The 144,179-nt window shown below is 39.3% G+C and overlaps 1 protein-coding gene across 1 annotated transcript; it reads right to left on the reverse strand.

The window, feature by feature from the left end:
• Nucleotides 1-27,778: 27,778 nt before the first annotated feature.
• Nucleotides 27,779-112,591, reverse strand: LOC145991573 (popeye domain-containing protein 1-like). The gene is made up of 5 exons (XM_083127622.1): nt 112,077-112,591; nt 40,792-40,900; nt 38,542-38,653; nt 36,157-36,360; nt 27,779-28,489 (listed from the first exon to the last, which is right to left on the reverse strand). Exons 1-5 carry the CDS (start codon nt 112,589-112,591, stop codon nt 28,089-28,091), a joined length of 1,341 nt encoding a protein of 446 aa, XP_082983748.1. The 3' UTR covers nt 27,779-28,088.
• Between the last annotated feature and the right edge of the window lie 31,588 nt (nt 112,592-144,179).

Here is a 144,179-nt window from a genome sequence, read left to right on the forward strand (position 1 = left end):
TTCACCCGAAAATTGAGTACATGGCCAAAAAAAGAGTTTCGACAACTGCGCACATCCACATAACCATGGATAGTCGTTATACCACGAAACATTGAAATGTCGGTCATATCCAGCAGACGAGTTGGTTTTTAAATCGTTCAAAATAGGCTTTGGCCTCCCTTTCACCACAATTTCGATTTTTTCTGCAAAAGAACGAACCGGAAGATTGCTTCAAAATATCTTCTATCGCACGATTACACACACTGTTCAGATAGGATGAACCCGCCACCTCGGAACTCGAAGCAAGCTCCATTAATTAATTGACAATGCCCGAAAACAACATAAAGACGAAAGACACCACTCACAAAACTCGCACTGCACAGTCCCTCCCACAAACCGTTGTTTACTTTTGTAACACGTGAAGCACCCTTCTTGCCCCTTCCCCTTTTAGCATCGGCGCTTCCCCAATATTTCCTTCGGAACCTGCAAGAAGTGCAGTTCTACTACTGGTGCCATCTTAGTTCATTTGAAACCAGATTTGCCCAAATCGCGAAACTTTTCGTTTCAAATAAGACGTATGTAGAGTGATGTAGTCTTCATCTGTTTCCTAACTACTCCCACTACCATGTTTCGCTAAATCCACTGAAATCTCATTTCTGACACCACTACTATTTCGTATATTTTACGTCCTTTGCTACCTTTAAGGCTTTCGCTTTATAGGATAATCGTGACGATGAGGATGCATGGTGAATTATTGAAATAAAATTATTATTTATTTGTGTATGTAATTATTAATTTTTATAATTATGTAAGTAAAATAATAACAACGAACATTGAATAACCATTTCTTGCTTAGGATTCGAACCTGGGACACCTGACACTTCAGAGCGTGCTAAGATAACAATCGGGAAATTATGCTTGTAAGTAATGTTTTCACCAAAAAACAGTTCTACCATCTCAAGAACATTGCTTCAATCCGAAATTATTTAATTCCTGCGACAACGTATGTCAATCTCAATTGGACCTTTCAACAATTATCAGAAATTTCTGTAACCGAAATAATATTATATGTGTGAAATATAGAATTTTAGGTTGACATTTTTAGAAGGACAGCGGACCCCTTGATCATACCCATCCCTCTCCTCTCCTTCTCGCCCATGATGTCGAAGAAGGACAAAGAGGACTTTCGTAATTGCTGATATTTAGAGTAAATACAAAATATCACTTGGTAGTTTGCTTTTCCCCCAGTGTGATTTGATTTTTTAAAATTTTGATTTGGAAATTTAAGTCCACTTCATGCACAGTAATGCTAATCGGGACAGTTTAAAATTTGGATCCGAACCACTTGTGCCTCCACCGGGTATCGAACCCGGAATCCCTTGATTATAAGGCTGCAACGCTACCACTGCGCCATCGTTCCCCAGTGTGACTGGACACCTTCAGAGTAAGATAGACCCGATTAGGCGACTTAGCTCTTTTCTGTCAATTGAATATGGCAACACTGATCTGTATCCGGTAAGGATCACCGGCAACTGCGGCGGCTAAACAGTCATGGCAATAACCCGCCTCCTCCTCCCGCCGTAACAGTCTTTGCCGCGACGGAAAGTCTTCCTTGCGTGGGCTCAGAGCCCTTTCCTCATGTTGCCTGAGGAGGGTACCGGATCAGTCCTCCTCTTCGCTTTTGCCGGTGTCAGAAAAAATGTCAGTCTGCAATGTTTACTTTACGACAATATTAGCAGTTTATGTACGTAATAATATTTTAAGACAGGTTCTTCAATTCTTTATATTTTGGTGTTACCTGCGGTAACAGCGGCTACATGCACGCCACGCCTCTGCCCCCCGTCTTGTTTTGAAACATCAAATTTCTAGTTATGAGTGACACATCTCAACCTGGGATCATTATTTTGAACCCACTTGTAAACTATATCGTACTTATGGTTTTCCATTTGGATTCATTTAAGTTTACCACACCATAGCTACATACAAAAAAATCTCGTTATGTAATTTATGGTGACTGTGTACAGTGACACCAATTTATACGGGTCTGTGGGACCCGAGTCCACCCAATAATTTATGTGATTTGTGAATTCAAATTTTTGAGCCCACCCAGTGTTTTTTTTTTTAAAATTGGCACCCCTGACTGTCTCTTTTAAATGCCATGTATTCGGTATTTTTTCAGACTTCTGGTGATTCACAAGTATTCTTGTATCGAACACTAAAACTGGGCGGTGTATCTGACGTATGTTGAGTTGCTTGGTCATTTAATCTTCTTCGAGAGCTTGTTGAGATCTGTAGTATTTTGTTGTGTTTTATAAAAATAAGTCGAGGTGGTCCCCGATCTAGGAAAACCATACGTTTGAAAGCATTGTTTTCAATCTTCGTTGCACAGTATGAATGGCCGCTTTGAAGACAGGTTTATTTTTTAATATAGTCCTATTAAATGCACACACATGGCATTTAGATGATTAAGAACGTGTGTTTTATGGAAACATGTCATGTCAGCCAAAACACATTTTCACCTCACTCAAGTATTATGTGAATTCAATTGAAATTGTACCAATATCTACAACTGAATGTGAATGCGGGTTCCGTGCCATGAATCTAACCTTTACTGAACAGAGGGAGATTAAATATTTGGTTAAATGATAGAATACATTGCCGTAAATCAATTTCAGTGTTGGTGTTTTATTTTCATTTGGTATGAGCTCAAAATTTTAAACCTTCGTTTTAAAAGTAATTCAAACACAAAAATTGTTATTGGGGGCCATTTTGAGTTTTTTCGACTTTATTACTACCTTCATTTGAATATTTTATTTTCTAAAAATTTCGGGGGGGGCTGTAGATCCTTCAGCACCCCCTCTGCGTATGCATGCCAGTGCCCTCTGGATCTCCCTCCCCTAAATAGTCCTCGCCTCAAAAGTGACAGAAAAGCCAAGGTGAATTCCTTTTTCTAATCTCTAATTCTCCGAAACTATTCTTTTTCGAATGAGAAAATAGAGATTAAAGTTGATTTGAAAAAAAGAAAGTATTGAAGGACAATAACAGGGAAGTTTTCCCTTTGTAAAGTCGGCTGGGCGTCTCACTGGCCTGCAGGAGACTAAGATTAGATTCCTGGGCGTGTTTTGTAAGGTCGGATTTTTGCGGCCTTCTCTCTGCATAAAACGGCTCTGGGGTTCATTCATTCTCAAATAAATAGGTACCAGTGGAGGACGACACTTCTAGGGGCGGGGGAAGGCTAAAGCAGGCTGGAGCGTGATGCTTAAAAACCAAAGGATAGAGAATGAAAGTGAAAATAAAGATTGATTGATTGATTTGTGGTTTCATGTCAACTTTATGCACAGAAAGGCTAATCGGGAGTGGACTTACAGTTTAAAGTGGGATCCGAACCACTGTGCCATGTGCCTCCAGTGGAAATAAAGAGTCAAAACAGACTGAAAGAGAAGAAAAGGAAGTGGAAAACCAACCAAAACATACTATAATAACAGAGGGAGGGGTGGATTGAGAGAAATGAAGATAAACATTTCTCACGATGGAGTGAGAATAGGAACAAAGAAAAGAAACAGTACAGAACAATAAAGAGATAAAGGAAGGAAGAGAAACAAAAAGAGAGGCATACAGAGAAATCTATAGAAAGAGAGAATGAGAAACAGAAACAAAAGGTAGAAAACGAAATAGAGAACGAGCAAGTGGAGGGAGAGAGAGAAAGAGAAGGGCAAGAAATGAAGGATGCTCTATATCTGAAGAGCAAGGGAGAGAGAGCAAAGAACGCAGGAGGGGAAAATGGAACAAGACCTAATCGTGAAAAAGATACTATGGTTTTACACACAGAGAGAGATAAAAGAGTTATAAATAAAATTGAGTTTTCTGTATTACAAGTTCTAGACTCTCCCAAGTCTCATTCCAGCTCAAATGAGGCGAAAAAAAAAGTCGCCCTAGTTTCGAGTGTAAACGAAATTTTAAAATTTTACTCGCTAAACTGCTGGAAAAGGAATACAATTCAATTGTATTCAAATATTATGCACCATTACCAAGGAGGGCCTACTTGTAATCAGAGGGCACCGGGTTCAATAGCCGTTGAAGGAACGCCGCTCCCGAAGGAGTGGTTTGGATCCCACTTGAAACTAAATATTAAGATTTCACCAGATTTCTGACTGTGATGCACCGCAAAGTCATAAGTCCAATAGGCTCGAATGTCAGTTAATGAATGAATGCTTCCTTAGTTAATGTTACCAATGTCAAGTCACTGTTCAAATTGAAGGGGATTCCAGGAAAGTGTCTCCTGTCTCATTTTCCCCAGCCTCTACATCTTCAAACCAGTAACTTTAATTTTCCCCTTCGTAAATTTTCTGTTATTTTTGTATAATTTGTATTTTAATTTTTAGGTTCATTTAACGCCGACACGTCAGTCAAAATTTACATAATATTACATTAATTTTTGTATTAAGTCCTATGTTATGCACAGATAGGCTAATTGGGATTGGACCTACAGTTTAAAGTGGGACCCTAACCTGGGAACTCTTGATTACAAGGTGATGACGTTACCACTATGCGATCGGGGAGCATTAATTTCAGATGAAATTCATGGTTTGGAAATAAATTTATTAAAATGTTGTTACTTCACACCAAACTCAGACAGAGCATTGTCGTCCTATTAAATTTTGCGCTTTATACGTTTCATAATAATAATAATAATACGCATGATGATCATAATAATAATAATATGATGAATGTTAATTTAAATTTTTATTCTATTATTTACTTTGAGCTTCAATAAATTAAAATAAATCAGTTCTTGGGTCTCACCGCGCCGCAAAAGATTTAGTATAAGTAATATAATTGTATTAGGTAAAAAAAAGTCAAAATGCGAAAATGGGAATCTCTGAACCACTCTCTTCCATCCTACATTTTCTTCAATTCCCATTATGATGCATAACCTAGATATGTAAAAAAAATCGGAGAGCATCACAGAGTAAGTCAACGAAGTAACTGGCTTTCTTGTTTTGGATCAGACTAGTAAACCGACGTAATTTGTGTAAACTAAGTGATGGCGATTCACTTCCTCGACTTGCAAGACTGTCTGTCTTGTATTTTGAACGTAGCCACCCACTGAAGGAATGGATGCACTTCCCTGAGTTTCCAAGGTCTTTGCGCGGACAAAACATAAACCAGATGTCAAAGCAAGATAAGTTTGCAAATTGCGGTGTTTAACCCTCCCCCCCCCTCCTCCGCTCCGAGCGGCACATGACCGGTGCCGCAGATGGGAGAATACACATTCAGAGGGTTGCTTGCCCATAAGCGACAGCAGCGCCATAAGCGGAAAATCCTCGAACTTCTAGAAGGCGTGGGAACTAAATACTTGTATTTTTTGTAATAAAATTATGTAATTTCTGTTGAAGATATTGTGCAAACGCTTGGAATTATCTATCTAAATTCACGACACTAAGATGCACAATGTTGAACCTAAACCGTAAGATGGTTTAAAATTCTTCAAACGCCCCATTTAAAGCTGCTTTCACATCCAATTAATGCTGCATTTCCAATTTTTTGTACGCTAAACTAGAATCCCAATTCGATTTTTTATTCAATACATCCCTTCGTGTATCCTTCTAGAAAAGCCTTGCAGAGTATCACCGAAATTGGAGGCATATGTTAGGAGATTTTGTCAACAGAACGAGAAGCAGTTTTCAGCTGTTGAGAGAAACATCCAGCCGAGGCTTAACCGTGTCAAACGCCTTTTTCGAAATCCACGTAGCAGCAATATAGTTTCCCCCTTTGACCCCTAGTTTTTCTTGTATAAATGTCTGCAATAAAAGTACATTGTCTATTTTTTGAAAACGTTTCCGAAATGCAGCTTGCAGAAGGGAAATTTCAAAAATTTCGTACCATGTTTGTAAGCGTCTATATAATATCTGGCAGTACACTTTGCTCAGTACCGACAGTAATGAGACCCCCTGTAATTGTTAGGATTGCTTCTTCCTCCTTTACCCTTGTAGTTGGGGCAAATGATGGTATCCGACCATTTTTCCGGAAACAGCCCCTTCCGGTAGAGACCATTCATAATTTCCCTGATCATTTTCGCCATCTGTGAGTTTTTATTTGTGCCCTTTATAATCTCAGCTGTTAAGCCATCCCTGCCTGCCGCCTTCCCATTTTTTAGCGAGTTGATTGCTAGAGAGTATTCATTGTCTGTTATTTCTTCATCTCCAATTGGTACGAAGGTGCCAAAGTAATTTTCATCGTTCCCAGGTGTATTTATTTTTCCCTCTCTTGCTCCCATTATTCCCTTAAAGTGTCGTTCCCACGTTTCGGGAGTAATCTCCGCCTCCGAGTATTCCTTCCCTCTTAAGTTCTGGATTATTCTCCATAGCTGTGCTGTGTCTCGCTGTTGCACGGCCTCCTCTATCGCCTTCACCCTTCCCTCCTCCCATTTCCCCCTTTCCCCCTTCAGTATCCGTAGCGTATAGTTTCCGCTGTGTCACATACGTTACTCTATTTTCCTTGTTGCTGAGTATTTTGAATTTTTTCAGAGACTGTGTCATTTCTTTTTTCTGAAGTTTGCACGCATCATTATACCATCTTCCCTTTTGCGTTTTCCCTTCCCCTCCCCCATCCTGTACCATGTGCCTGGCTGCCCTAACCATGCAATGGTAGTATAATTTTAATTCTTGAAGTACACCCCCTCGGTTAGTAAATTCAACATTTGGTTCGTCATTAGCTCTGAATTTTTGTTGATTGATGTATCTGAAACTTCCAGAGAACCCTACTCCTTCCATCGATACCTCCGAACTGCTTCGGGGCAGCGCCGCCTGCTGCCCCTTCCCTGCTCCTCTCGTTCATATTTTCTCCCCCTCTCCGTACTTCAGAGTTCAGAAGATGTTTGCTCTCTGTTCTTGCATCCACCATAAATTCTGTTATGTTTTGTGTTAAGTCCCTCGACATAATAAAATAATCTATGACTCTACCATTATCCGTGACGTATATGAAATTTCCCCCAATATCCCCTCAGCATCTTCCGTTGAGTATGACAAAGTTAAAAACTTGCCCGAAATCCAATAATTTCCTCCCGTCTGCATTCACGTGCGAGTCTTTGCTTTGTCTTGTATGAAATATCCAGTCGTCATTTGATTCGCCCCTTTCCCCCCATTCCCTGGGACCATCCCCCCGATTATATAATCTATCCCAATTCTTGCGTTAAAGTCACCCGCGACTAGCATGCTTGCATCGGGGAATTTGTCCTCAACCTGATGCAGAAACATGTTTAAGTTCTGAAAATAGTTTCATCCCGGTATTTGGACCCAGTTGGTTGGTTATAAACCGTTACGAGACAGAATTTCAGTCCCTCCAGCGGAAAGAGAGTCCCCAGAATCCCATCGTGCTTGGCATCCAGTAACGTTACTTTTCCCTCCCACTCCGATTTGAAAAGTACCATCAGCCCCCCGTTTTACCTTCCATCCTACACATTTACTAAAACCCCTAAATTTCAGATTTTCAGGAATGTCTTCGGCGGGTTCCCACTTTTCCTGAAGAACGACAATATCGAAGGACCGAACGTAATCTCTAAACCCCTCTCTGGTGCAACTTTCTCTTCGGCCCCTCTACGTTCCAGCTCAGTATCTTTATATCGTGCCCCCCCCCCCGCGTTGGTACTGGGAACTAACCTGCACATACCTGATTTTCGGCTACAGCTCCGAAGCCCTCTTCTTGTCCAACACCCTTGGATGTCTGCGGTCCAAAACATCACACATATCTGCACAATTTAAAACCGAATTCCTAGGACGCACTTGTTCTCGTCGAGCCCTTTCCCCCTCCACTACAGGGTCCGGAGGTCATTCTGTGCCTCTCCTTATCCTGAGGCGTAGATCCCTGTTGTTCTGTTGTTTTCTGTTGTGTCCTGGCTGGACGATTACGGCCTCTCGTTCCAAGCTCCTCCGTCGTGCTCGCCGCGGCCACCCGTGACATATTTCTTCTGGGAAGCAACCCTTTCCTGGCCGTTGACCTCTCCTGGAATGCCTATCCTGCTTCCGCCGGGTTCGCCTTTCTCCACCTCCCGTCCCTGGTTGCCAAATGTCCGTCCTCCGTGTACTCGCTGTTGTCCAACGCAGATAATGTCGGAGCAGTCGTTGTTCGTAACGAAAACTTGGCCATCAACTATTAGTTTATTATAACTAATGAAGGCCCGTCTTCCCTCTCTCCTGGCATCCCTCATGTGTTCCGTAAGAAGTTGCCTCTGCCTCAGGATCTGCGGCGAGAGGAATATGGAGGTGCCCTGTAGCTTCTTCCGGCTTGCCAATCTCTTCCTTCTTCCTTCTTCTTGTAGTGGTGGAACTTAACGATGATCGGCCTGCAACCCGAAACTTTGTAGTTGAGTACGTGCGCTCTCTCCGCCGCCAGATCGTCGAGGTCCACGTTCAGCTTCTCTTTCGCCAGATCCCTGACCTTCTCCTCCGACTGCTGCCAGGTCTCTTGTCCGTTCTCTTCCACACCATCGAAAATTAAATTATTTCGTTTCGAATGGCCCACAGCTTTGTCCACCTCCGTCTCCGCCGAATACAATCGTTCTCTTCTCGGAGCGTTGCGTTCTCTTTATCCAGCTCTTCCAATCTCCTTCCAATCGGGGCCATCCCCACCTCGATGTTGGCAGTCTTTTCGTACACATCTTGCAAAGTTCCTAATTTTTTCATTTATGTTCCGGATCGCCGCTGGGACACTGTTCAGCGCCTTCAGTCTATCTAGAATGCAGTCCAGGTCATTCTTCGGGATTGGTCCCGGGTTTAGCTCCCAATTACCAGCAACATCATAATAAGCATTGCACTTATCACTGCCTCCGTCTGCACGTTTTTCCGGCACACATTCACACACACACTTGGACCTCTGTAGGTGTTCCAGAGTTCCACCCGCGCTCTCCAAACCCCTAACTCCACTCCCGTCCTTAAGATCGCTAGTTGGCAACGCCTCAAACAGAGCTCGCGAAAACACATCTGCACTTGAAGACGACCTGTCAAAAAACGTAATTACGGCTACCGCGCATACAGCCAAAGGGAGTTCTTGCCGTACACGAAGACCTCCTGTGTGGCTTCACTTGTCCGCGGCGAGTCAGCTATCTAGCAGACCGAACCAACACAGAGTATATAGGCACTCAAAGTTGAAAATGTATGTAGATTAGCAATAGTTCTGTGTTAAAATGCAGCAAACTTGTTCAACCCTACATACAGAAATCTACTAGATAAGAAACAAAAACAAACTAACCCCGATGGCGCAATGGTACTTCGTCGCCTTATAATCAAGGGACCAGTGTACACTATGTTTCTGAGAGACATCCTCCCCGAGTTATTGGAGCATGTCCCACTTCCATCACTTCCATCATCCCTGCAAGTCCGTAACACGGTCACAGAAACACCCTGTACAACCTGCCAAGGATGGACGATTAATACAAGAACATCTAGAACTGCTACATCTTATCCTGCCACGAGGTGAAAAACAAGGAAATCCAAACCGCGACAGTTGCGGGCAGGACTAAAATAACGTAAAGAAAATCCTGCAATGTCGTTCAGTGCAATGAAAATAATGAGTCAGAGCCCAACGAGGGTTGACACTCGAATACAAACACAACCAGCCAAGATACTGACTTGACTTGACTTGACAAATCTACATAGGCTAGTCTCTACTCTAATAATTTATAAACATATATGTACATATCTTATATTAAGTCAGTGTCCTGCCACTTTCGACTAATAGCTTCAATGACGACTAATGATGATATGAAAGATAAAAACGAAAGAAGTCAGTGTTCGAAATCCTGGCAGGGGATTTCCCCCCATCACCAATCTTGACCTCAAAACAATCACTTCAGGTGAAAATTTTTATACACATACTCGCGTACTTTCGACGTGGCCTTTGGCCACGTCTTGTACGCTCGCATGCGTGACCTTCGGCCACGTTGTGATCGCAATCACGTTTTAGATGGGGTTCCTCAATGTCCTTAATGACTTTGAAAATGTCTGCATGTTTTATTGGATGATGGGGAACATGTGTACAAGTTCGCTAATTTGTAAAGTTTAGAAAGTAACTTTATGTGTGTATGGGCTCTAATAAGGTACAAATATTCAAAATATTATTGTATATTTTCTTAATAATGAACTGAGTAAGTAATAACCGTTTCAAGATAAGTAGTTGGATGTTTTGCATAAACGAATTGAATAGCGACTAAATTGAAAATTCAATATTTACATATTTTATTATTTTCACATTTTTGAACGTAATATGATAATAACTGTTTTCCGTCATTCCCCTCAAATCCCTATCTTGCCTCTGTAATAAATTCTGATGCTCGTATTTTGAAATTCAAAAAGTCTAGCATAATTCCCTTACAGTAGCTTCCGGGGTGAAAATAAACTTTCTTTAAGTTCCCTAGCAACGTCCGTTTCCATGGTGAACAACAAGCACGTCAAACTCTCTAAACTCTCTAAATAATTGTTTATTATTATACCTCTAAACATTTAGTTAAAACAACCACGATGTAGATAATATTTTCGCATTGAGTTTACCAATATATACGTAATTTTATCTGGGCTGAAACTCCTTATTATGTAGATGTCACCCTTGTTTGAGCCACCTTTTCAAAGCCAGGAGTTGATTCATCTGTGAGAAGTATAATGTATCTCGAATTAAGAATTGAATGAAACAATGTGTGCAAAAGAAATGCCCGTGGCAACAGTTGCTAAGGACGTGAAAAAAGGGCATTTTCACCCTTAAGGAAGGGCCGATTGAGCGATTTTTGAATTTTCTCGGCCTTTTGGGACGATTTCATGGGGGGTCGTAATCGGGCGTTTTTCGCCTCCGGGGCTTCCTTCATGGAGAACATTTATGTCAGTGAGTGAGTGAGTGGTGGGATTGGGGCTTTATATATATCAAGATAAGTAGTTGGATGTTTTGCATAAACGAATTGAATAGCGACTAAATTGAAAATTCAATATTTACATATTTTATTATTTTCACATTTTTGAACGTAATTTGATAATAACTGTTTTCCGTCATTCCCCTCAAATCCCTATCTTGCCTCTGTAATAACTTCTGATGCTCGTATTTTGAAATTCAAAAAGTCTAGCATAATTCCCTTACAGTAGCTTCCGGGGTGAAAATAAACTTTCTTTAAGTTCCCTAGCAACGTCCGTTTCCATGGTGAACAACAAGCACGTCAAACTCTCTAAATAATTGTTTGTTATTATACCTCTAAACATTTAGTTAAAACAACCACGATGTAGATAATATTTTCGCATTGAGTTTACCAATATATACGTAATTTTATCTGGGCTGAAACTCCTTATTATGTAGATGTCACCCTTGTTTGAGCCACCTTTTCAAAGCCAGGAGTTGATTCATCTGTGAGAAGTATAATGTATCTCGAATTAAGAATTGAATGAAACAATGTGTGCAAAAGAAATGCCCGTGGCAACAGTTGCTAAGGACGTGAAAAAAGGGCATTTTCACCCTTAAGGAAGGGCCGATTGAGCGATTTTTGAATTTTCTCGCCCTTTTGGGATGATTTCATGGGAGGTCGTAATCGGGCGTTTTTCGCCTCCGGGGCTTCCTTCATGGAGAACATTTATGTCAGTGAGTGAGTGAGTGGTGGGATTGGGGCTTTATATATATTGGATGTAATATATGTGTATAATTTGTGTGTGTGTGTGTCTATAAACTACAATCTTCTTCCCCCCCACCAATCTTCAATGATTTTGCACCCTGAAACAAGTGGCAGAAATTTTTAGAAAACTCCCAAGACAGCATGCTCCTGGAATTGATCATAAGGCTTAAAACAAGGAACGAGAAAACTAGTAGTGTACATAACTAAAATTGTCAATGCAATGGTATTGAAACAATACTTTCCAAATCAATAGAAAACGGCACTTGTATGTCCGATATTGAAACCGGAAAAAGGTACTATTTTCCCCGTCGACTTAAGGCCAATCAACTACCAACTTCCCATGGGTTCTCCTACATTTTTACTGCCGTTGACATTGGCACAAAATTCGTTTCGGCCTATCCTCTGAGGAGAGCTACATCTCAGAAGATCGTGAACTTATTGGAGAAGACGTATTTTGCTCACTACCCTCGAGTAAAAGTCATCCTCTCAGACCGAGGTACCCAGTTCACTTCGACAACCTGGAGCGAGTATATTAAAAGGAAGGGCATTACACATGTCTGCACTACAGCCTATCATCCCAGCAGTAATGTGGTAGAGAGTATTAACCAAGAAGTCGTCCGTCTTTTGCGGCTGTTTTGCTACAGAGAACATACTCGTTGGGCCACCTTCATCAATGAAGTGGTTTGGTTACTGAACAATTCGGTCTCCTCTGTCACGGGATATGCTCCTTCTGAACTTTTCTTCAATAGAGCCATCATGGAGGAACCACATGAAAGGTTTTATTGGCCTGTACCACAGGATGAGAAGACGACTTGGGCCTTTAAATTATATCAAGCTCAAGGGAGAGAAAAGGCCCAACAGAAGAGGAGAAAAGTGAAGAATCAAGGTCAAGCCTTGATCCTGAAGGAAGGAGATCTGGTCCTAGTGAAGAACCGTAAGCTGAGCTCCAGTCGTCTCCAAACCATCTCCAAACTCTTCGAGGTGTACGTCGGTCCATACATCGCTACCCAGATGAGGGACAACTCCGCACTTCTCCTGCAGCCGTCTACAAAGGAGCCTGTAGATCGGGTTAACTACCAGAATCTAAAGAAGTTCACCTGCTCCCAGGAACGACGGAGAGAAATACTCGGAGAAAGCCAGATTTCTTGTGACTAGCGTGGAACCTCAAGAGTTGCCAGTGAATTGTTATGAACATTAAGTGAAGTTTTGAAAATTTTCACAATTTTTCTGTTAATGAGAAAATTGTTCAAATTTTCTCGTAGGAAGCGGGGCAATTGTAACGTGTAGCAGTTCCACGTTACAAATGTGTATATAAACTTAATATTTTTCTTTGTTTGGTACTTAAAATGTTTGTGTGTTAATGGTTAATTACCAAGAAAAGTGAAACACACCTCGTATATAGACTATACATCCTGACGTTAAATATAAGTTCAAAGAGTTTGTTTCTTTCTGCCAGCAAGCTGAGCTGGAATTTCATTATCGGTGACAACAATGCGAGAAAGCAATCGCTATTGTGTAGAAGCCAGGCAGACTCAACTTTATGTAAACGTTGAAACCGGGGAAAAGACGAAAGATTAGGCTGTCTTCCCCACGCTATATCAGTCGTGTCCCTTGGCGGACAATAATTTAACTAATATCATATTAATCCCTGATTCTTTTACTGCAAGACGGTGTAATCAGAATTTAGTTACGTTAAGGTAAACGAAAGTTATGCCCGCGCAAGACAAAACCTGTATTTAAAAAAAAAAATTGCTTAACATTTTAACGTTGTAAACTTTCTTTCTTTTCTTTGTTGTCTTTTCGCGTGGCCGTTGCAGGGAGAGAGGGAGTTGGAAGAAGCCATACTCCCCTAGTCAAATTAAACGCTGAGTGTAACAATTAAAATTATATTGCATATTTAATATTCACAAAAGGTTAAAAATACTAATTTCTGCATGTAGCTAATTATGTTCCTCATTGATATTTTATTAATATGTATTTTATTGTAATGTAAAATTGATGTTAAGATAAAAGTTGGTAAATCCTTCACGGCACCGAGAAATGCTATATGAGCAGCGAAGCTCGGTGGCCCGTGGCCTTTTGTATTCGAACTCCAGATAAATACGGAACTCGTATTATCGCCTTTTCTTTTCACACCCGTACGTCTGCGCTTACTTCCACGTCGCTACTAGGAATTAGTTTATTCTGGATTATCTTTAGGACAATTACTTAGCTCTTCTGGTCAGAAGGCTTATGTTCTCTCGGTTCTATGCTCCTGGTCAGGAGATATAATTGAAAGGATTGTGATTGTCGTAGGATATACCAGAATTCGGGATCGGACGATAGACTGTTAGTAGTCAACGTTTGTGTCCCTGGTCAGGGAACACCTTTTCTTATTCTGTGGTCACGGATTAATTTTCAGTTCTCTGGTCAGAGGCTGAAAAGAGAAAAGGAAGTTGGGTACTTAACTGAATATCGACAGAACCTAGTGGGAAAAAGGATTGTCGATTGCTTATAGAATCTTGGTCAAGATCTATAAGTACATTGAGAACCTTTGACCTAGAATTACGAGGGACCTTACATCGAGGATTGAAGCAGCCGGATTAACCCGAACCTTGAGCCGAGGAGACTCAAGCCCCGAAGCGATACTGAGTGTGAAGCCGAGGCTCAATGGACCCATCGAACCAAGTACGATCCAGGGCGGATCCTTACAATTAATGTATAATTCATTTAGATAGTACATCAAATACATGTGGAGTTACAGACAGTTGATATTAGGGCGTTTCATTTCGAACACCCCTTTGTCTTATCAGTTCAGAAGGTCAAGAAATTTTCGGGACTGGAAATGTTCGAAATTTCACAAATCTCTGAAAATCTCCTCGAACTTGATGATTTCAGAATTCCTCTATCCATTCCTCCACCATTTTGGATTTCCGATAAGTTGCGGACCCTTACAATGCAGAAAAAGTCGAGAATTAACGACTTTTTAAAATGACCGTTCGGTATTTCCAGACTGCTCTGGATTCCGAAAAGTCAGGAAGTCATTTCCCGAAGTTACATCGCGCTACGACGCCAGGGGTCCCGGGTCTGAGTCCCGGCCTGGACATGGATGTTTGTGAGTGTCCATTCATCAATTTCATCATATCATCACTCATCCCCATCTTCGCAAATTCGTAGCGTAGGTATGGTACGAATTAGCCAAAAGTGGCACAAAAAAAGCGAAGTAAAATAAAGGAAATCAATCAATCAATCCAGGACATTTGTGCATCTCGAAGAAACTATTCGGGACATCAGGACAAATTATGTCATTCCGGGATTGTCCCGGAAAATACGGAACGTGTAGCAGGCCTAGGTATGATCAGGTTATCAAAATCCCATCATCAACCACGAACCACGCCATCCAACATTTTCATACACTGTTTCAATGAATGAGGTATAGCCATTTCACATTTTCGGAATGAGTTTTTGCAATCTTGCAATGTGTTGACTGTGTTGGCTACTTAGTATTGATACTTTTCTGTCCATCTCATGTCAAACAACTTGAGAATGTTACGGTGTTTCCCTGGTTTTCATGCACTGCGTTTTTAAAAACCAAATTCTTTAAGAAGACTCGAGGGGGAAAAAATATTACTGAAGCAGTTTCTTATCACAGAAATTCCGAAACTATCAGGAAATTGCAGACATTTGGTCTGCAGTCGCATCTGGTGTGTGGAATTACGTAATTTCCTTCCTATCCGTATCCCGTTCTATACGTCTCTAATTTTGGAGAATAAAATAAGTCCGAAGAAATGTTTATGAACAAGCGGATAGAATAATCTAGTAATTTTACTGAACCAAACGAGAGGGGGTTTGGACCCGTTGAACCCCCCTTAAGTACGATCATGGCCACTGAACAGATTTCTATGCACAATAAACAGAAAGACACACATTAAATGAAAAGGCATAGTTACAAAACACGCAAACAACCACAAACTCTCAAACATCAAGTATCAAAATATGTTTTAAACAAGTCTGAAAATAACATGTTTAAAACGCTTTGTTTTAAACGTTTTAAACATTTGTGAAAAAATAAAGCTATGTGATTTAAAAGTTTAAAACACTTTTGTTTTATACATGCCAACCCTGGCGACAACTAACTGGATATCCAGTTCCGTGTGATTGGACCTTTCTCGCATGTTTGCTGTTCGAGAAGCTGGAACTAATCAGGCCACGCGGTAGCTACTCTGTTGTTTTTTAAATATATTTTATCGTGAATGCAACTAAATATTGACATTATCAACTATGTGCAGTATGCTAAATAAGGAACAAAATTGTTTCATCCACATAGTATTCAATTTTAAAAATGTTTCATATCACTTGTAAAAAAAACATGACCAGGTGTTTTAAACGTGGCCCACTGGTATTCATCACGATATGTTTCTTTGTTAATTGATGTATATTTTAGTGACTGAACAGATTTTTACGCACACGGATTGAATGAAAAGGCAAACTACAAACTATCAAACATGAAGTATCAAAATGTGTCTCAAACAAGTCTGAAAAAAGTTTAAAACACTTTGCTTTAAAAAAATTGTGAAAAGAACAAACCGGTGTGTTTTAAACGTTTAAAACAAGTTTTTGAGTTTGTTTTAAATATGCCAACTCTGGCCCCAACCTACCAAAGACCACTACAAAGTATCCAGAACAAGGCATTAAGAATAATCTCTGGCGCAGATCGATACGTTCAACGTCGATACGTTTAACATTCAAATAAGGGTAGCATTAGATCAAGAGACGCTATTTGAATACATGCAACGCGAAACGTTGAAATTCTGGACACAGCTACCTCACCACCATAATCCGACCATAAATACCATGCGAACGAGATCCAAGAAGACGCATTCACAAAATGCCTAGTAGCAATTAAAAACAAATTCCATATGGCAGTTTATTAATGTCCGACAATGAAAAGGGAAATCAATCAGTGTTGTTTCCGGAAAGAAATTGGAAGGGTGACCGTCTGTTCTACCGAATCAAAACATTTAAATTACTGTTAATCAAAAGTTTACAAACATAAAACTCATGTTCGGAGTATATTAAATCAGGCCTATTGTTCCTATTACCTGTATGTAAGGCAATACTTGTCAATAGAAATATGACTATACAATGATTGAAGATTCACATACCCAAGCAACATGACAGCCATTCGAAAAGGAGTAGAAGATACAAAAATAAGAATTGCAACCAAAACATGAAGGCCACAACACGAACTAGAAGGCAAGGCAGCAAGTTGCCGAAACTTATAAAATAACTTAACCCGCCATGATAGGTCTTGATATTAATTTTGATTTTTCGGGCTTCTATATCCGGTTACCGTAAGGCTGGAATCACAGGTTAACCCTGTAGGGAGAACTACCCTTACCTTCGGGCCGATTCGACTGTGGGCTAATTTCTCAAAAACCTATGTTTCGAGATACGGTTCGTGCGATACCATAAAATCGTTGATTAATCTTGGAAGGTTTGCCTATTACAGATTTGCAAGCAGATCTGCATCAGTCAACTCGAATCAAGATTGCCAGTGATTAAGTTTATTGTAATTGTGCAAAAGGACAATAAATACGATGTGATTGGAAGAAATGCCCATAACCTTTCATTTCCAACTACATCAGTGACCAGTCAAGACCCTGTTAGCCTAACTGAGAATTCCGATTTGGGGTAAACCAGTTGTGACCAGTCACAGGCCCTGGAGGAACAGTGGAGGTGCGTGTCACAATAACTGTGAATTACTTGATTTTCACCTTTAGGAGTAGCCTCCCCAATGGCGCAAGGCTAGCGTCGTCGCCTTGTAATCAAGGGGTCCCGGGCTCGATACCCGGTGGTGGCAATAAGTGGTTTGGATCCCACTTTAAACTGTAGGTCCAGTCCCGATTAGCCTTGCTGTGCATAAAGTGGACTTAAAACACAAACTCAATCAATCAAATTTTTTAGGAGTGGCCAGTCCATTTGTCTGTCCTACTAAACAATTGAACTCAATGTAATCATAATCCAGGGGTCTTGAGTTCGATGCCTGGTGGAGGTACATAGTGCCTCAAGAATATAAACTGTAGATCCACTCCCAATTAGATTTTCTGTGCATAACGTCAACTTAAAAAAAACTTAGCTAGGGTTAGGATATATAGTGGTTAGGTCAATTATGTTTCAATTTACAATATATAATTTTTATGCATCATAATCAAACTGTTTTTTATTTCTTCTCATTTTTTACACATTCCACATATGTTCCACCTATACAGGTGCTGACCAATGTACATTTGTAAATTCTAACAAATTCTCGCTCTCTTTCACTCGGTATAAACATAAGATGTGTCTGTGTTATGTACATATACAAAAATCCCACATATTAAATTGCTGAATTTTTTCCTCCATTTCAGTGAAAGTCGAAAACAAAAATATATTTTAAAATCCTTTCCCCTTAAATTGTAAATTGGAAACTTTTCTTACATATATAAAATTGGTAACAAATTGTATTACAAATTTACTCTAACAGTAAAATGGAATCTTGCATTTGCATTGTGAATGATATCATCACTACATATATGTACCTCCTATAGTTGTGGAATGAATGTGCAATTATACAAACATATCTTTTTTTTTAGATCATGGAAGAATATACCGTCTACGGTAACCATGTTTTGTTGTTTCATCCTGTAATGTCTATCAGAGCACCATATAACTACTTACATGATTTTTGAAAGTTTATCTTTTCATATACATATCAACAATGTCTAAATTACTCTCATTTCAACAAGTTTTCAATGTAGTGAATCACAAAAATACTGTCCAATAGTTTTTGTTACTACCAGGGACCACCATTTTCTTACACTCACTACAAAATACCTGCTATCGGATCCGAATTTTCCTTTGCTTTTGATAGGTTCTTTTCACACATTGGAACAGAAACGAACATGATACATCATGAGAAGGTAACACAAAATACAACAGTGAAGGCCATCTTCTACACAATACAGTGCAACACTCAGAAACACCATGTGCATGTACACAATCAACATATGTAAACCATACACTTACTTATCTTAACATAACAATGCACTTATGCCAGTGCTGCTAAAATTAGATTACATTGCTGTTGAGTTGTAAGTACATAACAGGCTTTCTCATCCATAAGATAGTGGACTTAAAGTTGCAAAACAAGGAAGTAGAGTACATACAAGTATTAGTTGCCCCACATGCTTCATTTATTTATGTTTTGGAGAAAAGTGGTTGTTTCATTGTGTTAGTACTTCATTGCAGATCTGAAGAGAAACGTGACCTCAGGTTTGTTTTTCTTAAAGCATTTTGTTAAGTTATAAATTGTAAATTTCAATTGGAAATTTCTATAGAAAATTATAAGGTTTTTCTGGATATTTATATAATCTTTGAAATAAGTCTTGAAGCTTTCCTGGCGGCGAATGATGAAACGATTCTCTTGGGCTATCGACCAGGGGAGTTGTGGAAAAGATTCTTTCTTTCTTTCTTTCTTCGACTCACCTGGTCGATAGCCTGAGAGAATCTATTCAACCTTTGAAATGTTTGCAAATTGCCTTTCTTCACATTTATTTATAGCAAATTTTCTGGAAAGCAAGATAAAGTCTGAAAATAGGAAATTGGGGCTAAGCAAGACAACACAATTAGGTTAAGCAAGGAAACCAAGCTGGGAAGACTTAAATAAATAGAAATGGAAAGAGATAGAACAAATTCCAGGTATTTCAACAATTCTTATGTTCCAGTATATTGTGGTAATTTCTTATAGTTGCCGACAAGTGCTCCTACTCATTATGCTGCAGGTAGGTATGTCTTGTTCCTACGCAGGGCTCCTAATAAATTAACTCAAATGTAAGTTTGGTGAAAAATGAATATGGAGTTGGATGAATTGGAAAATACATTTTTCTGTGATAATGAAATAATTGAGATCCTTAATTAATTGTAAATATGCAAAGTTACCTAAAGTGTGCCCTGAGAATTATTTTGCATCTACAGCTTCCATTGTAGATTTACAACATGGCATATGTCTACTATTGATCAATAAAACCATGCATGTGTCTTTCATACATACAGACCCACAAAAAAGCATACATACTAGATGGCAACCAATAAATATCATGCATTTCGTCTAATATGTAGAAGTCTGTGTGGATCAATTGAATTTAAAGCACCTTATCTAAACAATTATAAGTAATAAAGGGTTTTGGATATGATTCTTAATAAGTGTGGATTTTAATGTTTACTCATATCCAAACTAGATTTGCAGTCCTTGTTTGGAATCCATCTACATTATGCCTTAGTAAGTCTCAGGGACAATTGTTTCAGAAGTTTCATATACTGCATTTTTCTTTACTATGAAGTCATCTGTGAAAAGTTTCCATCAGCTAGAGGTAATTTTTACTACAACACTTCATCAAAAAAAATAACGTTTGATGGTTCTAGGACAAAGTTAAAGAATTCTTAAAAATAATACATTAGCAAAGTATAATGAGAAGAAAGGTAATCAATTTATTAAAAAAAAACTTTCCGTGTTGTTAACTCCCATATCTGAGTGATGTACAGCCACACACAGGGAAACGGAAAAATTACTTGTTCAATATTTCCAAAATTGTGTAATAACAAAGTATAGTAACTTTGCCTGGCAGTGATGTGAGTTTAAATATATATTTTAGGGAACAAAAAATTCCTCTTGCAGGACTGTCAGAAGTTGGGGAAAGAAACTGATAGTGTTTCAGACTCTTTCATCACGGAAGCGCCAACTAGAATGATGAATAATACACACAGGGCTGAACTTTGGCAGACATCAGCAAAGACATTTTTGAAATTTCCTCTCCATTTGAAAACCTGCTTGATATTCCAAATTTTGAAAAATTTATAGCTGCTTAGAATTCATTCTAGAGCATTGGTGTGAATTGTGTGATTGTCTTGTGCTGTTGTCTAGATGTTTGCAACAGTTTTGTGGCTACGGAAGACTATTAAACTATTGTGAATACCTAGACAACAGCGAAAGCAAACCAGATGAAGATTCATGTAAATGCTCTAAGAAGAATTCTAAGTAGTTGCAATTTTTCAGAGTTTTGAATATCATGGCAGTTTTTCTAAAGAAGAGGAAATTTTGAAAATGGCTTTGCTGGAATCCGCCAAAGGTCCATTCGAACATTGAGGATGAGAGGTACAGTGAAGCACAAATAATCCAACGAGAATATCTACATGCCCTAATGTAGGATGGAAGTAACATTTTACATGGGTGTTTATGGAAGTATTTCTTTTAAGTACTCTAGATACATGTTACTTTATATAACTGCACAAAGCACAAAATGAAAGAATAAAGGCTAAAGGAGGATTGTCTGTTCAAAAAATGATAAAATGTTGCTCAGATTCGTGAAAACCTTAAGGTCAAAAACAATTGTTTTCATCCTCCATAAGAAAGACATGGGGAATTGAAACAAAATTTATTAATATTTTAGTAAGCTTTAGCTACCTTAATAATTTACTTTAAAATATGCTTATAACTGCACCATGAGGAGAAATCAATAACCTAAAACTCTTTGTTCCCCTTTTTTCTAATACTTCTACGTATTTTGACAGAATTATAAATGCTTGTACTTCATCACCTTACTCTAGAGTCACATGCGTGGCATTCGGAACAAAAGACAGGTCATGAAATTCATGTTCAGTAGTTTCAAAAGTCAATGAAAAACCTTTTATTTGCTTCATAGAACTAAATTTGCAAAACTGTCAAAGGTTTGACTTTTTTGTATCACACTTTCTACAAAGATAACTGGCACTAATCAAATGTTATGTATTTGCTAGTCAGCTATAAAAACTTGAAAATAATTAAGGGGTTAAAATTTTTGATCTGTGACTAGTGATAAATTATCTTTTTTCATATCAAATCTAAACTAAGGTTTAAAAATATGCACAAAATATAAGAGAAATGTACACCAAAGTTTTCAACAAATGTAATGCTACATGCTGTTTGTTTATCTTCAGTATAGTAATTTCTAGTACTTCCAACAACAAACCTCCTTTGCATGAGTGATGATGCCATATTCTAAACGTGCACACATTTGCCCTTACAATTTAGGAATATTGCCTAATTGTTATTATCTGGAAAATACTGTAGGTTGATTAAATTCAAGGAAGCTGATAGAGTCCATGTATGTGTGCATTATAAGTAGTAATGAATGACTTGAGTTTCCAGACTCATGTCCCAAGAAAAAATTGGGAGGGGCTATTATTACTGTTACTTTCAGCACTTAAGCACTTTAAATAGTGGGCAACATTTGAAATTTCCAACAATTCAGAACCTTGAAAATCTGAAAATTTGTAATTGGGACTGAGATATTTTCTTCTTTATCTTGGTACCAAAATTTCATTATCCCGCATAACATCTAGTGATTTACAAAAACAATGATAACATTTTCCCTGTTACTTAGCATCCACTTTCTTTGCATCAGAGATTGTGTATTTTCCGAGTAGTCTAATTAGTGGGTTTAAATTTTAAGAGAATTCTTTATTATGACTGCAGTCAGTTGGTGAATAACAATTCTACCCCATCTGTGGGTAATAAAATGAATTTTTGCGATGTATAAATATTGCGAATAGAAAAAGAAGTTGACAAAGTTAATTTTACATGCTCCATTCTTAGTACTACTGTATCATAGATATTTTGGGGAGGTTTGAAACTTCTGACTCTCCCTCCCCCTGCTGCACACCATTGTATATTTCACATGGTGAATCTTATAAATAAAGTAGTTATTGAGTCATAAAAATACCCAAAATCACCTGTAGTTTCTGGTTTTCATTGGCCACTAATATTCTAATTAACAAGCTTAGACTGTTCACTACTTTTCTTCAATAAATGCAGTTGGAATTAATATTTAGGCCTGTCTCAACAACTATTTTTTCGAAAATATCTGCCATTTAGAAAAACCATACTATTCAAAAATTATATTTAGAATTATTTTTCCTACAACATTTAATAAAATCATCATTTACATCACATTTCCTATTGTGTAGATATTTGTGATAGACAATGAACTTAAAACAGTGCAAAACTGTTATAAACATTCACACAGCAGTGAATAGAAAATGTAATATTTATGACGATTTTCCCTAATCTTCAAGAAAATGCGGGGCTCCCCTATGGCATAGTGGTAACGTTGTTGCCTTGTAATCATGGGGTCCAGGGTTTGATATCTTTTGGAGGCACATTGAACAGTGGTTTGGATCCCACGTTAAACTGACGAATTAGAATATATGTGCATGAAATGGAGTTAAAACAAAAATTGAATCCAGAAAATGTTTTTGTTTCAAAATTTAAAATACAAGTATTTTTCTGTGAAACGAGACTAGTTTTTGAAAATGTTATTACTTAGGAAGGTCCGAGGTCTGGCATTATCTTAACTATGGTACACTGAAGCGTAAAACAAGTTGTTAAAGCACACCCTACATGCTGAGATCAACATGAAATTTGCATATTTCCAAAATCAATAAATATTTTCTTGCCAAAAGAGATATTAGTGGCCAATAAAATGACAATTTTTTCTTGGTGTATGTATTGGATATTTCAAATTAAGACCAGTCTTAACAATAGTCATTACAGAGCTTAAAAAGTCTTATGAACTATTGACCTCTGAAGTAGTTCTTAGAGAATTTTTCTATCCACCAAAACACTTCCATTCTATCTTACACTCTTACTGCTTTACGAATTGAATTCTGTACAAATTTCAAATAGTTTTCAACTAAAAAATATTTCTTTAAATACACATCCAAGATTTGTAGAGTAAAAATATGCATAACTTTAGATTAATTTTATCTGAACAATTATATTCAACTATTACTCCAGTTACTGACATGTGTTCCTATGTGTATAAGATTCAATATTACCTAAGTAAAAATAAGTTTCCTTTTCTCCTAGCAATGTACAGTTTATTTGATTCTTCAATTAGCCATGCAGCTACCTTGTTAATCAGCAGTAAGTTTCTTTTACTTTGTTTTATGCTGTTTCTACACTTCTTTGTCTGTATATTGAGGCAGGTTATTATCCTTCACCTGTCACAACAACAATGCAGTTAACGAAATAATGTAATAAGTATGTAGCAAAGATAGACAAGGATATATTTGGCTTAATATGCTAATTAAGTCTATCCCCAAGACTTTGTTGAAGACAATTTCTAAACTCTAACATGGAACCAATGAAATGAACTAAACCCTATAAATGTTTAAGATCAGTGTGTTTATATTGACCTGTACATCAGTTTGATTTGACTGAATGAAGGCAAACATGATCATTGGGTTTTGAAACATACGGCTTCGTTGTATTGAGCAAAATTGGAGGGCTTGTTGTTAATCACAAAGTTTTTTTTTGCTGTTACATAGGTGTCCATCTCTGTCATGCATGGATTCATAGCATGTCAATATAATCAGGTATTAGATACCATTTGAGCATCTAGCTAGGGTATAAACCTGATTTTGTTTTAAAGACACAGCATTTAAGAATAAACACAGTGTTTGGTATGATCAAAGAAGACCTCTAAATAAGTGTAAAAATAAATTGGAGCAACACTCGTTAAATTAAATTTAAGTGTATCTTCTTTGTAGCTTTAAAGTACCTTCTGTCTCCTAGAAAGTAACTTTTAATTGAGGAATTAAGCTTTTACACGTTAACGTATGCAGTAAAAAGTAGATATTTGTGGTAAGAGACAAAGTCAAACTAAAAAGGACTGCTTATTGAATTTTGAAATAGTACAAAAAATAAATACTATAAACATGAAATTTATTAATGTATTCATACATTAATGTTTTAATAGGATGCTTTGAAATCATCATCCGTAAAGCTTTAGTAAGAAAAGTACCATGGCTAGTTTGAAGAATGCCAAAACCCAGTTCCATCGAGAATTTCAAGTCATGTTTGGCAAAACCTTTTAGAAATACTAAAAGCAAGCTGCAAAACACATATTTTAGGCACACTGAAATAATTTTGTACTTATCGTTTCTAAGAGATTTTCTTCATTGTACCTGTACTGAAACAAGAGCTCAAAATAGGTCATGAAGAATGTCTGCCACTTTCATCTGATAACTTCCTAGAGATGTGTGTGTGTGTCCATTAATCAATTTGTATGATTTTTTCATCGAGTGTACAATATAAGTCATATGAATCATATATGTTTATTTTACCATTCACAAAAATATTTTTCATATCAATAGCACTTCTAAGAATTATCTTTAAACTTTCCAGTTGAAGTGCAAAATTGTTAAAATGCATGTGCATTTTGAACCCACATTACTGGTGATGTAGGTGTCCCTGGTTACAAGACTTCCCAATCATAAGCACTTCTTGCGAGTAGATATCGAGTAATGACTGATTTTATTTCATTTTTTTTTTTTTGTGTGTCGATACCTATAATTTCACTAAAAAAGCATTTGTTTTGTATCTATTTCTTTTAAAAGTTAATGATATACATACATTTTGCATGCAGTCTTCAATATATAAGGCAGTTGTGTACAATATTTATATAATAAAGCTCGAATGTAACTATTTGTAAGAAAAATGCAATTATTTAGTGCCTATAGAATATCAACAACTTTGATTTTTCTGTTCTTTTTTTCTTTGTTTTTTACAATAACTGTAAATTGTGACGCTTGCGAAAACCCTTGTGTGAAAGTAACAATAATGTGCAAATATTTAAAAACTACATTTGGTACTGGCGTTTTTTTCCCATTTTTGTTATAAAAGATCCACCTCCTGTATCAAAACCTATTTTTGTTCTTTTGCTTCTACCTACACCCTCCTTATTCTTTTATTGAATAAGCCTTGAGTAGGAGCGCTAATTTCTAATCATTTTTCATTATATATATACAAAATAGAAAATAATTTACACGCAGAAAATGCATAACATTTCTATGAAAGAGGACAACAATTCTCGAATCTAGCGTGTAAATCATCTTATTCTCCAACAGCAAAAAGAGAAATTGGCAAAGAACTTTACTTTTGACACCTTTGAAATTGTTGGTAGCCATCAGGCTTAAATGTTTCGGTTGGTGCAAAAAATGTTTTTTTTTTATCATCTCGCATATCTTCTTTCTTCAGAGATCATACATTTATGTATCACACCGTAAATTCCCCTATATGATACACAGTTGTACTCCATGCATATTGGTGTAAGCTAAATCTGTTATCTGTAGTACGTAATACAATGCTCATGTAGTGCTTATAATGGTTTTTTTGAGGCACCTTTGGGTTCTGCTGTTGTTGCTGAAGTACTTTTCACTGTTTTGCACACAGACATCTAGTACCAGAGTGGTAATTGCTTACCTTTATCCTGTGTTTGGATAAAACAGTTATCGTCTTTACTTAAAATAATGGTAACTGTAGCTCTGTTACTTTTTGAAATGAATAACTGTGAGTGTTAATTTTGTTGAATAACAATTAATGAAATAAAATTTCCTTTCAGAGTTACTTTTCTTTGTAATTTTGTATGGAAAAATATTTTGATATCCTTTGAATTTTGGTAACTGTATTTCATACTAAACATAATAGGTTATTTGTGATTTAATTGTAAATACTTTTAATTTAAGATGATTATCAGTGAAAAAGGGGAAGAGCAAGCTTGCAGTTTATATATTGAACATCTTGTAATAAATTATAATAAATTAACATACTTTTTTAGCAACAGAGTTATTTTGGAGTGTCTTATTTTTAAAATGAATAAATTTAACTACAATTGAGTTAGTATCTGAGAGAAGGAACTCTGAAACTCAAGAACTTTTAACAAGTAACTGCTACTATTAGCATTGGTAAATTGAAGCCACAAATTGACAGGTTGATGAAAAAAAGCAGCACATAATAATAAGTTTCCATCCAGGAGAGTCACGAGAGAATTGTGCTTTTGAAGCGACATAAAGGTGGATAAAATATTGTGCTCTGAATTGGTTATCATGAACGTTAAGTACGAGGGTCGTTCGGAAAAGTAGTACCTGTTGCTCATCGAATGTGAATAAACCACGTCAATGCAAGGTTAGTTAGTCAGAAAATCTGGCTGCATGCAAACTGATTTCTCAACGCAAAAAAGACGCGACCGTGTGAGATTCATCGCAAGATCAAATAAGTTTATGGTGATGAAGGAATGGATGCAGGCAGAAAGAAATGTCCTTAATGGTGAACGACCCGGGTATCCATCTGTTATTATGGATTGTTTGCTCTGTGCTGTCGACGCATTCATTAAACAGGATCGGCGTTGCATATTTGGCAAAGTCGATGGGCAATGATGCATATTGTACAGGAAAGAAGCGATTGCTTCAGGTTATCTAGGCTCGCAAGGGAGACCTATTGTCTGGCATTGGGGTCCTTTCTCCACCTCAGTGCCAACGTCAGGGCTTCGATATAACAACTCTTCCAATTGAAAAGTTTGGAATCATCCACCTTATAACCCAGATCTGGCTACCAGTGACCTTCACCTGCTCACGGATGGGCTTTTGGACAGGAAACCACTTTGCCAGCAAGAACGACTTGAATAATTCAGTTCCTGTTTCTGAATGTTTTTTAAATATTTTTTTTTTTAAAAAAAAAACTTCTTTCACGGTAGGACAACTATCTAAATGCCCAGGGTGACTGTACTCTACAATAACCTAAGGTGTGCATATAAAGCAGTCCCGTGCCTAAGGAGTGGGTGGGGTCAAACCCCCTTTGGCCAAAGGCGGGAAAATATGGCAAAATGAGTTCCTCAAACCGATACTACGTCCCGAATGACCCTTGTTATGTCACTTTTGGTACAGTAATTTGTGATAACAATCAATGCTTATGATGCAGAATATTTAACACTCTTTGTGTATGCACTCTGGAAGTTTTTCAAGAACTTTCAATCTAGAGGGTGTCAATTCGTATTTAGGGAGTGTAGGGGTAAATTTAGAGTTAAAGTGACCATAAAATGGGCAAATTTTGGGGGATGTGTAAGGTGTGTGGTGGTGGTACGTGGATCAATATGCACAACTTAAGCCTGAGCCTTCCATTCTGCTACTGGAAGTCTATGTGCTTAGAATAGGCTCTCAGTAAATTTGAGTGACACCTCTAATCATGTAACTAGCGCCACGCCCGTAAAACCTTTTTTTTCGGTTACGTTAAATAAATAAAACTGTTGATGTTAAAATCTGATGAGAGTTCATTTACAGTAGAATAGAAATTGGTAAAAAATAATTTTAATCGACTGTTTGTTTTTCTGTATAACAAGCAATATCGAATTGGCGGGAAAGTTAACCTTAACAATATGCTTGGAGTTAATTGTGTATCATAGTTCTAGCAACAATGTAGGTTAATTCATTAACCTGAGCAAACGATATCAGTCACGAACAGGGGGAAAATAGTGGAAAGGGGGAAAAAAATCACATCACAAAATGGAATATGTAACGTGGAGCGGAAATCGGCCATTCGCAAAATTAGGCCTCTTCGAGCTCCGTTCTGTCATCATCAAACGGAAGTCTCAAACGTCACTTCCCGTGGAGACTTCGATCCTTTCCCGTCATCTCGGGTGCGCCTCAAGGACGTGTGGCGAGAAAGTAACTTGCCTTCCGTGTCGACCACTTCGTCGCCCAGAATGAACTTGCACACTTTCTTCCCTCCACCACCAACGCTGGCTTCGCTCCCGCCAGAGGCGCCACTGCTCCGGGGACCCAGAGGTTGATGGTTGCTCGGTGCTGCCGCCATCAGCTGGTACATGTATCCGTCGCGTGTGGCGTCCATGCGGTACTGGACAAACGGAGATGTTGCTGGGAAATGATTGGCAACCACCTTCGCAGGGCTTTGGTTGTTGCGAAACCAGGAACCTCCGTCTGGGATGTACGAGAATCGGCAACGTGAGGGGGACGATCCTGTTGGGAAAGAGAAGACGCTTAGATTGATTTCACAACAAACGTAGTCATCTTCATATCAACATTGACACTTCACAAGAGAAATTCCATATAACCGAACTGTACACTCATGGACGTATCCAGGTAAAAAAAAAGTGTTAGGGCTCAGGGGGCATACAAATAACATTATTGTAATAACATTTCAACATATTTCAATATGTAAAATAATAAATTAGGATTATGTTGTGAAACTTATCCAGTTTCACAAAAGAATTTAACTTTTTCTTTATCTGTGAGCCAATGTGTTCAGGACGTCGCCACGTCACTGCCATATTTATTTGCACCATGTTCACTAATCTATGCCATATTCAGGATTCTAGAAGTGGATGAGTGACTATTTTTTTAGGGCGGCCAATTATGTCTGGTATATACACTGATGTGCATCAAGGGATCATATTAGTGGTGACGTCACAGCAGACAACAAACCAGGATTTGAGTTTAAACAACGAGCCAACGTGTTTCTCTGATATCCAAATGAATGGGATTTTCCATCGCAAGGGGTAGCTTTTCCTACTCCATTTATTCTTTACATTATCATCTGTAAGGAATGTGTTACATATAAACGTATTCTCCGAAATTTCATTTTTACATTGATGTACGATGTACATCACAATTTTGTTTCATAACTGCTCTCACAATAATTAGAGCTACTCCTTCCGATGGAAAATCCCATTGATTTGGTTAGGAGAAATACAAATGGTAGCTTTGTTTGGGCTCATGACGTCACACTAATATGGTCCATTTGTATATTTCAAATGGCTGCCCCTAGTAACGGTCCTGTTACTAAGTTGTAAACCCAACGGCAAAAGAAACAGTAGGCGAATTGTCCATCACCATTTTCATTCGGTCTATATTACACAATGTGATGATAATTAATCGAAATAATGACGTTCAGTGAGCAATGCCTGCTTCGAACCAACATAATTTCATTCCTTAAAACAACACAGGATGTAGAGAAAAAAAGTAATGAAAATTGCGGTGGACAATTTCACTACCATAGCCTTTGCCGTTGACTGTACAACGTTAGGTAGCAGAGCAGCCTATAGGCTGAACCTCACCCGCTTAATAAAGAAATAAACTAATGCACATTTGCGTTGTGAGGGCGGGGGGGGGGGCTGTTCGAACTTGTAGGTCCAATCAATCAATCAACAAAGTAATTATACTTTTCGATACATTGACGGTCATGAAATGAAATAATAATAATAAAAAAAACATGGGTGCTAGATATTCACTCATCTGGTGCACATTGAGTAGAAATCTCCTTCGAGGATAATTCAATAAGTTTACTGTTAGGTTAAAGTGATAATTGATACGCTATTGTTATTAATCGCTCGAATCCCTTGGTAATTGGTACATTTGAAATTAAATAACGAATACATTAAAAAAAATTAACACTTTGCTCACTGAGGCTTCAATTTGACATGTCGAGCCCTCGATAATAAACGGCATAGTTTATTCTGCATTTATGCAACCACACGGCACAGAATTATGGTTGCCATTGGCGTGTTCTTTCTTATGTCGAATAACATACTAAGAGTGATAATACGTTTCCATAGTGAATATGTTATGGAAACTGTATTCTTGCCATCATGGTGAAACCGGGCAGAGTATAACCTATGGTCTTATGCATATGCTGCTTATTGTATCTGATGCTTTTGCACTTCAAAATATCTTTTTCTTGTTCAAAGGTTCAAGGTACGGCCTTGATTGTCTTTCCTGTCCATTGCGTACGAAATATTTTTTTCCTTAAATGCTTCTAGCGTCCAAATCAGACTTCAGCGAGCAAAACGTTAATATTTTTTTGGCCTGGTGTTTTGTGAAAGTTTATCAACAGTGTACGGATACACCTGTGAGTGAGTATATGCAGTGTGGTATTTAAGACATTTCCAGTGCGGTGGAAATTCTACTGACTGTCTAGGGACAGCATGAGATAATGACTTCATCCCATATAACATTCCCCCCATGGATAAAATTTATCAACCATAGGGAAAGACAGAAGTACCCAGAAGGTTGAAATCCCCCCCCCCCATCCTTCCTACAAATACCACACTGAGTATATGTTTTTACACGAAATCCCCAATTTTTCGCAGATGGGAACGAGCCAAGGAGCATTTCTATATGTAACATGGTATGAGTCGTACCCACTCTAAGAATGCAGAAGTTTGTGGCTATATGTCATACAATATCTAAATTTCATCAGTAGACAGTGAATGCATGTTATCATGTAATGTGATTTCAGCACCTTTTGTACAAGAGTGGAACACACGCCCACACACTCTTTGGCCAAGTTACCATTTGCCAGAAATCCAATCTCTGGTAGACTAGTTTAACCTACTCATAACTTACAAAATAAGAACTAGGGAGTTGCAATATGAAGTTTTCACCTATAGACGTTCTATGTGCTGTGAAAAGAGTAATTGACCAGTATACATTAACGCAGAAAACTTGCATTTGACCGGCTCCTAGTGCATCTCAAGATATTAAACATACCAAACACATTATAGTGAGAACGACAGTATAATTTACACAATATTTTGTGTTTATAGCTTAGATTAATTTAATCTCAACGCACGGACAACACATGCGAGTGGAAGTTGCAAAAGATAGTCGATGCAGTGTGATTAACGTGCCATAGATTTGTAAGAACCATGCGTTTCATTCTCTATTCTTGATGCAATGCAGCCCACGTGCAATATTATGAATAAACTGCAGTGTGCAGTGTCAAATAGTAGTGCCTCAGTCACACACATATACAAATGTATAGTTTCAAAACGAGTTTGTTCATTCTATCAGTCCATATTTACAATATAGCAACTAGGGCAAGATGAATCTTCTGGATTTGCACAAATTGCAATAATATACGAAAAAAATTGCATCTTTTGCAGGAAGAAGAAATGCTTTTTATGATAGATTTGAATCAACAAATATGTAAGGGATTTGTTTTTATGAAAGATAATGATTTTACTATTTTTCTTTATTTGCTTTTTACAAAGTAAAATGTCTTATTAAGTTATTACTGATTTAGAGAAATTAAATACCCGTAAGTATTTTAATGTAGTAACTATTTAGGATGTATATAAGATTTATTGTTTATTAGAAAATATTAGGTTTAACGAAAATTCAATTCTTAGTATTATGGTGTATCAAATTCCAGACTTAACTGATAATATGCACATCTAATAGAACAAAATGCACCAAAAAGTGAAAATATAAAATCATTTGTGTAGATACAACTACATTTATAATAACACAAAAAATGTGTGTGTGGAGTTACTGTAACTACAATGCCAAATACATATACTACAAAAATAAATGGAATTTATTAGGAATTTATTTTACTGGTTATTAACGTATAAAGAGTTTTCCGTGCAATATATTTTTAAAAGTCGTGTTTATAATATTAATATTAATGTAGTTATTTTCAAATAAAATTGCGTGCTACATATGAGGAGTGTTGGAAAATTTAAGTGTGCTGTCCAGTAACTAAAATAAGATTATGTGCAAAGATGAACTAGCTAGTACATAGGAAATCTACTCCTGAGATAGAAATTGAAAAGGTACAAGCACATACTTTATTAGCATTGATTGTTCAATAGATCAAGGTCATAAACAAATCAAGTAAGTTGTTGCTGCCTGTGCGTTTGAGAGTAGTTACAATTGACTCATTTTTAAATTGTTAAATGCCACGATTTTAGGTGCTGAATTTTGTAACTTTTGGAATGATTCTGGTTTTAAATCGAGATGTAGAGAATATACAGTAATAACAACAAATTTCTTCTTAACTTCTTAATTTTATAACAAATTGCCGATGCCATTAACAGTAGAATTGTCAAACAGCTTCAAGAGTGAAGCACACTCATGCGTGCAATTTAAGTTCAAGGCTGTACACGGCATGGTCCGTGCTGGAAGTAATTAAGTCATAAAAGTCTCTAACAAGTTTATTACAAGTATTTACAATGTCTACGTATCTCGATAGACTGCGCGAAAATATATGTTGTCTACTTCTCGATAAGGTGTAATAATTAGATGACAAAACGACACGTTTGGAACAAATTGGAATATTATTACCTTAACATGAGTAATCAATACGCCGACCATCTTGTAGATTGCGTACAACGTTACAAGTTTGGGGATGCTTTATACAAATCCTACTATGTGGTGCGATGGCACCACACTTCCACTTCCTCGAATACTGAACAAATCAACCTCTAAGCACTTATTCAATGCACGCCACTGGTACATAATCGCCAATTTAAATATGTGCTCTCATTTATAGAATACTCTTGCAGGTACTAACAGTATTTTTTTAATACAGATATGATGTGAGACCATTTGGTTAATCCCTACTGGACGTTTGCCCACTCTAGCAAAGGAGTTATTCACCAAAAAGCTGCATGCGTGATTTCTACCTGCGTACTCACATGTAAGTGTGAATTATTATTCTTTAAGATTTAATAAAGAAACATATATTTTTAAGACACAATTTCCACAGTTGTCTTATACTTAACGATATTTCGCAACGTCAAATCGATTTTTCTTAACTTTTTTGTCTGATGAACCTAGCTTCCTTTTCCTAAAGGTTGTTAAAGTTACTAGAAGTACCCTGAGATGCAAATTATAGGAAACAAGAAAATATAAGAAACATTTTGATTTAAAACTCACTATGTCAGAGGTGGTGATACGTATCTCTTAATGATAAGTCACCTTCTGAATTTATGTATGCATTTCGGACCGGACCGATAGAAGATACGATTCGAGAGTTGTTCCAGGATATTTATGACGAAAAATAATTCGGTTGAAGCGCGATCCAGGATAGCGTTTGCGACTTTGAGTGTATTTCTTGTAATAGTATTTCCCCATTTGCATACCTTTTTTCCACTATTTTGCACCAGGCTATTTCCATAGTACAACGATTCTCTACAACTCTAGAGAACAATCTTTGAACAAAAGAATATTTGCATAATTGTAATATTGAATCACTGTTGCAAACTAATAAAAATTGTAGTCATAATTTTTCTTACAGGGTTTGAATATTGCAAAATGCGGTCATAAATGTAATATAAAATTAGGCATATTCATCAATTTTAGAGTTACTATTGTTAGATTGCTACGCAGTGTACTTCTATCCATTTACGTGAATATGGTAATTGGAAACAAAATTACTTTATAATAGAACACACCCTATGTGTCGCATATTGACAATGGATTTCCTTACATCATAAGTGTATTTATATGTAAAAAGCAGGATTTACATGCCTCTATGTACAGAATTGCAAGAACCTACCCTATGCCAAATTTGCCACTGTGATATGTAGAAGCGAACTAGATTAAGTATACGTGAGAAAATGTAATGAAACCAAGCATTTTGTACATCTGGTTACTTCTGACGAACGAAGTTATCAGCTAAGAAACGAGTAGCTACTCTCACTAATCTATGTGGCACACATCACACGTGTAAAGAAATGATGCTCACCTCAAACTGCGTGTGAAGATAAAAAAGCAAAATTTATATATTGTTTCTTTGGCTTTTCGGTGTTCCCAAAAGACTTGTGTACTTACGGACGAAAACTATCTGCTATATTGGGAGCTAGTCCGGCTCCATTTGCTATCAGTACTGGTTCCTTGCGTTTAACTGTCATTATCGCTGCAAGAGAAGTGGGTACAGGATACAGAAGAAAAAGGAAACACAGTGTGCGCTTATTCCCCATATACATTCGATTATAATACTGAAGTATCAAAAATATTTAGTATATATTTGTTATGGTTAATGTAACCTGAAAGAGAAACAGTAACATATATGTGGTGGTCTCTATCTACTAATTTTACATCATTGCCTCCTGTTAATCTAAGATAATTTGAAGGGATGTGTACAGTGCGATTGAAATATCTGCTCAATGTTGAACAGCTCAATTTGCAATAGCAAATTCTGACGAAAGCAACTGAGATATCAGCAACAAACAAAAATATTTCCTTGCCTGTTTTAGTATTTCACTAAATATTAACTTTCTTTGCCTGCTCACTAACGGACACCAAAAATTTCAAAAAGGGAATGTTGAACGAATCGTAAAATTGAATGATTAATGCATAGTTTTTCAATAGGAATGCATTGTAAGTATTACAATTTTAATTGTTTATCCCATCTGAATTAAGCGTGTGGCATACATTTTCTTATGATTTTTATACATTTGGTTCTGAAGGTAGACACTGCTATATGAATGATAACGCTGGAACCATTCAACTTGAAAGTTTGCAAATTAGTATATTTTAATGATGATAGTGACAACACAAGCAATGTAATTTGCCAACATAACATTTTAAAGTAGGTTACAGGAAGTAATTGCTTTAAAGTGGGCTTCACAAAACTAGAGATAAAATTCAAACGTGGACGTGTAACACGTTAATTACCACGTTACTACATTTTAACTTATGCAAATATCGTATTCGTATCAAGGTTTATTCTTCAACAGGTTTTGAAAATATTTGAAGCTCATATCTTGATGTTCAAGAGGAATTCACTGAGACCTAGTGAAAAAATTTCTTAATTTAAAAGAAGCAAATTAGAATTGTTATTTAACGTAAGCTTATTTGCTGTAATGGATTGTCAGATCTTCTGGAAAGCATAACTCGTTGGTACCAGAGGAAGTAGTGAAGTACCAACTCTTGCCTTGAAATGGAAACTTCCGGTTACCATAGCTGAACATGATTCACATGCAAGCCTTTCTTACTGTATTAATAGCGTGCTGTCAATTCCTGTCAACTCTCCTGTCTTCAATAAGCTACATGGGATAACAAGAAATGTTCAAATTATAAGCGACTGAAAGTATCCTGGTAAAATTCAATCATCATTTTTGTTGGCGTGTCGTAGTATAGTAACTCCTTTAGAATCAAGGACCGAGGACCTTACCGCTGAATTTTACATTGTAGTCAATAGTTGCATGGAAGTTATGAATTTTATCTCTTTAGTTTGAAGGTGTTGCGATCACAATAAGATCCAAACTTGACAGATTATTTCCAATATACCCCGGACATATACTTCCCTCACATTTACTCTGTATTGCATAATCTAACATCGAATATCACCTGTAAGCAGTGATGTTAGGGGGGCGTGATGGTAGTTTCCCCCCCAGTTTTCTCTACCTATGACCACGCAGTATCCTACACCAAGGAGGAGTAAAAGTAAACTGTCCTTTCACCCTCACTTTTGGAACCTAATCGCTGCTACTGCCAGTAAGTAATTAAATGTTTTGAAGTTAATTGAAGAAATTGACCTTCGTCTTGCCTTGCAACAGATGTAACGGATGTAACAGAAATTTCAATTTACTGGCATTTATAACTGCTTATGAAAAAAACAGTTAAGTCTTCCTTCTTATTCAACACATAAGAATTCAAAGAACCGAATATTGCAACAGTAAACATACGAAAAGGTTAAGCTCTAGTATTCCTCTCCGAGTTTTCTTCGATAGTTCTATTACATCATATCTCAGCTTGTCGCTTCGTGTAAATCTCCCATAGAGTATTTATTTTCTTCTGCGCTACTGAGTTGCAAGAAAAGAATGTCAACGGTAAGGTCCTCATTTCGTGTGTGCTGTGAGAAGTAAACCATCCACAGAAGCAGAAAAGACACTTACGGTCTGAATAATCCGAGGTGCGGCGCTGTTGCGTTCTCCATGCGAGCGACCTCACGTGACCTCGAGTGCCCGTATGGACTGCGTCAACGCTGAGGCTACGGTTGAGGTTTCGTCGCCAAGGGTCGGAGGGAATCGACGTTGGTGTCGTTTCGGGAGGTGCTAGGTGCTCGTTGAGGGAATACAACTTTTGTGTAATATCCTTTCCTGTGAGTGAGAAACAAAGAATTAGTATTTTCCTGAAAGGAACCTACACAATAGTTAGTATTAAACGTCTTCAACATACATGATGTAAACTTACTGTGTCTTATAGGTTTTGTATTGATTACCGTACATTGAATTGTAGCTCTGAAAATCAACCTTTGGTTGCATCAAATAAATGTTTTCTTACGGTACACTGTGCGTAGAATGTTGAAATTGTCCTTATTGTTTCATTCAAGCTAATCTTAGAAAATGAATAAAGACTATTGTTTTATATGATCTATTTCTAGAGATACCAAACCCACCATGCACCTATTTTACTACAATTCAACCCGTTCTTTGAAATGTCTTAATATTGTGCACTAATCATTTCTTGTTTTTTGCTGATTATAGTCAGTTTTTTTTATTATCAAAATAATCCGAACTTCTCTTGGTTGCTGACAGTACAAGTAGGTGTCTACAAGTTCTCATTCGCCTTCCTCCGTGGCGGAGTGGTTCCGGGTTGGAATCCCGACTTAGGCATGGGTGATCTTTGTGAGTGTGAGAGGTCCCTTTATCAATTTCATTATATCATCACTCATTCTCATGTTCACGATTAGTCAAAAGTGGTAGAAGCGCTAAGTTAAATAAGCTAAATCAATCAATGAAACAAGTTCTTACCCTCCTAATTTGTCCTAACTGAAAGTGTGGCAAGACTCGTCACAACGTACTTCTTGAGATCTTCTAAATACGTTGCGCATCTCTGCTGTACAATTCCTAATAAAAATGAAACTCCTTGTTCGGTTAGGGGCCCATTGGCAGCAAGTTTTTACAACCTCGTTTGTGTTTTTAAAAACTCTTGTTGGCCACCTTCGATTATACCAATGTGTATCGGAGTGAGACGACGCTTACAAATCGAGGAGACCAACATTACGTTCTAAATGCATAGTAAAGCACTGAAGAATGTCCCGCCAACGTCCAGAATGAGCGAGAAGCGTTCAAATATAAATATTTATTTCTATCAATTCTGCAGTTTGTGTTCAATCCCTCAAACGCGTTGCTCAAAATGAAATCCCACGAGTTATTGTTCGTCGTATTCAGAATAGTATCCTCTACCAGATAATGTCAGAAGATGGTGTCACGAGTAGTACAGCCGAGGTGGCTGAAGAGGTGTGTTGCAAATGACCCCGACACACACTTCAACATTTCAAGATGTCCAGACGAAAAAAATCAGCGAACAACGGTGGGACAAGATCAGAACCTACCACAGGCGAAACCGAATATCGAGAACTTCCTTTTACTACTGGACAACTCCTATCCGAGAAGGCCTCCTAGAAACTGTTACCCACTAGATCGGTACGGCCATGGAAATACATGTTTACTTTTTTGTTGGAAGAGGGGACACTTAGATGAATTTGATCCACGTACAAGTACGTGGGTAATGGTTGGCCTTCCGGGAAATTCGACGAAGCCATAGAAAACATATTATGTTGTTATCTTTTACAAAATGTAGTTGGTTTTATGTTTCGGGTGTAAGTTCACTTCTCCATCAGAAGTGTGACTCTGTTTCTTGTTCTTCGAATGATGATAACCTGTAAATCAGAGTCCTTTTCCAGAGCCTAGAGTTCACACTCTGTATGACTGCTGAATTAATACAGTGAAGACTCGATTTTACGTTACCGGATTTTACATTTTCCCGCATTATATGATTGATTTGCTTTATTTTACTTCGCTTTGTGCCGCTTTTGGATAATTTACAAAGATGGAGATGAGTGATGATATGATGAAATTGATGAATGGACACTCACAAACATCAATGCACAGGCCGGAATTCGAACCCGGGATCCCTGGCGTCGTAGCGCGATGTGTTAACCACTCCGCCACGGGAGCCGGGTTTCCCGACTTATACGTACATTCAATCTTGATGGCCCCGATATAGCAAAATGCTATTTATTTTTTTTAATTTTTTTTCAATTTTACATTTTCCCGCATTTTAAGCTTTCTCAGCTTGGTCCCCTGAAAAACGTAAGATCGAGATTCCATATCGATGTTGTAATGAGTTTAAACTATATAATTTAAAATATCACTTTAGATGAAGGAAGTACTGAAGTGTATCAGCTTCCAAATGGTCATAGGTTCAATTCACGGTGAACACTTTCATTTCGGAGCTTTAGATCCTCAAGACAACTAGCATTACCTCGTACTTACCTATTATATTGTGCAGAATTACTTCCAACGTTGGCCTCGCCCGTAACACATTATAAAGTCTCTTTCGCGGCCAACACAGGTACAGTGATTTCTCTTCAGCAGTTATCGTCACCTGCAGGAGAGAGAGAGATGTATTAGTTATGAAACCATATTTGTCAAATGCTGTAATACTTCAAAGTGATTGGTGAAAGGTGTTGAGAGGCAGTAGCGCCTTTCAGTTCTTACAAAAGTCAAGTGCAGACGAAACATACAGTTAGCAGTCAAATGTTTGTCATGATTGCAAAATAAATTACGTTCAAAATAAAAACTAATTAGAATTCTGTTCTTGTCTAAACTCTAGAACCCGCAACACGGAAGTTTTGAACCGAAACCACTCGACTTCTCCTCTGTGGGTTAGTAAGATGAGCTACATGACGAATCATGATTGTGTAATTTTATGGTTCTACCAGAAAAAGAAATATATATATCTTAAAGAGAAGACTTTGCCTTTGAATAGTTTAGTGCTCAGCCTTTTCCAAGATGACAATCACAGCACAGAATGCACAAGTGTTGATGTTTAGTACTTACCACTAGAACTATTCACAGGAACAGTTTCTCTTTTAAGATAATATTTCCAGGTACGGTATTTTCCCCTTAAAGTGATTGAACTCTGATGCCATTCTTTGTTCATTGATTACATTGCTTGAATTGAATAGCACTCTTAAGACTTTAGGAATAAATTTTGTACCAAGCACGCAGAAGTCGGGCACTGCTTTTATGGCCAGAAAACTTTCCCTGTTTTTTTTTTTAATTCGTACAAGAAGTTACGAGTAGGAGTTGTGAGAATGCAAAGAATGATGAAAGGTACAATAGCAACCTAGAAGGATAGCGAACATATTTAACATTTCTCCCTCTTCTTGTTGCACATATCTTTCTTTGAACTCCAAGGTGATGTACGGTATATTTTACGTGGGCCGTAAATTTAAAAGTGGCAACACTGTCAAGAATTGGTAATTACACCACTATCAGGCAGTGAAGATTGTCAGTTGGGGCATATGTCGATGTGTGGATTACCAAATGTGGTCGTTGCAGTGAGTGTTATGTATGTAAGATGTTGAAATGAACGCCATTTTGTGTACTGCCCTAAAACATGTTTACAAAGGTAAAACAGCGATTATGAATCAAACTCCATGTGGCCCGTGGTAAAAATGCATGAGAATGTCATCAAGACTTGCAGGAAGCCTGTAGTAACAATACCTAGCCGTATCTGATGGTTGCACAATGGGTAGGTGCATTTTTTGAGGAGTTTGGGATGTGTCTTGGATGTGTCAGTGCGAACAACCTGAACATGAGAAAAATGCATCATACTGGGTTCCCCATATTGTCACCATTTCGCAATAATCAGATATCGCTAGCTATTGTTGCTACATGCTTCACGCACGTCTTGATGACATTCTCGTGCATTTTTACATATTACGGGCCACCTGATTTTGATTCACAATCACTGTTTTACCTTTGTAAACACGTTTTAGGGCATTACGCAAAATTGTGTTCATTTCAACTTCATGCATACAGAACAGCACTTGTTGCACCAACCACTCTTTTTACTCCACACATCGATATGCTCACTGCCCGGTGTTGTCACCTCTTCCTGAGAGTGTTACCACTATTAAATTTACAGACCACGCAGATAATGTGTGGCGAACTTCGTACCGTCACATAAGTTGAATAGAAGTTATCCTTCCTCACTCTCGGATATGCTGCAGCCTTGATACCCATAGGCAATTGCTGCAAAGTTCCCTCTCTTGTGGTCATCCAGTTTTATCCTTTTATCAGTGTGATATATTTTTCTTGAACGTGTTGCATCCTCAGAATAGATTTCAATCGTCCCAACTCCCTGTCATCCATATTTATACAACTTCATGGCCTTTACCAGGTGTTGCTAATTACCCTGTCGAGCAGAGTATATGAAAAGAACCCTTGTTTCGAGGAGGATCAACTGTCTGCCCAGAGCCAAAACACCCTAACGGCAAAATATTGAGCTATTGATGGTTAACACATTATAGTTTTAATGATTGTGTTTTTTTAGAAGGACACTGAAATAAATTGAATATGAAGTTGTATTTTAATTCTAGGCATGGAACAGCATAATTTACCGAGTGCATATACACTCACGCATGAGTTAGGTTGATACTACGGCATGCTGGCTTACAAAATGCAGGTTACCTTGTCCACAAGGGCAGTTCTCATAGATTGGTTTGGGAATATTACCTGGAATAGGTCGTCGTTGTCCGCTTGGTACGCCTCCCACTCCGGAGAATCGATGAATTGATGAGGCAGAATATAGTGAAGATGAATATTATCACAGGTGACTCGTAACCTGAAATTAACAGACGATAGCATTAAAAAATGTAAAATAACGAACAATTTTCCACATAACAGTTCAACAAGAGCCTTTTTAATTATACATTCGTAAGTTCAGAATCAATCAACCAATGCTGATTTAAGAAAAATGAAAAAAACATTCTAGTACAAAAAGCGGCCAGGAAATTATTCGGCGCAGCAGGATTACAATGTTGCCACATACGGGAGAAGCAAAGCGAGTGAGGGCGAAGAATGTCCGGTTCCCGCACACTGTGGCAACGTCAAGCCTGCTGTGTTCCTCAATCCAAAGGTCAACCTTCCCCTCGGAGCCCTGGGGCGCGTCAAGTATCTGAGCGCTCAGCGAACAACGTGATGGCACGGCTACTTGACGGCCAAATAGGCGTTGCTCCGCTAGCGCTGCTCACTTGATCGCTGAGCGAACTTGAACCTTGCTCGCCACAGGTTTGAGCCACAGAATATAGCGTTTCTGTGTTTCGATCTCCTGAGGCAAAAGGAAGAAGAGGAAAACTATACGAGGATGGCGGGTGGCGAGCCGCAAATGGCGTGTCGACCAATGAGGAAATATTTATGATGAACGGCTTGCGATATAGCGTAATTAGAAAGGAAGTTCAAGTAACAGAAGGTGATGTAATATTCCAATTTTATAATTGAATTAAAATGATAGTATTGTTTATTTAAACATTAAATGTAAATATACACCGTAGTTTTGTGAAAATGAAAATTTCGACAGTTTTGTTCACATCTACTATTCTATTTCCATTTCATAAATTAACAGCATTTCAAACACCGAAATCGTGTCCACTCGACGCAGCCACATTGACCACAGATTATTCAAAGGGAAGGCACAGATATTTTGATCAATGAGCAAACTGCGTCAAGTAAATGACCTGTCTGCTCAACGAGCGAAAATCTTCCTCAGCGAGCGTCGCTCAGATACTTGACGGGCCCCTGTTTGATGCCATGCATATTTTTCACTTATCTTGTACACGGTGAAGGTGAACCTTAAGGCTCATGCCTATAACCGTATAACTGAACTTTATCTACACCATAATACAATTCGCACAAAAAATACATATACCGTTCACAATAGACAAATCACATTTAAAAAATACCGATTTATACACATACACTCACACACACACACAAACAACATTTTTATACATATATCAGGCTATAAATATTTTTCATCGAGCTTTAATTTTTCGTCAGTAAACTCAAACCAAAAATAAAAGTATGTAGCCTCCTACCAAAAACCACGTATTTAATCTTCTCCTTAAAATACTCATTGGATTTGATGTAGTAGGGAAAGAATGGTTGTGTGGGTGAGCAGGTAGTTCCCGTCTCCCAGAATTTTTCCCCCAGTTCATTTACACTAAATAATTTCTCTAAACGAAAATATTTCATGAAACAATTACAAATATTTGTCACTTCATCAGTTTCTCATTGTTGAGTTCTTAAAGAAATAATAAGAAGGAGATATTATTTTAAAAGTGTATGTGCTCTGCCTATATGATGGAAACTTTTTGGCAGGAGGTCGCTTTGAACTTGAAGTGAGTTGGATAATAGCAAATTTACTAGGAAAGTAAAACGTGACCTTTTCGTGGTATACGTATAATCGTGGTTGACAACACTTTCAGTGCTGCTGAATTTTGTCCGCAGACTCAGGCAACATGGGCTCAGGTACTGACTGTACAATCGAATGAGAAATAATGCATCATAATTTTGTCCCGATATGTAACTTCTTAAAGGATTCTAGTTGAACCTGACTACCCTGATTTGGTTTTATCCCTCGATCCGTTACATCTGGTAAGACTGCTTGCCTTACTCAGTCTCGTGATCCAACAATGTGCCCTGGTTCAGTGAAATTTACAGTTGAAAGTAAAACCGTGGTGTAAATATCTCATTCTTTCGTGTTGTAGAAGGTCAAATAGTTTCGCTACTTTTGAAATACCCTGTATGGCACAAAAAACGTTCTATATGCAAAATAAAAAGTTTTTCGTGTATTCATTTCTTTTTACCCTTTTCTATCGTTCGGTACTAAACTATCGATTGGCTTTGCTAAAGGCTTCTGGAAACGCCACCTCCTTACTAAAATGCAGAACATTACATTCGTGTACCTGGGACCGAAGACATTTTAACTTTCCCCTTTCCGCAATCGTAAGATACGGGGGAAATCTTGATCTTCACTACAATCACGTAATATTGCTGTAAAAGAAAAAAGAGAAATAGGGGGAGAGAATTGTAATTGTAAGATTTTTCTCCATTTGGTTTGTCCGTATAATTGCAGCAGGGAGAGAAATAATTGCAGTAATGGAAAATTTTCTCAACACGCATCTACTAAACTTTACTGCTTTCGGCATTTCGTTCCAAATAAAAAAAAAGAGCTATGTAATTCTTTCTTTAAAAATTCGGCATATTGTCTACTGCACGAAGCACTTTCTTTTCATTGCGGATGCATTAATATGCTTCACAACAGCACAAGCAAAGTCGTAACTCATCCTCTCTCTCAAGGCAATATAGCCTGTCCGTCAATGGGAAGTTTTATGGGCGATCTTGAGGAAAAGTAGAGCGTGCATATATTTTCATCTTCCTCCGAGTCTGATCGAAATACACGCGTGTTCTGGCAAGGGGCTCTGGGATGAGAGAAGAGGCCCATGGATTTACTCGATGGCCGGGAGCCAGAGTTCGCATACTACGGATTGATCCTGGAACACGCTGTGGAAATTTGGAGTTTTCCTTTTTTTTTTTTGGACTGGAATTGGAGATGCAGGCAATATGACCGTCCGAGTTTTGCGTGATCCATCTATTTCGAAAGGACCACGCTTCTATTCTAAATTCTGGATTGATCAGAGCTAATTCCATAAAGAGGAAATTAAGAGCAGGCTTATTTCAGGAAATGCGTGTTTTCTCTTCATAAACTTTTATCTTCTTCTGTAATATCTAAGAAACTGAAAGTTAAAATATACAAAAACGTAATTTTGTCTGTAGTATTATATGGATGTGAAATTGGTCCCTTACATAAAAAAGAGGACCATAAATTAAAAGTATTTGAAAAACAAATCCTTAGAAAATTACTTGTACCTAAAAGGGATGAAGTGACAGGTGAGTAGAGAAGGTTACATAATTGAGAACTGCAAAATTTCCATTTCTGTCCAGATATTATCAGAATGATTAAATCAAGAAGACTTAGGTGGGCAGGTCATGTGACACGAATTGGAGAGGAAAGAAGAGCTTACAGGATTCTTGTTGGGAAACGTGATGGTAAGAGGCCTGTACGAAGGCCAAGACGAAGATAGACAGATAACGTTGAGATGGATCTAATGGAAATCTGTAAGAATGGAAAAAAATGGATTGATCTTGCCTAGGATAGGGATAGATGGAAGGCTTGTGTTGCTGCAGCCATACATTTTCGGGTTGAAGAAGGCTAGAGAGTTAGTTAGTCAGAGGTAATTCTGGAGAATTTTCACGTCAGTTGTTGCTTTCGCTACATCATATCCGGATTTAGTATGTGTGGGTCTGTGTGTGTTTAGCCTAGGGCTTCTGTCTACAAAGGGTGCCTCAAATTGGTACGGGATGACTTTCTAAAAAGTCACATTATGAAATATAATATATACAGGATGAGTCAGAAATATGTCTACACGTTTGAAGTAAATGAAGTGTGTTACTGTACAATGTAGAGGGAAATAGTCAATGGTATATTAAACTTCAAACTTCATTATTTCATTTCAGATAAGTGTAACACGTCCGAGCCAAGATGCGCTGAACATGCAGCACCAAGTTACAGTTGTTTACTAGAATGAACGTGAGAGCCGTGTGCACAGCAATGGACTTCGTAAGCAGATTTTTCCTCCACTTTCCTACAGTCGACGGGAATCATTTTAAGTAAAATGACGTCACACCAGTCTCACGATCATTCCGGTATAAAATTGCTACCCACACTGCAACTGTAACCTGCTGCTGCATGTTCTGCGCTATTTTGGGTAATGACGTAAGCTCGAGGGCGTCACACTGTACTTGAAATGTGACCTATTAGAAATAACTAACCATCTGCTATAGTGTGATCCAACTCATAAAACTGTTAACTTTTGTACAGTCACGGACACTTCTGGGTTGTAACAAACCCGTTAACTTTCAATGAGATGAAGGAATCAGTGAGAGATAGTCCTGAGCCAAAATTTTGAGTTTTTGGAGTTAAGCATACCATCATGCACTATAAACAACCCTCCGTTCAGGCATTGCGAGACATTGTAATATTTTCCATCGAATGGCAGTATATTACACGACTGAAGTTCTTGACCTTACCACCAGGTGTTAATCTGTGTAATGATATAGTCCTAAGCCACACGGAGATGGACGCACATGCCACGTCGACCGAACGTTCCTTGTTGGAAAACATGGATCTTGCTGACTATAGTGACGGAAATAATGCGTCAGATCTTTCTTACAGTGATAGTGAAGATTCCTTGCACCCGTCAACTAGCAGTTCAGGGTCAAATGAACCTTCGGTGTATATAATAATAACAATTATGGTTATGTTCGCTGTGTCTTGTGACTATTTCCGTCGACAGTTAAAATGGTGTATAAAACATTGATTGTTAGATTTCCCTGATCATATTAATTTAATATGAGGTATCTGTCGTATAAAGCAAGTACATAACTATGCCAAACGTGATTCATTAACTGAGAAATAACCTTAAGCGGGGTACAGTATTATATTATTATTTCTTGTGGCTTGTGACTCTCTCTCACTTCAGCTGTTCGTGTTGAGTTTTTCTCATCATTGCATCCAAAATTTGGCCGACCAGCTGAAATATCGCCACAAGCTACAAGGAAAAGGCAGATGAATTGCCCACAGTAGAACCGAGAGAAGACAAAATGGCTACGCAATGAAGGACGCCATTATGTATCCGATAAAACAAAGACCACTTAAGGACCTTGCTGCACTTGTCGAAGGTAAAATTGCTCGTAGAGGAAGGAAATATCTTTCATTCAATATTATGGATCCGGGAGATTTTAATGCACAGAATACAAAACTTATGGCTGGCATGAAAATGATGCCAAAGAAGAGACGTGTCGCAAAAGAATTAATAACCGTCAACAAGATCAGAAACCTTTTCGTATTAGTCACAGGTTTAAGGAGTTGAAACTTCAATCTGCAAAGAAGCTCTTTAAACTGTCCATAGGTTGCAGAACGTGCACGAAAAGTGAGAAATGTTCAACAGCAAATAAAGGATTGTTTAACAATACCAAGACAGGAATGGAGAGGTAAACATGATAATCATCAACATAAATATCAGATAACAATGTGTAGTAATATTCTCTCTTTCGAGATAACTCATGGTGCTTTTAACGTACCTCCCTATCACGTTCTTAACACATCACAAAACTTTTCGGTCGGATATAGTCACAAGCCACAATCGTGTTTTCCTCCAAATTATAAAGCTGAAAACTACAGGAGTACATTGGTATTTAGGTTTATTGATTCAATACATGATTAACTACATATTACAGTGTATATTCATCTCAATTCGCGTCCATAAATTACTATTAATGGGGGAACGCCAAACATTCAATCGGCTGTAACTCCAAATTGTCTACGTGCGGCTTCGGACTATCTCTCACTGGCCCCTTCAGATCATTACAACCCAGAAGTGTCCGTGATTATACATTATATTTTATGTTAAAAGTAAGCTAACATTTGCACTTTTTATATCTGACAAATGGCAATTGTTGTTTATATACGAGCCTGCAAGGAGTTTGATTACACCACGTAACCAAAATATTAGTGAACGTCGTAGGTCCTCGACGTGTTAGAGGCACGCGCAAGGAGTGGAGAGTAGTCGTCTTACTCAATGGAGTGAGCAATTATCAGACAATTACCATATTATGCATATAATGAGATATCTCTGGGACAAGTGTTCGAAATGCTTGTTTCTGGAAAAGAAAGCAGTTTCAGTGTACTTCGGCTGGTCACTTACCGGGCATAAATTTGACTTAATATTAAGGCCGAGGCATACCACCATTTGTCGATACCGATATCCTAACCGATTACAACCAATACCGATGCCGATACCGATACTTGCATAATTCCAGTTTAAAATAACAAATGCTAGTTACTTAGTCACAACAACTCATCACGTTCTGTTAATGACATTAAATAACTCCCAAATAAAGCATTATAGCACTTTTAAAATGTCTTGTGACATTTTATGTGAACTTCTTTCTACACCCAGAGGTCAAAAAGAGAAGAAGAAGTATTTGACAACATTCTTGTTGTTTGGGGTTAACCTGAGGAGAGAGGAAAACGACGTACAAATACAGATATGTAATAATGCTCAATTGGCCGTATTTGTTTATGCCCCGCTGTCCATTATTCTCTGTCGTTCGCAACGAAAACAAGCCACTGCAGTGTCGGTATAGGCCAGCATTCACACAAAAGACTTACACAGAAGGGTAGGAATCCACAACCCTCCCCCCCCCCCACAGCGACATTCTTCCCTTTTCCAAGAACTCTGGAATCAGCCCAGCATGATAACAATGCTGGTTTTGGAAACGTCGCGTTCTTACCCTCACGAGTTTGGGAGCAAGAATTGGCAATGAATGGTTTATTTTATTTCCACATAGCATTAACCACCAAGCAGTTACATTCGTTCAATGTCACGTTTGGGTGCAGCCGTATCGTACCCAAGGTATTGCGTAAGAAGTATAAAGTCTTAGCATAGCAGGAATCAGAGAAAGGAATGCGGAATAAGCAATTAGGCAAACGTTAGGTGATTGACTTGGGAGACGAGTAGGCTGTGAGTGTTGGAATTGACAGGGAGCGAGATCAGTTGGCGAGAAGATTAAGGACTGCAGATTGTAAGAGAGAAGCGAAGTAGAGAACGATTAGGACAATGGTGTGTGATGAGATTGATGTCTGACAGGGAGGTCAGACGAGTGACATTTGAGAGGACAAGTGTGGGAATAATCTCCATCTAGTCGTAAGGCAAGTAATATCCTTTTCTAATAATGACATTATGTCCTGCCTTTGATCATCTCATCTGCTTCCCACGAGAGTACAGAATTTCTCGGTAATCTACATGGAACTTCCTGTGTTGGACTCCCAAGTCACCAGGAAGGGTGAATGAAAAGAACAAATCTTAATAAATAAGTTATTTCTCTTGGCCGTTCTCCTAGCCACTGAACATCATTGGTATCGGAGAAGAAAATCCAATAGATACTTACCTATACCGATATCACTAGTATCGGTATCTGCTCAGCTTTACTTAATAGATTAACAGTTGCGTTACCTACACAAGATACACGAACGCAAAGAATAAAGATTGAAGAAGAACTGAATGTTACGTAAATGCCCAAATCTTGATCTGATTAGTGAAAACTAAGTTGAAGAGCAAGCGTTCTCATTCTACATGAAAAATACAAGGAAGACGAAACACATATTAACGGTATTGTAAATAAGCTGCTTAATATTCGACTTATATATCCGCTTACAAACTCTAAGGTGACGAGGATTTCATAACATGGAAATCACTTGAAGAGGGTTTTCTCGGAATTTCAACCACACACAGAACCCGAAACGTGTCAATTGACACATATATTTTGGCTCCAATAACACATTAACATGCATAAAAATGCAAATGATGCACTTTTTGGTGTGTCAAAATACACACAGAAAGGCATAAAGCATCAATTGACACAGCTAAATGTGTAACTTTGTTATCTTTGAAATGATCGTGTCTGATCTTCCCAGTTGATGCATTTTAGTGCATCACGCGGAACAGAATCTGATAAAAGTATTCTTTTATGCATTTCTGTGTGTGTTTTGACACACCAAAAAGTGCATCATTTGCATTTTTATGCATGTTAATGTGTTATTGGAGCCAAAATATATGTGTCAATTGACACGTTCCAGGTTCTGTGTGCATGTGTTTTTCGAATAGGCTTCCGAGCTTTCGAGAGCTAACGTCACTGATGCCCTGAAGATGAGAGTGCCTGAAGCTGCCCTAACGGCCTGAAGATGAGAGTGGCTTTAGCTCTCGAAAGTTTGGAAGCCTATTCAGAAATCACCTGGTTGATATCCCGAGAAAACATCTTCATCAGTGGCGACCAGGAAAGCTTCAAGAAATATAGAAGTCACTGTTCTCCTTTATCTCATACTCGCTCGAACTTTGACACTTGAAATAAATGCGCACCTCACCCCCCTTAAGTGGAGATATACCCACGCAATTCAAATATAAGTCAACTACAGGGTATACACCAGAGGCGTGGCGTGCATGTAACCGGTGTTACCGCAGGTAACAGAAAAATTTAAAGAAATAAAGAAGTTTTTTTCTCGATAAAATAACAACATTGTTAAATAAGTTAACCGACAGCGTTGCAGTTGAGTGTATATTGCAGAGAACATTTTTTCTGCAGCCGACAAAAGCGAAGAGACAGGCCGTTCCGCTACCCTCAACAGGCAACAAGAGGAAAGGGCGTCCGCCAATGCAAGGGAACAGCGGGGGAAACTTAGAGGCAAGTGTGCTGGGGGTTCTTCATATGCCTGTTTAGGGGCTCTGTTGCCGCTGCGACATACCGGATCAGCAGCAAGTGTTGTCACATTCGATTTCCAGAAAAGAGCTAAATCCCGCCTAAACGGGGATACTATTTCTCTGAAGCAACAAGAGCTAGACTGCAAAGCCAAAGCTGGATTTCACTACAACTGAAACCGTTTACGTAATAGACGAAAGGATAAGTACTTGATGCGATTCGTGATTTGGACAAACCTTGCTCCAAACAACTAAGTTGGCAACAGTAGAACGTACATCTGGACTTCCCTTCCACCGCCGGAGGAGGGGAATTCTGTCGTCTGTTCAACGCAGAAACGTCAAACTGACCCGAATGTGTGGTTCTTCTTCCGCTTTCCACCTCTTTGCAAAGAAACAGAGATGGTTGACAAGGCTCGACTACTATTCACTGGATTTTCGCGGTAACTCTCTCATGAGTGGTAGTTCTTTCTAGAAGTGATTGTGGCTAAATAAATCACTGAGCGGATTAAAAAAAATAAGAACGAAATGAACAAAAATCCAGATCAGAGGCACGTGTTCTTTTTTTGGGGGGGGGGGCGGTAGGGTGGAGATGATAACTTCTGATGACTCGTAATACTTTTGAAAAAGTCACGCCACGCCACTGACGGGCAACTAGATATGGAATTTCAACATGTAGTATAACAAAATACCAGTGGCGTGCGGTGACATTTAAACTAGGGTACGCCCGACCCTGTGGCCGAGGGGTTAGCACATCGCGCTGCGACGCCAAGGGTCCCGGGTTCGAATCCCGGTCGGGCTTGGTTGTTTGTGAATGTCCATTCATCAATTTCATCATTTCATCACTCATCCCCATCTTCGCAAATTAGCCAAGAGGCACAAAACGCGAAGTAAAATAAACTAAATCAATCAATCAATCAATCAATAAACTAGGGTACGCAACATGGGCCAACCGAAATTAATTATGAGGGCCAGAACCCTCACCCCCTGGCGGTCATGTTATTCAGAAAATAACTTTTTTCTACAGTTTTATAATGGGAAATTTCTCATCCTTGTATCAATATCCAAATGTAACGAGGTAAAATATATGTATGATATTTTATATTCGCAAATATATTCTGATAGTAGCTACGTAGAGTCCAAAAATTCAACTTTGATTATTTCCTTCATGCAGTGCGATGAACATTGAATGGAAAGGAAATGGAACAATCATTTTCCGTCCTTTCAAATTTCATGTAATAAATTTGATAAATCTCAGTATCCTCTACTTTTTCACACCTCTCGCAGAGGAAACCAACGAATAAGGCCAACAATAAAGTTTCACTGTTTTTCTACTCAGTCAATCACTCTGTAGAGATATTTTTTCTTCTTCTCAAAAATCAAAATGCCTAATAAACTGCTTACCATCCTTCACAACTCCTGCCTGAAACAATTTTTCCAAATCAGGAACAGACCTTCCATTTCTGATTGTTTACACTTTTTTCGTAAATTCCGAAAAATCCCTTCTCCAGAATGTCATCAATAACTCCCGGTCCCCCTATTTTATCACTTCACCGCACCGGCAAACAATAGAGATCCTGTAATGTAAATAATATGAACGAAACACTCGCTGCAAATTTCACACGACAGAAGAAAGCAAAAGTCAACCTCCCACGGTACGTTGTGTCCGGTCCCGCTATGCCCGAAAACCACGCGTTCTTCTGGACGAATGAATCGGAGTTGCCAGTCGACAAAGTATTTTGTAGAAGGGAGATAATTAAGGACAAGTAGAAAATACGTCAGCATACATCCCAGAACACTTCAAAAGCTAAACTACCGTACATCACTTTGCAATGTCGGGCGGGAGGGAGCGGGGCTCATTCGAATCCCATTGTAAGCATTGTGTTTTATTATGTTTTTCTTTTATCATTCATTCATATCGTCGGGTCAACAATCAACACCCATGCTATGGAACTCAAAGGAAATGTGATCCCGAAAGGAGATAAACAGATACTTTCATACTCTGAGAATTGTGCGAAACTTGCAAATTGTTCACATATTTTCCCCTCGACACAGTGACAGTCCATTCTGGTCCTCATCCTCCCTATACGAAAAAAGAAAACTTGCTAGTGTAACTTTAACCTCACATAAATATTTTATATGTGATAGTTTACGCGTATATTAAATATAATCTTCCACCACTACATATTCTTGCCCTCCTCTCTGATTCCTGTATCACTTTTTATAATGTATTTTTATTGCAACCCAACAGTGATCTATCTACGCGTGGCTGCTAAATGCTAGTAAGCTAAGCATTCCAGAAAAAAATATGTTGACTACTGTCAACACTGCATACGCTGTCAAAATCTTGGGTACCCTCGATGCTTAGAACAGGGAAAGAAGTGCGAGAGAGGGTAAGCGCGGGCAGACCCAAACACGTGGTCGGGGCTGATTGAGCCAATGGGATTACCTTCCGAATTTGTAGGGTACCAAGCAGAAGAAACAGCGTCTTTCTGCGGAAATCGGCAGGAACGCGGATCGGGTGGGTGCCGAAGTCACAATCGGGATCATTCGGGACTGCCTTCAGGAAGGCAGCAGCGTGTTCGTGCGGAAATCGGAATTTCTTGCAGTGGAACTGCTTTCGGAGCGATAATTGTTGAATTTTCATGTTCGGGGAAGACGAATTTTCATGTTCGGGGAAGACGAAAAAAAGTTTATTTTTTCTTACTGTGTTGTGGGTACGCAGTGCGTACCTTGCGTATTCTGAATGCACACCGCTGCAAAATACGCAAGAGGGCAGCACCTCGTATGACTTACCAAAAGGGGCCCTTGTGGACACCCCCTCTGCCGGCCAGTTCAAGAACCACCCCAGGAGGGAGAAGGGAGATTTTTTAAAATGATTTTTCTCTCTTCGAGGAGAGAGGCTACAAAAGGACAAAAAAAGGAAGGAGTATGGCGGAGTAGAAGGACATAGTAAACAGCCTGTAGAGAGTGTGCGAGTGAATAAGGCCCCCAACGGAAGGCGCCGAGACTTAGTTAGTGTGAATCGAATATGTAAAACAACTAATAAAAGAGATCTGTAATAACGTCAATAAGACTGAACTGTAAATATACAACAAGATGCAAAAGGCATATAACCAATAATGTTCGTAATCATTTAATCTTCTTGTTTTTAACAACACAGAAATAATAAATTCAATATTTGTATACATAGTATTGTATCGGTTTCTTTTAATGAACAAATTATAGTGATCACACCATCGAGGTTGGGAAAGGGTTAACACCTACGTAAACTTTCTATAAGAGTCTCATGTCATCCCTTTCTCCTCTCCCCGTTGCGCATCACAAGATATGTCTCTTTCTTAAGTGAAATTAAATTTTCAGTCACTCTTATCACCTCTGTGCACAATAAACAAAATTACACGGATTGAATGATAGATAAAGTTACAATATGCACAAATAACTAGGGTATCAAATATTAAGTATGAAAATGTTTTTTAAGCAAGTGTAAAATAAAAGCTTACAAACAATATGTTTTAAACGTTTTAAACATTTGTAAAAGAAGAATGTTGTGTTTTAAGGGTTTAAAATATGTTATGAAAATGTGTTTTAAGCAAGTCTAAGGTAACTTTGCAACACTGTGTTTTAAAGGCTTTTAAATATTATAAAAAGCAATATCGTGTTTTATAAGTTATGCATCTGTTATTGTGTTAGATTAAGATCATCCCCCCCCCCATACCAGTCTTCAACGATTTCGCACCCTGGATCCGAGGCAGTGATGCCACAATAAGGGTAATTTCTCTCGGTGCAGGTAGGAAAGAAATGTCATGAAGAATATCAAAATTGCAGGTAAATTTGAAAATATCCCAGCTCAAATATGAAAGTCAAACTGGTTGAAGACTCGGGAACAAAAAATGATTGACTGATTTGGTTTATTTTACTTCGCTTTTCTGCCGCTTTCGGCTAATTGCGAGATGATGATGACTGGCGATATGATGACATTGACGAAGAGACACTCACAAAGAACATCAATGCCCAGCCCGGGATTCGAACCCGGAAACCCTCATGTCGTAGCACTTCGTCCTAAACGCTCCGCCACGGGACCGGCGGGAACAATATCTGTTGAGTTCCGGGTTCTTTCAGTTCTTCGATTATCCAAGAAATGGAGTTAAGAATAAGACATAATTTGTAACACAAACAAAAGTGTATAATTCAGGAACACAGTAACAGAACAAGCACAACTTACATATCGGTATAAATGAAAGAAGTCTCGTCACGAAGAACGGCTATGATATTGAGACTTACATGAGAGAAGCAATACACAGACTGATAACGAACAACATTTAATAACCAGGTCTGGCGTTCAAGTTCAATCGGCATACGACACTCTCCCCCCTTTTGGTTGAAGAGACTCCCGTTTCATGGAGTTTGCCCATAGCGGTCAGGCGGTCTTCTTGGTCTCTGTGATCTCCTAACCGGTTGATTGTCGCAGGTCGCATTTGGATGTTCCACTAGATCATCAGTAGTAGGTACTGGGAAATAGTCCTCCTCTCTAACAAGCATTGGGTTGTTTCTGCGCGGTCGACTTTGATTTCGGACAAAGGTGTCTTTTTCAACCTTGTCGGGATACCTCTTGATCCTCGTGAGATGAACAACAGTCAGGTCATTATCTACAATCACCTTTGCCATCTTCCGGCCCATCAATTTAACCATTTCGCCGATTTTGTACTTGGACCCATGGCTCAATTGCATCTTGTGACGTTCCACAAGTACATTTTCCCCCGGCATAAACGGAACGGTACTAATAGGCTGATTCTTGGAACCATTTGACGTGTCAAAAGCGGAAATGTCTGTTCTTGGCCGAAACTTAAGCAAACGTTCTGCTGGACTATACCCGTGCACTGGAGTATTCCTTAATCTGCCTAAAAGCTCAAGAACGAACTTGTCCATCTCTCGCAACGTGATGCATGAACGATTTGAAAAGTTCTTTTCTAGTAAGTTCTTCACCACCCCAACATTCCTTTCAGCTAGACCATTTGATTGGGGGGTGTACGGAGCTGAGTGAAGCAGCTTGATATTCTTCTATGAGCAATAAGAGTCGAACTCTGAAGATGCAAATGGTTGGCCATTGTCTGTAACATAGGTTTTCCGATATCCAAACCATGAAGAAAATTCATCTAAATAACCAATCATGGTGTCAAATTGCACATTCTTCACTCTCCATACAGATATCCAATGAGAATAAGCGTCAACCAGCAACAGGAAATTCATGTCTGAGAAATGGAAGAAATCAAGATGAACACGCTCAAAAGGCTGCGATGCAATAGGCCACGTTTCGAATGCGGTACCCGGTACGTTGGGCCTGTTATTGTATCGCTAACATGTGTCACACAAAGACGTAACTCTCTCAATATCTTCGTTCATCGTGTTCCAGAAGAACGATGAACGAGCTATTTCCTTCATTTTGCATGTTCCCTGGTGGAATTTGTGCAACAGAGTTAGGACACTTTGGATACAAGATTCAGGTGCGACCAGTCTTTCGCCCACGAAAATACATCCCTTCTGTATGTGGACATCTAATCGCCTGTCGAATAGTTTGCTGAGAGGATGACCTTTTGTTCTCCCGATGAATTGTGGCCATCTCCCTTGAACATATTCGAAGACTTTAGAAAGCTCAGGATCACGTTGTGATTCCAGCGAAATGCTCGTCAACACCGAAGATTCAATAAGATTAAGGACAACCGGCTCAGCTGTCAACTGACATGCGAAATCATCATAATAATCATGAACTGGATCGTCTGCAACACAAATTCTAGACAGTGCGTCAGCCAACTCAACATGAGGCGTGTAAACAGTTTTGAAGTCATATTCTTCCAATACTAACTTCCTGATATATAAAATACATTATTGTATGTGGTGAACTAGCAGTTATGGCCAATGTACATAGTCTGTGCATAGCAACGATTATGCATCTTGTTTATGTGTCTTATGGATGTTTAAGTTTTAATCATGTAATCCACCTTGTCATAAGTTTGAATATATTTAATTATGAAGTTCCAATCTTGAGGCAGACGCTTTGTCAAGATTACCACTACCTGAAGAATTACAATCAGATTTGGTTTTGACAGCGTATGCAGATCTAGAACAAAAGTTACAACCGTTACGCATATCTGAGATCAAGGAGCATACAAAAAGCGATAGTTTGTTGTCTAAAATAACAATTTACGTTAAGAATGGTTGGCCAAGAGGAATTGATCCACAAATCAATGAGCAAGCAGTAGCTTTATGGAAGAAACGTCTGGAACTGTCAACAGAAGATGGACTGTTGATGTGGGGAAATACAGAGTGGCCAAGATAAAAGAGGCCCCTTGTTATACGTGATATAAAAAGAACATTAAGCAAGTAAGAGCTGCATTTTTGTTACAAGATTTTTTTTCGCACGTTGTGTAATGACGTGTTGTTATTTCTTACCGCTAGGGCGGCGCTCGATGGGGTCACGTGATGTCGAACAGCGATTGAGTGATCAGTGCTGCGTTTTCAGTAGTCGGTTTGAAGCGTGTTGTGAAGTGCTGCAGAATGCCTTTATCAATCGAACAAATAGAGTTCATTGTTGAAACGTTCTTCGGATGTAAATCGCTTAAAACTGTAAATGAAAGGTGCACGATAAAATATCAAGAGACAGCAGCTCCTGCAAAAAGTGTTGTGCAGAAATTGATCACGAAATTTAGAGCAACAGATTCCGTCGCTAACGCCAAAGGTAACCGTGTAGAGACAGTTTGTTCGCCGGACAATACTGAACGTGTTCACGAGGCTATGGAAATCAACTAGACGTCTCTCCTCCCAACTAAACATCAAACGAACGTCATGCCAGAACATGTTGCAGCAGTTACATATGCGACCATACAATGTAAGAGTGATGCAAGCATTAATACCTACGAATTACGGACAACGACAACACTATTGCGAATGGTTACTCACGAATGTTCCTGATGGTTATCTGGATCCTCATCTTTACTTCCACTCAGACGAATCATGGTTTCACCTTACCGGGTACGTGAACTCTCAAAACACACGCTATTGGTCAACAGACAATACCAGGGAACACTTTAAGGTGCCTCTGTATGATTTGAAAGTAAGCGTTTGGTGTGCTGTATCAGGCCAAAGGATTGTAGGCCCCATTTTCTTTCACAACACTGAACTGGCAAGTGTATCTAACGGAATTGTTGCAACCATTCATAGCGCAGCTAACGGCTGAAGAACGAGAGTATGTGTTTTTCCAGCAAGATGGCGCTACGGCGCATACTTCACGGTTTTCAATGTCATACGTCCATGAAGCTTTCTAAGAAGAACGTACAGTTTCCGCAGGTTTATGGCCTCCAAGATCGCCCGATCTGTCGACCTGTGATTTTCATTTGTGGGGTAATTTAAAGTGTAAGGTCTACAGTAACAACCCGCTTACAATTGAAGCGTTGAAAACAAACATTCGCAATGCGATTGCGGAAATCACACCAAATGAATTTGGCAAAAGTTTCCAGAAACATGTTGAGACGTGCTGAGTTGTGTATCGAGGTTCCTGGTGAACATTGTCAGCACCTCCTGTAAACTATTGACCTAATGAATGTTCAGTACGTTGTGTTTCATAATAATACTTTTCAAGTCTGTATTCTGTATATACAATAAATGAGTGAATTGTCTGTATGTTGTTTATAAGACATGGGGCCTCTTTTAGTTTGGCCACCCTGTAGAATTGTATTGCCAGAGACACTGCGATGCAAGTTTCTCACTCAAATTCATGGTCTGCACAGTGGCGTAGTGAGATTAAAACAGATTTGCAGAGATTTAGTTTGGTGGCCTAAAATGACTTCTGACATTCAAAGTGTTGTTGCAAAATGTGATGCTTGTCAGACGAATGCAAGAGCTCCAGCAAAACGACAATTTACATCATGGACACCGACATCACAACCCATGGAACGTGTACATGTCGATCATTTCTATTTCAATGTTATTTATTCCTGTTGTGTGTTGATGCTCACACGAAATTTTTGAATGTTTGGCAATGTTCTAATTTAACGGCTCTGGAAGCAATTAGACATTTAAAAAGCCAATTTTACATACTTGGTTCTCCAAAAGAGTTAGTCTCAGATAATGGACAACCCTTTGCAAGTGAACAATTTAAGATGTTCTGCCAACGGTTGGGCATTGAACTAAAGCATTCCTGCCCATATAAACCTTCGGGAAACGGGTTGGCTGAGAGAACAGTCAATACCGTGAAAAGATATCTAACCCTCATAAGAGATTTTCCAAAAGGGGATGTTAGAAAATTAAATACTGAAGTAGAATCACTACTGCGTACAGTAATACACTGGCATAACAATACTCCATTGCCATCAACTGGAACATCTCCAAGTTCATTAATGTTTTCTTACAACACTGCAAGTAATATAATCATTAAAGATGACACTAAAAATGTTCATTATGAATGTGAGAAATTTTCAATTGGAAGTAAAGTATATTATTACTGCCCTGAAAGAAAGATATATCGGAAAGGAGAGATTATTGAAAGATGCAGTTTTGCTGTGTATAAAGTAAGAGATGTAGAAAGTGGCAGATACAGAAATATACACTATTCATTTTTAAAGATTTTTCATGAAACAGGAGGAGATTCAAATCAGTCAGAAATACCCAAGGAATATGACGATGTGCATATCATGCATATTTATATCCGCCGATTAAAAATGAAATGCGTCGGCAGGAACTAAGCGACAGTGAAGAACACAATGCTCACAGTTCGTCTCCGAAGCAAGAAAGTAGATCATATTCGAAGGAAGCGAGCAGACTTGGTCCAGGAACAAGTTTGTCTTGGAAGGGAGGAAGTGATTTTGTAAGAAGGAAATCTGAAAGAGTAAAAAGGCCAAGAGTGTTTTACCCCTCATCAGTTTGTTTTCTCTAGAAGGGGAGAAGATTGATGTATATTATAAAATTCATTATTGTATGTGGTGAACTAGCAGTTATGGCCAATGTACATAGTCTGTGCATAGCAACGATTATGCATCTTGTTTATGTGTTTTATGGATGTTTAAGTTTTAATCATGTAATCCACCTTGTTATAAGTTTGAATATATTTAATTATGAAGTTCCAATCTTGAGATGTTTATTTCTGTTTCTGTCATTAATATTAGGACATAACACTTCCATGTGTTGATTCTGCTGATAGCTAAAGCAGGCAGGTTACTTCTAGGATCCAGCAGGTGAGATAAAGGTTTCGAGTCGGTGAACGCAACAAAATGTCGTCCAATGAGATGCTTGTGAAAGTATTTGACTCCACGGACTAATGCAAGTGATTCCCTTTCTAATTGAGTGCAGTTCCTTTCCGCAGCGGATAAAGTACCGGCCATACACATGATATGCTTTAGGATTCCGTTTATCTTGTGCATTATGGCTGCTCCCGTAGCGGTAGGAGATGCATCCGACATCAGGTATAAGTCTTTGTAAGGATCATACACAGTACGTACTAAGTCCTTAGATAGCAGATCCTTGACATCCTGGAATTCCTTCTGATGAACATCTGTCCATGACCAGCGCACCCATTCTTCAACAAATCATATAAACTGGCAACACAGTCAGCTAGTTTTGGCAGGTACGAAGCGTAATACGTGACCATACCGAGAAATGACTTCAATTCGCCAACATTAGTGGGTGGCTTACACTGAATTATTTTATCAATGTTTTCTTTCAGAGGACGAATTCCCTCCTGTGAAAGAGAATGGCCCAGATACTTCACATTTTGCACAAAGAACACAGACTTTTGTTCATTTATGCGGACGCCATAATCGGAGAAAAGATTCAGCACCTTTCGTGCGTTATTATTGCACTCCTCAAGAGTAACTCCTCCTACTAAAATGTCGTCTTGGAAAATGGAAACCTTCTGAGCCTGTAGAGATAGGCGTAACTGAAGGTAAGCCCTTCGAAGGTCAAATGAAACGAACCAACTGCAACCAACCATCTTGTTGAAAAGGTCCTCTATTTTAGGTAACGGATGTCCCATCTTCCTAAGTTGCGGATTTACAGTGTTCTTGTAGGACACACATAGCCTTATTTCACCGTTTTTCTTAAGAACAACAATAAGAGGAGAAACCCACGATGATGATTTGATAGGTTCAATGACTCCGTCACTAACCAACTTCTGTAATTCATCCTTGACTGGTTCCTTAAGCGAGTAGGGGACGTCGTAATATCTCTTGAACACTGGTGTAGCATCGTCTTTCAATGGCAAGTCTATCTCGAAGCGCTTGATCGACTTGGACATGTCACCATCAAAAGGTATAGGGAAATCTTTCCTTAGATTCGCAACCAGTTCCTTTATTGCTGATGATTCAACAGTAGTTGCAACCATCTGAGGAACATGTGAAACAAAAATGTTTCGCCATTCAGGCATGAAAATATCAATCCAAGACAAACCCATAATCGCACGATTCAATTTTGTCTTTACAACAATCATATCTAAGTTATGTTTCATTCCTTGAAATACAACTTCAACGTTAACTTTTCCTAAAACACCAAGATTATTACCATTTTCTGCTTTCAAGATGATAGGAAAATTGTGTATAGTGCAACCTCGCAATGAAGACTCAAATTGTCTACTGTCAATTAAAGTATAAACAGAACCTGTATCCACTAGGAATGGAATCTTAGAATTGTTGACTTGTAAGTCGATAAACAACGATCTCTGTGTATGCCAAACAGATTCACTTTCTTTAGTAACGAAAGTAGTGAAAATTTCTGGACACTGAGCGTAACATTGGATACCAGCGGCGCTGTAATCAACAAATTCGTTCTTAGATTTTTCTTCTTGAATATCTGCAAATTTGTGATCTATGGGAATGCACGGCACATTAAAATCTGAATAATCAATGGATGATTCTCCGATTATACAGTGAGTCACATAATTATTCGGACACACAGCAAATTTCTAACATTTAAGAGCGGTAAGGGATTGAAATCTGTGTACAGCGTTGAAGTTTATTTACGTTTAAAAAATGTCATGTTTAGCACAAAATTGGACGATAAAAATTTAAAAAACGAACATCAGCAACAATATAACGAAGGATGAATCCTTACCGTTGCAAAAATAGTGCCACAAAATTATTCGGACACATAGTAAATGTTAACATAAGTTTGCGATACAGTGACAATTTCGATTTACGAATTGATTGATACTCTGTTCATATATATTAACTCTGGTTTCCTGTAGGTTTCTGTAGCAATTACGATCTCGTTTTGTTTAACAAAGTTGTGATATAAGAACATTTTCTATGTAGAAATGGAGCGAAGAGGAAAGGAAAGTTCATTTGAACAACGTCAGTTAGTGATATGGCACCACGCTAAGGGTAAAACTTACCTTGCAATAGCCTCAATGTTGAAAATGAAAAAAAGTACAGTTGCAGATATTATTAAGCGATTTAAAGATGCAGACAGGATCGAGTCCCACGGTCATACAGGGAGACCAAGAATTTTTTCCCCCAGAGAAGAGACAGTAATCGTGAGGATTTTTTTTTTTAAAAAAAAGATGAGTGCTCCAATGGTGTGTGCTGAGGTAGCTGAGGAGTGTGGAAAGTATAGTCATCCTGAAACTATACGAAGAGTGCTCAGAAGGGCAAACTATCATGGCCGTGTAGCCAGGAGAAAGCCATTTGTAAGTAAGCCAAACAGGACAAAGAGACTGGTGTTCGCAAAGGAACACTTAGGAAAGGATCAGACATGGTGGAATCGGGTAATTTTCACTGACGAGAGTAAATTCAATATTTGTGAGTCAGATGGGAGGGTAACAGTGTGGCGTAAACCAAAGGAGGAGCTCCGAGGGAAAAATTTGCAAGCAACAGTAAAGCACGGGGGTGGTCACGTAGTGGTTTGGGGCTGCATGTAGGCCCAAGGCCTTGGTAAATTGGCTTTCATCGAACAGACAATGGACAGGTACCGTTACCTTGACATTCTGAAGTCAAATCTAAAGACTAGTGCTGAAATGATGGGCATTCTCTGTAACTTTATGTTTTATCAAGATAATGACCCGAAGAACACTTCCCGCGTAGTACAAGAATGGTTATTGTACAACTGCCCAAAAGTGCTCCATCCTCCACCGCAGTCTCCAGACTTAAACGTCATTGAGCACCTCTGGTGTAAGTTGGAAAAAGAAGTGAGGAAAACACCTATAACCTCGAAGGCAGACCTCAAGAAGAGACTTCTACATGAATGGGCCAACGTATCGCCAGTGTACACCAGAAAATTGGTAGAAAGTATGCCAAATCGTTTATCCGAGGTGTTAAAAATGAAAGGGATGCCTACCAGATACTGACATTTCTGTTCGTTGCTTTTCAAGCGTGTTTTCCTGTTTTTCCTTCCATGTGTCCGAATAATTTTGTTTAACCCACAAAAAATGTTTGTTTTGTTTAATGAAAATATTTTACTAATATATTATATTAAACATAATTGAAGATAATTAACAGTGTGCTCATATTGAGTTTCATTTGTTAAATAAATATTAAACATTTATCATCGTATTATATCACGACTACGTCAGTAAATATTCAGAAATCTTATCTGTCCGAATAATTATGTGACTCACCGTATGTTTGAAATTGCTGTGATTGTTAGGTACAATCGTAGGTTTTGAATTAGCTGGAACATTGATAGATCTTTCATTGATACGTGTGTTAAGCACAATGTTTGTGCTAGAATTGTTATATTCTCTCTTCTTGCAGGCTGTTAAGAAATGATTTTTCTTTTTACAATATCTGCAAGTAGCTCCGAAAGCTGGGCATTTCCCGTTAGGATGAAAAGAATTACAATTGCCACACGGTTTACCAGAATCATTGTTTGATTTGTTACCAATGTTCCTTGTATCAGTTCTATTTTGTCTGATGTTAATTCGAAGATTGCCCTTGTACCTGTTTTGGATTGGCGAAGTGAATTCAGTCGGAGTTTCAGAATGTTCCACAGCATTCTTTGAGTGACTTTGGTTAACAATTTCCTCATTTAATTCTAGCTCGTTGAGATACATGGCCGTATCTATTGCCTTTTTCAAGGTCAAATCAGGATCTGATAACAGTCTATTTCTAACGCGCACACTTCTCATACCAAGAATAAATACGTCGCGACACATTGAATCAATGAGATCACCAAAATCACATTTTGAGGCTTGCTCTTTGATTTGCACAATGAAATCAGGAATGCTTTGATTAACTTTCTGTTTAATAAGAAAAAAATTATGCCTTTCAAGTACGAGATTCTTCTTGGGCTCATAATGGCGGATTAATGTTTGTTGAATTTGAGCAAGACTGAGCTCTGATATTGATTTAGGTTGTATGAGGTTGTATAAATCAGCATACGTTCTGTGTCCTATTGCTGCTAATAGAACATGCTTAGCCTTATCATCAGGAATGTCTGAAGCTTTGCAGAAATGCTCGAATCTATCGAAGTATTGTTTAATACTTTCCTGCTCCCTGCAGAATTCAGAAAATTGAGCAACTTTTGCATTGTGTACAGATATTTTTACCTCTAACAGACAGCTTGAAGAACAATCATAAGAAATATGTGAAATTACGAGAAGTAAGTATCAAATGAAGTTTCCAAGATCCTCGTCGCCATTGTTGAGTTTCGGGTTCTTTCAGTTCTTCGATTATCCAAGAAATGGAGTTAAGAATAAGACATAATTTGTAACACAAACAAAAGTGTATAATTCAGGAACACAGTAACAGAACAAGTACAACAACTTACATATCGGTATAAATGAAGGAAGTCTCGTCACGAAGAACGGCTATGATGTTGAGACTTACATGAGAGAAGCAATACACAGACTGATAACGAACAACATTTAATAACCAGGTCTGGCGTTCAAGTTCAATCGGCATACGACAATATCTTACCATTATTTTCGAAGTAATTCTAATAAACCCTTAAACATAAACTTAATATTTGTGAAAATTGTCTTATTTCAAATAGGATTTTCGTCAAGTGCAAAAATGGCTGCCAATAATCTTCATTATTCCCTTGACCCTTCATAATTTCTCTTGTCTATTCAGAAATTCCTAACACCTCTGCGAAACAATGATTTTGTAAGGCAGTTGAAATGGTGGCAATAATCTACTACTACTCGTTATAATAAGAATAACAACATATTTGGTGATTTCAGTTTTTTCTCTAAAGTAAAGGGACCATTTGCGTGAAAAGGGAATTTTGCACTTCCTTTAAAAAGTTATATTTTCTGGTTGTGGCAACACTGATTAAACGACGTACTGTAAGTACGGTGAATGTGTGTATCCTCCCCAAAAAGCAATAACGAGAAATAAGATTTCTCGAAATTGCTTGAGAGAACTACATATACAGGGTGGCGCAGAGAAACAGCAAAATTTCAATTGACTTAAAATGCACGAATAATCACAGGAAAAATGCATATAATGATTGATATGCATGTACAGTACATAGTATGCCATAAACTATGACATTTAAATGTCATTTTAAGTGTCACTTTACTTCTTAAAGATTACATCAGAAAGATGTGTTCCATCTTGGCGTACACATTCTGAAAGCCTGCTGTGGAAACTCTGGATTGCCCTCTGTATCATGTCTCGAGGAATATCAATGATTTCTGCTGCAATCTCCTGTTTCAGTTCAGCAATGGTTTGCGAATCGCCTCCCTCGACTGTCGAGCAGTATGTGAAGTGGCTCCGTCCTGCTGAAACAATATGTTGTCGGTGTTAAAATGTGCGTCGTGCAACTTCGGTGCAATGAATGTTTCAAGCATAGCAACATATCGATCTGATGTCACTGTTGTTGCACTTTCTCAAAAATAAGGCCTGAAAACACCATGACTTGACACTGCACACCATACTTAACCTTGGTGCTATGTAATGGACGCTCGTGAAGCTGACAAGGATTTTCCTGTGACCAGTAACGGAAATTCTGTTAACACAGCCGCTAGGGTGGGAATGGGCTTCGTCAGACATCCACAAATTGTTAAGGAAATTGGCGTCCTCGTTAACCTTAGCCAACACCAATTCGCAAAACTTGTTACGCAACACAGGGTCTTCAGGATGTAATTGCTGCACAATCTGTGACTTATAGGGGTGGAACTTCATTTCATGCAGTTTTCTTTGTACGCTTCTTCGACTACACTCTATGGCTGATGCATGTTGTCGAACGGAGCAGCGAGGGCTCTTCTGAATGGCAACTCGAACTGCGTCAATATTCTCTGGTATACGTACTGTTCGAACTCTACCTGGGGGCTTCTTCTTCAACGCTCAACAGGTTTCTTCGAAATTACGCACCCATGTTGTAATCGCACGAGCATGACGTCTTAGATGGCAATGCTGCCGAAATAGCCTTTGCGCTGCAGTCACACTATCACCGTTATAAAAAACTTTCACAGCGAAAGCACGCTCCGAACCATTCCAATGCTGCATAATTATTAAATGGCAAAGCCTCCTCAATGATGTCTCATTGGTCCCGAACAAATTCCGGCGCTACAGTGTTGCCAATTCCACATTCAAATTTTGCCATTTCTCTACGCCACTCTGTATTTTACAGGAAAATGTGAATCCTTTAAAGTATAATAGCAACAAATAAACAAATATATTTTGAACAATCCATTTGGACTAAACGATTACATTTTGTACATTAAAGCGTGTACTACGATTTTTTTTAGCAATTATACTATATCAACAAATTGACATATCGCTAGAGGTGCAATCTGGTCGACTATCATAGTTAAGAAGCAAGTTAGAGTTGAATTTAATTCGTTAATAAAAGGCTATATATTTCCATGAATCCATATCACTTTCTCATTTTTCAGCAAGAACGCTAATTTACATATAAATTAGTAATAGTTTATTAGAAAACTAAATATAATATTATTAAATTGAAAAAGGTAAAACAAAGATTACATACACAGATGCAAAACAAAGTTGTTATATTTAATAACTTATCGTTTCTCATTTTAATTATAAATAAATAAATATTATTATTCATAGCAAGAAGTTAATAATAAAAAATGGTAATAATATTATTCTCATTTACAAAATGAATAAATAGTAAATAAATGAATCTGTAACAAAACCACAGGTCATTTTTTTTCTTGAACGTGTTCTTTAATAGGTTCTGACTCATGATGGTTCTAACCTGCGTTAATTTATCATTCTTTTTAAGTAAGAACTTTTAAATACATTTCAAGAAAACTGCACAAAAGATAAACACGTCTCTCCGGAAACTAGCAGCTCCAAAAGAAGGTTTTTCAATTTCATGAAGTTGGTATCAAGTTTTAACAGCAACTTAATTTCAAACTTGTAATTTGACCAGTACCCTTTTGTCATTCCCTGAAATGAACACTCTTTTGATTGCAGATATGGTGTGCATGCCAGTATTATACTTGAAGATATTTGTTTTACATTCGGGTAATGGGGAATTGTAATAAAACGTGGCTGTTCTGATATTAGCATTCAAAGGAGGCAAGTTTCCATGAAAATCCTTTCACCTTAGCATACAGAGAATACAAATTGGAAACAGAGTTGCCAAATGCAGCCCTTCCCCCACGTTAAAAAATTTAAAGGTAATAATTTAAGTGTAGTAATTTAACTGTTGATAACGTTACTTCTACTGCAAATAGTAACTTTGTTACAGGTACAGCTAATTACTTATAGTTGTAATTCCTAAAAGAGGTAACTGTTACTTCCAAACACTGGTGAATGGTAAAGATTATGTCGCCCTTTGTATAATCCGTCAGGCGTAATATGGTGGCCTCAGTGATGGCCTTTGTACTTCATTGTGCTAATGAATATAGATAGTTATTTAAGCATTCTTATCTCATTTTAATAATGTGATGAAAGAAATGTGGAAATTTGCAATTTAAAATGTCAAAATATTAATACCTCAAAAGAAGAACTACAAGATGTCCACATCATATAAACTGAACCGCCTCTTTCGAAAGATCGTACGGAGACATAGACGCCGCTCTTGTACGAATCGAGACGAGAACGAGACAGACCTCTGTAAAATCGAGACGAGATCAAGTCTTAATATCAGATCCTCGGTCTCAATGTCATTTTTTTCAGAATACCTTATGCCAAGATATTTTAATTTAGCCACTGTGCTTTTGCCGGGAATCAACCCGGCACCCCATGAGTACGGTCACGGACACTGCCGGCTTGTAACGATTCCATCGAAAGTCAATGTATTCATTACAAGCCGGCAGTGTCCGTGACTGTACAAGATTATGTCAAAAATGACTTACGCAAAATTAACTTCATTATGCAACTTCTTTAAACGTATTAAGCAGGTTTCTACCTGACTATTTATAGGTAAGCCGAACTATATATACGCCAAACAGAAATAATATTGTTAAAGAAATTCGTGTGGGTATATGTGTGTGTATTTCGGATTTAGGGTTTGGAACTGGAAGTATCTTTTGGTAAACTAAAAATATTTTAATTCTATTAAAGCCAATATCACTGATTGATAAGACTTGAAAGTTCACTTCTTTTTTCTTTCCCGACATAAATTGTGCGAAACAATGGAAAGGATGTCAATTTTCGTGCACAAGGAAGGAGCAATGCCTTGGATATTCCTGATTGTTGATGTTTTAAAAATAGGCAAAGTGTTTCCATGGAATTAGTGCAGCGAAAAACAAGATTAGCACTAAACGCATATTTTGCGGCAAGAAAAAAAAAGATTAAGAAATATCAAGTAGTGAGCGATATCCTCACTAGCAAAAGATAAAAAAGACATTGAAGACATGGGTAACACGGCAAGTGAAGAACAATCGCTGTCAAGCCAAGAAGAGACCGAGCCAGATATCGAGTCCGAGATAGTTACCGAGACTGAGATAGTTACTAATATAACTGATGAGGCTGATGAGGAGATAGTTAGTAGTATAACTGATGAGGATGATGAGGCTGGCCCTTCAGTCGAGAGCAGTCCTTCTCAAAGTCCACTGAGGAAAACCAGGTCGAGATTGATTCCTCTGAAGATTCGCCCACAAAGAATTCGACAACCCCACGATGAAGCTGAGGAGGAGACGGAAGACATTCCCCCAAGAGTGGTTCAGTTCTCAGATGTTGTCGAGGAGTGCACCATAAGCAACTATTCGCGGTCAATAATCTCCGAACTTCGAATCCGGAACGAGACCCAAAGAATCAAGCGGATGAAACCCGACGATCATCCCGCCGAAGCCAAGACTTACCTAAAAAGGATGGAGGTGCTGTTCTACTACCTCAGCCCGTGCATCGGGATCGGTGGCGTCTGGAGATTCCCATACATGTGTTACGTTCATAAGGGAGGAGCTTTCCTCGTACCGTACCTAATCTTCATCCTCATTTGTGGGTTACCTATGTTCCACCTAGAACATGTGGTGGCACAGTTTACCAGTAGCGGATACATCAAAATGTTTGGTGCGTCCCCAATCACGCGAGGAGCTGGATATGCAACGCTAATAGTGAATATGTTCTTATGCGCGTTCGCATCAGTCATTGGCACGTACTCACTCTTTTTCATGGCATATCCCCTGAGCGAAAGTATGGATTGGAGCAACTGCAAGAACGTCTGGATTGACGGAAACTGTACCGAGCTGGGAAACAGTACCTTGACAAGCTTAGCAACTAAAGCACAGAGCCCGTCAGAGAAGTATCTTACGAAATTCGCCCTCAAGACATCTTCAAGTATCGAGGATCCTGCTGGAGGACTTGTGCTACAGATGGAGGCGTTGCATCTCATATTATGCGCTCTGATAGTTACTTGCTGTAAAGTAGGCAGGAAGAACTTTCGCATAAGCTTCTCCTTTCTCGTGCCGCTCGGTTACATTGCCATGACAATCATGACGATCCGTGGAGTCAGCCTTCCAGGCGCAGCGAATGGGCTCAGAGCATTCTTTGTGCCTGAAATTAAGGAACTTCTTCGCGTCGGAACATGGGTGGACGCAGCAGTCCAAGCGCTGTTCACCGTCGGCGTCGGACACGGCACCGTGGTTCATAGAGCTCGCTTCAACTACGTGAATCACAATTGCTGGTGGGAAGTGTTCTGCGTCCCTGCTCTGAGTACGGCCGTGAGTGTAATCTTTGGACTCGTGTTATTTTGCGGCTTGGGCTTCTTGCAAGCGCAAACAGGTATCCCACTCTTCTCCCTGGCAAAGGACGGGCCAGCAGCGATGTTCTCCGTTTATCCTGCGATGATAGCCACCATGCCTTGTTCCCTGCTATGGAACGTGCTGGTATTTGCCTCTCTCGGCTATACCGCACTCTCTTGGATAGTGATACAGCTTGACGCTTTCCAGTGGAGTCTGTACGATAGTTATCCCGTTCTGAAGAAGGATAGAGTGCCTCGCATCGTTGTGACTGTATTCTTTATCTTCCTAGTCTCTGCATTCTGCCTTCGAGAAAATGGCATATACTGGTTCAAACTGCTGGATACCCACGCTACGCCAACACTAGTAATCATATGTATAATGGAATTGATTGCATTTGTGTTCATGTACGGAAGGAAAAACTACGAAAGACTTTTGAAGTTCGTTCACGGTGGAAGGACGGTTAATGCATTATGGTGGCTGTGTTGGATGCTAATAACTCCGGTAACGTTACTCTGCGTCTTTGGTTCCTTCGTTGTCTTCAGCAAACAAATTTCATACGGGGCAGAGCCATTCCCCGTTTGGACTCTAGCAGCAGGGTGGGTGGTATCGTTCCTTACAATTGCTTTCGTTCCAGCTTACGTTATAACGATGGTAGCAAACATGGACGGAACTCTGGTAGAACGGTTGCGAAATCTCATCCGTTCCTCGCCGCATTTCGCACCAGAGTACGCAATGGATGTAAATTATTGGAATGAATTTTGCAGAACGTATTCTCCCGGCTCAAGGTTTTCAAATTGGATTGTATCGTTATTTCATCGGAGATCTCAGGATGTGGATATTGAACTGGGAGAAGCGACGTTTTAGTACCTTTTCATGTAGAGTATATTATGTAACACGTTAGAATCTATCAAAATCTTGTAAATACAGATACGAAATGAACTTGTGCGAGTAAAAAGTAATTTTCCATGCAAATTTAACATCAAGATTTGTTTATTCAAATTCTTCTACGATCAGCTTCACATTGTAATCCACATTAGGTTTTACCTCTTAATGAATATCTGTAGACGCACTAACTATAGAAATGGCAATTCAATATGAGCTGTGTATGCATCTTTTTCTGTACATAGTCTCGTCTGTTCCAGAAAAACTATTTTTAAACCTGTTTTAAAGAATACTATATCTTTCAAATAACCATAAAATTTTGAAGAAATGGAAACAGCAAATCGGTGTGTGCTATTCTAAAATTAGAACTTTTCCTCTCTTCCTCATTACATATCAGATTATTTGAATTTTAATTTGAAATTACTACTACATACAAACAGTGCCGGTTCTACAAATGTTGAGCCCTCCTGCAAAATATTACTAATGGCCCGTAGCCTGCATTTTATATCGAGGAGGGCAGAAGCCGCCATCTAAAGCTAAAATTTTGTGTGTGTGAGGAGGAGCGGTACAATCCCCTAGGATGAATTTCTCAGTACATTACAAGTTATTATACAAGATGTTTAATGGAAGTAAAATTAATTTCCACTATACAGTGTTTAAATTATATATTTGTAGAATTTAGGGTGGAGCTTCAGTCCCCGAGCCCTCCCCGGGCTTAGTGCCTGAACGACCCGCTCTTTTTGATCGCGCTTGGGAAAGAAAATGCCAAAGGTTCGCTCTCATTCAGTTTCTCCATTTTATGTAGCGAAATTTCATTGTAGTTATTTAGCTTCTATTTTCTGTCACTTTTGGCTAATCGTAACGACGAGGATGAGTCATGATAGAATTAAGTTGATGAAGGAACACTCACAACGAACATTCAATCCCTGGCCAGGATTCGAATCCGGTATCCCTGGCTTAGTAGCGCGCTGTGCTAACCACTATACCACGAAGGTCGACATACACTTCTGGAAAGCTAGATAGAATTGAATTGAAGTTTTGCCAAATCAAATACAGATGAAACTTTCGAGAAGTTACTTTTGAAAGCGACAACAATTGAACTGGGAATGATGAGTTGATATGTGTTTCAGACAGAGGCGTGGCGTTCATGTAGGCGCTGTTACCGCAGGTAACACCAAAATATAAAGAATTGAAGAACCTGTCTTAAAATATTATTACGTACATAAACTGGTAATATTGTCGTAAAGTAAACATTGCAGACTGACATTTTTTCTGACACCGGCAAAAGCGAAGAGGAGAACTGATCCGGTACCCTCCTCAGGCAACATGAGGAAAGGGCCCTGAGCCCACCCAAGGAAGACTTCGCGTTGCGGCAAAGACTGTTACGGCGGGAGGAGGAGGCCGGTTAATGGCATGACTGTTTAGCCGCCGCAGTTGCCGGTGATCCTTACCGGATACAGATCAGTGTTGACATATTCAATTGACAGAAAAGAGCTAAGTCGCCTAATCGGGTCTATCTTACCCTGAAGGTGTCGACTCACACTGGGGAACGATGGCGCAGTGGTAGCGTCGCCGCCTTGTAATCAAGGGATCCCGGGTTCGATACCTGGTGGAGGCACAAGTAGTTCGGATCCCACTTTAAACTGTCCCAATTAACATTACTGTGCATGAGTGGACTTAAATCGCCAAATCAATTTAAAAAAAATCAAATCACACTGGGGAAAAGCAAACTACCAAGTGATATTTTGTATTTACTCTAAATATCAGCGATTACGAAAGTCCTCTTTGTCCTTCTTCGACATCATGGGCGAGAACGAGAGGAGAGGGATGGGTATGCTCAAGGGGTCCGCTGTCTTTCTAAAAATGTCAACTTAAAATTCTATATTTCACACATATAATGTTATTTCGGTTACAGGAATTTGTGATAATTGTTGAAAGGGCCGATCGAGATTGACATACGTTGTCGCAGGAATACGATAATTTCGGATTGAAGCAATGTTTTTGAGGTGGTAGAACTGTTTTTGGGTGAAAACAATACTTACAAGCATAATTTCCCGATTGTTATCTTAGCACGCTCTGAAGTGTCAGGTCTCGCAGGTTGGAATCCTCAGCAAGAAATGGTTATTTCAATGTTTGTTGTTATTATTTTACTTACATAATTATAAAAATTAATAATTACATACACAAAGAAATAATAATTTTATTTCAATAATTCACCATGCATCCTCATCGTCACGATTATCGTATAAAGCGAAATCCTTAAAGGTAGCAAAGGAAGTAAAATATACGAAATAGTAGTGGTGTCAGAAATGAGATTTCAGTGGATTTAGCGAAACATGGGAGTGTGAAGCCTAGCTACATCTACTCTACATACGTCTTATTTGAAACGAAAAGTTTCGCCATTTGGGCAAATCTGGTTTCAAAAGAACTAGTACTAAGATGGCAACAGTAGTAGAACTGGACTTCTTGCAGGTTCCGAAGGAAATATTCGGGAAACGCCGATGCTGAGAGGGGGGGGGGGGGTGCCAAAGTGGGTGCTTCACGTGTTACTAAAAGTAAACAACGGTTTGCGAGAGGCACTGTGCAGTGCGAGTTTTGGGAGTCGTGTATTTCGTTAATTAACAAGCGGAATGGAGCTTGCTCCGAGTTCCGAGGTGGCGGGTTCATCCTATCTGAACAGTGTGTGTAATTGTGCGATAGAAGATATTTTGAAGGAATCTTTTGGTTCGTTCTTTTGCAGAAAAAAGCGAAATTGTGGCGAAAGGGAGGCCAAAGCCTATTTTGAATGATTTAAAAACCAAGTAGTCTGCTGGATATGACCGACATTTCAATGTTTCGTTACAGCGCCTTGAATAACGTAGTGCGGAAAACGACCCAATGAAACTGGTTCCCCGAGACGTTGACAAGTAGATGGCAGTGCGATCGACCCAGGTGCTAATTTTGTTATGAAAGTAATGCGGCTTAGTTAGTTTTTGGAATATATTGTGTAGATTTGTTTCTCTAGAAAGGCGGTAAGTGAATTGATGGAAACAGTTATATTTGTGGAGTGATTTGCAGTCACGAAATGGCATTATTTTGGAAAGAAAAGTAAAATAAAATTAATAAATAAATAGCATGCGTAACACAAGAAGAAACATCGCAATGTGATTCCGGACGTCAAGTCTTGGACTGTGTATTAGAGTTTATTTTTCTAGGTTATTAGAATATAAATAGTATTCTGAGAGATATTTCATACCGAGGCGACAAACCACAAATGCCGCTTGAAAGCGAGCAGTCGGAAATCAATGCAGCCTTTCGAACGGTAGGGACAAAAGCTCTGACTGCACCGTTTCCTCAAGGAGATTTTACACCAAAGCGACACGCGACAAACTATACGAGGATTTCACACCAAAGCGACACGGGTCATTCGGTCCAAGGCAACTTTCATACCGAAGTGACACATGTTGCTTGGAAAGTAGCCAATCAAGAGCAACATTTCACATCGTAGCGGCATGACGGGAAGCACAGACCAGCGTTCGGTTGGTGAAATCCTCAAGCGATAAGTGTCGCGTGCCGCTTGTCGCTTTGGTGCGCAATCTCACTAAAGCAAGACACTCATTGCATCGCGTATGCGCGAACAACAAACCACGGCAACATGTTGCAAGCTATTGAGGGAATGGCCCAGTTTGAGCGACGCAGAAGGGACAAAGCGACACGTGTGGCTTATCGTGTCGCCTAGATCTGTTGTTGTAATGTGCGGTTTATCGTGTCGCCTATCTGTTGTTTGCAAGCAACGCTTGCTAATAGACTGAAGGCACCATGTCGCTTGTCACTTAGTTGGGAACTCCCCCTGTAACGCGTCGCATCGGTCTCAGCATCCTTCCTTTAAGGAGCTTTCCGACCGAAGTAACAAGTAGCACGCGAATACGCCATATGAACGTGTCGTTTGCTGTTTGGACCCTCATGTGCAATGAATGCTATTTTACAATCTGGAAGTGTGTGTCACTAGTGTGACAGTGTGAACATCCCCTGTCACTTGTCCCATTGGTTTGAAAGTTGCCTTAGACTCATGTCGATGGCACTAAGAAAGTTTTGTGGGGTTCCCCTTGTCGTTTCATGCAAACATCATTATCATCATCGCCGCCATTCCCAAGCCAGGATTCGAACCCGGGACCACAGCATCATATAACTATTTTCAAAGAAGAGTCGTCGGATTGATCTGCTCTATAAGTAGCCTTCGATATTTCTGTAAGTATCAAATTACGTATTATTGTGTTAACAACCAATGTTTGCGATTTCACTTCAGTCCTTATGTCAACATTTTTTTTCCTGATTAATAACTTTACCAAAATCTAGTATTGAATTGCAGACGTACCAGATATTAATATTATATGAACTACTTGGAAGACATTGGGGGGGGGGGCATGAGGTGGGGAGGCACCCAAGTCCTACTGATAACCGGTAACACTTCCAAAAATCCCACGCCACGCCACTGGTATACACAATGAACCTCCGGGGTTTCAACGCAATGTTATAAATTAGAAAATAAAGTTATGACAATCCAGTGTTTTGTATTTGGTGCCATACGCTCAAGTTTGTGTGGCTTTCTTTTTAGTTCGCGCGCGTCATGCTTGGCAGCGCTGTCGTCACTATTGTGAATATGGCGTCTTCTCATGAGAAAGCACATGCTGTGGTATAGTTTGCGAAGTCAAAATCAATTATTATGCTGCTGCGTACGTTTCGGCGTATCTTAAACAAAGCGCCGCCAACGGACAAGAGCATCAGGGCATACTGGGTTAAAAAGCAGGGCTATCGCACCATATAGTGTCCGAATGTACAAAAATTTGCTGATGGGCTTCTTTTTTTTTTTAGCTCATTTGGGGTGGGATGTTTGAAGTGATGTGACATTGTGATTAAAAATATATACCTCATAAATAAAATATGGAAATGTACACTATGTCAGTAAGGAAAGAAATTCAAGAATTTCATTCTTATTTGCACAAATAAGAGACCCATATTGTGAAATATTTACGTAGGCCTATATACGAAAAAAATAAAAAAACTTCTACCTACCTATTTTCAGGATTTGAAGTTCAGAGCCTCCTTGTTGGCGCAGTGGTAACGTCGTTGCCTTGAAACTAAAATATCCAGGATTCGATATACGGTGGTTAGGATACCACTTTAACTGCAGGTCCGATTCCCATTAGCTTATGTGTGCATAAAGTGGACATAAAAGAAAAATCCACAACAATTTGGAGCTTATCGTCATACGTAAGCCGAATAGACATCTTGTCAATTATTCCCTTATTTCAGTTCACTACACAAGACAGCATATATCATTCACAAAAATACAATCCACTCACTACTGTATTCACACGCTGCCTCTATATAAATTCCACGCACCAAGGAACCCTTAAAGACAATTCGACGCGATCTAGACTAGAACTGGTACTTGTCATTTCGGTAATTTTTTAATTCACTCATAAACCATTCCCGGTCAGCCAAAAATTTTCTCCTCCCCATTGTAACTCTAGTTGTTTGAAGGCCAACTACTTCTTTTTCAACTCGTCTGAAAGCGTTCAATGATGTTCTTGTCCATGCCATATGCCACACTTTCCCCTTGCCTGCGATAATTTGGCTTCAAAGTTCCCCGTTCCTGAGCAAATTACGTACATGCTGGGAAAAATTGTTTTGCAACATTGATCCAGACTGTTGAGGAAGTTCAGAGGGAATTTTCCCGACATATGCAACCCTGTTTCCTCTCCTTTAATAGTTTGGCTCCACAATTTTCTGTTCCTGAAGAAATTGTACTGGAAAAAAATGGTTTTGCAACACTGATCGGCTAATCGTTAAGATAGCTCTGTCACGTTTGCTCGTCACCCTGTGGAGTTGCGCGCTAGCCACCTCGTGAATTCAAAGAAAGCGGGCAATGTTTCCAACTTCTAAGAAATCCAGGTGCCAACTCCTAAGAAATCAGGTTCATCTTATTGAAATGAACAATTTTATGCACATTTCTGAGAGATCTTTTTTTCTGTACTTTGGTGACTGAAGCTGGACTTCGCAGAAGGCCTAGATAACCCTGAATATACGCCACTGGTTCAGAGGTTTTCTTAAAACAGGGAGTGTGTTCAATAAGTCAGGGGGAGGAATGGCACGCGTCTCCGACGAGACAGTTGAGCAAGTTCGTAATTTTCTCGTCCGCAGTCCTCTGGACGTCTTCCTCTGGGGGTATGTTAAGGATGCAATTTACTCAACTAAGGTGCCAAACGTGAATGTCTTGCGCGACCGAATTTTTACTTCCATTGATACGTGGCGCGAAGTGGATACCGGCTGGACATTCTCCTTGTCACTAAAGGTGCTCACATAGAAGTGTGGTAATGTTTTGTAAGAAACTTTTTGAGTTGCTCTTTGCAATAAAATTACCCAAAAATGTGCAGGTGTGTTCGTTTTAACTTCCCATCACTTCAAAATCCCGTTGGTTCATCGTGTACACCCTGTACTTCACCCTAGATGCAGATTCCCAAGCCCTCGTATTTCAGAGCAAACTTTTCCTACCCGTCATCCCTGCAGTGGAATTTCCGCTTGCCGGCTCCAGTGCTTGTAGATGCTCCAGGATTCTTGGTGTGGCCGATAACTTCGCCGGATCTCTTCCTGGCAGGGTAATGGGTCCCAGAGGCCCTGACCTGTTCGTACGGTCACACCTGTTTAGATGCCCTGAAACGGGCTTCGGAACTATAGGAGACCGAACTCGGGGTCGTCTGAAGAGTTATTTACATGCAGTCCATCTTACTCCTGCTTCCTTGACAGAAATTCTTCGCAATGTATAACACGTAGAAGCGCTAGGGGCATTTTGTGCTGCGGAAGACGTGCTCCTTCGCGTTTGTCCATTGCAAGTAAGAAAGGCCAGAGGACTTTCAATGACGTATATCCGATTATCAAAATTACCCTGGATCAGTTTTAAAGCAGTAGATAATCATGGTATTCAGATTTTTGATACTTCTGGTTGCTACTCATTTAAAAAAAATAAAGTTCAGTTAGTGTTACTCTTTTGAAAATAAGTAGTTACCGTTGCTCTTTTCAAAAAGTAACTACCGTTACTCATTTCAAAAGGTAACTACACTCTGTCTCGATTATCGCTGGCGCAAGGCCGTACATAGCGGCAGAAAAGGGATAGGGGGAAATTGATTGGGCAGAGCGAAGAAGTACACACTGCTGCGAAGGCTGGTAACTGCAGTCGCTTTTCCACTCCACGCAATCCCATTCCCTCTCACGTGTTCATTGGTGGAGCCGTCTCGCTTTACTACTCCAGTAGAAACTTGTTATCGTTAGCTTGCTCCAGAGATAACCGGGACAGAGTATAGTTACAACTATCGTTACTTATTTCTAAAGTAACTATGTTACTCATTTAAGAAAGCAACAATTTACATTTACCGTTGCTCATTTCGAAAATTACATTTTTACAGTAAACATTGCTTATTTCGGAAGGTAACTTTTCATAGTTATCGTTACTTATTTCAAAAGGTAACTAGTTAAAGTTACTCATTTCGAAAGTAACTAGTTACCGTTAATTGAAAAAGTAGCTGACACTGACGTTGGTGTAGTCGACGATACCGAAGGTATAGTTCCACTTGCAGGTTCGAGCTCTATAAACTTAGAAAAATGACCTATAAATTCTGAAAGATTTGTAAAACAAATTTATAAACTACCAAGAGAAATTTAAATTATAAATTAACGTTACAGTATCTATCACATGTTCATTGCGTATGGTAGTACAAGTAAGAAAGTTCACGTTTTGTCATCTTTTACACTTTAACTGATTGATTGATTGATTTGTTGTTTTAAGTCCATTTTATGCACAGTAAGGCTAATAGGGACTGCACCTACAGTTTAAAGTGGGATCCGAACCACTTGTGCCTCCACCGGGTATCGAACCCATTACCCCTTGATAATAAGGCGACGACGCTACCGCTGCGCCATCGGGGACGGAATTTTTACACTTTAAGTACTGAGTTGCAGTACACAACGGAAATCATATGCAGATTTTCAAAAGTGAATGATTGTCGGTTGGCGGACAGGAATTCCTTCCTTGTACATGGAAAAATTCCTCTCGACGTCCACCGACACAAGAGGAGCGTACTTGCAATGAACAATATCACTTGCTGTTAAGTCACCTTTAATTCCATGGAGTGCAACTAAAGAGGAATTTCGAACAATAATCCGTTCGGCGACAATGTATTTACTGATAGAGGGGAAAATCAAATTGTTCGAGCTGAATTGTAACACAACAGCTTGTATCAACAATACTGCATAGAATTTCTTTGTTTCTTCAAACATAGTTGTTCAGAACTGCGCCGTAGGGCAATGAGACGAGAGTCGGGAACCTCTCTCCTTCAAAGGGTTACATTTGCATGTAAAATGCCCATCCCCTCTTTCCCCAAAATGTAGAAAAATGCATAAGATGACTTTTAAAAAAAGGATAAAAAATGCAAAAAAATGCCCTAACGAAGGCAACCCAATTTATTCAATTACATGTAAAACACGTTCCTATCTATTTATGCAACGTTTCTGCCTTACCAAAATGCATTTGCATCAAATTCCTAGCCATGGTAATGACCTTTGCCCTCATCAATTCCATATAGTTATCACGGGTGTAAGGGGTGACCTTCCACGTAGTACACCCAAATGTCAACCTCACTCCCACATAGTACACCCTGACTGCATTTTGCAGACGAGCGAGACTCTGGCGATTGGCCTCATGGTCAGTATAATTTTTTGTGTTGTCCTGTGTTTTGTCCTTTTGTGTGCTGAGTGCCTCTTTACAGCCTCAGCTTTTAACCGAAGTCAGAATATTTTAATCTCTTAGTTACAACACGACGTTACAGTTATGTTATTTTAGTTCTGATAAGGGGCTGGACCCCGTATAAAGTGACGGATGCAAAATAGCCTAAGTGCTGACGCACCCACAATTTTGAATTCAAATCAAATCAAAACCATGTAGTCATCATTCATCCTCGCGTCAGGCCTCGACGACGGCGCAGTGGTAGCGTCGTCGCCTTGTAATCAAGGGGTCTCTGGATCGATACACTGTGGAGGCACATAGTGATAGTGGTTCGGATCCCACTTTAAACTGTAGCTCCAGTTCCGATTAGCCTTAGAGTGCATAAAGCGGACTTAAAAAAACTAAATCAATCAATCAATTCATCGCCGCCGTCGCGATTAGCTTAAATATCAAAGGAAGTGACGTAAAATGAAAATTCAAAATTGTATGGGCGGATCAGCTAGACCCATCGATATCTGATTATTTTGGAAATAACATTGATTGACGTGAGTACATGGGACTTCTAAAGGTTGACATTTTCGGAAAGCAATGAGGTGCTAAACTATCTTGCACATACTACACCTTACATTCTTGAGGGCAAACAAGGCTCTGGCGCCTGGTCTTGTGTTGATGTTCTGCCCTGCGTGTGTGTTTACGATTATTCGTACATCCATTTAATCTAATAACTATCCATCCTCATCGTTTCGATTTCGCCACAGTGGTTCCCAGGTTCGAGTCTTTGTATTCTTTGTGAGTGGCCAGTCATCAATATCATGGAATCAACAGCCATCGTCACGATTAGCCAAAAGTGGAAGAAATGCGACGCTGAATAACAAAAATACAGATACAGTTAATTGCTGTTGAAAAGCTACGTAGAAATACAGATACGACCAGACAGCACTTATACAGATAATGTACTCGCCTTTCTCATTAACACTCTGAAATACTTGTATACCGCGAATGAAGTGGATAGCTCGAGTGGACGAGTCCAAATCGAAAACGGGAAGTGGATACAATCATGCACGAAACTACGCTGTGGTTTTCAGATCAGGGGCAGTCCATTATCAAGGGTGGGACATGCGGACTATTTTTATTTTATATTAAAGTAACTACTCTACGGATAGTTAAGAAACATTTATCTTAAAGTTTCTGTACAATGAAATATGAAACTTAACACTGTTGATTATACAAAACTACCCTTAAAATACTTTCTCAAGTTTGTAGCTATAAGTGAACAATTTTGTGTCACGGGTGGGACAGACGAAACACTGCCTGTTTTTAATTTCTGTGAATTGTCAAATTATGAAAAGTAAAGTATTTAAGACAAAGGGAGACGTAATTGACCTTTGAATATTCTATTGGAGTTGAGGGGAAAATATAACAGTTAAAGGAGACAATTTTTGGTGTCACGGGTGGGACACAATAGAAGACGAAAGTAAATCAAAAAGTTAAAATAAACGAACAATATGTAACATACGTTCTACCTTCTAACTTCATTAAGTATAGGTAATAATTTAATTTTTATGCAAATGACAATTTAAGATTGATTAATCACAAGATAGGATAACATTACAGCATTGCATTTAATTTACAAAACTGATGGCATAGTGGTAGCGTCGTCGCCTTGTAATCAAGGGGTCTCGGGTTCGATATTGGTTCGGATCCCACTTTAAAATGTAGGTCAAGTCCCGATTAGCCTTACTGTGCATAAAGTAGACTCAAAACACCAATTCAACAACAATTTACAAAATTGAGGTTCAAGGCACTTTCACATGCCCTTAAATATTTTCTTTATTTGTTTTGTTCTTATCGCTCGCTATTTTTGTGTTTGTGATTGAACGTTACAACTCGCGGCAAAACCTTTCGAAGTGGAACAAACATAATTCTCACCGAAGTTTCTTCCCGTCTGCATTCTACTTGCAGCCGTCATCCCTTTTTTGCCATTTGACTCGTCCAATTGGCGCATGCGCACTGCACTGTAGTAAATTATTCGAATTCATGACAACGCGAGCGGAAGAATCGCGTACTTTTTGACGAAATCTCTTGATTCTTGTAGACAGACAGCCAATCACAGCCACGGTTTTTCCTGTTTACCAAGTCGGGACTGGCGGGTTATCTTAAAAGAGGAATACACATATAATCTATTTGTCGGAGGATTAGAACCCGAGCGATCTGTCACGCACGGCCATCTGTCGTCACGAAAGTACACTATTGTTTACCTTTCCTAGACGTTAACAAGCGACATTCGCAACGGAGATATTGATTCGTTGCCCAATCATGTCCCGCCGTGCCAGTTGCTTTTTATTTCGTAACCTGCTCGTCAGGTTCAAGAGTGTACCGGATACATGGCATCGTGTACGTGTGTGAGTATGTGTGTGCGTTTAATCGAACTGGAATCATCCAGGCTGGCATTAATCAAACTATATGGAACGGGAGAAAATTAAATGTGTCATTTCTGCAATTGACGTCTGCTTTTATTAACTTTTAACTACCTCTTGCGTATAGTTGTAGCTTTTAATACTGGATGTAAATTGAGTTATTATTCAGTGATCCATAACTAATCTTTTAATTTCTTGTACGTCATAGGAACTTTTTACACACTCGAAGTGGAGTATTCTGCCTTCAAAATAATTGAATCGGCATGTTTAAAAAGGGAATGAAGACCAAAAAATGGCAAAATGACGTTTTGTGCTCGACATCATCGGAAAGCGTCGCTCTACACGTGAGTGTGAAGAAATATATAAAAAGCAGTCCCTAGAGGAAGATAAAGAACCCAGAAATCAACGTAAGGTGTGAGAAGGAAATGAATCCCCGACCTGTGACAATCCTCACGGATGCAGCTTACAATGCGACATTACCAATCAACGAAAAAAAGTGAATGATGTTAGGAAAATCATCCCCTACATTCCAGACGACAAAAAAGCTTTCGACGACGTCATGGCAACATGGCCTACAACGTCTCACCACGATAAACATCAGTCGGTGGATGAATGACTGTTTGTTGTTTGACTTGCCTTCAAATATCCAAAATTTGGACATTATTTTGTATTATTCATTCCATTGTGCACTTTCGTGTTGTAAACTACACGAGAATATATTTTATTTTCCATTGTACACTTTATTTCCGTTTTTTCCCCAGCAAAAACTTCATACGTTTTAAGAAGGAAATAAATCCATCACTGTTCTTACATTCTATACAAGTTCTGGTTACATGTACATTGCTTTCCACGTACTCCTCTATACCTACACAGAGTTCTCACGTTCCAGTACAAATTTTGTTGTTCTTGGACGCACACTCTCCTACTTATACAGTTCTTTTTGATTTCCCACAAATTAACTTTTTGGACTTACTCACTTCTTAAACCTGCCGATTCAATTTCAAACCCAGAACTAAAGCTGCTAGATAAAATTGGCTGCACATATAACTAGAAGTGCACCAGCTAACGTAATGTTTTTCTTGTCCATCAATGGACACCGTGAAATGTGTAATTTCGGTTTCTTTCAAGTTATCCATCTGATCTTAATAATTTAGGCATTTTTAGCGTAAGAAAGGTTTTACTGATTGATTGAAGTACACTTTTTGGTTGCTTCGGCACTTTAGGCCATTTTGCACCCTTTAATATATTCGGGAAAATGTCCCCTTATCTCAAATTCTCACTTAAAATATTAAAAGAAAGGGTGTAAAAAACCCCTTGAGAAAACTTAAAAGTGCAAGGTTGTAAAAGGACCTGCACTAGACAAACACAACACATTAAAAATTCAGAATACACTAAAGTCTTCCTCACAGACGGTGGAAGAGAACAGATCTTCTCAAAAAGCTAAAAACAATTGGTAAAACACTGTTGTAATTGCTCAACAGGGATAATTAATGCAAAAGCGGCACATTCAAGAAGAATGTGTCAAACACTTAACTCGTAACTGGCGTGGTGCCAGATTGTAACGCAAATGGCGTGGCGTGGTCCCCTGGACCAACAACTTGAATTCACTATTTCCATAAGTTAAAGAAACAGTATAGAACTTTTTGACAATTATCATCTATTTTTGGACCTTCTTTATGGAATTATGATAAATTTTTGTCCACTATTTCCGTTATTGCGGATTTTATTACTCAATTTATCTAACACTACACAAATCTGTTCGTTTTTTGTAAACGGCTCTGTAAATACAGTTTCATGGGACTGTAAGATACAAAAGACCATTTAGTTGTTCAATTATCACAGATCATACACCCAATGCAAACAAAATCCCGTAAGAAGTTCACACAAAAAAAATTCTGAACAATGTCAAAATGAGGGGGAAAGGCTAATTGATCGTAATGATAGTCAGTGGAGATAAGTACTTCATTATTACTTTTATGATCAGACTCCAGACCTGATAAATCACTCCCGCTTGCAATTTTTTAAGTTTATTTGTTATTTCAAGAATATTTTCACTCGAAAACGGATAGTCAACTGTGATTCTCGAACAAGGTTCTTTGCCGAAAGTCTTACGCAAACGGCGTCGCATGGTCCATGTGACCCACAGGTGTATATTGCTCTGAAACTAAAACGCAGCTAGCGATATTCCAAAATATGAAGCTACCAAGAAGGAGAGGGAAGTACATGTTATTGCTTCGGAGGGCGAGAACGTTGTTTTAGGCCGCGGATGGCAGTTACCGATTAAGACAACGTCGTAAGTATGGCACAATGGAGGGACCAGTTCTTGCAGCAAATGACAATGCGTTAGATGGCTGTGTCCAATACGCAGTCGAGTAACAAGTGAAATTTTCTGACAAAATGGTTTCCCGTTTTGTGTAATTTTTTGGGTAGTAATATTTTTAAGTAGCTATTGCTTCAGCACACTTCATCCAAGTATCATGGTTCATACGTCTTTCTCTTCAGAATAGAGCAGGCTTTCAAATGGTATCACGCACATGTGTACATTAAGTATAAGGAAAGGGAAACTTTCTTACTGTAGAAACAAGTTGTGTTTCAAATATCTTGCTTATTCCCTTTTATTTTACTCTCGTTTTCATGTAAATTTCAAGTCTTTATAATACGAGAATGCGTATGTATTATGGAGTGTATGAACAACTGCAGATTATGTGTACTAGTATATACGATAGGGAAGCGAGCAAACATCCTTAAATATAGCATCGTGTTACCAAGGACGTATTTAGGGGGTGGGAGTCATCAAGTACTATAATTAAATAATGAAAAATATATTCGTCTAGCCTTTCTTGTATAATTTCCTCTGAACATATTGGAACACAAGGATTATATTGAGATAATACGGCTTTGAAAGACAGGAAGAACATATTTAGGGGATCCAGGGATCCGGACCCCCCGAATAACTCACCAAGTACTAAAATTAAGTAATGACAAATATTAGCATTTGTTGCATAATCGATGGATATTAACTTCCTCTGAACTTTTTATAAGGGAGCATACGGTTTTGAATGACATTACAAAGAAGATTTATGTACACTACTACTCAAAATAATATGCATAAAATATTAATCAGAAACTTACTTTTCTCCAACTACATGGAACATAATTTTAGTTATTCGATAAATATTCAATTATTCATCAATTTGACATTAATTTCATTGCCAGGGCACTTGTTTTTATGTAAATTATTCCGATCTTAACTACAGGTAAGCTACGAAATGAATATGCGTGCAACGACGTATTGCGCCACAAACTTGCTACCACGTTGGTCGCCAAAAACTTGCTACGTCCCGCGTAGCGGTGCACTTCACAAGTACACTTACCTTATAAGCTCAGCAGAGCATGCTGGATAATCCCAGGGATCGAGTTGAGATACTGCGTTCCTTCCCCTTGGATCCACAGGTGAAGTCCAATGACAACCCACGAGGTTGTCCTCCTGATGCAGGTATCCACAAGTACGAAATACACTTTCGAAATAAAGGAAAACCGCAATATGTTCAACTTTACGTTTATTATAGACACGCACGTATATCATGTAAGACTAAAAATTACAATTCAAATACTTTTGAACGGTACAGCACGAGATGCGTAAGCCTATCTTTTCCGTAACGCGAAGCACCTCTGGCTACTTCAAATCTCTCCGCGCGACTACTAACCGTTTTCCTGGAAGGCGAAAACACCTCCTCAGTTACACAGTGTTACCAGACACAATAACCTTTTAATACTAGGAAGTTTGATAAAAGCCAACAGTAATATATTAGAAATGTACAGTAATCTGGCACAGTGAATTTAGGTATGTGGTGGCAACAATGCAATGAAAAGCACATGATCTTCTCACACCACAAGAGTTTAAATAAATCAACAGTGGCTTTCAAAATATAAGAGAAACGAACGGCGTTTGCCAGAAACATGAAACAACAAATAGATATAAGGAATTTAACTCAGAAATTATTAACTTCGGCTTCAATTCACTGATCAAAATGAAACTTATAACACTCCTTAGAACATTTAAAAGCAAATGAAACGATTAATGTTGAAACTATGTAAATTGCTTAAATTTGCCGCTATTCATACTTGTAGATATGTGTATTGATTATAAAGGCCGCCATATTTATGAATATATATATATATATATATATATGAATTATTAACTGTATAATACTAATAATAATAATAATATAAAATATAATAATAATAATATAAAACCACGAAGTAATGGCAAACTCGGGGTCATTACATGCGCTGTTATATTTCTATTCTTATTCAGTATTTTTACCTATTCATGTAATAATAATATAATATTAATTTATGTATTGTAGTTAGTATTAATTTGATTTAATATAATTCTTTCAATTTAAACATTATTATTATTAATATTATTATCCCTGAGACACTTTGTTCGGACCGCCTACACCGAAATATATTTCTAGATACGTGTCTAACATGTTTACAAGTGTGAAATCATAGATGCATTACAGGAACAAAAGAGGCGCATACTGCGGTAGGACACTATTTTCCACAGTTTCCACCCGCATCCTGAGGCATTTTCTGGCATTTCTTTCCCCAAGAACGGCTATTTTGTTACACGAACGGTGTTCACGCTGTAGCAGTACGGTTGACTCAACACTAAATTACCACTGCCATCTATGCAAGAACCGTTATTGCCATCTGCTACGGGTGTCATGTTCTCCGATGCATACGATGATATTGTAGCACCACCGTTTAACTTTGAGAAAAATATAGTTGCCATGACTTTAAGCCCTCGTAATATTTCACCGTATTTTCTCTGAGCGGGACTGATGCAAAGTTCTCAAGCTTCTGCAAGTTTAGACATGATGTAACATGGTGTGAAGGCAGTATCGCACCTCGCCAATGTATTCATTAGGGGAAAACTTTCCATACTTTATACTTCAGAGAGAAGAATGAATAATACCATACCAACACTACGCAGGGATAGCTGACAGCAACATCTTTAGCAGTTTATAGCTCACGATTATACATTAAGTTAGAATGAGTTTGTTTTCATAATATTTTCATGCACAGGTCTCCTAAGCGTTGAGATCTGGATTTTTGTTTGCAACTTCGGAAGGTGAAGTTCCGATAAATTGAGCACGAGTCGAAAAATTATTAAACTCGAAGTTGGGTTTGTTTGCGGGGGGAGAAACTTAGGAAATTGAAAGGGGAAGGGGTTAATTTGATTATTTGTGTTGCTGCCGTGGCGATGGGGATGCACTCGCTTAGCCTAAAGTATGATATATGCGAGAGGTTACATTCAAAGGAATGGCAAAACAATTCACATGTGCAATAATTGTGTTTCTGTACTCTCCATGACTGAACCAATATGGATATTGGTAAGAAGAGGATAATACTTGCCTCACAAATAGGTGCAAGTTATATCCACACTTGTCCTCTCAATTGTTACATGTCTGACCTTCCTGTCAGGTTCAATCTGTTCACACGCCATTGTCCAATAATCGCTTCCCACTTCCCTTCTCCTTCTCTCACAATCCGCAGTCCTTACTCTATCTCGTATTCTCGCCAAATGCTCTCGCTTCCTCACGACTCCAACGCTCATTCCATAGCCGTCTCTCAAGTCACTAACCTAACGTTTACCTAATTGCTTATTCCGCATTCCTTTCTCTGCTTCCTGCTATGTTAAGAATAACACAAGACTTGTAACTTCTTATCCAATTCCTTGGGTACGATACGAAATGCAGGGAACACGTTGATAAGATTGGCTTGGGGTTGTCCTCTTGTATCTTGTTATTTTGGAAATTTTTTTCTTCTTTTTGGCCTTTTGCCTGTCCGGATTAAGGGAAGTGCTGCTTATCGGGGTCCGGATTAATGAGGTTTTACTGTATTATAAAATCATGAAATTGTAAAATTATGAAATGTAAAAACAAATGTAACTGGTGCATAGCTGAAAAGCTAAAACAAATAAATAAATAATAGAAAGTGTATGGTTTCTGTAGTGTAATTGAAGAGAGGTTTTCGAGATGAATATTTTTTTTCAATTCCATGTTTTCTTTGTAAGTGTAAGTTACATAGAGCTAACATAAGTGGAAGCTGTATTCAGGGTTGACTGACAGATAGCGTGGATGCTTGCGATATTTCATCCAATGTCTTGAGCTTTATTCCAGTCTGAGGTGGCTTCAGAGTAGACTGTTAAAGTCTTTTTGTTCTTTGCGAAAGGAGTGAATGTAAATTATTACAGTGATAAAAACCTGACAACGTAACAAAATGTCAAAGGTTAAAATATGCAAATAATCTTAAGAATAAGGTTCACAACACAGTTAATATTCTTGAAGATTTGAACCAGTGTTAACCAAAACACAAATATTGATGCAATAAGAAAAGACCAAAATGTCGAGATGTGAAACGTGGTTACTTACACTAAAAGAGGATCATCAGTTAAATATTTTATGAAAATAAAATGTAAAAAATATTTCGGGCTAAAAGAAATGAAACACCAGTTCAGTGTAGAAGGTTTCATAATAATGAACTACAGAATCTCCCCGATATTAGAATAATTACACCAAGAAGAGTTAGGTGGGCACTCACTAGAGATGATAGAAGAGTTTACATGCTTCATCTTCTTTTCTTTGCTCACACCGCCTTTACTCGATTTCTAGCCAAACGTGCCGAATACTGATTTTCTTACCCTTGTTTTTGTTTCAAACACAGTAATCTGTAAGTTTGTTAACTTCCTTCAGAAAATCATAATCTTCATTGTCACTTCTTCAATTTTGCAGACCCTTCTGTTCCTAAGGTATAGTAAGGTTTTGTGTTTTGTTTTCAGTTTACTTCTTGTTGAGAAATCTGTTGGCAAGAGACTTCTTGGAAGGCCAAGATGAAGATGGAAGGACAATTTTAATATGGACGTGAAGGAAATTGGTAAGGATGGTCAAGAATGTGCTGATTTTGCCCAGGATAGGCACAAATAAAGGACTTGTGTTTTCCGGCGATAAACCTTCGGGTTTAGATATGCCAGAGAGTTATTTTAGTTAAAGTTTTTTCCTGGAGATGTGTTTTTGTATATGAATACCAAAACAGATTCCGAGAAACACAACAAGGAAGGACGCAATAGTGAGGTCACTTGGCTTCAAAACAACGCAGCTCTTCCCAGTACCTTTTCAGAAAGAATGTCACGAACTGTCTACGGAGGTTCAACTATGAGTCTAGATTTACACAAGGCCTCCCGCTAGGCATTGACTCAAATGGAGGCCTTCACAGGTCGCTACTCGGTAGAACCACCCGTCCACGTGAATAGATTCTTATTTTTGATTGATTGAATGATTGATTGATTTGGTATATTTTACTTCGCATTTCTGCTACTTTTGACTAATCGCGAAGATGAGGATGAATGATGAAATTGATGAAGGAACACTCACAAAGAACACCCATGCCCAGGCCGGGATTCGAATCCGGGACCCCTCAAGTCATAGCACTCTGTGTTAACAACTCCTCCACTGAGGCCGGCGTAAAGGGATTCTTGTAGATCTACGACAAGCTCATGAGGGGGAATCATTTAATGGCAGTAAACCATCGTTGGCTAACGAAATGGTTGAAGTAGTAACGCACCGGTGTTGACGAAGTTTTCTTCGTATAAATTTCGTTTGAACCGGAAGTAGATAAGATAAGAGAGATAAGGAAGTAGATAAGAGATAAGGGGGTGGGTGGTTTGTTAATTGGTCTGGGCGGAAATGATAAGATAAATGGATGGAGAGGAGAATAATTGTGTGTGAATTGTGATGAGTGTTGCCAAATGTGAATAAAAAGAGTAGTGTTTCCAACTGGTATGTATTTGCTCTAAATTTGAACATGCTCGAACATGCTTATGAATGGAGGACAGAAATGAACATGTTTGGGGCGTTGCCTTTTGGGTTTGTGTAGGAATGTGTTATAAGTTTCTGTTGTTAATGCTGAGGTGACGGTTTTCTGTGAATGTTGATATGGGTTGGGGTTTCCTGTTGTTAATGAGGAAGTGACTACGGTTGGTTTTCTGGGAATGATGATATGGGTTTCCGTTTCGGTTGGGGGGCGTAAATGACTGTTGAAGTTGATAAGAGTGAACTGTTGAGAAGATAAAGGAGTTGGAAAGGAAATGTGTTGGGATGTTGAATCGATATGGAGAGATTGTGGAACACGTGTTGGGACATGTCGGGTGTTTCTTGGAATGGGCGTGTAGAAGTTTGTGGGAACGTTGATAAGGTATGACTGTGTGCAGGATACGTTAGTAGGCGGCGGAATGGAGAGCGGCCAAAAAGGAAAAGAGCGGATGTGTCTAATTGGTTTTAGGGGCGTTGGTTATCAGTTTAGTTGAGATAAATGCTATTTGTGTAGGAACATGTGCTGATTGCGGTTGGGACTGTAAATGCAAAGATAGAGAAAATGTGATACTGTTTTTTGCTGGATGGAGAACGGAAGGAAAGAAAAGAAAAAAGTACGTTTCTCCGAAGAGGTGGATGTGTATGCGATACCGGGGGAGGAGGATCGACGAGGTACGTGGGCACTCGACGCTCTGCGCGAGAGGATGCGCAAGGAACTTCAGGGAGAAGTTATCAGCGAGGAAGAGGAGGGGTAGGTAGGTATATAAAAAGTTCCGTTGTGTTTGAATTTCACTATTCACCAGACATCTTCAGCTGTGTACATGATTGGAGATAGTTGTTACCGGAGGAAGCGATAGAACCGTTATTCGAAGGTGAGTATGATGGGTTTGGTGTCCTGGGTGTTGACGTTTTTCGGTGGGGTGATTGGAAAATTATCCCCAGCTGAACCAGTTTCGGATTGTAGTAGTGACGTACCTGCTCCTGAAAGTTTACCGGAATCATCGATACGTCCAGGTGGGAGTACGGAAGAGAAATGGTATGAGGGTAGTTGTATTAGCGAAGCAGAATTTCGACGTAGTTGGGAGGAAAAAAAAATGCCACCCATCATGTATACGAGAAACTAAAACGCTGTAGAGGTGGTAACGTCTTACATGTCTTTTTCGGAGAGTATCGAACCTGTAAATAGATAGAAATATTTTGTGAGAAAATGCATATAAATATATAGAACGAATTAGTAATGATTAAAATGTTTAAATTTAGAAGAACGTTTGTAAGTATAGGAAAGTATGTTTCTATGTGTGAATCGGGAATTATCAGATACTTTAATCGAAAAATTGTAAATATGCGTGTATAAGAAATTATAATTTGAGAATTCCAGAAAAAATGTATTCCAATATAATAGACGTGTCAAAATATTGTATTATAAAATATGGTATTTACCCTTTTTGGTGGGTACGGCACTCGTCCAGAATCTCGTTCTGCATATCATGAGTACCGAATCTCCGGTCCAGCTCCTCTTCCATCTGGTCCAACTGTCCCCTCATGACGTCTATTTGTTGCTTGAAGAATTTTCTGTTTTGCTGATTTATCCTGTGATATTTCGCCAATATATTCCTTATTTTTCTGAGAAACGTCTCTTCCGTACCCGTCATCACACCGAATATCTGCATTAATATGAACTGTGTCTGCATCATGTTGCCTATGGTGAAAAACTTTTGCTGAAAACAAAAAAACATATGTCTTACTTTTTGTTTTTTATTTCCAGATGGCATCCCTACCGTTCGAATTTGACCTCCTACACGCGAATGTTAAAAATGAAGCTGAAAGTGGAGGTGAGAGAAGGAATCTATGGAGCAAGACCCATGCGAAGCAGGCTGAGAAGCAGATTGCTTGCTTTGTAGATTTTTGCGAGGAGAATGGTTTAGCTGGAGAGTTGTTGGAAAATCTGGAAGAGGTGTGCAAGGATATGGAGGTTAGGCTCGACAACCTCGTCAAGCTGTTCACGTACATATTCGAGAAGAAACAAACAAGTCCGGTGTTCGAGGGGTTTATTGAAAATATAAAAAAAGCTACCTATGTACCATCCCACTTCAGCATGAAAGTGTGTTTTGAACTGATGGAAGTTTTCAAAGGTGTGCGGAAGCAGAGAGGTATAGATAAAATGGGGGGTACAGAAGGTGAAATGGAGAAGAGGATGCTAGAGATTTTGAAAAAACGAAAATTGGATAACTAAAAACTAACAATGCTAACACACTAATCATCTTATTCAATTTTCGTTATTTCTATATATGTAATGTATATAACTTGACATGTGTGCAGAGTAACACTGTTTTTCTGATCCATATATGTATTTTGAATAAATGTAAATAATAAACATATATTGAATATATATAAAAAATGATTATGTTAATTATTTACTTGGAATACTTACAAAGTTCTCTCTCTCCATATTCTTGATGGCTTCTATAAGATGTCAGAACAAACACTGTCAGTGTATTCGACAAGATTCATTTTCCATTCGCAATATCAAAAGGAAATGGGTGGATGTTGATATCTCTGTAAGGAAATGGGTGGATGTTGATATCTCTGTACGGAAGTGGGTGGATAGCGGTATCATATTCTGCTAACGAGAATGACAAACCATTCGCAGTATGTCACAGAACCCGGTAACACACATAACTCATGGTTAGTGTAAAACCGTATACCTTTGTAACCGTAAGTTAATGACCACTAATAACAGTATATATATATATATATATATCACACACACACACACATATGTCAGAGTATATATATATATATTACATATACATATGTCAGAGTATATATATATATTACATATACATATACACCTTGACCTTGACCTTGACCTTGAGATGACCTTGACCTTGACCTTGACCTTGACCTTGAGATGACCTTGACCTTGACCTTGACCTTGACCTTGAGATGACCTTGACCTTGACCTTGAGATGACCTTGACCGTGACCGTGACCTTGACCTTGACCTTGACCTTGACCTTGACCTTGACCTTGAGATGACCTTGACCTTGACCTTGACCTTGACCTTGAGATGACCTTGACCTTGACCTTGACCTTGACCTTGAGATGACCTTGACCTTGACCTTGACCTTGAGATGACCTTGACCTTGACCTTGACCTTGACCTTGAGATGACCTTGACCTTGACCTTGACCTTGAGATGACCTTGACCTTGACCTTGACCTTGACCTTGAAATGACCTTGACCTTGAGATGACCTTGACCTTGACCTTGAGATGACCTTGACCTTGACCTTGACCTTGACCTTGACCTTGATGACCTTGACCTTGACCTTGAGATGACCTTGAAACTTCAAACCCGGATATCTCGGTAACCGGAAGTGCTAGACCGGAAATAACACCATATTCGGATTCTACGCCTCGAGATCTATCGATTGGAAACTTGACCTTGAAATGACCTTCAAACTTCAAATCCGGATATCTCGGTAACCGAAAATGCTAGACCGCAAATGACACCATATTCGTATTCTACGCCTCAAGCACAATAAATAGATAGACTCAATTATTTCGAGGTAGTTCACAAATCGACCGGAAGAATGTGTGATTGTGTTATCGTGCCTAGTTAGAAGATTGCGAATTATCTCGAGGGAGTGCAAAACCAACCGGAAGCGAATGTGCTATCGTGTCTACATATAAAACCACATTGTCCCCTCCACTAAACAGTCTCAGTGATACGATCGTGGTGGAACCATGTACTGGCAGTTATCCGGTGACGAGTTGCTTGCGCTATTTCGTGATGGGTATTTCAAAACACCCAAACAGCTCCAGGAAGTTTTGTTACATATTGCGCAAAAGATCATCTTGGGAGAGACGATCACCTTAGTCGAGGAGTATGATCGGATGCTGCAAACTGTGACAACGACCGTACCAGAGCTCTCCGGGGAAGAATGGACGTCTTCGAAGGGGACTGCATCTTCCGAATCGCATCAAGGCGCATCCGACCCTCTTTCACCACCAGAAATGGCAGGGGATGGTGCTCCCACACCGGGGATGGAGCCTCGACCAGGACCGTCTTGGAGACCCGATCCCGGACTTTTTGGAGAAGGAGGTGGTGTACCCCCAAATGCACCGGAACCTGTACCAGGACCTTCATGGAGGCCTGATCCAACGCCTTCGATCGAGAATGTGCCTGACCCTACATCTGAGTCTTCTGGAGGTAAGAAGAGTAGGAAAAGGAAGCATGTGCCTTGGGTGGACCAAGCTATTGGTAACATTATATTCCACAATATACAAGAACGTAGTTATCCAAAATTCCGTGCTAAAGGACAACGTGTAGAATTTAGTTTTTCCAAGCAACCCGAAAATGTAGACCCCCAGACCTGGATACGTGAGGGTGTGGAAAATTTACTGCTTTATGTGAAAAAAGGTGCCAAGGATAGTGATCAGATCGGTCTCACACTTTCTAATGTATCCGATGTGACAGTGAAAGATATTTATGTGGGATGGCATAGATGTGATCAGTTGAAACCTGATATGGTTTGGGATATTCTGTCTAAAATACTTCAGAGTGCTAAGACCTTTCACTTTACAGACCGTTTAATGTTAAAAGCTGACCACGTTAACATACCGGTTGGTGGTGGTGGTGGTAAACGTGTGTATTGTCTTTCGAATCACATGGCTTCAACAGTGAAAAGAAGTGTTGTACGTGTGCGAAATAGAGATAAGCCTTTGTGTTTGGTTGAAGCTCTGATTATAGGGAAGGCACATGCAGATCGAGATCCTGCCTATAATTCCTACAGAGCCGGTTTCAAACTGCAAAAACCTGTGTTTGACCTGATGATTAAAGCTGGTGTGAATCTGACAGCCGATGCATGTATCGGAAGTGGGATACCTGAACTCAGAAAATTCCAACAATACCTTAGCGATTATAAGATAATTGTGTACAACAGTCTTCGAGATCCTAAAGACATACTCTTTGAGGGGCAAGTACAAAATGTGTCTAAATGCATCTACCTCTTGTATGATGACGTTCAGCAACATTTTGATGTTATTGTTAATCGTGTTGGGGCATTTGCAGCAACGCAGGAATGTCGCGGGTGTAATGAGTTGATATTTGGTAAACCACACAGTCACGCTTGTAAACAGATATGCTCTATGTGCCGTGCCACACCACCATGTGTACCGCAATCTAACACCTCCATCACGTGTAAGGTGTGCCATAGAATATTCAAAGATCGTGGATGTTTCACTAGGCATATGTCTACATCGTTTCGAAATGGTACAGTGTGTAGTGAAATTCAGCAGTGTCCAAAATGTTACAGAATCGTATTCACAAGTAACAGACATGAAAAGAAACATGACTGCAATGCAAAATACTGTAAAACGTGCAAAAAGGTAAAACCGATCAACCATCACTGTTACATACCAATTCCGAACCCCCAACAAAGGTCCAAATTTTTGTTGATATTTTACGATTTTGAATGTTACACTGATGTCCCTTATACAGAAAAAAACAATTCTTTTCTTCATGTTCCAAATCTGATCGTGATCCAAACAGCCTGTCATGCATGTTATTTACAAGAAGATTTATCAATACCTTGTCGAGTTTGCGGAATACGTCAATATGTATTTTGGGATGACCCAGTCGATACATTTTTATCGTACCTGGAACTGCAACACAAATTCAATAACGTCACTATTTGTGCACACAATGCACGTGGATATGACTCAACATTTCTGTTACGCAGAATGTTGGAAAGAGGAATGGCAGCTAGAATTGTTTTGAATGGAACGAAAATCATGAGCATGAAGTATCAGAATCTACATTTCATCGATAGTTTAAACTACGTTCAATCAAACCTTGCTGGATTTTCCAAACTCTTCGGCTTACCGATGCAGAAAGGATATTATCCACATTTGTGGAATACCTACGAACATCGAAATTACGTAGGAGAAATGCCACCGCCTTCAGCATACGGATATGATCACATGAAATCTGTGGAAGATCAAACTAAATTTATGCTATGGTACGAAAACGAACGCAAGAACAATGTTCCTTTCAACAACAAAGAACAGCTGTTGGAATATTGCATTAAGGACGTGACACTATTGAGGCAGGGTTGTTTAAAATTAAGACAGAATTTTATGGATATTAGCAAAATAGACATCTTCCAAAAGTGTATTACAATAGCATCCGTATGTTCATTAATCTACAGACAGCAGTTCATGCCTAGTGAGAGCATTGGTATAATCCCCCAAGGAGGTTACCACCATGCCGACATAATGTCGAAGGCTGCATTGAAATGGTTAACATATGTCGAGGAGCAAAACAATTTCGCAATCATCCACGGTGGGAGAACCCGTGAGAGATATGTGTTGGGTGCACGCTTCAAAGTAGACGGTTTCCGTGAAGAGACACAAACCTGTTACGAGTTTTTCGGGTGCTGGTTTCATGGCTGTCCACGATGTATATCCACAAACCGGTGTGTATATCCGGAGTTTGACAGAGAAGCGGGAGAAGAGGATGGTAGCAACCAGCAGGAGAAAACCCAAAACAACAATTATGTCGACCGTGTGAACACGGCAGCATTTCGATATGAAACAACATGTCGTAAAATCAGTGCTCTTCAGTCTGAAGGATATAATGTGGTAACTATGTGGGAGTGTGACTTTAAGAAAATATTGGACGCTGACCCACAACTTGATAAATACTTGTCATCACATCCAGTTGTGCAGTGTACACCTCTAAACCCTCGTGATGCATTATATGGTGGTAGAGTGGAGACTGTGAGAACTTATTATAAAATCAAGGAGGGTGAACAGCTGAAATACTATGATTTCACCAGTCTCTACCCCTATGTTAACAAATACTGTGTATACCCAATAGGACACCCTACCATATTCCTTGAAGATTCCATGCCTTCTGTACCGGAGATATTAGCCATGGAAGGTTTTATAAAATGTAAAGTCCTCCCACCTCAAACACTTCTTCACCCTGTATTACCCACAAAAATGAACAAGAAACTCATGTTTGTTTTGTGCAAGGAATGTGGATTACAATTAAAATGTGAAGGTACCTGTCAACATTCTGTAGAACAACGTGCACTTTCAGGAACGTGGGTGATAGCGGAAATGCGTAAAGCATGTTCTCTTGGTTATACCATACTATCGGTATCTGAAGTATGGAAATATGAAACAGCTGTGTATGACCCTGCCACAAAAACGGGGGGGCTGTTTACGGGGTATGTGAACACCTTCCTGAAAATAAAACAGGAAGCAAGTGGATGGCCGATGTGGTGTAAGACGCAAAAGAATAAAGAAACCTATATTCAGCAATATTTTGAGAGGGAGGGGATTTTGCTGGATGAAAATAACATTGAAGTGAACCCCGGTAAACGCACTCTCGCAAAACTGTGCCTGAATTCTTTGTGGGGAAAGTTCAGCCAACGGGAAAACCTCTCACAAACTACAATCATCACTGAACCTAAGGATTTCCTTGATAAGATAACCGATCCGAACATTATTATTGGTGGAGTTATATTTATCAACCAGGACACGGTAGTGGTAAACTGGAAATATGTCACCGAGGCTGCTCCACAAAATGACAAGGTGAGTGTTCCCATCGGTGCATTCACAACCTGCCATGCACGTCTTAAATTATACGAACTTCTGGAAAAGTTAGGCGATAGAGTGTGCTACTGTGACACAGATTCTGTAATCTACATTGATAACCCTTCGATGGAATACCACCCAGAATTAGGTGATGCGCTTGGTGAACTGACTGATGAACTAACGGAGTTTGGTTCGGATGCGGTGTGTGAAGAATTTGTCTCAACAGGGCCAAAATGTTACAGTTTGAAAATATGTAAACCTTTTTCTGAACCTGAATATATTTGCAAAGTAAAAGGTATCACGCTGAACGTGTCAAGTTTGACATTGGTGAATTTTCAAACAATGTGTGATATGGTTAAAGATGGAAAAGATGAAGTTGTTGTGGAGAATATTTTCCGAATTAGACGAACAAAAGAATTCCAGGTCATCAGTTCATTGGAAACACGTCTGTATCAACCTGTCTTGGTGAAACGATGTTTTGATGATAAATACCTCTCGTATCCTTTTGGATTCTGTATGAAGTAAATATATTTCTTGTACATACAATTATTGTAAATCTGATTCTGTATAAAATGCCTGTGTTCATGGTGTATAAAGTAAAGTCTTGAACATATATTATAAATGTGCTTATTTGATTCTGAATAAAATATATATTATGTTAACAGAATGAATACCTATCATTCTCCCACAGAACTCTCAGAGCACAAAACCCGTAAAGTAATTTGTGTAACATAATGTTTCCGAAACTCGTTCATCCTTTTACAATGATGGTCTGTGGAGCATCAGGAAGTGGTAAAACCACCTTCGTAACAAACCTTGTCGTTTCTATTGTTCATCTTGTTGAAGGGCCTATTAAAAAAATAGTATGGTGTTACGATCAGGAAAATAGTATTCCGAAAAAAATGTATGACGTAGATTTTCATAAGGGTATTGTTAATTGGGAATCGTGGAATGGTAAAACTCCGACTCTTATAATTCTGGATGATCTTATGATGGTTGCTCAAGGAGAAAAAGTTGCTGATCTTTTCACAAAGGGTAGTCACCACAAAAATATCTCGGTGGTCTTCATAACGCAAAATCTTTTTCATCAGGGTAAAAATTGCAGGGATATTTCTCTGAACGTGAAACATTTTGTTATATTTAAAAATCCACGTGATATGAACCAATTTACTGTTTTTGCACGGCAACTCCACCCACATCGTATGAAGGAACTCGAAAAAGTATATATAGATGCAACAAAAGAACCTTTCAGTTATCTGTATATTGATCTCTCCCAGTCAACACCGGATCCTCTACGTTATCAGACAGATATTTTTAACGAGAATTACTCGACAGCATATCTTCCTCAGGAATGCTTGAAACATCGAGATGAAGAAAACGAGGAAGAGACGTACCAGTTCACATTCTAAACATAATATTTCCTTCAAGAAACATTCACCCTTTTTACACGTGCTGAAAAATTCTCCATCAAAAGTTCGTAAATTGTTATTGAAGACCGCACCTAAAAAGACAATTCGTTTCATCAGTGAATGCTGTCTCAATGTTTTAAAAGGTAACGTAAAACTTAAACCGTCTGCAAAACGCCGTCTGGCACCTTACAAGACAGTTTTACGTAATCTTGTAAAACCTAAAGTGAATATCGAAAAACGGAGAAACATTCTAGTTCAGAAAGGAGGATTTTTACCTTTGCTTCTGGGTTCATTGCTATCGGGTCTTCTAGGAACCCTTATTCCACATTAAAATGTCATCCGTTTATAAGAAAATGGTTGTTCTGTCGCCAGAACAGCTAGAACGCATTCGAAACACCGAATCGTCTGCGAGTCTGAAATTATCTATTCTGGATAAAAGAATGAACGATATTATGAAAATGAAGGATATATCTGACGATCAAAAATGGCGTCTGTACAGAAAGGAACTGGACGAGTATTTATGGTTGAGTAGAAAATCAAAGGAACCATTACGAATTCCCATCGTTCAAGATAACAACGATTCAACTGTTTCGCCAGATTCATCGTATTTTCCTCCAAACCTGGCAGAAACATTGCCGCACAATACGCGACAGGAATTACGGGATATCATCGACGAATATCAATCCACAGCGCAACGTCTAATAGACGGGCGTCGGGAAACAGAACTTCCGAAACCTAGGACGTTGACATATTCGACATCATCGTCAACGGAAATTCCTGGGCCCTCTCACAGCCAGCAGCAACCCAAGAAAAAGAAGAAGAAGAAGAAGGCGGGTGTTCGCGTTTCCAGAAAAACTAAACCCTTCCTGAGAACACCCGATGCATACAAACTCGTTCCTTTAAGGAGAAGTCGAAGACGCAGAGATCTATCATGGGAGTCCCTAAATTGAAGCACAATAAAATTCTCTCGAAAATATATTACGATCCTAAACATGGTGCGTCATTTTCATCCGTGGATCGTTTATGGAATGCGGTAAGAGATAAAAATATATCACGTGATGAGGTGAAAAAATGGTTGATGCATCAGGAAACATATACACTCCACAAAGGTGCCCGAAAAAGGTTCCCGCGAAATCACTATAATGTGTGGAACATTGACATGCTCTGGGAAGCCGATCTTAACGATATGACATCAATACAGAAACACAACGACGGCTTCAAATACCTTCTGACGGTTATCGACGTATTTTCAAAGTATGCCTTTGCATTACCTCTGAAAAATAAAACTAGCAATTCGGTAACCGAAGCTTTCAAGAACATTTTCGAGCAGAGTAAAAGGAAGCCTGTCACGCTGCAAACTGATCAGGGAACAGAATTCACAAATTCCACATTTCAGACGTTTCTAAAGAAAGAACAGATACAATTCTCTACTGCCTCTAATCACCCCGTCAAAGCTAGTGTAGTGGAACGTTTTAACAGAACGTTAAAGGAGCGAATGTGGAAATATTTCACCTCGAAACAGACAAGACGTTACATAGATATTCTACCACGACTTCTCGATGGCTACAATAACACTATCCATAGTTCTATAGGAATGGCTCCTCGAGACGTAAACGAGACAAACGTATATGCAGTGTGGAAACATCTTAACAGATATAACGATCATATTTCACACCCAGCTTCAGATTTGAATGTGGGGGATATGGTACGAATTTCGGTTGTTAAAGGACATTTCGAAAAGGGTTACGAACAGTCGTGGTCTCGAGAAGTCTTCAAAATTCATGCCATCGTTCAACGTACACCTGTGCCAGTTTACGTATTGGACGATTTAAATGGTGAACCTGTAAAAGGAACATTCTACAAGGAGGAAGTTCAGAAAGTTTATTCAGATCCTAACGAAGAGTATAAAATCGATAAAATTTTGAAAACACGCGGTAAAGGTAGAAATTTGGAATATCTCGTTCGCTGGCTCGGTTACCCACCCAGTTTTGACTCATGGATCAAGGCATCTTCGGTAAAACAGCTATCGAACGGATAAATTACATATTTATATCAAAACATGCACCTTCCACGTTTCAGTGAGTTATTTTAACTCGGTGAGAATGGATGACGATTTCTACGTCTACCTCCCGTCATCTGCATCGGAAAAATATTTTCCAGACAACACGCTGACCCATTTCACAGTAAAACTTGCAAGACGTATCGATCTGATTCCCGAATTATGGGAAGTCGGATTAGCAGAATTACACCATTCAACTCTATACGATAATGTTCTGGAGACCGATTTCGGATCGGTGACTTTTCCTGTTCGAACATACGCAAATGCGAAAGATTTGATTACCACGATTGCAGATTCCCTTCCCGATGATCAAGAAATACGAAAAACCATTCTTAAGGAATTCTGGCATTTTCTAATCGAGCCGCAATGGGGTTCACCTGGATCATCCATTTCCACGGACAACACACTCTACATCAACGAACAGCCGTTCTATTTTCCTGCAGCAAATTATACGGTGGAGGATCTTATCTCTTTTTTAAAAACCAGTCCTGCCAATGTAGCTGTGCCTACTCATCTTCGATTCTACTTTAAAGAAGCATTGGTTAAATATCTGAATGAGATGGGTCTTTCGCACCCCGAATCGGACGGTCAAGTGGACAATACAGTGACACCAATCGACGTAACGGACGATTATGCTAAATTTCGGTACGATATATTGAAATCTATCTATTCTACACACATAACATCTAATAACACTGTGGATAAAAATCCTTATATATTTATATATTCGGATATTGTAAAACAGCAATTGGTTGGTGAAGAAATGTTACGACTTCTACGTCTTGCTCGAAAACCATGTTTTGAAATCGATACACCCTGTATAGTACCAGTAGCCCATCACACATTCGATCCAATTCATTACGTTCCTCTGGATAAAGGTTCTTTTGAAACGGTAGAAATCGCCTTGAATGATAGAAATGGAAATTTTATACCTTTAAGAAACAGCTCCGTTCCCACAATTGCTGTTCTACATTTTCGTAGAAAACGAAAACCTTTTTAAAAAACAACAGAACATCATTTATTTCAGTCTATGTCGAAAACCAGATGAATCATCATGTATTCACAAGTCGATTATTATACTCACCAAATACATGGAGGAATCGGACCCATTTTTCGTTCTAATAGAATCCAGAAAGGGAGAGGTCTGGGTTCTCTTTTTGCAGGACTTTTTAGAATGGTGAAACCTCTTCTCTGGAGTGGCGCAAAAGCAATCGGCAGAGAAGCTTTAAAAACCGGTGCTAATATCATCACCGATATGGCGACAACGCAGCAAACTCCGAAAACCATTGTACGTCAAAGAATACGCGAGGCAGGTCAAAATCTTAAAACTAAAACGCAACAGAAAATCGATTCTCTGTCAGGATCGGGTATAAGAATGAGATCAACAAGAAAAAATACTCATTCGATGTTAAAACACTCGGCCACCCGTACCTCAACACTTCGAAAGAAAGGTGGTACATCTGCAAAACGTCGACAAACCCGCAAACGAGGAAATAAACAGAAAAACACCGTCAAAGATATTTTTGGGTAATAATGGAGAATAACGCTTGCATGATATCACAACTGGATCTGTTCCAGAAAAAACCTATCCAGCAGAATGTTGAAAAAACATACACCGTTACCTACAAACCGATTGTTTCCATCGATAATCAAAACGTAATTCTGTTTGTGATACCTGCAACGGGAACAGATTTCCTCGATCTCTCATCTTGCTATCTACGTATGGAACTTGAAATGGTCAATCAAGATGGGAGTCGCATGAGCGCTTCTCCAACCGACAATGCAACCACAAAAAACTGCGGAGTCATAAATTATCTTCAGAATACTATGTTTTCGCAATGTAACGTTATGATCAATGGCATATCTGTAACATCTGCTGATAACAATTATGCATATAAATCAATCCTCGAAGTGATCACCAATTACGGTTCCGATGCTGCCAACACACATCTCACGAACGCCTTGTATTACTTGGACACACCAGGACAGCAAAATAAAATTAATGCTGCAAACAAGGGTTTTACTACCAGAAAAGATTTTTTCCAATACATTCCGACAACCGGAAATCCTACAGAAGTAACATCCACAGTGGAAGTTATGGGAAGACTCCACATTGATTTCTTCAATCAACCTAAATACCTCGTCAACGGTGTCGAAGTACGTATCGAACTTATTAAGGCACGTGATTCCTTTTACATTTGGGGTGATCAAGATTCACCTACCGTAAAAGTAAAAATATTAAAGGCAGTTCTCGAAATAAATCATGTCATTCCTACTCCTACCACAAGTTTGGCTATAGATAAAGCACTTTCTTACGCTCCAGCTCACTACCCTTTCACGAGAAGCATCATTAAAGCTTACTCTTATGTTACCGGGACACAGCAGATTTCCATCGATAATGTTTTCCAAGGTCCTTTCCCGAACGTTGTACTACTTGCTATGGTGTCCACTTCCAGTTATCTCGGTAGTGCCAATACAAACCCGTTTGACTTTAGAAGTTTTAATCTATCTTCTTTCCATCTTGTTAAGAATGGAGAACTCATACCTCACGAACCTTTGAGGATAACAGCAGGAGGAAATGGTGGTTTGGTGACACGTGCCTATCAGACACTCTTTTCGGGTACAGGTATCCACCACGGTAATTTCGGTCATCAGATCACCAGGCAAATGTTCCAAAATGGATCATTTTTTCTGATTTTCGACATTACATCAGATTTTTCAGGGAACGATACACACACCAGTCTTCAGGAACAAGGTACCTTAGGAGTGGAGATGCAGTTTTCTCCACAACTACCCGAAAATATAACCTGTCTTATTTATGCCGAATTCGACGCTGCAGTGGATATAACAAAAAATAGAGATATCATCGTTCACTAGTGTAGTGTTTATAAATTGCATGTACTCCTGTTATCAGCTCGCAGTGGGCTCGGTACAGTCGCGAAGGAAACATCGGAGCTGTGATGGAAAAAACTGACGACCCGTTTTTGAAGATTGAATATCGGAATAGCGACTTTTCGAAAACATTATTCCAGAAAACTCGTACACCTTGGTTTCACGCTTTGGACGACGGTCTCATCCAAGTGACTAAAAACAGGGATATTATCATCAACGATGAATACGTCGCAGATCAGACACGTCCTCACTCGCAACTGCGCATCCAAAAAAATCTTTTGTGGTGTTTACCCCAGAGACCTTCTACCTAGAGCGTTCTGCACCCCTGCCTTGATAATTGCAAACACAGACACTTCCGATTCCCAGGGAACGCACTGGGTTGCATTCTATTTCGATAAGAACAATGTGGCCGAATATTTTGATTCATACGGTTTCCATCCGTATTACCAAGAATTTGTAACATTCTTGAATCGACATTCCTCTGTCTGGACTTACAACAATACCCCCTTACAAGGGATATCTGCCACAACATGCGGACATTACTGCTGCGTATATGCTTATTACAAAGCACGTAACATCACAACCAAGGATTTTATACAAACCTTTCCACCAGTCATCGATAAAGATGAATATATTCGACAACGTTTCCATGACATCTTCAAACGTTTACCGAACTGCAAGTGTGCTAGAGGAACCCAAGTGTGTCGTTCTATCCAAGCAGTACGGGGGTGTACGTAACACGCATGTATAAAACATCTGTGCATTGATGTATCTTGTTCAGTGTCTCCTGGGAAGTTCTAGTGACAACATCATGGAACCTGTTATGAACGTTCCTGTGAAGAAACACGAAAAGCTCGTGGAACGTATGACTCGCAAGACCCGCAAACGTCTCCTCCCACTCGAGATCGAGACAACTAATCTCAGCAACAAAAAATCACCCGACAAAGAAATGGATGTGGCAACGGAGAGCGATCAAGAAAAAATACCTGACGCAATCAACTTGCCTCAAGACAGCAACGAATGTTCGAAACTACATAACGTGGATGCCTGCACGGATCTTTATCTTGCAAACATATACTTTCTGAACAGTGAAAAAACCAAGTATGTGGCAATAGGTTTCAAGAAAGACTCCCCTTACAACCTTGTGTGGGAATTTTCGCAGCAGGGAAGATCGCCCGTATATATGGATTTGGCACAAATTCGTGAACTGTATACTATACAATCTGATCTGCTAACTTACGTCGATACAGGTCGACGATTCAATTATTGGGTTACCGGAAATATTACCATCAATGGAGTAAACTTTTTTGGAAAACGTTGTATTTCTATGTATCGTCATTCTTCACCGGATGCATTCATTTTTACTCCCGATGAACTGCACATATTCCTATGTAAACTGCTGAAACCTTTGAAAAAATTAATGAGGGAATGTTATCAGAAAATACAACCCTACGTGGAGGGTTATGTACATAATATCATGAAGAACATGTATTCGGACAAAAAGGAACCACCCGAACATCTGCTGAATCCTTTCTACATTCTCTGGTACAATGAACTGATGACCGAAATATATCTCGTCAACGATCGGGGTCACACACTGACATTGTAAATCAACTGTTACTTACCATGCATCCATATTGTATTGTTATTTGTATTGTACACTAGAAATTGTAAACCTTTCTATAAATTTTGTAAACTAGAAATTGTTGTAAACCTTTCTCTATAAATAAAACATTTTAAATATTCAACATATTTTATTTGTTATATTATTACAATAAAAATCATACATTTTCCAGGTATTTTCAACTGCACAGGTTTTCCTCGGGTTTCTACATCGAGTATGGTCTCTGCATTTTTTCCCCATCACATGTATACTGTTCAATTTAGGACATTCAAGATCTTCCATGTTCTGTACAAATACATTCCTGAGTCCTTTTTCCCCGATGCACTTTTCCACAAGTACCACTTTTTCCGTACCTTTAACATACACTGTTCCTTGTGGAAGTACAGAATATAAAAGATCACCTAATTTCTCATAGGGGACCCAACCGTTTTCCCAGTCAAGTCCGTGTTTGAAGTCCCGCAGCCAGTAATTTGTACGGCGGTACTTTTCACTCACTAAATGTAGACCGTACGGGGGTTTCACCAAAAAGTCAAATGTACATTCAAAAGGATATTTCAATACCCCCACTTCTTTCCACACAAATTCACCATCTCTCCCTCGAAGACCCTGAACATCCAGAAAACACACACCCATAGTTCAACAGGTAAACACTGTGATTGTGTCTTCAATGCTGCCTCGGCATATGGCACACTTATCCAATTGAGAAGAACAAACTCCGCAGGATACAAAATGGCGGCACGGAAGAATTACAACACTGCAGGGTTTTTCAAAACATATCTTGCACATAAACACAGAATCCACACTTGGGGGGTCTTCCTTCACTGATTCTGGACAGTCACAGTATCTGCAACTTTTCGAATCACGATGTAACGCTGCAACACTTTGTATGTATTTGCAGCTTGGTATCGACTTGTAATGTTCTATAATCGGACAATCTTTACATGTCCATTCGCACACTGTGTACAAACAATGGAAACAGGTCACTCTATCACTAAATCCTGAATAATAAAAACCTGCAGTAACTAATTCTTCTGGAGTCTGCCGTATTCCTATCGGCCACCTTTTATATGTTTGGTATCTATTATTCACTGACACATAATCGATAGTATATCGGCCGTTATGGAACACCCGAGAATGGTAACCGAACACTCTCATATGTCATCCAATGAAAAACAATCTGATACTGTGGGTGACGGTGTTGCAGGTTCTAGCGGTGATAGACATTCATCCAGGTCACAATCGAGATTGTCAGGGAACAACTGTCGACAGATATCTGGTGAACAACTCACTCGGAAACAGGGGTGTCCTGCTAATTTACTCAACAAAGTACGATTGCATGCAGAACACCATACAGAATTTTTCTTCTCCAGCAGAACAAGCCACTCTTTCACTCTACCCTTCAAAGCTTCATGGACACTATGCTCATCCTTCCTGTGGCTCAGTTCGCACATACATTTGTGGCTCGGGAATCCTGCTTCTTCGTCCACTCTTCTTTTCCTCTCGTCTATCTTCCTCAGCGTCTCGCAATATTGGTGAACGCCGTTTCCAGAATCGTCGAACGTGTAACAACCGCACCACGGAGTTTCACGTACCCCTACGTACATGAACGGGAAATAACCCAACAGGCGGTTCAGGGCAGTGCTGTCACGGTCCAGGTCACCGCAAGAACGGACAATTTCCCAGAACTCTTCGTAACTGTATTCGTAAAAATTCAGTCCTCCACTCAACAATCCTGTACCGCACTCGTCCATTCTCTCACACACCGATCACGCCTCGACCCACTATTTATACCTTCTCCCATCTACGTCATTTCCTCCAAAAGGCAACGCCCCAAACATGTTCATTCCTGTCCTCCATTCATAAGCATGTTCGAGCATGTTCCAGCATGTTCTGCTCGGAAAATTGTGCCAACCATCGAAATTACAAATAACCAACTCCCATCAATCACCTCAACACCCTATTCCAATAACAGTATATCGGAAATCAATACACATTTTCACATCTTTCACACAATTTCTCAATAAAAACATTCAAGAATTTAATCACGTGACACGTTTGTGAAATCTACTCCCAAACCCATGACGTCATCATCAATAAATCAATCATTGAATCACGTGACCTAATTCGGAAATCACCGATATTCTTCTGAGTTGGCAACACTGCTCTTCCCAATTGGCAACACTGTTCACACTCTATTCTGCTCCTCTCAATCCATTTTTTGGAATATCAATATATACACATTCCATTTTCACATCTTTCACAAAAAATTTAAATAACAACATATACCCCGAACTCGGAATCGAACCCTGGACCATTCACTTTAAACACTAACGCTTTAACAACTCACCTATTCAAATCTATACAAATTTAGAGGAAATACATCCCAGTTGGAAACACTACTCTTTTTATTCACATTTGGCAACACTGATCACAATTCACACACAATTATTCTCCTCTCGATAACACCCTATTCCAATAACAGTATATCGGAAATCAATACACATTTTCACATCTTTCACACAATTTCTCAATAAAAACATTCAAGAATTTAATCACGTGACACGTTTGTGAAATCTACTCCCAAACCCATGACGTCATCATCAATAAATCAATCATTGAATCACGTGACATAATTCGGAAATCACCGATATTCTTCTGAGTTGGCAACACTGCTCTTCCCAATTGGCAACACTGTTCACACTCTATTCTGCTCCTCTCAATCCATTTTTTCGGAAATCGATATATACACATTCCATTTTCACATCTTTCACAAAAAATAACAACATATACCCCGAACTCGGAATCGAAACCATTCACTTTAAACACTAACGCTCACCTATTCAAATCTATACAAATTTAGAGCAAATACATACCAGTTGGAAACACTACTCTTTTTATTCACATTTGGCAACACTCATCACAATTCACACACAATTATTCTCCTCTCCATCCATTTATCTTATCATTTCCGCCCAGACCAATTAACAAACCACCCACCCCCTTATCTCTTATCTACTTCCTTATCTCTCTTATCTTATCTACTTCCGGTTCAAACGAAATTTATACGAAGAAAACTTCGTCAACGCCGGTGCGTTACTACTGTTGATCTGACTTTGAAGAAATGTGCGAAAATACAACAAACTGAGGACTCGCGGGACTTCCAGTTGGAGTAGTAGTAACACTGTCACCTTGTATTCTAGAGGTTCCGGGTTGGATATCCAGTGGAGGTACATTGTTCAAAATGGCGGCCCCAATCGTCGATGCATGCACGACAGCGTCGCAAGAAGATCTGTTTCCTCAGCTCTAACATCCCAGGAGTCGTTCTGACGATATATTACAGGCAGCAAGCATTCTCGCCAGGAGAAGGTGCAAGGGGTGTCCCTTGGCTCAGCATCCAATCTTCAACCATTTGAATGAGGAGAACCTGTCGGCAAGAACCCTTGCCATATAGTCAGAGCGACTCCAGAACGGATACGACGGAGCTTCTTGCGACGCTTGAGACTGCCATTTTGAACAATTACTGTATTGTTTTCGTGCTATGATACACTGCAGTAAAATCGGTATTAAATCTACAAGCCACAACTTTCAGCTGTCTTATTCCACTGTCATAAGCAGCCCCAAATAGTTTTGGCTCATAACTTTTTAATGGTACGTTTCCGGATATGGGTTTCCTCATCTCATAATTGGTACTTGGGTCAGTCTCCACCCACCCTGCAAGTTTGTTTGTTTGTATGTATGTATGTGCTTGTATGTATGTATGCAGGTGTATGTATATATATATATTTGTATTGGTTTGGTTTGAGTTGGTGTTTTAAGTCCACTTTATGCACAGTAAGGCTAATCGTGACTAGACCTACAGTTTAAAGTGGGATCCGAACCACTTGCGCCTCCACCGGGTATCGAACCCGGGACCCCTTGATTACAAGGCAATGACGCTAACACTGCGCCATTAAGGAGGCCCCTATATATTTGTATATATGTATGTATCGCTTGACTAAGTTCATTTTCAAGAATAAAGGCTTACATTGCAATCTACATAAATGTCATAAGTAACAGTTGGGCTGAAAAGTTCGTAGGCTGACTCATAGATGGCGTTACTATAATTAAATCCATGTGATTTTTACTTAGTACTAACCTTCAAAAGATACGTGTATAAATTTCACAGCTGCCGGATAATTAGTTCGTGAGATATAGCATTGTGAGTGAAGCAGCTTTTGTTATTGTGAAAAAATGGATAAAAAAGAATTTCGTGTGTTAATAAAGCATTGCTTTTTGGCGAAAAAAATACTGTTGAAGCCAAGGCTTGGCTTGATAAACATTATTCGGACTCTGCACCAGGAAAATCAACCGTTGAGAAGTGGTTTGCTAAATTTAAACGAGGAGAAATGAGCATCGAAGACGATGCACGCAGTGGACGCCCCAAAGAGGCTGTTACCGACGAAAACATAAAAAAAGTCCACAAAATAATTTTAAATGATCGTAAAGTGAAGTTGATCGAGATAGCTGAGACTTTAAAAATATCAAAGGAACGTGTTGGACATATTGTGCATGAATATTTGAACATGCGAAAGCTGTGTGCAAAATGGGTGCCGCGCGTGCTCACAATCGATCAAAAGCAACAACGTTTTGATGATTCGGAGCAATGTTTAGCGATATTCAACCGTAACAAACACGAATTTTTCCGTCGATATATTACAATGGATGAAACATGGCTCCATAACTACACTCCAGAGTCCAATCGACAGTCAGCCGAGTGGACTGCACGTGATGAACCGAATCCAAAGCGTGGAAAGACGCAACAGTCGGCTGGCAAGGTTATGGCATCAGTATTCTGGGATGCGCATGGTATTATATTCATCGATTACCTCAAAAAGGGTCAGACCATCAACAGCGATTATTACATAGCGTTGTTGGAGCGTTTAAAGGATGAAATCACGAAAAAACGGCCCCATTTGAAGAAGAAAAAAGTGCTGTTTCATCAAGACAATGCACCGTGTCACAAATCAATGAAAACGATGGCAAAATTATATGAATTAGACTACGAATTGCTTCCCCATCCACCATATTCTCCAGATCTGGCCCCCAGTGACTTTTTCCTGTTTGCAGACCTTAAAAGAATGCTCGCTGGAAAGAAATTTAGCACTGATAAAGAGGTAATCGCCGAAACTGAGGCCTATTTTGAGGCTAAAGAGAAATCGTACTATAAAAATGGCATCTAAAAATTGTATGACCGCTATAATCGTTGTATCGCCCTCAAAGGCAACTATATTGAATAATAAAATCGAATTTTGTCAAAAAAATATTTTTTACTATGTTAGCCTACGAACTTTTCAGCCCAACTGTTAAAGCATGAATTTGTACAAGTGGAACATTTTTCCTTTTCATAGATCTCCAATAGTCCCATCAACGAGAGAGATTAGTTGAATCGAGGAACCTTTGACTGAAATATGCCGTTCTATCAGCGAGTGTCTTCCTGCGTTTATCTCGGTAATAGGCTCAGAAGTGCGTGGAATGGGTCCTGAAAACCACAAAATGTGAATCGGTAGGCCACATTTAGGTTGAAGACCACTAATCTAGCAGCTTGCAACGACGACTCGAATGGCACCTGTAGCATTCCTTTCTCGGAAGTTGCTGCCGTTTGCTGGTCTTTCTCTGTTTTTACTACTTCGTTAGTACTCCAGTTACAGTGAGTATCACGACAACATCTCCAGGAAATACTAATAACATGGCGACAGATGTGACACTGTGAAGAGACATATCCGCTGTTCGGATCTCAAGAATTTCTAAACTAACTGAATCTGAACAAATTTTCATGAACACCCCTATATATTTTTGGTATTTTTTTTATTCGCAGAGGACTCTCTTCAACTGGCACGGACGTCCTCCTGAGAAGAGGATCCTGAAACGACCATTACGAGAGCAAAGCTCGTCTGTGACATCAGCTTTCCAAATTGAAATCTCTTCCTCTCTACGGAGCGAGAGAAAGAAAGGATTTGCTTGGTTATCCTCCAAGTCAGCTACCAGACGAGCTTTCGCGTACGGATTAAGCGTCAAATCCAGGAGGGGATTTCGCAGGCATTTTAGTCTCTGGATGTGCAGGATAAAAGTGCGTTAAGTGTTCTCATTTCGACAAATGCTGGTAAAGTACCCGGTTTTTCACACGTGCGCGCACAATGTAGTAGGTATTCCGAATTCCATGTTAACATATCTTCACTGAGTTTCCAACTTACGTACGGTCATGCGCAAAAGTAGCGTGTACAACACAGCCTAACGAAATCTAAGTGTTTGGATTTACTGTCTCACAGCACTTACTATAGCGTCCTGCCAACATTTGCTGGTCAGACCGATATTTCTCTCATCCTTTACTGAAGAACTAAAGAAGTAGGAAAAGATGTGAGATAAGTGAAGTGATTTTTCGTACTAGAGGTTCAGATAGTAAACTACGTTATTTTCCCTCAAAATTACAGAACATTCTCTTCAAACTCGCTTTCAATCATAGATTTACCAGGTTTTTTTTCGCTTGGAGGATGAATATTTTTTCAGATGGATCATTTTTAGATCTGGTGTGTTAACGTCTCTTGAAATGTTACATGTAACCCTCGCAGATCTTAAGTTTTTGTCTTGTATAAGTAGACGTGATCAACAATACATATTTTACACACATATAAGTCTCTTTTGCTCTTTTTTCAGCATTGCACGTATTAGCAAACTGATTACCTAGTCTGACATATGTTTATTTAAAACTCATTCCCTTATTTTAAATTACGTGTGTTTTCCCTCCTTCGCTCACGTAATATGTATTATATAAATACCCAAACTGTTTCAAACATGCAAACACATGTTTCCACTACCATTACAATCTATTGTTGAAAGCATAAGTTACTTCAATTAAAATTTTGTGCACAAAGTTAATAGTGAAGTACGCTATGTATGCATAGGCTAACAAGAATCAAATCAACAGAGCCATTCTAATTTGATAATAGGCACAACGTAGAATTCTAAAAAGGTGGCGTTGTTATTGTTTGTAACAGAAAGTTCTTGTGTTGGCTCAAACATGCGCCCCTTGGTTGTCGTAAGCTTCTACACAGCAACGTAAATGGATATTAAAAAAGGACTGCCTGGTTTCGTGATTTTATTGTGGAAAATATGGAACATGTCATCATAATATATGTACAGTTCACATTTGTGCCCGATATCCACAAGTCTCTTTTTTCCACATAGTTCCCCACACCGCTAGTTCCACACTTCGCCGCTAGGAGCGCGCAATGTAATATGGCAGCATCCTGAGAGGTTTCAGAAAGAAGCCATAATTCTTGCAATTGCTGCCTTGACAATTCTCCAGACAAAATTGCTTGTACCACTTAAGAATGCTTATATCCTTTGCTGGCTCTTTCTGAAATTTTGTCCTCCACTGTCGTTGTACGGTCGTAGCAGACTTTGTTTCGTGGAAATGTAGGGCACTGAATGTCTTCTGCTCTCCAAATGGCGCCATATTTTATTTCACGCCTCTGGCGGCGAAGAGTAGAACAAGAGGTGTTCGGAACAACAGCTGCTATGGACAGCTGGAGTAATACATGCTAACAGCAATATACCTGACCCGCCCAACCTATCAATGTATGCATATAATAGCTTAAATAAACAAAATTTAACCTGACTAACCTACTTACATGCTTATTATTGCTATTATATGCATACGTGGATAGGTTAGGCAGACCAGGTTTGGTGCCGTTAGCATGTATTTGGAAGTTGCTATGGCTGTTCCTATCCGCTCGTGTTCGGAACTATTCGAATATATTGTGGATATCAGGCACAGATGTAAATTATATTATGATAAAATAACGAAACCAGGAAGTTCTTTTTGAATAACCCTGTATATAAAAGGTAGGGAACAATTTCTACTCATTTTAAATGTTATGTTGGTGTGACTAACGGATATGTTTGTAGATGATACCAGGAACATATGCATGGACTTATTGCCGCTTTAAGGGTAACTGAACTGACAAGACCAAAAGCAATAAAAGGTTGTACACTTACTTTCCTTTCAACAAAATGGATAACCTTTCGTCGGACGGCGTGACCTCCTCCAGGGCGTACGTCTCCCCTGGTTCCAGCTGCATAATCTCCGCCTCCTTACTCAGCTCCTTAAAATGTTTCTTGCTCACTCGGAGGGTCTTGAACATCTTGAAGTACACCTCGTTGAGTTCGAAGGAGAGCCGCGGGGGCAAGAAGCGCACCGTGAGGAAAACCGTGTGCCCCGCGTTGATGAGCACCAGGGTGAGGTTCCACGCGAAGATGTCCGGGGCGCACACGTACAAACCGGCCCACAGCATGGAGAGGAGGAAACCCGTGCACAGCAGAGCCCGCAGGAGCAGCACGCTCTGCTTGAAGGTCCTTGGAACGAGAAAGGCAGCTGCGAAGAACAGGTTGGCAGTCTGGAAAAGGTTGTGCTGGGCGGCTTCCCACTCGTTGCAGAACTTCGCGAGCGTCCCGTTCACCGAAGCGTTGAGGAAGAGCGCGTCGATGTCCTCCACCCAGGGAGCGTCCGTCATGTTGCCGTCCCCTCCTCCCCCGCCCACCGTCCCGCCGCCGCCGGAGTCGTTGTACGACGCCAGGAGCGCCGCCGGCGTCCCCAGCGCGGCGAACGTCCCGACGGAGCCCAGCGACGACGCCGACGCCGACGTGGCCGCGTCGGCGAACGTCGCTCCCGAGACGTCCGCCGTCGCCGACGACGTCACGTCCACGGCGGCGGAGTGCAGCGTGTGTAGCGTGTGCGAGGTGAGGCTCCGCACCAGGGAGCTGACGTCGCTTCCGGTTGGCAGGACGCTGCTCCCGGCAGAGGTGACGCTCGTGTTCTCCATCTTGGATGACCACAGTGGACGCTGTCACCTCTTCTCCTGCAAAAAGAAAAGACAGAGTTAGTAATGAAATGATTCTTGAAGCGGCGACTGATGAAGATATATCTCAGGATATCAACCAGGTGATTTACGGATAGGCTTTCGAGAGCTAACGTCACTCTCATTACTAAATCCCTGAAGATGAGAGTGACGTTAGCTCTCGAAAGCTCGGAAGCCTATTCATAAATTACCTGGTTGATATTCTGAGAAATCCTCTTCAGAGTTAGTAATGATCTTAAATCAACCCAACTCAGTGAAATGGGTTCGCGAAATGGGGCTGCTTGACACATTACGTAAAGCACAAAGAGACATATTGGAAGCATTAATACTAACATCAACAAAATAAGAATATATACCAAAAGCAGTGTAGAGAAAAGTACTAAAAATACGCTTAAAACAATATCGAAGCAACTTAATACAGATAAAAGTTTTTCTTTATTTCTTGAAGATCACTTCATGCTCAGTGAGGCTTATCGCGACTGAATCTGCAGTTCGGACGCGATTCGAACCACTCACCGGGAATTGATTACAAGGTAACAACAATAACTAATATTTTTGTGGTTGACTCTACAATCGGTGGCAAAGATAATGGTGAAAGAATTGAGGCGTTGGGGACGAACTAGCAAAATATAAGTTGCGGGTATCGGCAGTTTTCCAAACGTCTGTCCTACCCTGAAGCAACTGTCAGAGTATTAGAGGCGAGGTAGACTCCTGTCAGGCATAGCATGAGTTCCTACAGTCTTCAATGTTTATGATACAACAACAAAAATAATCGACTTTTGCCGAGTTCTACCTTAATATCCGCAACGCTTCAATTGTCCACATACTATGTTTTTCAAGCAAGAAAGATTCGCATATACTAGAGCAGATATTGCTGCTTATCGGCCCTTTTTTTATTCTTCAACCTCACATTGCGGAAAACGGGTTGATTGAACATGGTGATAGACATTTTGCCCACTACATTATTATCTTGCTCTCGGCTGTATTACTTAATTCTTTTTGCTATGCTTTATGTCTTTGTCACGTTGGTCAAAAATTGACTATCATGCAATTGACTATTAATGCAATACTTTAACCACAGACAACATTCTTGTAAGTATACCTAAGAGTGCACAAATTTAATAAAATCATAGGTTGATACCAAGATCTGTATACCACTATGTGCATGTGTTTCACATGTCATTACATGTTTAAACAGATGTAGGCGATCTAACCTAGAAGATCATTCAACACCCTATTACGTGACTTTCTTGAAAACCATGTTGTATTAGCATTTTAAGATGCATTCATTTTAAATAGGATATAAGGATGATTATAATTTTATTTTCTAGCCTTCCAAGTTAATCAGGACATTTACAACGAACAAAGATGTAACCAATAAAACATAATGCAACATTCATGCTGTAGCGTGGATTCCAATTCAGCGCCCCTTTCTTCCTCGCTCAAAAAAATACTGTATTTAGGATGTTATACTGAATATATCGTGAGCTACTTACATAAGTTGGACACCAACATTCAAGTAGCATGAATTTATACAAGGTTTCTCACATTTAAATTCACCATAACTTTGTAACAGAGATATTTCAGTGAAATAAAGTTTTACTGCACAGCAGTCTTTAAAGTTTTAGTTGGCAACATTGCGCGTTGAGAGGATCACGTAACTGCGAGCGATCAGGTGATTCCAAGATGGCGTCGATTCAGGACAAGGCAGTGCTTTGTGTGGTGTGCAGAGCGATCTGGTGCGCGAGATAGTCCAGAAGTGAATGTGTGTCGGGAATTTTTTCTTCAAAGAAGATATCATGACGGGATCTACCTACCTCAACATGCTGCAGACGTTCCTCCTTCCCTCGCTGGTTACACTTGGTATCAAGGATAAAGTGCACTTCCAACGAGACGGGGTCCTTCCACATTTCGCTCTTGCACTCAGAAACTTACTGGATAAGGCATTCGGAGGCAGGTGGATTGACCACAGACGACCTACATCATGGCCCGAAGCCATGTGACTTTCGGTTGTGGGCATATATCAAGACGGAAGTGCACGAGGAAAAGCTAAGAGATCTGGTTGACCTCAAAGCAAATATATCTGCAGTCATCATGGGGAATTTCGGATGAGCAGCGACGGAGAGCCATTCTTGGTATCAGGACGAGATTGCAGGAATGCATCGATGTGAATGACGCCCAGTTGGAGATGTGGGAATGAGAACGACAGCCATGCAGTGTCGCCAGGTGAAACTTTAAAGACTGCTGTTAGTACAAACTTCTTTCACAGAAATATCTCTATTCATTACAAAGTTATAGTGAATTTAAATGTGAGAAGGACTTTTGGAAAACCCTGTATATCATGGAGCTGCACATGAAGCATTGCCCATGTGAACGGTACGCCCGTGAGTACTTACCCATAATAGACTGGGAAACACTGCTTGCAACACTGTATCGGAGTTCACTTGCCCATTGTTTGATAACATAATCACCCGTCCCGTCCATTTGACAATCACGGTTGCGTATAAAACGACCTCAAGAAGTCCAGAAGGCTAGGAAATTATCCACATAGTGCAGCTATGATTGAAAGTGCTCTGTACACGCAACATGGAGCAACACACAGTGACAGTGACGTATGAGTTCTGCTGCGTTGGTAGGTTATTCTCATGCATTATTACCCTAGTCAGCAACGTGAGACAAGCAATTGGTGCGTGACAATTAGCGGGAAAGACTGAAAAGGCAGCTTTTAGAGTATTAATCAGCAAAGCTGGAGAGAATACCTTTGGAAGCATGTGCGGGAATTGAGAGGGAGCAGTGAACCCTGCCCCATCCTCCTTAAGTTATTGGAAAATTAGAAAATAATTTAACAAGGTGCATTTCTAGCAAGTGGAAGGGCGGAACTTATGTGTATTTCTAAAGAAAATCGTAGATTTCTGTCACTTTATAGGAATAGCTCGTGTAAAAAAGGTAATTTTCTTTGGCAATTCTGGTCGCCATAGCAACATGGCACATTGTCTGTAGCAATTAATAACGTTATTTTGGTAGACGCCGACCCAGATACCCTTTAGTTCAGAGGTGCAGGAATAGCTATTGCGTAAATCTCACCAGGTCTGTGGTTCTACTAGTTTTATGGCAGCAGGATACAGCAGCACCACCTAGATTCGTCGACGATTTCGTTGTGTATGGTGGTAGGATTGGCACTAGAAGTTCGGAAAAAAGCACAGAGATGTGCAGGGAAGGGGAAAGGGCACGACAGCAGGTACCTCAAGCACCGTTGACCATATTGGGGTTCACGCAATGGCTTGAATCGAGCAGTACAGTGGAGATTTTTGATCATCCTCCTTACACACCTGATTTGGTGCTAAGCGATTGCCTTGTAACCAAGTGGTACCGGGTTTGATACCCGATGGACGCACCTTGCACAGTGGTTCTGATCCCACTTTAAACTGTAAGTCAAGTCCCGATTAGCCTATCTGTGCATAATGTGGACAGGCACGTATCCAGGAATTCCTTTCGGGGGGGCTCAACACCATTTTTTTAAGGGGTATAGTAAGAACCTCACAATTGTATGTTTAAGACCAGTGGTGGCAATTGGGTTCCAAAACGGGGGGGGGGGGGTGCGGAGGGCGTTGCAAGGAAAGTTTACTTTCTCCTGGTAGCCAAGGCTTAACATTAAAAGGCCATAATTTTGAAGCAGAAAAATAAAAAATGGGGAGCAACATCCCTTAAATCGTTGCCACTGTAAGGCTATCATTTTAATCAGAACGTGAAATCGGAACATTTTTTACCACTCGACTCCTCTGTTTCCATGCATTAATAATGTGTGCCGGATCCATCTCAGTATGTGTGTTTGTCCATTTCTTCTCATCAGGTATAAAAACATCTATGGTATCTTTGAGTGTTTCTACGAAGCTGTTACACATGCACGGGATGGACAATCCACTCGACAACGCGAGATTCAAATTGTGGGTTGCGAACTGGACGCAGACAACTCTCGAATATTTCTCTTTGATTCGAGCCTGAACACCACTAACGTGTCTTGTCCTCCCATTTTTTCAGCTCTTATAAAAGCCGAAACCCACCAAATTGTTCAGATTCAGGCCTTAGCACTCACAAGTGTTCAAAAATGCCTGTCACAGCTTCCGCTGTCTTCTTATATATCGGCACGAAACAAAGGAAGTCTTCTCGAATACAGGTGGATCACGAAACAATTAATGCATAATGAAAACCCTTCCGTTCCCAACACATCTAATGTTTCGTCTCCCAGTATGATCAAATGCTTACTCATTTATCTCCAGTGACGTGCCCAAGGGAGGGTTGGTGAGGTAATAACCCCATTTGACCCACTATTCCCCCTCTCCCTTCCGAAAATCCTGGGCACGCCTCTCTTTATCTCGGACATTTTTTAAAATCAACTCACCAGAAGTTTTTATCATCGTATTGGAGATTGAAGTAAGATGCGTTCTTCCTTCAGGTTTGGATATGATCCTTTAGGGTGCTGTCGTCTGCCTGCCTTCACACCTAACCTTAACAAGGCCCTAATTTTCCACCCTTGTGACTTGGATTTTCAAGACTTAGGAAGGTTTCAGACCGAAGGGACACGCGATACATGTCGATTGGAATGGGCCAATCAACAGCAACGTTTCACACCGTAGCGACACAAAAGGCCGCACAAACCTAATCTTCAGGCGACACGGTGTGAAATCTTCCTTATTAGGCCACTGTCATTGTCACCTTGAAGTAGTAGCTCTTGTTGACCATAGAAAAAAATTATCCTCAACCGGTGATAATGCTCCTCAGTTTTCTTCTCTCTCCTATATTTTCTGTGCTTGTTCACTATACAGGCAACACCTTAGATTTGATATACACAGGACATGTACTATGTAGACATTTTAACGAAAAATCGGTTGAAGTCAAGGATGACTAGGTGGCTCAGTTGGTAGAGCCCTGATTTGGGTACTGGTAGAGCCTGCAATTTCCTCCAAAAATGTCTACATATGCAACATCTTCTTGCTTTCACATCTCGACATTCATAAAATTTTCGGCTGTCTCTTTATGGTAGTTAAGTGTTTGAATGTGTTTCGAACCCAGTAGGCTTAAACAAAAGTATTTTTTTATATCATGAAATTCTCAGACTGCATATACGAAATTTAGTTCTGGCAAAACTAAATCATCACTCAAAACTTTGATTTTCAATTGATCTATGCAGTTTATTTCCGTTTAATATCCGGTACTGATGAAATATTCACTTTACAGAGAGAGAGAGAGAGAAAGAGAGAGAGGCCTTGATCTCTTCAGCCCTCGAACCGAGCTAGCACTACTCTGAGGCCCCGGAAGTTCTGCTGTCGTCAATGCCTTCATTTTCGAATCACTATATCTTATAAAGCAACCAGAGGACGCTGACTGATCTGATCACCAATCGACTGTATGAATTGTCACACTTACCTCTGAAATCTCATTAACCGATTCTTTGTACAGATCAATCGAAAAATTGAATCGGCGTATTTATATTCTCATTATATTGTAGAACGTTACGCAGATAAAACGATTCGTTAATATCACCAGTAATTGACTCCTTCTCTCATTCAAGAACGTACCCTCTCCCGCCTTCCAGAGATTAGAAATTACAACGAATCGCCCTACGTGTCGCTCTACCTTTGTTGTGCAGCTTCCAAATGCTGACAAGTCTATACATAGTCCTCAAGTGCGCTGAGACAACACCGAAAGCGCAAGAAAAGTGTACGTGCAATATTACCAACAACAGGGTTATAGAACATTCTCCGTCTTGCCTCGATACTTGTCTATCTCCTTAAATCATCGTCACATTATTCAAAAAGCCAAAAACCTAATTTTATCTAGTGTAAAATAAAAAAAATCCTGGGGGGGGGGGCTCGAGCCACATCAACCCCACCTTGGATACGTGCTATTAACAATAACAGGGTTATAGAACATTCTCCATCTTGTCTCGATAATTATTTCTCCCAAATTATCATGACATTATTCAAGAAGCCAAAATCCTAATTTTATCTAGTGGAAACAGAAAAAATCCTGAAGGGGGCTCAAGCCTCCTGATTCCCACCTTGGATACGTGCTATTAATGATAACAGGGGTATAAAACATGCTCCGTCTTGCCTCGATAATTATCTCTCTCCTTACATTATTTTCACATTATTTAAGAAGCCAAAAACCTAATTTTATCTAACGTAAAGTGAAAAATTTCCTGGGGAGAGGGTCGAGCCCCCTGTGCCCCATCTTGGATACATGTTATTATCAATAACAGGGTTACGGAACATTCTCCGTCTTGCCTCGATAATTATTTCTTTCCTTAAATTATTGTCACATTATTTTATTTCACACCACAAGAAACAAAAAAAAATCTCATTTTATCTAGTGTAAACCTAAAACTTTCGGGGGGGGCTCGAGCCCCCTAAGCCCCCCCTCTGGATACGTGCCTGAATGTGGACTTTAAAGCAAAACTCATAGTAGATAAAGCCTTTCTATCAATGAGAAGCTGCAGGACGGAGGAAACAAATGATGTACCTAGGCTCTACCGTTCTTTTGAACCGCGATTACAAGGGGTGGTGTTACGGTATGATAAGGGCTTGGATTGTGAAGATGACTAAGTGCAAGATAAATGCAGTTTATGTAAATTTTGTACATAATAATATAATTATATCACCCAATCCGAGGTTGATTTTTTTATGAACCTCGTACATTTTGGAATTACAAAACGGTTTGTTTTCGTTTCAAAACTTTACTCCTTATGTACACTGTATACACATAGTTGTTGATACATAATTAATATTTCGAGTATAATGACTTGAAATATCACTTTCATTTCTGCATTGCGTTCGCAATCCCGTATGGGGAAGAAAGTTGAAGGCTCTGTACACATTTTATCAATTTTAGAGCATAATTGCATTCATAATTCCGGACATATTATTATTCCAGACAGTTCCACAGGCCAATAATAATTGCTCATCATAAGAAGAAAACGTAACCGATACACAGTAGTATAAATTATAAGAGTGCACCTCTGTTGTCTTGGTTTACAGTAATTTGCAATATGTTTTTGATTTATGCAGCAGTACCGTATAAACAAACTAGTTTTAGTTTAGGTTCCCCTGTTTTAGAAACGATAACCATTACCTATAGGCTAGTTGAATTGGTCACATTAACAACTTTGTAACCAACAGAAATTAAGTCACAGTAACACACAAGAATCAGCCATATTGATTTGTGGTACACGTTGTTATTGTGCAGAAAGAACCCATCGCCCACATGTAAAACTATTATCATTGCTGTATTCGCAATAAAGAGTTGGTTGCAACGTTCTTCTTGTGACCGATTCAATTACAGTGAAGCCTATATTTTACGTCTCTCAGGGGACCAAAGGCAGGAAAATGTCATAGAGGAAAATTTTATAGCATTTTGCCATGTTAGTACCAAGAAGATTGGATGTAGAATGGGGGAAAATGTAAAATCCGGTAACGTAAAATCAGGGTTTTACTGTATACGTTTCTAAGTTATGCGCAGTTTATATGCACAAACGTCCAACAAATTTTTATTTTACAATAAAAATAATATCAAATGTGTACGTACGGAGCCTGAAGAATATTATAACCAATTTCCTTCCCTTTGACAAGTTAACCGCAAAGTTATGAATGTTCACATTTGGCCGCAAAGTAACGTTCTCGATTGATTTACTATGAACATGTCCGTGTTGAGGATCGTGCGGTGTGTCCCCCCTCACTCCTTCAGCGTTTATTTAATCGTATTAGCAAACGGGAAATCGATAGCGTGGAGCCTCCCATTGGAGAAACTACCATTCAATTCATTGTGTCAAGTAACGCCAAGCGACCACTCGACAAACACAAAAGGAATCGTTTCGCGGTAAATAAATATTCACGGGTGAGGAACAAACATATGTTGTCTCCGAAGGGAAATTCACGGCATGAGCTTGTATATCGTAATCGCAACAGACACATTAGCATGTGTTTCAAGGTGTGGAAAGAGATACTATGATCTTTGCATTATACAGGGTGTTCAATCATTATTGGTCGATTTTGTAAGTATATATATTAACCAATAATGAACAGAAATGCAAGATACTACAACTATTTGAAAGAGAAATGTTTGAAGATTCACACAGACCTTAAATGTATTCGACGTGCATCCAACATGTACATTCTAAGTGTAGACAATGTAGACTATGTAATCTATGTTGATGACGTAATCAATGTAGACAACATGGCGCTCGGCGTTCTACGTGCAAGGCAGACGCATCATGCTAGAAACAACATCCAGTACCAGCAGATGACAATGGAAAGCCTGAAGTATATTACCATCCTGATATATGTGTTTTTAGTATTTATGACAATTTCATTGCACATCTGCATAGCAATCATTCAAATACAAGTTTAATGCATGTAGTAATGATTTGATTCATTGATAAAGGTTCGTGATTTAACACTGCATGCCTTCACTTGGTAAATTAACACCTTCACTTTGCAGTTCTATCAACAGTAAGAATACCGACAGTTTCCCCTCACAGAATAGTACCGGAAACTTTATCGTGTTTGTACGTCACAAATCAACCAATTCTCTATTCATTGAAATTGAAGAATAAACTTGTCGTGACATAAAAAAAATCGGGTTTGAAGAGACATGTACTTTCCTGTGCAGTAATATGGCGAAAAATAAGCTTTTAGCCTTCCTTTTCGTCAGCGCAAAAAATTGAAAGTTTTCACGTATGACTGTCATTTGTTTTTCTTCCGGCAGTCCCTTTTTCCCTCTCTAGTGAAAATTTGATAACTTTGATTACGTCGGACGATCTTAACTTGATTATAGATATAATTATCGACGTGTTTGCAGAAAAAAAATACTTTCTCTTTTAAACAGCACTGGGAGGTCTCTTTCTTCCTCTTGTTTACATTGTCTACAGTAGATTATGTAAACGCACGTAGACGTAAACTTATGGTCTGTGGCACATCACTGGTTGTGAGTCTGTGAGCCACGGGGGTTGCCATAGCTGATAACGGAAGGTTAGACGAGTGGAAACGGCTGTGTGTTGTTCACTCAAATACTGCAGTGCCATGAAGTACGAGGAGAATGCAAGCGCCCCAACAATATGAGCACAAAATAGGAACAACGTGCGTGGATCAAAATTGAAGTGACACGTGGTCGAAGTGTTGTCAGGGACTGCGTGAGGCATGTTGTGGTGATGCAATTTCTTGGAACACCGCCTTTGTCCCGCAACAGGCGAAAGCGACCGCACTTGCTGCCAAGGACTCTCATCCTGCATGACAATGCAAGATATCACACTGCCAATGGAAACCCATTTGGGCAGTGGTTCGGATCCCATTTTAAACTGTATGGTCAATTCCGATTAACTTATGTAAACATAAAGTGGACTTTAAAACACCTTGACAATGTTTATGATGAAATATCTTAAGGTCAAGTAAGTAGCACCTAGTGAAATGGATACTTAAAATTCTTCCACATTCTAATAGTGCATCCGACCTACTTGCAAGCTGCACTATCCATTTGGAATGTATTCACATTGCTTTTCATAATAATAATAACAATCATGTGAAAGTTACGAAATACATAGAAGCAAATTTCTTGATATGGAAAGATACTGGGATGCCCTCGTGCCTTTCCTGTACCATGTTTCAAAGAGCGTTTTTTTAAGGGCGTGCCGGTTAATCACGCGATGCCTCCCCTTCTCTCCCCCCCCCTGCAGCATCCTAAGCACGATTGCTCAGCTGCACTTAATTAAGATGGCTTCGATAGCTGTGTCTGTGCGGGAGGTTAAAAATCGCGCATGCATCTTAGTATTAAGCATCCAGTTGTAAAGCAGTATTCTGTCCGTCGGCCCCGTTCCATTGAGCATCTGACTGCCACGCGGGAGACAAGGGTTCGATTCCCGTAATGAGTGATCTAAGTCAGGAATATTTTCCAGCCTTTTCCACGCAGAAGCGGCTCTGGGGCTCACCCAGCCTCAAATCAATGTGTACCTGGGGGCAACTCTAGGGAGTAAAGAAGCCGGACGTGATGGTGATTGCATCATCCCAACTATGGCCAAGATCAAGAATATGTAGAACTCTACCTCCACGTCAGCCCATTTGCCTTCATGGCATGTGTGCACATGCCCAGGGGTACATTTACCTTTGCCTTACAGAAAACTATGCCTTTCTAAATTTATATTTTGATATTTTTGTTAATATTGCTTAATCTGTGTATATGGAGAATATCGGAGCCATATTCTGATTGTGTGTGATTTGATTTGACTATTAAAATGACTGTTTCAGCAACGAGGCTATTTGCACCCTTGACCCAAGATGAGAACTTTGCTAATTCCTTAGAAGCAAGAAAATGTAAATTTTAATCCGCAAATTAAAACGGACAAGTCTTTGGTACAGAACTTAAATGAACATCTCAACACATATCTAAAAATCAAAATTAGTGCTGAAGATGTTTAAGGCCACTCAGCACGCACAAGGACAAGACACATTACAACACCCAACCCCACAGAGAATTGTCCTCACTATTGTAACGGATAAGTTTTGCATGTGTCTGTCTTTATTTCTACATTGGATTGCGATTTTCTACGGAGAGCACTCGATGAGACGACTTTACTGGCTTCGTGTCCTCTGAATTCCTTATTTGGAGTAAGGACAAACCAAATAAGGAAGTGTGCATTGTTTACTTCTTAGCCATGACCATAAGAGGTATCCCCATATATGGACCTTCCTGCGTTTGGCACGAGGCAACAAAATAATCCTGTCGAAGGCCACCCCCTAAGTATAAAATGTGTGGCAGTTCAGAGTTACGGCCGGAAGCGCTGTCCAGCCTCCGATCCAAGATGACCATCCACCCAGCCGAGTCCAGGCTGTCTTCCGGCACTTAGAAGATGGACAAGAATCTTCAGCTACAACTCCTTAAGTATCGCTAATCATCCTTTCTTGCCAAGCAGCTCCCTTACCTTAACACTTACGCTGAGATCTCTTCGTATATCAAATTACTCTTCTTTATAATAAACCTTGTTATTGCTAATCATAGGTATGCGCTTGATTGTGTCTATACCCTACAGGTTCTCCTACTAAGTTCTAAGACTCAACCCAAATAATAATGCATTCCCTTTCAGCTCAAAGCCCGACCATCTGGACTACGTACACCTAACTGTAGTTTGGAAACTTTCCAGACCTTACCGTTATACTATTAGTCTCGTCGCCACATACTCGTTAGCCCTCAGTTATTAAGTTTACAGGGTGCACCGTGAGGAAGAGTGGTTGGCATTTCGTGCCTTCCCAAAGGTCACCCTTTACATATTATTTGGAAATCTTCACCCCTTTAATTGTTTTAGGGTAGTTGTCCAGAAGTTACAATGGACTGACGCGTACTTCATTTTCGAATTTTTATGTGTTAATACAAGCCAAGTTAATTTATAAGTGTGGCAATATATGAAACTTGCTGAAATACGTAGATATGTTTATTCCACATTCTATGTGTTCGATCGATAAAACTAAATGTAGAAGATACGCAGAAGGAATACAAGAAACTTTCAATCAAAAATCTTATATTTTGCAAACATTTACGCAAGATTTCAATTCTCAGCTTTATCAAATGTTTGCTTAGCTTCTAGGAGATCTAGGTTCGAACCGCCGATAAGAAAAGGGCATTTTTTCGTTTGTTCTCTCATTTATACCACAATTTGCTAACACTCTATGTATAACACTCACGAGTCTTAAGCTCAACTGCAACAAATTATAGTAGAAATATCAAACTTTTATTAGAAAAATTGCAAAATGTATTATTTTTATGTAAAATCAGTACAAATGTTTAGAAGCGATTGAAATATGTATTATGGAAACTGGCTAATTAGTGGAATGTTTTCATCGTTAGGTTTTTATTTGACTAAATACGCTGAAATAGAATACGTAATTACATAAAAATAAAATCCAGCCATATTTTTAAGACAAGCTGAAAAATCCCTTAAGATTTATACTAAACTTTCCAATCAATACGCCGAAGGAGGTCAAACTTAAGTCTTTACCTTCAGAGGGAATGGCGAACCGCTTTCTCCTACTTCCTCTCATGGCGGGGAAGAAAGAAGAAAGAGCGCCAAATTTTATCTACCGCCAAATTGCTCTCCATTACTTCCTGAGCTTTTTTTCAAGCAGAAAAGTCCAAGAGTCAAGAATCGTTACCGTTCGATATCCAAGTGCACCGTCGTTATCTTCCCCGATAATTAATCAGGCCCTTAAAGAGGAGAAGGGGCAATTTAGTGCTATTAAGCGTTGAATCGGTTAGATCTTGTGATAGGTTCGCATTCATTATGGAAACCTCAAGAGCCAACATGCAATTCTTAGGGATTGGCATTGACTTACATGTATACAATTACGCATGTGACTATTGTGAGAAACTTTTGATACAATTATTTATTTCGTCTGTTTGGAGAATCAATGCGTATAAAAGCATCGAGATATTGTATGCCTGTTATTTTCTTCCACATTGGCTAATCGCTAGGGTGAGTGGTGATAGATGATTATATTGAATGGACACTCACAAAAATGGGAGCTGGCAGAAAATTCTCTAAAGGGAGTCAAAATCAAAATGTTGTGCCCAGAACATCGTCAAGTCATTTTTACGGATCTTCGTAAATAGATGTAGTTAAGAGGGAGAGAGAGAGATTGAAGGAAAGCAACGAAATAAAAGCGAGTGGGCGAGACAGAAGGAAATAAATACAACAAAGTGAGAGAGAGGGGGAGGGGGAGAATGAAAGTGTGAAAAGGTGGAAGGAAAGAGGATAGAAAGAGAGAGAGGGGGGAGAATGAAGGGGTGAAAAGGTGGAAGGAAAGAAGGTAGAGAGAGGGGGAGAATGAAGGGGTGAAAAGGTGGAAGGAAAGAAGCTAGAGAGAGAGGGGGGAGAGGATAAAGAAGGAGTGAAAGGTGGAAGGAAAAAATCTAGAGAGAGAGGGGGGAGAATGAAGAGGTGAAAATGTGGAAGGAAAGAGGCTAGAGAGAGAGGGGGATAATGAAGGGGTGAAAATGTGGAAGGAAAGAAGCTAGAGAGAGAGAGGGGGGAGAATGAAGGAGTGAAAAGGTGGAAGGAAAGAAGCTAGAGAGAGAGAGAGAGAGAGAGAGGGAGAAGAATGAAGTGGTGAAAATGTGGAAGGAAAGAAGCTAGAGAGAGAGGGGGGAGAATGAAGGTGTGAAAAGGTGGAAGGAAAGAAGCTAGAGAGAGAGAGAGAGGGTGAAGATGAAGTGGTGAAAATTTGGAAGGAAAGAAGCTAGAGAGAGAGGGGGAGAATGAAGGTGTGAAAAGGTGGAAGGAAAGAAGCTAGAGAGAGAGAGAGAGAGGGGGAGAATGAAAGGGTGAAAAGGTGGAAGGAAAGAAGCTAGAGTGAGAGGGGGAGAACGAAAGGGCGAAAAGGTGGAATGAAAGAAGCTAGAGAGAGAGAGAGGGGTGGAGAATGAAGGAGTGAAAAGGTGGAAGGAAAGAAGCTAGAGAGAGAGAGGGGGAAGAATGAAGTGGTGAAAATGTGGAAGGAAAGAAGCTAGAGAGAGAGAGGGGGGAGAATGAAGGGGTCAAAAGGTGGAAGGAAAGAAGCTAGAGAGAGAGAGGGGGGGAAGAATGAAGTGGTGAAAATGTGGAAGGAAAGAAGCTAGAGAGAGAGGGGGGAGAATGAAGGGGTGCAAAGGTGGAAGGAAAGAAGCTAGAGAGAGAGAGGGGGGAAGAATGAAGTGGTGAAAATGTGAAAGGAAAGAAGCTAGAGAGAGAGGGGGGAGAATGAAGGGGTCAAAAGGTGGAAGGAAAGAAGCTAGAGAGAGAGGGGGGAGAGGATAAAGAAGGAGTGAAAGGTGGAAGGAAAAAATCTAGAGAGAGAGGGGGGGAGAATGAAGAGGTGAAAATGTGGAAGTAAAGAGGCTAGAGAGAGAGGGGGATAATGAAGGGGTGAAAATGTGGAAGGAAAGAAGCTAGAGAGAGAGAGAGGGGGGAGAATGAAGGAGTGAAAAGGTGGAAGGAAAGAAGCTAGAGAGAGAGAGAGAGAGAGAGAGAGAGAGGGAGAAGAATGAAGTGGTGAAAATGTGGAAGGAAAGAAGCTAGAGAGAGAGGGGGGAGAATGAAGGTGTGAAAAGGTGGAAGGAAAGAAGCTAGAGAGAGAGAGAGAGGGTGAAGATGAAGTGGTGAAAATGTGGAAGGAAAGAAGCTAGAGAGAGAGGGGGAGAATGAAGGTGTGAAAAGGTGGAAGGAAAGAAGCTAGAGAGAGAGAGGGGGAGAATGAAAGGGTGAAAAGGTGGAAGGAAAGAAGCTAGAGAGTGAGAGGGGGAGAACGAAAGGGTGAAAATGTGGAAGGAAAGAAGCTAGAGAGAGAGGGGTGGAGAATGAAGGAGTGAAAAGGTGGAAGGAAGGAAGCTAGAGAGAGAGGGGGGGAGAATGAAGGGGTCAAGAGGTGGAAGGAAAGAAGCTAGAGAGAGAGAGAGGGGGAAGAATGAAGTGGTGAAAATGTGGAAGGAAAGAAGCTAGAGAGAGAGAGGGGGGAGAATGAAGGGGTGAAAAGGTGGAAGGAAAGAAGCTAGAGAGAGAGGGGGAAGATGAAGTGGTGAAAATGTGGAAGGAAAGAAGCTAGAGAGAGAGGGGGAGAATGAAGGTGCGAAAAGGTGGAAGGAAAGAAGCTAGAGAGAGAGAGGGGGGAGAATGAAAGGGTGAAAAGGTGGAAGGAAAGAAGCTAGAGAGTGAGAGGGGGAGAACGAAAGGGTGAAAAGGTGGAAGGAAAGAAGCTAGAGAGAGAGAGGGGTGGAGAATGAAGGAGTGAAAAGGTGGAAGGAAGGAAGCTAGAGAGGGAGGGGGGAGAATGAAGGGGGTGAAAAGGTGGAAGGAAGGAAGTTAGAGAGAGAGAGAGGGGGGAGAATGAAGGTGTGAAAAGGTGGAAGGAAAGAAGCTACATAGAGTGAGAGAGCAGTGATAAGGGACAAAAGAAGAAAAATATAGTAAAACAAATAAACAACAGGAAAGGCAGTAAGCAAAACAAACTATATTCTGAAGCAGGAATGAAGGTGAAAAATTGAGAAACCAATACAGAAAATTTACACGTAGGAAAACTAATGAAAATGCAAGAATTAATTGAAGCAGTTTTTGTATTCTCTGCCCCTCTCTCCGGGTATTATTGCACACAAAGAACACGAATCCCCGCCCAGGAACCTAGGCCTAGACCTTCTGTGGCGAGATCGAAAGTCGACAACAGAGGCCACAAGAATCGTATATGTCTCTATGATGGCAAGTAGGCTTATATAACCATCAAACTATTGCGAATATCTAGACAACAGCGAAAACAAACGATACCTGAATGCTCTAGAAGGAATTCTAAGGAGGTGTAATTTTTCAGGATTCGGCATATCGTAGGAGTTTTTCGAAACGAGAGGAAATTTTGAAAATTGCTTCGCCAGTGGTGTCTTATTAATGGAAGTATGACTTTGATGTGCAGTTGGGAATCTACCCAAATGCTACAAAGAAACTCGGGGACAATCGTATTCCTTATGTAAAAATGAAAGCAAGTATGGAAACTATTCTACTTAATGTAGTGCATATGTAAACATGTATTCAATCTTTTTACAACTGTTGACACATTTTCATTGATTGATTGAGTTCGTGTTTTAAGTCCACTTTATGCACAGTAAGGCTAATCGGCACTGGATCTACAGTCTAAAGTACGATTCAAACCACTATGAGCCTCCAGCAGGCATCGAACCCGAGACCCCTTGATTACAAGGCGACGACCATACCACTGCGCCATCGGTGAGGCCTTGACCTATTTTGAATATTTTAGCAATTAATAGTGTATTTTCCATAATATTTCTACCTGAAACCCGTTCTCGACGCCGGCAAGGCTTGTAATCACGGTTGGTATAAATACACCCAACGTAAAAGCTCACAAAAAGAGTTAAAGATTGTTTGAAGATCTGAATTACGCGTAAAATCTAATCGGAGCTCCATTTTATATTCACTTGTGTCAAGTTTTCATCTTTATCTACCCCCATTCGCTCGGCAGATGGGCTGGCATAAACGAAGAATCACGCGCACTTTTCCCCGCTTCTGAATTTCCCTTCACATTCTTCCGTTGCTAATTTCGCGTGGGTGGTCATAAAAATTCCGGGCTCGACTTACAAAAATTGGAGAAACGGTGCCAAGAGGTGGAAAAGTAGACGTCATCCTTATCGATCCGGCCACGAGGTTCCAACCGGAAACGGTTCTAAGCCGAAATTCTGTTGACGTCACACCACCACCTCGATATCCATTGTCCTTTCATCCGTCTGCATCAATTTTATCTCTCAACTTTTTCGCAGGGTCTAAGGCTGAAAGAGAAAGGATCTATCTTTCGCGCGCTCATGGGACGTGTGTTGCTTTTCTATTTCTGTATTCCTCCGCGAACCTCACCCTTTTCCGCCCTGTTTTTCTCCTGTATTCTATTTCGGGAGGAAGAAAATTCCGATTTATGTTAACGTAGCGGAGGCAGAACGTTGCGTGTCGCAAACCTATTTCATCACGCCGGCTCACGCAAAAGCATCGATTCTTTTTACCTAAAGTGGTGTAATTTCTGTGTCTTTCTATCAGCCGGCCTTCTGGGCGAAAACCCGCCAGATGATACTTTCTGAAAACGAGATGGTAGCGAAAATAAGTCATTGGAACTGCAGGAAACGTTTGCGCATGGTACAGATATGTTGTGTTTTTTAAAAAGCGTCGAGGGGAAAATACCGCAAGGAATTGGGTTCTAAGCTACCACTGAACCCCTATCTCATTTAGAATGGCTTTGTGGGTGAGGTTTTTCTGGGTTCGTGCGATCTAATGACCCTTTTTGGATACATGATGCGCACGGAAATGCGTATGCGTATGAGGTACGTACATGAACGCCTCTGGCACATGCGCAGAAGAGCGGAGAAGCTGCTCGTAAGCAGAAAATGTTCTGTAATGAGTGCTGTATGTAGAGATGGGTCTAGACTCACCCTGAAAAGCCTGTAAGTTTTAAAATTAAATAGGAAGAAATTGTCAAAATGTTGGACTGATATATATATATATATATATATATATATATATATATATATATATATAGTGATATTTTGTATTTGTGGCAATCTAATATATAAAAATGTATGTATATATGTGTGTGTGTGTATATATGTTTGTTCCGGCATAACTCTCTAACGCCTGGAGCAATTTCAACCAAACTTGGAAAGCATATCACTTGCAATCCCGAAAGAAATAATATGCGGGTAAGACACCCTTGACACCCCTGGGGTGAAGGTGGGAGGGGGTGACATGAAAAATAATCGAAAACGACCGCTATTAGTGTGGAATCCATAGTTTTCTGGGTCGCTAAGATGAATAGTGACATTCCCAATGCGGTTCAATTTATTTATTCTTGCTCTTGGAGGTGGAACTAAAAATGCTGTTCATTTGTTAAATTAATATTATAGTGAATGTGTAAAAGATATTACTTTATAATTTGTATACTGTACTTATATCTTTACATACCTGTAAATAAAATTAGTTACATTTTACGCTATAGTTAGAATTCATTAGACACCCGGGTATATAAAAATTGCAAGGAATCAGCTTCGAAGATAGGCTTCACATAATGATCTCTCTGTGTTTGACCTATTTTGGATAATCTTGATGAGGATGAATAGTGAATTAATGAAATAGGCGAAAACAGGAGTCCAGTGCCTTGTCCAGGAGTAGAGCCTGAGACATCTGCTTCTGTAACGCTTCACGCTAATTACTGAATGTAAACTTGCCTCTTTTTATTTGCCTTTACATTGGTTTTCTTAATAAAATAGATGATTTTATTAATTTTTAAAATCTCAATTAGGAATAAAATTTATTTGTGTGTGTGTGTGTGTGTTCGTTTGTGTTATTATATTTTCACCATAGGGTATTTTACACAATTTATTTTATGAACCGGAAAGTTTTTACTAAAATAAGCTGCATCTTCAGTTCACGCTAAAACGTTATCCCAACGTAATCTGAAAATTCTTTAAAGACGTTTTTTTTCTCCAAAAACCTTCCTCTGTAGTTAACTGTATTCTTCTGAATATTCCACAGGACACGCATATTTGAACTGACATAATTGAAAACTAAAATTGGTAAACGCTGTAAGGGCCACAATAATTCAAACACCTTTTTCCACGTTAAACTGTGAAATGTGCCAGGCTTTATAATGTGGTAAACGTGGAATGTGGCTGGTAGCCTTCTAAGTAGTTCAAAGGGCGTGTAAAGAGTTCACTAGTGTGCACGTTCTCACTAGCTGATGTGCGGAACGATGCGATTTCCCAACACTTTCGCTTTTGGTACTTACAACGTCTACCACTTTTAGTCCTCAATTCTTCACTTAATATCAACAATAGTGTAGAAAGCCCGACCAGAAAGCGGTCATGACCACACATTTCCCAACAAAAGTCGCTTGATACACCTTGGTCATTTTGAAGATGTCATGGGCAATATTGCAGTATGTATGTGAAACTATTCAAATCCTAAAAATCTACGTTCTTGAGTAGCTTGATGGGTAAATTCCCTCGTATGAGGACATGATTTGCCGTTCCTATCCTGCGTCGTGAGATAAGTGGAGAATTTATTGCGTTCAGTAGTAGCTGATTCTCTGAAAGTCGGGGCCAATATTGAAACACGATGTCACGCCATTCAGTTGTCTAACCTTGTAGTTAAACTCTAAACTTCACTCTGCGTTACTATGACTACTGCGCCGTGTTAAGTCCCCGCATAATTTAGTAGTTGGACACTTAAAATGCTAGGGTTGAAATGGGTTATGGCGTTAATTCTAGCATATGACGCATTTGCGTAATTTCATAATGTAGTTGTGAACTAACCTGTAGATTATTCTTATATCATAGCAATTTTTGGAAAGGAAAGGAATTTGCGGAAATTACTTTTCTGGTGCAACGCACAGGTTCATCGCTGCCTTAAGTTTACTTTGTATCCAGAAAGGTTACCCAGTGCTGTATTTTTTGTTTCTCGAGTGGAATTCGAAGCATCACGAATCTAACTGGGGACACCTTAATTAAAGGCCCGTGGCGGCACGAAGCTTAGCCCAGTCTAACAGAAATACTAACTGAAAAACTCCACAGGAGATAGGACGGTAATACTAAAAGCAGACTTAATGTGAACTGCATTTAAGTTGCCTAGGGTGAAACTATAAGAAAGATCGATTCTAAGGTAGTTTTATTACGCCAGTCCACATGTTCTTTTTTCCGGAACACCAGCCCAATTCCTTTTTGTGTTGATGGGGACCATTGTGAAGCCAACCCTCATCCTATGGATTCGGCTGTACCGCAACACCCCATTCTGTCCTTTAATGCCGGATCTGCAGCGAGCATCGTTCGCGTTCCCCAAAGGCTTCACAGCAGTAAACCCCGTCAAGGGTCTCCGTCCGAAATGACTGATTCATTAGGATTTTCTTTTATCTCCTGTTCCTTCGTCCGGCGATTGCCTCCCACGTGGTTAAAGGGAACGGAACATGAAAGGGAGTCAATGAAAAAGAACCATCAAGCGAGAGTGGCTGCAGCCCCCTTTCCCCTCCTTTGTGTCTCCTTTTACGCTGCGGGGACTTACTGGCCAATGCTTCTAATTATCTCTCCACGGTGCTAGGGATGCCACAGGATATGAAATTTCCTGACCCCTTCGGGGGGACGTTGCCACGGCAACCCGATGATCACGATTGGAGATCGCGTCAATATTATGCCCACTACATAGCAAGTTTTCCAAAACTGAAATATCCTACAGTTTCCTCAGCTTTTAGACTGTTCGGTCATGCATTTTAATATTGAAAGTGTTACGATAGCTTCAATTTCACTATTGTTTCGCGGGTCTCCCTGCTGGTGTAGTGGTAACACTGTCATCCTGTGATCGAGAGACCCTGGGTTCGATTACCTGCAGATGTACAGAGTTGTTCAGATCGGATTCAACTTAGCATGTTTTGTTGTTGCGTTGTGAATGGGGCGGCCTGTACGGAAAGCATTCAAACGTCAACATGTCTTCCATCCACCCTCCGTGACAGTAGCCAGCTTAACGCGCACGACGCCAGAGGTCGCAAGTTCGAACCATGGGTAAAGCAGAGGTGTATCATTGTGTTTGTCCAATCATCTATTTCAACAGTTCTTCATTCTAATCATCTCGGTTAACCAAAGCGGTCGGAAGGCGACGTAAATTAACAGAAAGAGGAAGAAAGAAACATAGTTCACCTTGGTGACTTCATACGTGTAGGCTAACGAGGATCTGGCGGCTGATCCTCTAGCCTCGTACACCCTGTTTTGGGCTTACACCTGAATATGCTGAATGATACTCTACAGCTATAGATTTTAGCACAAGTGTGGAGATTCTAACCATAAGATATATGGGCCATGGGCTAGGAAAGGTAACCCTCCCTAGAATTTCAGATACTGCTGTTAAAAGTATTCATTTTTCTTGATTTCGCTATCGAATCACCCTTAATATACGAGAAGGGATGATCATAAAAATTTATGGCATGGAGTTTAACGAAACGGAAGCTCCTATTTATAAGTTCTTTAACTTTGAAAATATTTGATATTCACATTTACTACATTCTGAAATATCGACAAAGCACTTAAGTTGATTGTTGTCTCTTACTGTCAGACAGGTCGATCAAGTTAATTGTCTTAATTATTGTTGTGTTGTGCTGCTATTCGCCAGGTCTATTCATATCAGTATGTATGGTTCTGATAGTTACTGACATGCAGAAGGGCTTGGGTATAAGGATATTTTAACCAACTTTGCTAATCCGTATCAAATAAAAATACCAAAAGTATAGTGTACTAATATGAATAACAAATTTTTATTTCGTTATATTCATTGGTACACTTGTTAAGATTCAGTTGTCTGACATGAAGACCACAATCAGCAAGACGACGCAACAATCCCAAAGTTTCCCTCAAGATCTCTACCAGAACATGAAGTTCATGATGGACACCGATTGCGTAGCCGAAAGTCAAACCCAGAACCTTACGTAGCAAGATTGTAAGTAGTGCTAGAGAGGCGTACTCTTACTTTTGTTACCTGAAACGGATAGAAGAAGGCCTGAAATAGATACCGTGTTTTACCTGTGTATTTTACTTAGTCCCTAAACTGGCAACCCGTCCAAAAATAAAATTTTCTGATAACTGTTTTTAAATGGCAACAATTCTATTACTTTTTGTTAAAAGCACTGACAACCCGACATTTTCTCAGAATAGAAATCAGTCTTGATATATACAGACAATTTTGAGTCACCAAATTTCAATTGTTAGTTTCAGTTCTTTATGAAAGGGCGAGATTCAACCTGCAGCTATTCTGGCTCTATGTATACAGACAAAAAGACACATAAACCGAAAAAGGAAATATATACGAAAAGGACAAATGACAAAAAGTTAGAACAAAATCTTGCTTAGTTAACAAACTTACACAAATGGATATATTCACATGAATACACACAATTCTGCTTGGTATCATTTAGGTAAGGTTAATACAAATCAAGATGATAATAAACATTTGTATTTGTACACGAGTAAGGATAAAATATAGTCAAGCATTGACGAAACGTGAGCGGAAAAAAGGAAGACGTAAAAATTAGAATATATTGCCAAATATGACCTTTCCACATCCGACGCGGATATATCCGTAATTTACACCGTCGACCGTCACCCAAAAGCTCACCTTTTGCTACCAATCAAAGTTAAGGAACGGTCGATCCCCTTACGGCCTTCTACAAGCATTAATATGAGTCCCTGGTTACTTGACCTTTAACATTAATCATACTAATTATCCCCCTAGACTACTCCCCACCCTTCAATCTTGCTGTTAAAAAAATCTCCAACTCCCACTCATATTTCTTCCTCAAATTTCGCCTCCCTACAGTCCCTGCAGAGGTTTCGTGTCGCTGAGGAATAATAAAAAAAGACGGCAAAAAATGACGGACAGCAGCGTGCTCCTTTCGAAATGAAGCTACGTGCTAAGATGCCCACGAGAAACGGTCGGCATGCGAGTACCTGCAGATTGACGAGGCGCATCCTGGATTCTCTGCAACCCACCGTACTGTAAAGTATTGTAGGTGGCCTATCGCAAGGCGCTCTCCTGCTGCAGGTGGAGTTCAGAGTTCCGGGAACTGACTAGGCTGTAGTTTCTCTCTCCAGGCTTGAAGAACAGAGGAATCGCTGGCTAAAATACGTCTGCTGTTGAAATTTGGGGAGTTTAGTTTTTGAAACCCTTTTTTTTTAGAATACGCATCTCGGAGTGACTTTCGATCTCCCGACTGAAGTTTTTGTCTTCTTGTCTCAGGGCATGGGTGTTCCCGAATCACTCGGAACTGGATTTCCAGTAGGAATGCCCTGGTTAGCGCTGGACTGGCTACCTGTTCGGAAATGATGGCTGCTAGGCTGGCTGGTAGACTGGTTCTAGACTAGACAGTGTTCTAATTGCAACTGGCTTTTTCTGCTAGATTCTGTAAAACAGCCAATCAGCGCGAAAGTGAAGATAATCTGTGAGCTTCATTGGGGAAATTTGTTTGTCTGTTGTTTGGTGTTGTTCGCTGCTCGATGGAAGAAAAAGCAACAGAAATGATGTGAATTCGTGCTCAATAATATTTAGGAATTTATCCAAAGCAATGAAATGTGTACACGACAAATGTGATTAGTCGATAATGAAAACGCAAATTATTACCGGTGTATTAAATGTTTATGACATATTTAGTTGAATAAAACATTTTTTAATGAATGAATCGTGCGAATATCATGCATGAATATACATACCCGAATTCATTAATAAGCTTGTTGAGTACACCTTGATTACTATATTTTCTCTGGGGCCGATTTCTAGCCTATGCTTTTATTTCAATTCTTTCAAATTTTCACTTTTAACGCAGGAGCCATTCTCCTACCCTATTTTTTAAATCACTCGTCCATCTTTTTAGCTTGTCTGCTCTGCGCAAAGCCTTGTGGGAACAAAAGTGTACCGACAAGTACGGTAGCAAGTATCGTGTGAGGCGAAAACTAGCAAATGAGCCAGTACAACACAAGACGAGTTCATTTCCAACTGGAAATTCAAGCACAGGAAATCTAGCATCATGTGATTCAGGCATTATTTGTGAGTATTCTTTCATATTATCCAACCTGCATGGCGGAGTAGGTAGCACAGAGCGCTACGTCAACAGCAGTCCGGGTTCGAATATCGGTCTGGACATGGATATTATTTGTGTCTCTTCATAAACTTCATCATGTCATCACTCATCGGAGGTAAAATAGTCCCCCGTTCGGATCTCCGGGTGGGGACTACTTTTGGAGGTCCCTGGACTAAGGATAAGATCTACATTAGGAATAAGGATATTAAATTAGGCACCTGGAATGTTCTGAGCCTTTACCGGCCTGGGGCATTTCAGTGTACAGTTAATGAGATAGTGAAGTATAAATTAGATGTAGTAGCTGTCCAGGAAGTTAGGTGGCCAGGAGAAGGGAATTGTAAAACTAAAAATTATACTTTTTTCTATGGTGGTACTGAAAATCATAATTTTGGAACAGGCTTTTTCATAAATAATAGAATTATCTCGGCTGTTAAAACAGTAGAATTTATTAATGATAGGATATCATATGCAGTTTTACAGGATAGGTGGTGTAAAATTATTTTAATAAACATACATGCACCAACGGAAGATAAAGATGATAATACTAAAGATGATTTCTATGCAGAGTTAGAACAGGTCTTTGATAAATTTTCTCAGTATGATATGAAAATTCTGTTAGGTGACTGTAATGCACAGATTGGCAAAGAAGAGACATTTAAACCCACGATTGGTAAAGAAAGTCTTCATGAATTAAGTAACGATAATGGTATACGATTGATTACTTTTGCAACCTCAAAGAATTTAATTGTGAAAAGTACCACTTTTCAACATAAAGATATCCATAAATATACCTGGTCTTCTCCAGATGGTAAAACTCATAATCAGATAGATCATATTCTCATTGATAAGAGAAGGCATACTAGTATAATTGACGTTCGTACACATAGAGGTGCTGACTGTGCAAGTGACCATTATTTAGTAATTGCTAAATTAAGAGAAAGACTCTCAGTGATAAATCATAAGCAACAAAATCTAAAAGTTATAAAATTTGATACACGAAAGTTTACTGATGAAAGAATTAAGAAAGATTACCAAATTAAACTGTCAAATAGATTTGATGTTTTGCAGGATTTAAATGATGATGAAAATATAAATGAAACAGACGTAAATAAGAATTGGGAGCACATACGTAATGCAATAGAATCAGCAGCTAAAGAAAGTATAGGATACCATAAACCGAGAAAAAGTAAGCCATGGTTTGATAATGAATGTCATAATCTAATAGAAATAAGAAATCAGGCTAGACTTAGGTGGTTAAATAATTCTGATGATACAAATCTAAACAATTCTAATAGAATAAAGCGAGAAGTTAACCGCACGTTTAGAAGTGAAAAAAGAGATTATTTGAAAAGCAAAATTAACGAAATTGAAACAAACAGCAAAAATAAAAATATCAGAGATTTATATATAGGTGTAAATGAGTTTAGAAAGGGGTGGCAACCTAAAGTAAACTTGATAAAAGATAAAGACGGTGATTTTCTAGCTGACCCAAGCGATATTCTAAATAGATGGAAGAACTACTTTAATGACCTTTTAAATGTCCATATAGGAGATAAATCAGAAGTAAATGAAGTCCACACAGCAGAACCTTTAGTTCCAGAACCTAACTTGATTGAAGTTAAGGATGCTATTAAAAGGCTAAAGAATAACAAAGCACCTGGCATTGATTTAATACCAGCTGAGTTAATTAAATATGGTGGAAATTCATTAATATGTCAAATCATAAATTAATTTGTTTAATATGGAATAAAGAAGAAATCCCTCAACAGTGGAAAGAATCCTTAATTGTTCCTGTGTTTAAAAAAGGTGATAAAATGAACTGCAATAATTGCCGTGGAATTTCTCTACTCTCAACAACATATAAAATATTATCTAACATTCTTTTAACAAGACTAACCCCATATGCTAATGAAATTATACGAGATTATCAATGTGGATTTAAACGTAACAGATCAACTACAACAATCAAATTTTTCACATCAGACAGACACTTGAAAAAAGTGGGAATATAATCAAAATGTCCATCAGCTATTCATTGGTTTCAAAAAAGCATATGATTCGGTCAAAAGAGATAAATTATATAATATATTAGTAGAGTTTGGAATACATAAGAAGCTTGTTGGTATGATAAAAATATGCACGAGTGAAACAGAAAGTAAAATTCGTGTGGGTATTAATATGTCTGACAAATTTACAATTCATGATGAGTTAAATCAAGGAGATGCATTATCTCCATTGCTCTTTAATTTTTCCTTAGAATATGCTGTTAGGAAGGTAAAAGAAACTAAAGAAGGACTAAAATTAAATGGAGTGACTCAGTTGTTAGCATATGCAGATGATGTAGACTTACTGGGGGATGATGTGAATATAATTAAGAATAATGGTAAAATATTTTTCAAAACTGCTAAAGAGATAGGTTTGGAAGTTAACAAAGAGAAAACTAAATATATGCTTACAGGCCGAAACGAAGTGTTAGGTAATAATCAAAATCTAATTATTGATAACAACTCGTTTGAACCAGTTTCCAAATTCAAATACTTAGGAGTAATATTAACAAATGAAAATTATATTAAAGAGGAAATAAAAAGTAGGCTTAATTCAGGAAATGCATGTTACTTCTCTCTTCATAAACTTTTGTCTTCTCGTTTAATATCTAAGAAACTAAAAGTTAAAATATACAAAACAGTAATTTTGCCTGTAGTATTATATGGATGTGAAACTTGGTCCCTTACATTGAAAGAGGAACATAAATTGAGAGTATTTGAAAATAAGATCCTTAGGAAAATCTTTGGACCTAAAAGGGATGAGGAGACAGGTGAGTGGAGAAGGTTACATAATTTAGAACTACATAATTTGTATTCATGTCCAGATATTATTAGAATAATTAAATCAAGAAGACTTAGGTGGGCAGGCCATGTGGCACGAATGGGAGAGGAAAAAGGAGTTTACAGGATTCTTGTTGGGAAACCTAATGGTAAGAGACCTGTAGGAATGCCAAGACGAAGATGGAGAGACAACGTTGAGATGGACCTAAGGGAAATTGGTAGGGATGGAAAAGAGTATATAGAACTTGCTCAAGATAGGGAAAGATGGAAGGCCTGTGTTGCTGCAGCCATGAACCTTCGGGTTTAAGAAGGCTAGGGAGTTAGTTAGTTATGTCATCACTCATGCTCATGGTCACGATTATCCAAAGTAGCAGAAAAGTGATGTAACATAACCTAAGCCAATTAATCCATCTTTCCTACATTTCATAATCATAAGTCGTGCTCATTGTCGCGATTCTTCACAAGTGGCAGAAAAATGATACTATTATAACAAAACAAAACTATAGACACAAGATATGTAACTAATAGTGAGTTCTCACGCTATATGAAGACAAAAAGGAAAGTCTGAAGACGAGAAAATAAGGTTCCTCAACCCAATATGGCCTACCTATGGTTTGCGATTGATGCTACTGGTATACAAAGTCAGAAAGATAAAACTAGTGGCATGATTCAAAAGAGGTAACATTTCTGGACGTTTGCTGAAAGTTAGTCAATTCTAAATAATAACACGGCTGCAAGAAAGATTTTATTAAGAAGTTGCGTTTAGGCCATATTGGGTTCAGATGTACTCAATATGGCCTAATCACACATTTTGTTGTTTCACATAAAAAATGCAACAGAAACTGTAAAGAAAGTAGAACTATGTTGTTTTTATAGGTAGATAAGTATATTGATACACTTATATTCTATTTACATAATGACATGATATTTGCACAAAGAAATAACATTTTTTTCAAACCAATAAACAAGAGAGTGGCACGCCACAATTAGTTGCCATAAGACCATGGATTACATATGACAGTCTGCACAAACGAAAGGTTCTTTATCATCCTTAGTGAGTTCACACACATTCTACGTGAACATAATTGTTACAAATGTCACATTTGCGCATGTCCTTTCGATGTATTCCTGTGTAGGCTATATTGAGTATACCTACATAGTGTCATTTTTCCTTCGTTATAAACAGTGCTATAGATTAAAGTCTAAACTATGTACATTGTTGTAAGGTACAAATTGTCAGTTATCATAATATGTACTAGAGATATAAATACCTATCACTTGGAAGATGTAGTAATTAATAACTTCCATATGCAATATTAGATCAAGTAGAACACAATCACGAAGTTCAGCTATTTCGCTTCTTTGTCTTCAAGATACTGTACTATAGGTACAGCCAACAGGTTCAGTCACGTCATTCGGACAGTCTAAATGACATACTAACGTCATTTGTTGAATTAACCATGTAATATTTGGGAACAGCAAATAGGCCATATTGGGTACTAGCCCATATTGAGTTCAGGCACCTTAGTTTCAAATATGAAGAAAGTTGGTGCGATTATAGTTCAACCAAATCGTTAAAGTTTAAAGGGAAACGCTTTCTGTTTCCGTAAGGGATTTGTTCGCTAACCTTGTCAAGACGCAGAGGACATCACGGTTAATACTGTTTGCTCACTGAGGTCACGTTTCAATGCAACGGCTCTTCTAATATAAAACCCTGATATTTTTCCTGCACAACTGTGCAACACGGATTAATATTAGCTGTCGACACATTTACTGTTGGAAAACAACATCATCTTTAATTCATTACGAACAGACTGTGTGACCAATTAATGAAGAGGCTGTCCTCTTTAGTGTGGACATCCGTGGACATGACTTACAAAGCATTAATGCAATAAACAACAACAAAAAGATATGTAGCATAAGTAACTATGTGACACTACATCGATGATATATGGTAAAGGTAAGTTCGCTGTGAACTTTGCACCATGCCATGAAGCATATATGGGGGTATGTGGGGGTACGATCCCACACATGCTATCGATCTCGGCCATGCTGGAGGTGATGTGATCAGCACCACGCTCCGGCAGTTTTTACCCCTAGGTACCCATTTAGTTGACGCTGGGTGAGCCTCAGAGCTGCTTTATGCTGGGAGAAGGCTGGAAAATGTCTACATTCGATCACCCAATCCGGGAATGAAGCGCAGATCTCCCGCGTGGCAGACAGACGCCTTATCGACTAGCCCACCGTGACTCCGCATAATATGTTGGGAAAATAATACTCTGCAACATCACCATTCCAGCGTTTCATACTATTGTCATAGCTCAATATCGCATTAGAATGTTATCCGACAGAAAATAAAATGTCAGTGGCAACCATTAATTTGTACATACAAGTACTGTAGCATGAGACATGGACGAACACACTGGTAAGAAAAGTAGATCGTTCTACAAGCCAGGGATTTTTCCTTCCGCCTTTATAATCCTTCCCGACTTTGTCCTTCTAAATTCGTGAAATCTTGGAACTGCTAGTTCACGTAAGAGTGCATATTTAAAAGTAAAATGTTCTACTGCACACTTTGGTGATATAGTTATCTCAATAACGCGACTTTCAATTGTCATCTATTAAATACGAGGTTAATTAAAAAATAAATTGAGCTTCCTAAATACGACACCAGTGTATCTTTACTCGCTATTCGGCTTCTAGCGCTGCGTAGTGGGATTCTCCAGAAGCAATATTCAGTTTGCCGTGTCAATCTATGTTGTATTATTTCCAGTCTGGAAGCGTTCCATACTTGCAACTATTTTCTAAAGCCTGAAACATGGCCAAACAGAACATGCTCCAGCGCTCCTTTTTCAAGATTGTTTTCGAAATATAAAACAACTTTTGTACGCCAGCCCTCCTATTCTCCTGATTTGGCACCTGCGGATTTGTTTATGTTTCAGAGGATGGCACCCACTTTGGAAGCGCAAAACGCGTAGCACTTAGAGCGGTGTCCGATTAATACAGACCTCATATTTTAGAGTCACATCCCTGCCTGTGCTATTGGCAGATGATAGAGCCATCTCGCGGGCAACTCAATTATTAAACAGCTTCCTGGGAACGGGGGAGGTTTCGGGGGAAGATCCTCGCGTGTTCGGATGAAGACACAAAGTTTGGAAGCTCTCTCCAGGAGCCACGATCCGTGAGACGACATCACCTGGCACCGGATCAAAACTTTGCTCCGAACTACGAACTTTTACGTTTCTTGCTTACAGTAGCGCGAGGCAGGCAGGGGTTCGAATACGAGAATGAGGGAACAACTTCACAAGTCGAACGCCAGAAGGTGGATGGGCATTAAGGCTCTTTATCTGTTGAGGCACATTTGCTGAAACGTTGATGCACAGTTGTTCCTCGTCTTTGATCTTGTCCTTTCACTCCTTGGTTTACACGAGCTGGGTGTAGAATAGTAGGAACACAACATGATTACCGCGTGCATTTGGCTCAGGACGGCTGGTCTGACCTATAACTTCCCTATATATTATACCTAGTATTTCTAGGAGGAATATTAGTCCTTTATATTTATACAACGAGACTTACACCAAATGAAATATTTAAATTAAGAGTAAAAATATTAATAATAAATGTAATTCCAGTATTAATATTATTATTATATATACTAATAGACCCATTACTAATTCCGTCTATATTACGAAATATAGATACTAGTACAACATGAAGTAATACAACCCCATTACTAGGAATAAAATTATATAATGAATCTATTATATTAATAACTATCATAACAGTAGCGTATCTATTCATTACATTAATTGCATTTGTAAAAATTACCAGACTATCACAAGGACCTCTAAAAATAATTAAATAATTACAAATGACAAAGCCAATACGAATTTATCACCCCTTATTTAAAATTGCGAACAATACATGATCATACATGTCAGCATACTGTTGCCTTAGCGGTAAAATTTCATCACTTACCGGCTGTCTTTATGATCAGGACATGAAACTCCTGTTGATTTAGAATGCTTTGGTCAGCGGAAGAGAAGCCAGAAAGGTGGAATATAGACCATGAGGTTATCGGCAAGACAGACACGATAATCAGCACGGGGTCTGAGTGATTTCCAGAGCCAGCAGCATTTCTGTCCGAGTCTGGAAGCAACCTGGGAGTGGACAGCCACGGGCAGCTGTACAGCGGAGGACGAGAGCGCGCCAACCAGGGACCAGCAACGTTGATCAGATCAGTGTGGAGGCATTCGTTTGGCTCTCTCCGTTATTCCTTACACCTTGGTGAGAAACTGGCCACACGAGCCGAAACCCTGCACGTAGTTTGAGCTTCTTTTGACTCACAAGATCTCAGTGTGCCTAGAAAAACTGAATCACGCAACAAAACACAAACACGAATACTTACAATTGGACCACCCAACTATACTCTGTACAGCAAGGCTGCGCATTTCAGAGAATGGGAGATTGCGAGTTTGGCGGAGAGAAACAGTGCTCGCTTCTGCAAATGGTTGGTAGCCATTACCACGAGTTCATTGGCGGAGACTTATTGAGTCACTACTTGTGCAAATACTTGTTTACGTTCGATTGCTCTGGAGATACTCGGAATATAGTGTAATTGTCTAGTTTTATTTCACCTAACAGTTAAGATGAGAACATAATAAATGTACACAAAGTTTTAGGACAAAGACATTTTATACTAGGCAACCCAATTTACTCAAGGCGTGTATAGTTAGGCTCAATGTCAGGGTTGCCACATGCAGAATAGATATTTATGAAATACGCGAAAGAAATAAAAAAAAGTATTATTGTATAAAAATATAAAAATATCACTATTATATCGCAAATGACAAAATTCTTTCTGAAAGAAAAAAATAGGTTTTCTAGCATTTCATCGCTGATGAGTCTACAGAAAGAAAAAGAGGTGAGAGGAAACGAAAGGTGGCAAAGGAGAGAAGAAAGAGAAAGCGAAAGGAGAAGAGGAAAAGTAGAGGTGAAAAGAAAGAGGATACACGAAGAGAGGACAAGTAGTGAGAAGAAAGGAAAAAGATTCGACGAGAGATGAGGAAAATGGAGCAAAGAAGAGAAGAGAGGAGGAAAACGAAAGGAGAGGAGAGGAGAGAAGGGGTGGAGACGAGAAGGGGGAGTAGAGAGTAGAGTTAATGAGGGAAAAAGAAGAACGAAAAAGAATAGAAAAAGAGTGCATTGGAGTGGGAAATCGAAGGGAGGAGAGGAGATAAGAGGAGTGGAGAAGAG

This window comes from Lepisma saccharinum, chromosome 1 (assembly GCF_977018435.1).
Source record: "Lepisma saccharinum chromosome 1, izLepSacc3.1, whole genome shotgun sequence".
Taxonomy (NCBI): domain Eukaryota; kingdom Metazoa; phylum Arthropoda; class Insecta; order Zygentoma; family Lepismatidae; genus Lepisma; species Lepisma saccharinum.

What these genes read in the sequence shown, in the direction of transcription:
- LOC145991573 (XM_083127622.1), bottom strand. Translation starts at nt 112,591, where the DNA reads ATGACGGACGCTCCCTGGGTGGAGGACATCGACGCGCTCTTCCTCAAC. An exon ending in TCCATTTTGTTGAAAGGAAA is followed by an intron (nt 40,901 to 112,076) that starts GTAAGTGTACAA and finishes TGTTAATTTCAG; the next exon opens with GTTACGAGTCACCTGTGATA. An exon ending in AATTCTGCACAATATAATAG is followed by an intron (nt 36,361 to 38,541) that starts GTAAGTACGAGG and finishes TCTCACTCACAG; the next exon opens with GAAAGGATATTACACAAAAG.